The 144,179-nt window shown below is 40.4% G+C and overlaps 7 protein-coding genes across 16 annotated transcripts in view; 5 read left to right on the top strand and 2 right to left on the bottom strand.

Annotated features, from left to right (window-relative positions):
* LOC119120165 (C-myc promoter-binding protein-like) overlaps nt 1-32,818 on the bottom strand; it is a 37,649-nt gene extending 4,831 nt beyond the window's left edge. Inside the window, exons 1-32 of one of the 3 annotated variants that reach the window (XM_037246803.1) lie at nt 32,576-32,818; nt 22,888-23,218; nt 19,073-19,319; nt 17,299-17,368; nt 15,627-15,796; nt 14,118-14,401; nt 13,842-13,908; nt 13,473-13,531; nt 13,191-13,335; nt 12,838-13,013; nt 12,338-12,438; nt 11,919-12,134; nt 11,449-11,594; nt 11,130-11,168; nt 10,316-10,449; nt 10,105-10,237; nt 9,758-9,964; nt 9,506-9,634; nt 9,049-9,190; nt 8,719-8,847; nt 8,371-8,454; nt 7,702-7,818; nt 7,439-7,588; nt 6,019-7,175; nt 5,214-5,433; nt 4,633-4,715; nt 4,170-4,345; nt 3,888-4,055; nt 3,601-3,772; nt 2,806-3,060; nt 2,626-2,743; nt 627-789 (exon numbers count right to left, since the gene is read on the bottom strand). In XM_037246803.1, the coding sequence (XP_037102698.1) occupies nt 627-789; nt 2,626-2,743; nt 2,806-3,060; nt 3,601-3,772; nt 3,888-4,055; nt 4,170-4,345; nt 4,633-4,715; nt 5,214-5,433; nt 6,019-7,175; nt 7,439-7,588; nt 7,702-7,818; nt 8,371-8,454; nt 8,719-8,847; nt 9,049-9,190; nt 9,506-9,634; nt 9,758-9,964; nt 10,105-10,237; nt 10,316-10,449; nt 11,130-11,168; nt 11,449-11,594; nt 11,919-12,134; nt 12,338-12,438; nt 12,838-13,013; nt 13,191-13,335; nt 13,473-13,531; nt 13,842-13,908; nt 14,118-14,401; nt 15,627-15,796; nt 17,299-17,368; nt 19,073-19,319; nt 22,888-23,195 (5,765 nt within the window). In that variant the 5' untranslated portion in view covers nt 23,196-23,218; nt 32,576-32,818. The remainder of the gene's footprint in view (nt 1-626; nt 790-2,625; nt 2,744-2,805; nt 3,061-3,600; nt 3,773-3,887; nt 4,056-4,169; nt 4,346-4,632; nt 4,716-5,213; nt 5,434-6,018; nt 7,176-7,438; nt 7,589-7,701; nt 7,819-8,370; nt 8,455-8,718; nt 8,848-9,048; nt 9,191-9,505; nt 9,635-9,757; nt 9,965-10,104; nt 10,238-10,315; nt 10,450-11,129; nt 11,169-11,448; nt 11,595-11,918; nt 12,135-12,337; nt 12,439-12,837; nt 13,014-13,190; nt 13,336-13,472; nt 13,532-13,841; nt 13,909-14,117; nt 14,402-15,626; nt 15,797-17,298; nt 17,369-19,072; nt 19,320-22,887; nt 23,219-32,575) is intronic. The other 2 variants (XM_037246804.1, XM_037246805.1) reach the window with 2 other exon arrangements.
* Nucleotides 32,819-42,848: 10,030 nt separating this feature from the next.
* socs4 (suppressor of cytokine signaling 4) lies at nt 42,849-44,250 on the top strand. Its single transcript, XM_037247574.1, has one exon. The coding sequence runs from the start codon at nt 42,862-42,864 to the stop codon at nt 44,017-44,019; it is 1,158 nt and encodes a 385-aa protein (XP_037103469.1). The 5' UTR covers nt 42,849-42,861; the 3' UTR covers nt 44,020-44,250.
* A 6,101-nt stretch (nt 44,251-50,351) lies between these two features.
* wdhd1 (WD repeat and HMG-box DNA binding protein 1) lies at nt 50,352-66,015 on the top strand. Of its 3 annotated transcripts, none has more exons than XM_037248115.1 (26): nt 50,352-50,442; nt 50,677-50,762; nt 51,239-51,350; nt 51,455-51,606; nt 53,609-53,720; nt 54,943-54,993; nt 55,079-55,174; nt 55,252-55,344; nt 55,905-56,011; nt 56,177-56,318; nt 56,608-56,827; nt 57,236-57,414; nt 57,523-57,707; nt 57,837-58,078; nt 58,280-58,417; nt 58,624-58,780; nt 59,322-59,436; nt 59,671-59,802; nt 59,876-60,096; nt 60,231-60,361; nt 60,448-60,513; nt 61,293-61,324; nt 61,412-61,576; nt 61,752-61,891; nt 62,105-62,240; nt 65,457-66,015. In XM_037248115.1, the coding sequence occupies exons 2-26, from the start codon at nt 50,686-50,688 to the stop codon at nt 65,643-65,645; spliced, it is 3,390 nt and encodes a 1,129-aa protein (XP_037104010.1). In that variant the 5' UTR covers nt 50,352-50,442; nt 50,677-50,685; the 3' UTR covers nt 65,646-66,015. The 3 variants fall into 3 exon arrangements, with proteins under 3 accessions (XP_037104010.1, XP_037104011.1, XP_037104009.1); XM_037248116.1 differs by having other exon boundaries at nt 60,222-60,361; nt 60,448-60,504; XM_037248114.1 differs by having other exon boundaries at nt 60,222-60,361.
* Nucleotides 66,016-70,491: 4,476 nt separating this feature from the next.
* On the top strand, nt 70,492-76,273 carry LOC119120882 (SMC5-SMC6 complex localization factor protein 2-like). The gene is made up of 20 exons (XM_037248109.1): nt 70,492-70,636; nt 71,181-71,221; nt 71,349-71,728; nt 71,799-71,826; nt 71,909-73,059; nt 73,130-73,200; nt 73,269-73,379; nt 73,513-73,683; nt 73,759-73,864; nt 73,931-74,018; nt 74,107-74,248; nt 74,338-74,425; nt 74,502-74,678; nt 74,829-74,923; nt 74,999-75,086; nt 75,177-75,293; nt 75,408-75,485; nt 75,551-75,637; nt 75,729-75,797; nt 75,918-76,273. The coding sequence occupies exons 1-20, from the start codon at nt 70,569-70,571 to the stop codon at nt 76,182-76,184; spliced, it is 3,423 nt and encodes a 1,140-aa protein (XP_037104004.1). The 5' UTR covers nt 70,492-70,568; the 3' UTR covers nt 76,185-76,273.
* A 2,023-nt stretch (nt 76,274-78,296) lies between these two features.
* gch1 (GTP cyclohydrolase 1) lies at nt 78,297-102,147 on the top strand. Of its 2 annotated transcripts, XR_005097477.1 has the most exons (8): nt 78,297-78,760; nt 83,937-84,046; nt 87,078-87,133; nt 88,332-88,363; nt 88,431-88,515; nt 88,976-89,319; nt 102,003-102,005; nt 102,137-102,147. XR_005097477.1 is itself a non-coding variant. In XM_037246802.1 (6 exons), exons 1-6 carry the CDS (start codon nt 78,400-78,402, stop codon nt 89,100-89,102), a joined length of 771 nt encoding a protein of 256 aa, XP_037102697.1. In that variant the 5' UTR covers nt 78,297-78,399; the 3' UTR covers nt 89,103-90,290. The 2 variants fall into 2 exon arrangements, 1 of the variants encoding a protein (XP_037102697.1); XM_037246802.1 differs by lacking the exons at nt 102,003-102,005; nt 102,137-102,147 and having other exon boundaries at nt 88,976-90,290.
* Nucleotides 91,915-94,285, top strand: LOC119120163 (zinc finger protein OZF-like). Of its 2 annotated transcripts, XM_037246801.1 has the most exons (3): nt 91,915-92,491; nt 92,680-92,854; nt 92,945-94,285. In XM_037246801.1, exons 1-3 carry the CDS (start codon nt 92,389-92,391, stop codon nt 94,119-94,121), a joined length of 1,455 nt encoding a protein of 484 aa, XP_037102696.1. In that variant the 5' UTR covers nt 91,915-92,388; the 3' UTR covers nt 94,122-94,285. The 2 variants fall into 2 exon arrangements, with proteins under 2 accessions (XP_037102696.1, XP_037102695.1); XM_037246800.1 differs by having other exon boundaries at nt 92,680-94,285.
* samd4a (sterile alpha motif domain containing 4A) lies at nt 99,619-138,350 on the bottom strand. Of its 4 annotated transcripts, none has more exons than XM_037246796.1 (13): nt 138,192-138,350; nt 136,551-137,215; nt 119,291-119,869; nt 116,735-117,022; nt 114,647-114,756; nt 114,401-114,487; nt 114,057-114,300; nt 113,883-113,968; nt 113,459-113,577; nt 113,163-113,370; nt 109,464-109,590; nt 105,062-105,145; nt 99,619-102,248 (listed from the first exon to the last, which is right to left on the bottom strand). In XM_037246796.1, the coding sequence occupies exons 2-13, from the start codon at nt 136,744-136,746 to the stop codon at nt 102,220-102,222; spliced, it is 2,157 nt and encodes a 718-aa protein (XP_037102691.1). In that variant the 5' UTR covers nt 136,747-137,215; nt 138,192-138,350; the 3' UTR covers nt 99,619-102,219. The 4 variants fall into 4 exon arrangements, with proteins under 4 accessions (XP_037102691.1, XP_037102692.1, XP_037102693.1 ...); XM_037246797.1 differs by having other exon boundaries at nt 113,163-113,367; XM_037246798.1 differs by lacking the exon at nt 116,735-117,022.
* Between the last annotated feature and the right edge of the window lie 5,829 nt (nt 138,351-144,179).

Genomic DNA, 144,179 nt, shown 5'->3' with positions numbered 1-144,179 from the left:
GGGGCTGACTTCCTCTTTAAGGTCAACAAGCAACAGTCAGCAGTCAACTGGTTGAGCATGTTTTAGAGCGACAGCGTGTGGTATTTAATGACATCTAGTGGTAAACTAGTAGAAAGCAGGGTTACACTTGGCAAGCTTACAACAACGTCTTCAGCAGAGGTGCAAACACAATTTTATCACAAATGACTTCTACTGTTCCCATAAGTGTATTGCATTTGTTTATAGTTATTGATCCAGCAAATATGCAATTCGCTATGTTTGTCCCTTTTAGGAATCCTTAGCAGAATGGCAAGACATGACAGCTTCCTGCACGTTGAGGCGCGACCCATATAATTACAGATGACTAAACCTTCCATTACATTAAAAAAATGTACATTGATGTGATAGAACATTTTTTTGCTGAAATTGATAGTGGGTTTTTAAAATGAGGTTTAATTTGAGGATATTTACACCCAAATCAGGGGAACAGTTTGAGGAAGTACAAGTTTACATATATGCCTCCCGCTTTTCAAGGGACCAAAAGTAAAAGGATAATTGGCTGAACCCCGCAAACTATGCAAGGCTAATGAATTGTATGGCGTTTATTTGCATCGCTGTAGTCCAAATAGAACCATTTCGAGACTAACCTTTGCCTTTTGAGACCGAGAGTGTGGTTCTGTAGCTCAAGTAGATGAGTCATTGGCCGGCTGACATCATTCCTCTGGATGCTCTTTACCACACTGTGCAGCAGCTCCTCTGTGAACACCTTCTCCTCTTTTGGAACGGTTCGGGACACAGCGTAGCCCACATCTACCAAACCACACACAAGCAGGTAAGTACCCCTTTTTTTCTTAATCATAGATTTATGTCGGGATCGTTTGTTTTTGTGACATTTTGTGAAAATGGCCCAATTATCAGAAGTTAACCACAGTATGCTGCTAGCCTACGTCAGTTTAAATAAAGACAATAGTGGCACAACTGATGGTGGTAGTTACAATACGGAATCAGTTTTAGTACACCGGTTTTGTATTTCTTTGATTTTTTTTAATTGAAATTCGAATGACGTTTAAGTAAACATTCACAGAACTAACACCCACAATCAAATCAAGTGCAGGGATGTACTGTCGTTGGTACAGACGCCCACATACACATCGGGTAATTTCAAACACGAAAACAAAACCCATGAAAAGTAAAAAATGACTTTTCACAGACACAGATGTGATCACAGCGAGCACACACAAGAGAGCAAAGACAACCCAAGAAATACATAGGAGTCTACAGCCAGATGACAACACTCACTTTCTAACAACAGAGTACATTTAAGCCCTGAAAAACAGAGAGCAGACAAAGCCTGTTAGCAAAAGAAGACAGCTGGCTTGACCAGCAGCACGTTCTGTATAAAATCTTCAAAACAGAGCCCATGGCGGCGCTCTATTTACGACTGTCAGTCAAATAACAGGAAATGCAGATTAAAAAAACGTTGAAACAGAGTCATCACATATGGACACTTGGATTTTGTGAAAACTTGATTCATGAAATAACTCTATATTTTATGTTTCATTTAGAAAACTGAAAAATATGAATAGCAAGGAAGCAAAAGGTTAAATATATAGTACACCCTAAAACTATTACTTTGCTGAAGTGCCTTTTGCAATAATTACAGAATTCAATCAATTTGGGTGGTAGCTTGTTCAGGTTTTGACTGAATACTTACCAACTCTTCTTTGCAAAAGCAAGCTAAATGTGGTCTTCTGATTTATGAGTGGATGACTGACAGTTTTTATGCCTAAACTGAATCGTATTTTGATAATACAGTAATACCTCGCTACATTGGGGTTAATTTATCGCGGCTTTAGTACATCGCGGATACCCCCCCAAAAAAATAAAAAATTCAAAATAAAAGTTCTAAATTGAGGAATTATGGCACGAAAGTTGCCCGCATGCCAGCAGAAGGCAGGGAGTGCCCACGCAATTGCAGTACGTACACTTGTACCTTGTTATAAAAAAAGAGTTCTAAAAACATATTTACAGTATTGTACCTTGTTATGAATTTTTTTTATAATAATAAGAGTTCTAAAAACATGTTTACAGTATGTACACTTATACCTTGTTATAAAAGTTGTTATAATAAAAGAGTTCTAAAAACATATTTACATTATGTATACTTTAACTTTAATCTACATATGTTACACACACATCATATTTATATTATTTATACATTGTTTTCTGTATGTTATTTATACTATTAATATCGTATTTACATGTTTGAAACTATTATTTACTTGTTCTAATGATAACATATGCATGCACTTATATGGTTTAATATACATTTATTGACACACCAAAAAATGTATGTATGTTAAAAATGAGAGGGTGACACTACTTCGCGGATTTTCACTTTTCGCGGGTGGTCTTGGAACCAATTATCCGCGCTAAACGAGGGATTACTGTACTGCGATTCTCTCCACATTCACATTTTATCGCATCATGGCCTGCTTTCTCATTACACATTATATTGACAAATGTTTTTTCTGACAAAATGGTTTCAGTTGTTTCTTGTTTAAGCTGTTATATGATTTATTTGATTTGGATATAACCTGTCTGCCAAAGTCCAAATGTCCACTCCAGTAAAGAAGTATGACTTACTGTACGTGTTCCAGAGAATGTAAAAAGGCTGTACGGGGTCCTGCTGCAGCTTCAAGTTATCCCACAGTATCTGGATCAACACATGTTTACTGTCCTCTAACATCCACGGACGAGGGACCTGAAGAAAGAAGAGAACTTAACTTCTTGTCTTGGCTTTCCTTGTGAGTATGTGTTTCTTACCTGGGACCCCTTATTGCAGTGTTCAGAGGTGAGAATGAGTCCTGGCAGGTTGCTGGGCAAGTCCAGCCGCCTAAAGTACCACACGAGGTTCCAAAAGATGATAGGATGATGGTCCACCATGTCAGCCTCTGTAATCACTTGGTCACCCTCATTCTCCAGAAGGCTCTCCAACTCCTTCCACAGCACCAGTGGGCTCAAGTAGGGAACCGTCACTGGCTCAGGGTTGTGGAGACGCCAGTCCATATTCAAAGGGTCCTGGACATAAATGATAGAGATAAAATTTTTGGTGGCTTCACTAATATTTCTCACAACTGTGGAGTAAAGGACCAGATTAGCCTTAGAGGTTTGTGGCTGAGCCTTTGAAAAATGTCAGAAGTGATGTGGGAGGGAGCCAGGTCAATAGAGCGAAAATCCATGCAAGTACGAGGAGAACAAGCAAAGAACAGAGGTAGGACCACACCGACACACACCCAAGTAGCACTACAAAGTTAATGAGTATTACTTTATCCGATACCCCGTCTACTTAATTCAGACTCAAATGTTTCAATAATTTGACAAATCTATGCAATTGATAGTGACATATTGTCTGAGGTAAGCACTTTTGTAATAGTTAATGACCGTTATATTTCTTTTTTTCACAATGTGAAAAATGCAGAAACCCTGACAATGACATGGACCAAGTTTATTTGTCTCAAGACTATTTTTCATTATGACCTAAAATCAATAAAATAAGAGTACAAATGGTAGGGGCCAAAATAAATTTGACAATAATGGTATCAGTGGCGTGGGACATACAGTGGTCTCGTTCAGGCGGCTGGGTAAACTGCCAGAGATCGGCAAGAAATGGTTGCATTGGGATGTTTCCTCTCCAGGAGCGAAGGCACTGACGCTACGGGCCATTGCCATTCCAGAACAAAGGCGCCACTCTGAGGGGATGTATAGACCGTGAGATCTGGTGGATAGAGTTCTGTGGAGAAATAACCTCCTTCCAATCAAAACTGCACTATACTGAAGACACACGGTAAAACAATCATACATAAGCAAGTCAAATGTTATGGCGTAATATTGTAACATCTTTGTACCTTGATTTTGCGGAACAGTCATGAATAGATATTACAGGGGAGGGTGGAGAGATAGCAGTGTTGGGACAAGGGGTGGACAATGTGGATGTCCCTGTGTCAAAGCCTGTTGAGGCAGAATATGAAGAGCTCATCGCCTCATCCATTGACGCGCTTTCCTTTAAGAACATCCTAACAAAAGAACACAGTGATCAAATCACATTGACAAATGTAACATGCCTTGTCATACTATTACAAATGAAGTAATGGCATCCAGATTTACAGTGTAGAATTCTGTCGAATTACCTGCCGGGTCCTCTCGTGTCCCTAATCTCCACGTTTAGAAAAGGCAGGAAGGGGTTTCCACAGAAGGGGCAGATGGTATTTAGATTGGAGTCATCAGCTGTCCAACCAGCCATGATTTCCTCGTCGTAGACCAGACAGTCGCAGGTCTTACAGCGTGAACAGCTTGAGATCAACAGCTGGAAAAAGCAAAAATGTAAAAACAATTTGCAAAAAAATATAGATACATTTATATGACTGAAAAACTAGCACCATTCTACTTATTAAACAAGAATGCAAATAAATTACTCCATAGAAAATTAAAGTCTGCAGTTAACACAAAAAACAGTACACAACTCAGCCAAGTTTTTCTATGAAGTGACAAGATTTCACAAAAAGTCAAAATAATAGCTCTGTCATTAAATTTATTTTTAAAACCAACAACAATTTTGTTGAGTATCTAAACAGGTGAGTTATGAGTTTTCACCTCCATTGCGTAGTTATTGAAGATGCTGGTGTTGCTGGTGTAGCGCGAGGAACCCACATCTGACAAAGGAGGTGAGAGGTCACCTGGTAAGATTATGAAAGCTCGTATGAGTATGTGGTGGTGATACATCAACTTCATGTATCGCCGGCATCGGGCAGAATCAGAGTATCTCCAAAATCATCACTTTTCAGGAGACCCTCAAAATAGCAAGTTTGTCCATAATTTGCAAGAGTGACCAAAAGTAAAACATTTTGGAAAAAAATAATTTCACAAAAAAATGACAAACGTTTGGCCTAACTCCAGCGATATATTGCTGTGGAGACAAAGCACACTGATACATCAAATTGGCAAATTTCAAGCAAAACTGAGGGTCTTTTCTGGAAGATAAAGGCTGTTCTCAGCATTTAAGAAATGGAGTGGCAGTGGATAGTCGCCGGGCATCACATACAGATCCCCAGGCAGTATTTTAAATACAATTCCAGGCATCAGGCAAGCAAGCTTTCCCTGTCAGATCTAATTTCACTAATTATCAAGTGCCAGTAAATATGATAAAATGTATCAATTAATACATAAGGATTTACCAGGAAGCAGAGTTGTTGGTCTTTTGAGGCTTGATGATGCAGTGGGACTGTTTAGTCTGCTGTGGAAAGGGCTCCTTCCAGATCCCTTTGGGCCAAGAGGCCCATTCTTTTGTGGGGAAACCATATAGCTCCTTGACTCTCTTTTGCGCTCCTCATCTTGAACAGGGAAGCAATCGGGATCCTCAACATCGAGTGAGCAAACACTGAGACGGTGTGTGTCCTGCGTAAGCACAGATTGGAACATTAATGACCAAACAGCAAACAAGTCACGCTAAGACAGTGGATCAGAGCTCACACAAAGACACTTAACTGAATCACGCAAACATTTAACAAGTTTAGAAGCAGGAACTCCAGCAATTCAGCACACACAATTACCTCTATTAGACATTAAAACACATAATACATGCATGTATCATAGTTAGTTTTAGTCAGGTTATAAGTACCCAGAAGCACTGTCTCTTCAAATAGTAAATACACTTGCCCACTTCACTGGAGTGTTAAACTTGGGCACTGCACTATTATTCCAAAATATTGCAGGTATTCTGGTTCCAGTTAATTTATATAAAAAAACGGCATCCGTATAAATAAGATGCATGCGATTTATTCACATTCACTGCTACTGTAGATGAAGATATTAATTATTAATTAGTCAGTCGACATTATTTTCTTGTATTAGTAACTCCATAAAATAAGAACACAAAGTTGCAATGTTGATTTTTTTTCTTGTCAAAACCTTACATTGCCTTTATTTTGAGTTCATAGTATTGCTCTACATGCCTTCAAAGACCATTTTTATGGGGTGTACCTTGGTTGGTGTGTTGTATGTAGTCAAACGTGAGTACCAACGGCTAGCCTTCTCTGCCACACCTTTCCCAGCAGAGAACACACTGGTTTTGAAAACATCCAGCGTTGGTGTCAGCAGTGTGTCAAGAGCAAAAGAGGAGGAGGATGGTGAGGGAGTGACAACTTGCATCCTATTTGTCTGCTTCCTATAAGTCCTTGGGCTAGGACAAGGGCTAGGGGTGGTGCTAGCGCTGTGACAGGGTGGTGATGACCACACTTGATGTAATATAGGCTGGGGCGGCGAGGGAGGATAGAAGGTGCGAGACCGTGCCACTGCTGTAGTCCTGAAGGGGGAGCTATGGGGTAAGCTAGCTCTCCGGGTAACATGGCGTGAAGTAGGGTGAAAGATGAGGGGGCTGGCCGGGTCCTGCAGGTCCAAGCTTGGTGTGCGACTGCTCAGTGGGCTCCCCATGTGCTTCATATAAAGCTCTATTTCCCTTGCCAAATGTCGGTTGGCAGTGGGTGTGCTGTCGTCATCTGTGCACGGATGCTCCTTTTGCTGCTCTGACTGTGAAGCTGCAGCTAGCAGGGATAAAGGGTCATCGCCAGTCTCAATGTCTGTGCGGTTCACAGTTCCACTTGATGCCATGTTGCTCATGCCACAGCAACCTGGGTTGCATTCAGCATGATTCTTATGAGATCTGCAGGTTTTGTGAGAAGTCGTTCCAGTTCTTGTGGTAGTTTTATCCAAATCCAAATCTTCCAAATCAAAAATAGTCTCTGTGTTATTTGTGTCTTCATCACTGGAGTCAGCTTTACAAGTTCTTGTGACAGCAGTTTCCTCGAAACCACTCAATGTCAATGACGGAGGCCTCTTGCTCTTACCAAGTTTGGTATTAGACAGAATTTTGGCATCAGCGCCAAGATGTCCTAGATGTGCAATTTTAACCGGGTCGAGTTCCCCCTGCCTCATACTCAGACCAAGGACGGTGGTGCTGCGACTATAGCTGTTACCTTTGTCACTACTCATATAAGGCCCGCTTACAACCCGCCAGTCAAAAGCCGAGCCACAGTCGACAACTTCTTCCAGAGTACTTTTGTGTCTCCTGAGCAAGGTATTCGACTGAATCTCACCGATTTCTTCCAAAGAAGAAGTGAAGAGAAGACCTGCAACATGGCCTAAAAAAGGAAGGCAGGAAATAGCTTAAAGTTTGTAGTGGGTTTCATTCTATTCATATATAGACTTTCCAATTATCTGATCAGCTATGTTGTTTCGGCCCACATTTTGTATTTTTTGCACATTTTGTGAACGACTTTAATCTTACTTCTCTTATTGTCTGTAAACCTGCAAATTTGTTTTGCGTAACAGTATTTACTTAACAGCTGACTTTAACTTAATCATGATGCATGAAGTGGACATTTGTGATGATGTGATGATTTACCTGTGCTTGCGGAGGTCTTAGGTCTAGATTTTGAATTGTCATATTGAGAGCTTCTTCTAACAATGCAGTGGGAATGTAAGGATGAATTCATCTCCATGTCCAGCTGAGGAAGACAGTCTTTACTTCCCTTGGCACTCTCTGTTTCCGATACTGCAAATACAGAAATCAATTGAAAATCTTACAACAGAATATGTACATGGACAAGTTATTTTACCCAAATGATACAAAATATCAGCAGACAGGAAATAAATTAGACTACTGACAAGAGCTGCAGTCACTCTCTTTCTTATCATCCTTGTCAGGCACGGAGCCCAACTGTGTGTCTCCTCTGCGAACCTCCTCTTTGGACAGCGAATCATATCCCAAATCTGATTGATCTCCTAGTTGACAGACATAAAAAGCACAATTGAATTGTGAAATGGAAGGAAATAAGAAACAAACAAGCAATTAAATTACCTGATGCTAAACCATACAATCACCGATTCCATAATAGAGTACGAAATGCTTAAGATTAAAATCACACAGTTTGATGGGAGATCCCAATTGCTTATTTCACACTACACTCTTCCAAAAAATTAACTTGTAGTGGTTATGTGATGTTCCTCTTCCTACTACCTTTTGTTAATTCTTTCTAACGCTGCAGTGAGACGTGGCTCCCCTCTCTGCCTTTCGGAGAAAGTCAAAACAACCCAAAAATAACATTCGTCTAGATAACTACTTGCAATAATCAATCATAAGTCAGTTATTGGGTGACCATGCAGGGAATACCAGAGGGACACACACAAGACTAATGTGCCACAAGAAAATGACATGACTTGAAGGTCAGAGATCTGGGGGGATGCCAGACAAATAATATGGAAATGAAAGGGCTGAAAGAAAATAGAGTTCAATTTAAGGAAGGAGAGATTGTCAGAAGGAAAAAATAGTTTTACCTGGATTGGGGGTGGGTTTTCTGTGCTCAGAGCGCCCCCAGCGTGAGCGGGCACTGGCGCCCACGCTGCTGCCCACATGGCCGACTGCATGCAAGAAGCAACACAGGCAGGGCCAAAGTGAGGGGCAGCGTTAGCAACAGAGCATAGCAGAAATCACTGCCACAAAACCATGAAGAGATGCGAAATGATATGAATGAAGAAAAACAGTCATGGTGGAGAGAAATGAAGATGAAGTGGGTGAGTAGGATAGGACAAATGAGGGAGGAGAGTTGTCATAAAAAAAAAAAAGAAATTCTGTCAAATAACGTCTCTGTCAGTAAAAGGTTGAACCATCGATCTGAAGAATACCTGTACTAGATCTATCATCAGTCGGATCGACTTTGATGGCATCAGCGGTGTAAGGGACCTGCTCGTTCAGGGTCGTGTCAGCAGCGCTATCGAGGCTGCCATGACTAACAGCATCAATATCGCTGCCATCTGTTAAAAAACAACACAGAAGAGAAAAACTGTTTTTGTGCATCACTGCATGTTTTATTTTCAGTTAGCATGAGGATAAGCGGTGCAGATAATGCATGAATGGATTTAAACATTAACATAGGCAGAATTTAAAAAACTTTTGATGATTTTCACTAAACCACTAACCAATAACTCTGAAGAATTTCCTCTCAGCAAAATTACCTGACAGCGGGCTCTGAGTAAGAGGGGCATGTTTCCGTAGTGACCGCTTAAACTGAGCCACACCCAGAACAACATTTCGCAACTTCATCCATAAGAAGTAGCCTCCTCTCGTGCTGGTTGGCCATGTGCTCTCCAACACTGCCTGAAAACAGAGGAATAAAGTTATTTTTACTATTAATTGGTGCATGGGACAAAGCAAGTTGATGTCAGATGATTTCCCTAGCCCCAGAGTTGTTGTTGTTTATGCATGTTCTATGTCTACCTTTTCACAATAGGATCAGGGATAATAAGCCAAAAATGAAAATGACAACAGTGCATCTAATAAATCAAGTCTTGCTACACATTCTATTGTTTTAAAGTTTTACTAATACCTACATGACGATTAAGTATGGTACAATTTGAATTAAAACTCCTATAATATTAATAAACTCTAATTCTGAGGGGCATATGTGGCTACCTTGTTGTAGTAGCCGTATGTGATTGCATTGGGGTGGACTCCAGCTTTCTTCATCTCAAAGAGGACCCTGACAGCAAGGACAGGCTGACCATATTGTCCACAAAGCTGCATCAGCACTCTGTAGCACACCTATATAACAATGAATAATGAATACAATTGTTAAGCTAAGATGACGACCTTTTAAAAACGAGAATTGACTGAGGAGCCAACAGTTAAATTACGTTACAGTTTGGCTACCTTGGGAAACATTACCTCATCGGGTGGCTGCAACTTTTTGGACTGCATCTTACGGAGGACATCATAGGCAGTATGAAGTGCTCGCACCTTAGAATGGCAAGCCTTCACATATGCAGGCAGGCAGATGAACCAAAGGCCGTAACAATGGCGGAGGAGGCACATAGACCATAGCTGGGGGATGGATGAGTACTTTTTGGCTATTTTCTGAGCTGATTTAATCTCCTGTGGACAAAACGGGAATCCAGGATGAAGAGATGCTATGTAGTTGAAATTTACTGTTTGAACTGTACGGTTAAATTAAGAACATGGTACACATACAGGAACTGCCAGTAAAACTTTTTAACAGCTACTGTGATATTCACCTGCTTGCTGCGCCTAAACATGGGTGCAGGGCTGGTGGGACAGCTGTGCCTGGCATTGAGGCGGGAAGCTGGGGTCTGGAGCCCCTCGACTGGGTCAAACAGGTCAAGACTTAGCACTGGGAAGCCATCATATCTAATGAACAACATGCATTCAGATGTTATGAGACAAATCATTTTTACAAAGATGGAATTTTTCTCTCTTTTATTCTACCTGTAGCATAGTGGATGCTCTTTGTCTTCAGGCAGAGGAGGCAACTCTGGAGGTGTGATGAAGACCGTGTGCTCACTTCGGTGGGATTCATCCGTCTCTATCAACCTGGTTTCTTCTGGCCTGTCAGCATCTCCCTGCAGAAAAGAGAGCAACATGATGGTACAATGACATTATTTCCCTTGGAGTACATCTTTTAGGTTGAAACCCTAAAGACAGTGATCCGATTAGACAGATGACCTGAACATTCTGACAAATGGTAATACGTACCATGTCACACACACATTTAAAAACTGCTAGTAACTCAATTCCAGGTACTTGATGTAGTTTCCCCAAATTACCCTTTGAAATCTGTTTAGTTCCGGTTCAGCCCCTCAGTATTGTATAATACAATTTTAAAAAATATTTCCGATTCATTTAATAATGTTTAAAAACATTAAGAGATTCCACAGCTATTCTGTTTCAATTCAATCTCGGCTTCTGTGTTTTTGCTCCACCTGCCATCCCAATGTGCTTCTAAAGACAGCCTTTAACGGCAAGCCATAGGAGGAGGATGACTTGAGCCACACCATGTGACTCAAGGCATAGCACAACAATGCACACTTTACAGTGCCTGCTGACAACTTTTGGTAGTTTAAAGTAAGCGAATTGGTACTGCTGCTGAAAATAAAATGGAACACAACCTCAAAATGCCATTTAGGCGAAAGTGGTTTAATTATATCTTTTGTGGGCTTGCTTGAATGGGCAATTAAGTGGAGGACAAGGCCGCAATAGAAAGACAAAATACCCATAACAAACAAGAACAGACAGACTGTACCTTGACCCCCTTTTCGGCACTCCGATCAGAGCTGTACAGCTGCTCACAAAGAGAGGCAAAAAGAATAGACAGAATAGAAAAATCAAATGAAAGTAAACAATATTAAAACAGAAGACAATTTCACGTAACACCAGACACATTACATAGTTAGACTAATTATGTTATGTTGGTAGAACATAAAATAGGTTTTGTACGTGTGTGTTCAACTGTCCCCTTTAAGCGCAATATGTACAAGTCTGTTTTATGACTGTGCGTTTCTGATCTCAAATGTCCCCATTGGGTATCATTAAAGGACCATTTTATTAATGAAGGCACTCACTTTTTCCACACAGTCATCGAAGAAGGCCAGACTGGCATCTTTGTCGCTAACAAAAGAGCATTCCTCAATAAAGCGGATGAACATCTGGGTTCTGGTCATCAGCGAGTAGAATTTCTGGTGGGAGCGGTCACGGCTTTTCAAGAACCCTGAAGGGATAGATGTTAATATTTTGTTATAATTGCCACGTATTACTTACACGCTCAAGCTCAATTCAACTCTGCACAATATGTTTTATGGGTGTGAGTAAGGCTGGATTTCCAACATTTCAAGCAATCAACCTTTAATATCAACAGTTGGAGAATGTTTGGCTGTCAGGTTTGGTCTTTTGGTGCATTATTCTCAACGTATTTGTCTAATACTGACACAGGGCATGTTTTATAGAGAAAAAAGACAAGCCTGTTGATGTAATTCTGATACAATAGGAGTGTGTGTACAAGTAACCTGTGTTCCAACTAAATGATTTCCCATACCGTTCAAGTCAAAGAGTGAGCTGGCATCTGTGGCTTTCTCAGATGGTGCCTGGGTAATAGGTCGCAGGAAGGAACGGTATCCCTTTAAAATTGCTGCCATGAAGCGCAGAAAGGTTTCCTGGATCTCAAGCTCCACAGTTTGGAGACTTTTTCCACAGCTTAATTCTGATAAATCACTGATGCTGAGCTCTAGCAAGCTATCAGACTGATACTGACCTGCAGACAAACATAGCTAATTACACTCCTGATATCGGAATTAAGAACTGAACAAAAAAACACTTAGAACCATAAAATTAGGATATATTAACAGTAACACCATGAGCTTCTTGAGGTTTTCCTTATGCCTGATGGGAAAGCACAGTCGACGGGTAGTGTGGGGGCGGGGGGAGCAATGCATATTAGTCACAATTAGTACTCACCATCAACTAGTTGCTGGTAAAGATTGTTCAGCACATTCATTAAGTTTTTACAGGCTTTCTTGGGCAAGATCTTCCACGTGAGGTTTCGTTTATCTTCATTACTAGAAAAAAAGACACTCTTAGTTCTGGAGGGGCTATGTACACCATGTGCGCTTCATCAGCAACTCAAATATTGCATAAAATAAACAAGAAAGCCAACTGCTATGGGAAGTCAGATAATCAGAACGCCATTGGTCGAGAAATGCTAAATGTTCACACACAAAACTTTTAAATTATTTGTACACAAATATATTTGTTATGAAATTTTAAAATGTTGTTAAAAATCATTTGGCAAATTTCCCAAATGAGTACACAATTCGTCTGGCAAAGCTAAATTAACTAGAGAATTATCCAAACAAATTGAAGAGAATTGCTCTTGTTCACTTTTTAAAGAAGATTTACTTATTCCTCTTGAACTGTATACAAATGGTGGCAAAGTAAAACGTGTAGAGTGCACTTACTGGAATATGGTGTTTGTGTCCAGGTCAACACAGTTCACATCTGGTGGAGGGTCATAAAGTTCAAAATACCGAGAGTCCACTCCTACGATAAACGGACATGGGGCACTTAACACATCAGCCAGTGCCAGGGGGCAAAGAGGAATATATGGGCAAGGCCAATGGAAGGGGAAGATCATCTGAAAGACAATAAATATTTCAATCCAAACTTGTCAAATCACTTCCATTTCTGGTTCATAAATTATTTTTGATAAGTGCATCATTTTTATATAATGGGTTTTTACAAAAAATATACTGAGGGATAAAATTGCAAATCACACAACGATAAGTCAGTACAGCTGAATAGATCAACTTACAGACACCAAAGCTTCGGTTACACTGGTCAGTACTGCGGGTCGTAATGAGTGAACTAAAATCTTTTGTTCAGTGACAGCAAACACCAGCAGGGTGATGGCATTCTCTGGACCAAGGTTCTGGAGCAACGTGGAAAAACGTCCACCACTACAAAAAGACAAATGCGCAAAACAATAATCTAATTCATGTTATATGAATGGCAGGTCTTGGAAAACAGTCGTCGTATTTTTTCACAAACTCAGTAAGACTACAAAACCGACATCACAGAAACTTCAGATACTTACCTGAGTTGTAATGGAGATGATACTGGCTGGCTTAACATCAGACTGTCATGAGGTGAAAGCTGTGAAAATAACCAAACAAATATTTATTACAATGATTGGGGAAAAAAATGCACTTGCCCTCTAGTGGTGAATTAGTAGAATGCAATGACCTATTTTCGAAGCGCGCGCATATAGAAGCAGGTGCACTACGGTTTGTAGGTTGTAGGATTGAAACGTTTTTTTCTTTTGGGCTGCAACAACAAATATATTTGCAGTATCACATATTTAGCAGGTATTAGTTTGGAGAAGTTGGAAGTGATCGGTTATCAGTACTGGTGGAAATTTTCATTTTAAATTTATTGTGTATCCCTACTTGAAATCAATGTTTACCTGCACCAGGATGCGAGGCCTCTGAGAAGAAGGGAAGGGAACTTTGTGCATGAAATGAGAAATGTGCCTGTAGAAAGAAAGAAAGAAAGAAAGAAAGAAAGAAAGAAAGAAAGAAAGAAAGAAAGAAAGACAGAAAGAAATCAAAAACATGAGGCAACGTATTAAAACATCCAACAGACATCTTAAATTTGATCAAAAGTCAAATTAATACAAATAGCAAAAAATAAGATTTATTTAAAAAAAAAAAAAAAAAAAGACAAAACATGGGGAACTCACTTCTCAATTGGCAAGGCATGAGGGCCAGAGATGGAATACCGATACAGGAAGGTAAGGAACTTGCGAAAAGCATCGAAGAAGGGCCAGTGTGAAAGCAAGCAGATACATTTGTTGGTGTAGACGGAGCAGGTGTGGGAAGTGGTATGGTTGGTGACATCAGTTGGGCTGTTGCAGGGGGAGTCTTTGGGTGTATCTGTGTTAAGTAGACCCAGCTGGGAGCTCTGTTGATCAGTCAGACACTCTTGCGGGTAGGGCTCATAGAACTGTATGGCAGCACCGTATACCTGAACACAAGATGTGTGTTAGTTTAATAGCTCGCCATCTATTAGTCACAGAATAATGTCACCCCTCAATCTATATTATCTAGACTAGCATGCTTCAATACATTGCAATCTACATTTTCTCCAACTGCATCTTTATACGTTTGCGTGACACTGCCATGCAACTGGAAACATCTCCACAGGCAACGTGAGAATGTTCTGAGAGATTGTCCTCCAGGTGCCACAGGCTTTTTATACAGGTCATCCGGAGGGGTCACTAATGATGTTTGCTTTTGCAAGCATTCTCAACCTGCACTTGCACTAAGGGATAGATAGTCTGTGCTTGAAGCAATGCCTCTGGAAGTCATCCGGGACTCATAGAACAGTAGTTATATCCGTAACCATTGTTTTATTCGATTGAAAAAGCCGAGTGAGGTCATCCTGATTTAAAACGATTTTGCAAATATTCTAAAATCAACAAAAAGAAAAAAAAACATTGACAAATAGTTACATAAGTCCTAAAGCATTACTCTAAATACTTCTTACATTCCAATGTAAATAAAATAAGCAAAATAAAGTAAGCACACCAATCTTTGACTGAACATCAACAGAAGGGTCAAAAAAACAAATGTACGTAAGTGGTGCTGGTGATTACATTTTCCCCAAAAACGTTTGGACTGATCAAAGAAAAAAAGGCCTAATCAGCACACAAACTTGGTTGTTTGCTGATGACGACAGAGCTAAGGACAACTGAGTGTTTCTATGTCCTGTGTGTTATTATGAGGAGTTTGACAATAAATTACTCAAAATGTGGCAAAAAAAGGCAATTTAAATATTAACGAAATGAAAAGGCGATTTTATTGACATGTGGATGCATGGAATGGTGGGTAACGGTAGTATGCAAGTGGGTGATAGGGGTGGAGTAGGATACACACTTTAACTTGAACAATGTCAATAAACCAGATTAGCAGCTTAAATGGTCAAATGAAAACAGCTCGGATAGGTGTACACATTAACCATGAAAAAATACTGCATGTCCTGTTCAGTCTTTTGATCCTAGAAAGTCAGATCTTCAAGTTATCAGATAAATACACCCATAATGGTCAATGCATTTTTGGTTTTGGCCATACTCGGGTGCATATATGAAAGTTATCATTTCTGTTACTGGGATCTACGTAACAGTTTGTTGCTTCTGATGATGCTGCACAGATGTTTGGATAGTAAGAACCCATCAAGTAATCCAGCCTACCTTCTCTCCAGAGGCTCCAGTCAAGACAAATGTAGAGAAAACAGGGAGTGAGTATTTAGTGTTCATGGGCCAACACTCAATTGTGGCCCCCATGGGAAGGCAGAAGAGAGGAACAGATTCTGGCAGTGGGAATGACTCATAGTCCTCTTCTGGATATCTGCTGAATAGTCCTAAATGAAAAAAATTTTAAACAACCATGTGAGAACAATTTAAGAGCAGGAGAGTAGATCTGTAACTCAACTAAACAGAGTTAATTCAACCAACAACAATAACAAAAGGTTAAACTGCTGTCAATGAGCTGAATCCTTTTCGGTATGATTATATACTTTAGTGAAAGCGGAACTTAAATAAAGATGTTAACATACAGCTGAACTGAAAAATTACAGTTCATGTGTCGCAAATAAACAGCTGAATCATGTCAACTTTGTGCTTAACTTGGATTTCAATCAAATTGGTGGAAATGAATGGTACTCCATTTCCACCAAGAGATATGAATCAATAAACATAGCACATGGGGGTAACAAGTGTGACCAACCAGTTGTAGTTACCCAGGCAGATTAGTTATTTAAGCAATTCAACTACAGTATATAGCCACATTTTACAACATCCAATAAAGCGATGCAACAGTTAAAGTCCGTGGAGATTTTTTTGCTCAGTCTGCAAAATGAAGACAGATGTTGAATAAGCATGTTTGTTTCCAAGCTCAAATATTGCCTGATCTGACCGACAACACTGGAGATAAACATTGGTGAGAAAAATATAATATCAATTTACTGTCTTATTCACTGGCAAGACAGAAAAACATTCCTATCTTTACTTTTAAAATTCAAGACAGCTGTGATATGGCATTTTTTCCAAATGACTTCAATCAATATGAAACCATTTGGAGAGACCGATAACTACCAAGCGTTAAATCTTGGATTGTATTTCAAAGGCACATTTCTTCTGACAACATGATGCAAAAATCAAAGAAGTTTGTTTCATTAAGTATAATGTAATAAATATTTCGTACTATGATGTAAAACTTTGCAAGTGATTCAAATTATCCATGAAAAACAACTTCATACTGCACATACCGTTAAATGTACAGTGTTCAAAACACAAATGTGTACACCACCAGGTGAAAGTTAGCTTATGAATTTCTTAATGAACACAATCACACAATTATGGTGATTAACTGACATAGTTATTCTGTAGTTTTTGTAGATTCTCTGCTAAACTTTCAGCAGTGTTTATTCATTTTTGCAACCGCATTCTAAAAAATTGACTTTACTCACAGGATGAATACTGTATATTTTTTATCCATCCAGTCTAACTAAATGAGCCACCCCAGGAATCAGAAAGATCAGAGAAAAAGTGTTGATTCCACAATACAAATAAGTGCAAGCACACACCAAACACAATTCTTTTTTAACTTTAAGTAACCCCAGTTTACTCACTGAAAAATATTGTTATTCCCTAATAACATTTGATTTTTTTTTAAATGATCTCTTTCTTTTCTTCATTGATTTATTTTAGCATATCGGTCCCGGGAAGCCTGCATTTTTCTACATTCTATATTTTATTCTATTTAATTGCTCAGATTATTTCAGCTATTCAGTTCACAATACAGGACATTTTCATTCAGCATGAGTATTTAAACATACAGTATATGCCCCATGCCAAGTTTTACCTGCTTTGTATGCTATCGAGTTGGTTTTGGTCACAGACTTCTTATAACATAGGTAGACAGAAGATCCCCACTGAAACAAGAACATCAGAGGAAAAAACAACATATTATTTCATGTCAAATACCTGGATGTAATTGGATTCTACTCATGTTTTCTACAAAACACAGACTTTTAAACTTTTTGGTTTGAGAAAAAGATCCAGTTGTCTGAATGGGTGCAAGACAGACATTATGGCTCATGGTTTATGTGACAAATTAGTGCAAAATCATGAATACTTTATAGGGCATTTTATAGATACGCACCAACTTTTTTTCATCAGCATATCGGCCCAACATTTCTTTGCCAGCTTTCAAAGTTTTTTGCCTTGTATTTACCACTTGGAATGAAAATCACGCATAAAGAGCTGTTTCTCTTATACTCAATATATCGAGCAGTTTTATGTTATGAAATGTCTACCAAATAAGACAAACTAATGCGGTACAATGCAATATTTCTTGCACATCCAATTAAAATGTGTGCCACTGACTATCCCACCAGTTTACTGAAAAAGAGTAAATAACAGAATACGATATTTTGAACAAAGTGCAAAACAGCTGCATGGTGACGACCACACCCGGTTCTCAAAATTTTACGTTTTTACTCTGTTGTTCCTGGCCTTGTGAATTTTTCTGTCACTGAGTATTGAATCATTCCCAGGCTGCAATTTAATGGTGACCTGAACCTTACATACTTTAAGCATCCCAGTTGTGTAGTTACCATGTCGTAGGAAGTAATAAGTTTGGGTGGCTCCTATGTTTGCTTTACGCTAAGACTGTGCAACCTCTTTAAACAAAATGGGACCAACTTTACTGATATGCCTCAGAGCATTTGAGATTGCTCATTGCCATGTTTGAAGCAACAGAGTTCGGAAAGTAGTTAAACATGTATGTCATCGCTATCATACCTCCATACATTAGCAAGAAGCGGAAATGTTTTCTGTTAAAAGCTGCAACAGCTGGCTTTCCCATATTGTTAAAGTCTGTAACTGTCATAGAAAGTGGACTCACGTAGCATGTGAACAAAACGCAGGTTCTCAAGTTTCACAACTAATTCATGGAAAGGCTCATGGGGCATAGCAGCAAGGTGGACTAAACAATATACGAGATATTTTTGAGTCATTATTCCTTCAACTATAACAATCAATGGATTAATGGCTCTATTCATTTCATTGTAAAACGTCTGCACCGCTGGGACAGCGCTGGTGAGTTTCCTTAGCAACCAGCAAAGGCAATGATCTTTGAGACAATCTACCAGTCACCGTGGTCTATTAAAAAAATAACATAGTAGGCCTGACATCACAATCAAATTATTGACGAGGCTCGGTTTGAGGAATCGAACCCACAACTTTTGCATTGTGGACCGGGCGAGCTAACCATTGTGCATCGTGCCACCTGCAAATGATGATGATGATGAATTTATTCGTTTCAATGATATAAGTGATATAATTAAACTATTATCGCAGCAGGAAAAACATTAACAGGCCAACTTTTGTTTCAATTTCATGCTGTGTCACTTTTACATTTGCACTTGGCATACATTTCAATTGGGGGGGGGGGGGGGGAAAGGTTGGTCTGAATATTGTGTGCAATAAAAATGTCGTTACAAACCTTAAATCACAAATATATTGTTTGTATTTCCCATATTGTCAAAAATATCATCACTGCAAATGTGATGATATAATTTTAAAGCTATATTGCCCACCCCTATGTCAAACACATCTCTTTAGCCCAGTCTTACCATACTGCTGTTAAGATTCTTCTCCACCTTGCAGAAGGTGTGGGGAGGAGTCTCTCCTTTGCTTGGGATAATGATACAGATGTCGGTAACAGCAAGAGCAGCATGTGAGTGGCTTTCAGGTGCCCTCCGGTAGGTGACATAGATGCGTTGGGAAGAGTTTCCACTGATGTTGGCTGGGCGACCAGAGGGGGTTGTCTGGATGAGGTGGCAGCCTTGCTTTAGTCTCTCTTTCCACTCATAGAGGACGCTGTGGGAGCAAGACCAATGCAGTAATCAGTCACACAAAAGGAATATATGTTAACCTATTAAGAAGAGACTATCATTGTGTGGTACAGGTAGACTTCTAAATTTAGATACAAAACTTGAATCAGTTGAGATAAAAGACAGGAAGAATAGCATCTTTGGTGTACAGCAGTATGAATGTTCAAGCATTATTGAAAAGAACATTAATAACAAAAACCCTTTTGATTTCCCTCTTGTGCACCTATTAATTTCTCTCTTGTGCATTTATCCTTCATTAATTGATCTATTAAAACTATAGAGAATTTGTGGTGCTGATATGCCTAAATCTTAGCTCAGAATTTTAACAACAGAATTTTGTCTGGAGTGGTTTTGGGAGGTCATTGCTGGAAAATGCTACACAGGGTAAGTTGAACACATACAATAGATCGGTAAATCCTCTGCAAGAACTTCACCACATCATTCTTCATTAGTACGGGATGTGTCACTTCCGAACAGTGAAATGTGGACATTTTGCACTGCTTGACAAGATAAACTACACTTCAAATAAACCTAAACACTATGTGTTGTAAATTTCAATACAATTTCTAAATAATACATATAGCGTTTCTAAGCCGCGGATTTTGTTTTTTGCGGGTGGTTCTGCAATGCAGTCTTTGATAATTAATCATTCATTAGTACGAATTTTTATTTTTATTTATTATTTCTTAAATTGTCAAGGTGTGACAAAACTGGCCAATCAGAGACTGTGAACACATAACCGAAGAATGTCAATCAGTTTTCTGTGCACGCCACGTACACACATTCTCAGTCTGTCACTACTGGCCGCAGCACACAGACCTGTCTCACTGTTAGTGTTGACAAGCGGATTATTGAACTTTGGCAAGCAACAAAGAAGGAGGTAAAACAAGTTATCATTTTGTGTCTGTTTACTTTCCAACATGATAACCCATGCTAACAAGGTAGCATGGGTTTTTATGTTGGAAAGTAAAGAGTCACAAAATGATACGTAACTTGGTGTGAAGTATCTCATTTGCATTTAAAGACACCGCACGTTCCGCTTTATATAGACCACAACTTAATGAGTAAAACTTAAAACGGTAGAATTTATAAATGTGATACGTAAGCTTTAAAGCAGGGGTGTCAAACACGTATTTTTCGCGGGCCGCATAGTAGTCATAGCTTCTTTCGGAGGGCCATTATGACTGTCAACCCAAATAAATGTATGAGCACCTCATATTATATACAGTAAAAGGTACAAAACAAACTGACAAATAACTCGTTTTCAAATCAGACGAGTAAAAACTGGTCAAATATTAAAAAAAAAAACATTATTAAAAGTAAAGACAATTTGCAATTCTCGTAATGACACAGGAATTTGATGCACAATTTGTCTTTGCGGGCCACATAAAATGATGTGGCGGGCCGTATCTGGCCCCCGGGCCTTAAGTTTGACACAGGTGCTTTAAAGTATCAGTATTTAACCCAGCACAGTGACTGCAACTAGTATAATTCAAAGTATGTTATTTCACACACACACACACAAACGTACAACAAAAAAAAAGGAATCATGACTTTCGATGCATCTTGGCCATCTGTCGTCAGTTGTTATCATAACTAATCTCTGATGCAATTGTGACAAAAAGTATGCCTGTACGTTTTGAAAATTGCAACTTAGAATTTTCTTAGAAATGTCACAAATCAGAAATAATATATACATTTGCCCACACAAAGGACTGTCCAGTTCTCATTAGTCCTACTCGTGTAAACAAAATTGAAGCCCCTCACAAAGGCTGCTGACAGTCTCAACAGAGCCTCTTTGTCAGTGCCTGATAAGAACAAGTCCTTTGTAGTCTGAGATTCGTCCGCTGTCGGTTGTCACAATTTGCAAGATATGAAAGAGCAGGAGAACTTAGTAAACAAATGAAATGCCCAGTACTCTATTTCAAAACATGTTGCTGAAAACGACACTTGTAGCTGTAGTTCTTCACGCTTTTTTTAGCAACATTCTGACGACAGCTGCAAGGCAGGCAGAAAGGGACTGCCACTGTAGTATTGTTCAACGTGAATACATTAACAGAGCTGTTTTCTCTCTAGGTCATCCTCAGACGAGCCTTCCGAGCCTGCACACCCAAATTTAGACATTTAGTTACCGTTTTTTTCCGTGTATAATGCGCAAAATTTAACTAATTTATTGTCCTAAAATCTGGGGTGCGCATTATACATGGGTACAAATTTTTTTTAAATTTTTTTCAAAATTTTTTTTTTTTTTTTTTTTTTTTTTTTTAAGAAAATCATGGTACAACAAAACTGACCGACAATAGTGTGTTTGTACTGTGCTCTGGTCATTTCGTCAAAGAAGGGATAATAGTCCTCTTCTCTTCTTGACTGACAATGAATGTGATAGTTTAATACAATCAGCAAATAACAAAATGCGTATTACAGGTAATATTTTATTTCACAACACTTTGCCTTGTTCCTTTCGTCTCTGCTGTTCACTTCAAACACGCTCCATACGAACGCAATGCTCTCGTATCAGACGCTTGCTCGATCACCTGCTCGTTTGCTGTCACAATGTACCCTACACAAATCCGAAACATTTGTTGCGGCTCCGAGTCACGAGGGGCAAGTTTTGGTTTCCAAGGGTGTTTTTATTCCTCTTCAACGTCTCTCCCATACAGAGCCGCCTTTTTCACATGTCCGCACGTCACTTTCCTCTCTTTTCATCTGATCGCGGTGGTGCCTTTATGGGCAGTCGGAGAAATCAACGCCAACAAAAAAATATACATCCAGCCTAGTTAAGACCATACCAAAGACTATAAAAATGGGACCCATTGCCTCCCTGCGTGTGTGACGATCATTGGGACTTAAAAAAAAAAAAAAAAAAAAAAAAAAAAAAAAAATTGGGTGCGTATTATACATGGGTACAGGCTTTTTTCCAGCATCAACATGCCATTTTTAGGGTGCGTATTATACATGGGGGCGCATTATACACGGAAAAAAACGGTAAGTAAAATGCTACTGAAATCCGTTGTTACTTTCACTCGGGGTTGCAAATCATATTTGATATTCATCATTTCAACTGTGTTTCTTATTTCATTGTCTTTGAAAGACAGAGAAAATCTAGGCTCTATTGTTTTGGGTAGACCCAACAAAATATTTGTTGGAAGAAAAAAATCAACATGCACCATTTTGTAACATTCATCCAGTTAAGATTTGCTTCAGTGACTGTGTGAATTTGACTATCAGTGGTTGGTTTTCTCTATATTTGCCCCGTGATTGGCTGGATTAATAAATATTCCTAACAAAGTACTTCTCAATTATTTTATGTTATGCACCCCCCTACACCCAGGAAGAAAAAAATGTTCACACCTTCCCAACTCTCCTTGGTGACTATAAACAGTATAATTTGTCAATACAATTGGAATAAGAAACTTCTGCATATCACTGTATCCTACTAATTAACATTTTCGCTGGGGTCACACACGACCCACAGGCATCGACCCCCCCACCCCCCTGAGAAGGACTAAACCTATAAAGATCAGGAATGATCAAAGAAAAATCAAGACTCTTACCCCAGGTCAATGAGTGGTGGCTTGTCACAACCTCGCCTGAAGCATAGGAAAATCTGGGGTGCCATCAGCCCTCCATTATTGAGATCAGCAGAATGTCCACTTGGTGTCGTCTCAATGCATGTAAATCCTGGTGGCACCTCGTCGCCGATTGAGCGAATCACCACAGCCACATCAGTGATGGGCGACTTGGGCTTGGCAGTTTTGTGGCAGGCATCGTCAAAGTGGATTTCCTGGTCCAAAGGCTTGGATGAGTCTGTCAGTCCAGCCACCACAAAATAGTCAGCTACACGAGGGCCTTTATCCTCCATCGTTTCCCATTACCACCAAGTGCCTGTCATAAACAGATTAAATACATAATTAAAGTTAATTGTACTGGAGGAAAAGAAAAAAGTTTTAAGATCCACATAAAACAGACATTTTTTTAAAAACGGTGACTTTTCTGTGTGTGGTGGCTTTTTGTCTCCACACACTTTTTCCATGGCCTAAAAACACCCAGTGCAGTACAAAATTGTTGCAACTATAAACTTGTTTGAAACTATTTCATCTGTTTAAAATGTATCCAAATTGATCCTGCTCATGCTTGGCTGAGTTCGGGTAGGGGTTAATAATGGTGGGCAACTGGTCGCTTTCAAAAGCCGCCGGGTTAGCGCATTTTGTTTTTAACTATGCTATAATTTGATTCTAGAGAGAAGGGCTTGGTGCAAAAAAAACTGTATACTGCACCAAAATCAGTACCATATAAGATTTTTTAAGAGTTGTGTACATTACCGCGCTCGAATAAATAACATCCATAAATTTGAAATTAGTAGATTTGCAACACACACCTTCGGAGCTTCTTGCCTACAGCGGTACTAAGCTAATTTCCATTCTTTCAATCACAGCCCTGAACGGTAGATATAAATGATCATCGATTAAGTCACAGATTAAAAATGAGAATAACAGTACTCATCATATTGAGCAAAATAGTTAAAAATTAGCTAAGTATTAATTATTATTTAATATGGATTTAATACTGTTCAATAAAGTTAAATATTTGATATTCACCCTCTTTACTGAAGAACTTGATTCAGTAAGCAGGGCATATCTCAAAGGTTTTTATACAAAATATAACACACAAATGGTAAAGAAAATCAGACCGATTTCTGTAAAAACATTCCACAACCACCCAAAGCCATTTCATTGAAAACAGATTTGGTCATTCATGTCTGTCTACTCAATTGAAATCGTAATCCAGAGGACATTTATTAAGAGTGTGGGAACTTCATTTTATTAGCAGGGTGTGTTTGTTGACCTGCCTTTCTTGACTCAGGGAAAAGTTGAAAAATGTGAAGCAAAGACACAAACATTTTTATTTTGAAGCCCTGTGGCAATGATGTCCACAAACTGCAATGTTTGAGCATGCAGCTTTGTAAGCTTTATTCTATTGTTTTTTTATTTTTGATTTATTAGTGCACCACATTCCAAATTATTCGGCAAATGATGTATTCCTCTGATTTTTATTAATAGTCTCTGCAAATGACACTCTGATTGATTGAAATGATTTTCAAGTTGCCAAGTGAATCAACAACTACATTTGAAGTGCAACTTTCTAACTTTTGAATTTATTCTTTCTTTTTTGGGAGGTTAATCCCAGGGATCTAAAGCAAGATATTAAACAATAAAAATATGACAAATGCTCAGGTTAGCTTTGCGCAAATAGGGATCTTGGAGATGAAAGTACATTATTTTAATCTTAAACTTGACTTGCAGTATTACCACATTGTTTTTTTTTTTTTAATATGTTTAGAAAACTGACACACAACACGTATAATTTAGGCAGGCGGCCATCGGCATAGATTGTTCTACCTTTCTTTGCCAGAAATCCTTTGTGTTAATAAGCAGCCCGCAAACGTTTTACGTAGCATAGTCTGTACTTAGTAGTGCCTTTCGTGGTGCTTCACTTAGTTTCAGGTCCATCATTATGTTTCGTTGTTCAGGAATCTGCTCTTCTGTTGTACCTCTAAACAGGGAAGCGTAAAAAAAAAAAAATGGTGGCTCTTGACATCCAAACAGAATGATGCTAACTGCTCTGAAATTGTATGCAAGTTCCTGTGGTGGAAAGTTTTTTTTGGGATGTCTGTTTCCCACAGTCAAAGGCCCACTGATGAACGCTATAATTGCCGAAACCTCACATTGTTCTTATGGTCGTTATGTGGTGGGCTGGATTCATACAGAATAACGATGATTCTTGGTCGGACCAAAAAAAAAAAAGTGCATCCACCATTGAGGGGTAAAGACATTACGTCAAAACCTAAATCAAAAAGTCACACTTGAATAAGATACAAATAAACTATATGCTAGTTTGGTTCTTGACTGGTTTTCTATTTAGTTTTTACATTGTTTAATTTTGGTTTAATTCTTGCATAAGTTAATTGAAGATGTGATGGTTGTGCAAATAAATTAATTATGCACATGTTGAAACGTTAATAACGTTGATTTAATTAATTTCCATATCATCTGTCCTCATAGATTAGTTATATGACCTAATGTCATTAAGTTTCAGAATCCTAAAGCCAGCCCTTCTGGTCTAACTAAAAGCAGATGTTGGGTTAGCTTGTGTTTATGTTCTTGAGCACATTCCTTTTTACCTCCTCCATGTGTCTGCCCTGCTGTGGCTGTGCCTCGGCTCAGTGTCTACACAGCTGGAGCCCAGAGCAGTGACTTGGCTGTTAGAACCTCAACAGAGATCCATTTGGTGAGTTTTCACCAGCCCTGCTGCTTTTAAGTCAAGACAGCCACGCTATCATATTGTCTCAGACAAACCTCTTGTGGATGAGTGCTTGGGGTTTGGACATCTCAGTGAGCTCGTTTGAACTCTGCAGTGATCTTAAGTCAGCAAGTTCAGGCCGGTCAGCTTTGCACCCAGGCTCTCACTCAGCTGAGTCTCAGGTTTCTTGACCTATGGTGTTTTCACATTAGAGACTTGAGTTTTCGCTAGTTTCTACACATCTTAAGTATTGTTTGACTTGGCAAAGCTCATAGTGTCATTTAAATACAGAATTAAAGGCAATTTTTTACTTAATACAAAAATAAATTCTAAATACGACAGCAACTCTCATTCATCCTTTCTCTAGCGCTCCAGCACTGGTGTAAATATTTAGCTTATGCACCGGTGTCAGAAATACAGGCCAGAGGTCAGATCCAGCATGCCACTCATTGTGGCATATCACATTTTCTGCTTTGAAATTCATTTTCTTGTGTATTTGGAGTCTCCAGGGGCGTAAAAACGTGTAATCTATCCCTCCAGGTGCTGCAGAGATACTTTAGTGATATATTTGTGGGGCTACTTTTTACTCTGTTCAGTTTTCTCTGTTTTTTATAACGTATTTTTGTCTATTAAATCACATAAGTTGGGGCGGGACAAACCAAACAAGATAATGGGTGTTGCCAAACGTTTGCACAAATCCGCCATCTTTATTACTCGGAAAGACTTTTGTAGTCCAAACAACTCAAGGATGCCGAAATAGAAAGATCGAAATGTTCCGTTGTTGGATGCATCAACGGCAAAAAAGTTTGTCATTGTCCGAACAAAATATTCTGTTTATAACTATGTTGTGTTGTGTACCAAAAGACCAAGCTGAGGCTTTCTTTCAGGTCAATCAGTGTTTCCCCCTGTGCTTTGTAACAATCATTGCCAACCAGTGTGATGTGGCTCTTAAGTGCGCCATGAATGAAAATAATTCAACGTCAATGATTTGGGCAAAAATTTACTTTCTATTTTGATTATAATTGTTGTTAATTGATCTGTGCCAACCACGTATAGTGACAGGTAGAACAATCAATGTTCTTCCACTAGATGACAGAAAGTACATACAGGGTACGGCAAAATGATCTGACACATTTGTAGGTTTAATAAAATGCAAATAAATTAAAGAAACAAAACATTTTTAAAAAATGTTTTCGAAAAGTACATATAATGCCATTTTGTTTTGTTTCGTTTTGTTTCATTTCATTTTCATGTCACTTTTACGTGACATATCACGGAAAAATGGTAAAAAAATATATATATATTATATATCCAACACTTTTTTTCCGAAGTATGAGTAGCACTGGAGAAGACGATGAACCCGTTCGTTCACACTCTGCGGTACTTTGATGAGGCAGAGCCAGTGCGAGTTACCACAGGTCTTAGCACGTCCTCTGAGTAGCCTTCTGTTAGTCGTGACGGTAAACCTGTGCAAGCGTGCGGACTCATAGGGGTGGAATGATTTTTGAAACTCGTTTAAACGGTTCAGTTCGACTGTACACCCATAAAAAATGCTTTTAACCCAATTTGGGTTAAAAATTGGGTCAATTTGACCCAACTTCCTGGGTTGTTTTGCACATAAACCATTTTTTGCAGGTCAAATTGAGTTATTTTTTTTGCAAAACAACCAGAGGTAAATCATGTGATATTATAATGTTATGATGGTATAATGTTGCAGCTTTGGTTTGCATTGTATTTTTAGCTGACTCAGACGCATGGTGAGCATGATCGTCATTCTTCCACCAGTCATGTGGCACTTGCGCAGGGAGGCGTTGCCTTTAATTTGCATTTATGACACGGCAATATTTCAGCAAAGAATTCAGCATGTTCATGCTCTTATGCTTACACTTTCACTCCACAGACATAGTTGTAATTCCGTGATTTTTTTTTTACTAAATACTAACAGAAACAACTGAAAATAACATTCCAACATATTGCATGGGGAGCCTGGTTGGCACAATTCACATCACAGTGAGTCCACCCATTATTGATGACTTAACTTGTGATGGTTGAAGAAGAATAAATTCTGAAAATCATTTTGTCTGTCAATTTATAGAAAAATGAATCCAAACTAACCAGGTGAAGCTTTATCATGCAACAAAACAATCAGGGGGATAAAGTGTCCAGTCTTGGACTAGCCAAGTCAATCACCGGCTCTTAACACAATACAGCCTGCGGTTCACATCCAGAAGAGGAGACTGAAGGGAGAGGCCCCCAGAAACAAACAAGAACCAAAGGAGGCTGCAGTAAAGGCCCAGGCCTTTCAAATGAAGAATGCAACTGGTGGAGTCAATGAGACCTGGGGTTGATGCAGTCATTGCATGTAAGGATTATGCCAAATATTACATGTTATTCAGCCTAAGTTAATTTAATAATATCTGTTACAATAATTTGGCTGACCTGAAAAGTGGGTGGGAGACCACAATCACAATTCATCAAACCATTATTCATTGATTTATTGTCTATTATAAATTGAATTAACTTTACTATTACTACTATACAGCCGCTCGGTGGAGCACTGGGTAGCACGTCCGCCTCACAGTTAGGAGGGTGCGGGATCGATTCCACCTCCGGCCCTCCCTGTGTGGAGTTTGCATGTTCTCCCCGGGCCCGCGTGGGTTTCCTCCGGGCACTCCGGTTTCCTCCCACATCCCAAAAACATGCTTGGTAGGCCGATTGAAGACTCCAAATTGTCCCTAGGTGTGAGTGCGAGTGCAAATGGTTGTTTGTCTCTGTGTGCCCTGCGATTGGCTGGCAACCGGTTCAGGGTGTTCCCCGCCTACTGCCCGATGACGGCTGGGATAGGCTCCAGCACACTTGCGACCCCCGTGGGGACTAAGCGGTTCAGAAAATGGATGGATTACTACTATACAATGTGAAATAGTAAATTCCAGGTGTCTTTAAAAGGAGACCTAAAATATTTTGGAGGTAGGGTTCTGCCTCACAACTGAGATTTACTAACACAACATACAATCAGCCAGGTAGACTGTTTCAGATAACTTGGCTCCATACTTGGTTTGGATGCAGAATGTACAATAGAGATTAGCGCAGATTAGCAATTGCACGACATGCCACCAGTCAGCTAATTGGATTGTGGAACGCAAACGAGATTGGCCTGAAACCAAAGAAAGAACTGGTGAAATCTTTAATGCAGAGTATTATCTTTTTGTATGGTAGGGAAAGCTGGGCTTTGTACCAAAATGAGGAAAAAGAGGCCTTTGAGATGTGGCGTTGCAGCAGAATGCTGCAGGTCAAGGAAGGACAAGATGACAAATGCTTAACAGGCTATTTGGAACAAAAGGAAGACATTTGAGGTGTATTCAGACTTGACTGTTTGGTCCACATTAATCGAACCAGGGTTCGATTGTAACGCTGGTCCGGACCTTTTGTGCATGTGTGAATACACGCAAACAAATCCTGGTGCGGATTAAAGAAACGGACCGAGACCCACTTTTTCAAGTGGTCTCGGTTTGCTTTCAAACAACTCTGGTGCGGTTCGCTTCAGGTGTGAATACAAACAGCGTAGATCTACAGTCTGAATAGGAACCGCACCTAATGAAAAAAATTAAGTCCGGTTTTGGTCCGGACCAAACAAGCGAACTAAAGGACCTTTCTGGTCTGAATACACCCTTAGTATTTTGTAAATTAAGTATTGGAACATCAAATTCATTTACTTTTGTCATATACTGATGGCATTTGGCTTTGAAAACAAAGAAGGAATAAAACCCACAAATTAAATGTTTGCAAAGACGTTTGCAAAATGGTTACAAACTGTTTTTCTTGACACCAAGACATTTTGAACATTAGCCCGAATGAAAAACCAACATTTGAACAGTAAAAAAGGAAAGACTTTCTAGAGGTACTTGTTTAATTTCTACTCCAAAAACTTCTACTCAGCTCTACCACGCTTTGATTGAGAGCACAGCAGCCTAAGTACACCTAATTGAGCTCTGTGGCCGATACTGATCCAGCTGGTCCATCAATAGTCGGTCTCATCTTATCAGTCCATAAAATCTTTGAAAAGTCTGTCTTCTGATATTTTCTGGGCCAGTCTTGGCATTTCAACATGTATGTTTTGTTCAGTAGTGGTCAGCTGTCAGCCTTCCATCCCTTGGCCATGTCTCTGAGCACTAAAAACCTGATACTTTGGTAGATTGTATGCAAGTTCCAGAATATGGTAGCACTGAAGGATAATGGGTTCCTAGTAGCTTCATGTTTGAGTCTTCTCAAATCTTTAGCAGTTAATTTGCGTCTTTTTTTCCTGAGCACGTTTCCTGCAACATTGTTGACAATTTACAACAGGGGTGTCAAACTTATTTTTGGCGCGGGCCGCATCATAGTCATGGTTTCCTTTGAAGGGCCATTGAAATTGCCAACCCAAATAAATGTCTGAATGTCTCAAATTATATATAGTGTAACAAACTCAACAAACTAGTGAATAACTAGATGAATAACTAGTTTTCAAAACAGAGACTAAGAAAAACTGTTAACATATTTTAAAAATATGAATGGTAATAAAAATTGCTAGCAATAGATCAATTTTTTAAAAGTGAAAACAATTAGTAATTTTAATATTGACATGAATTTGATGCACAATTTGTCTTCGCGGGCCACATAAAATGATGTGGCGGGCCGTATCTGGCCCCCGGGCCTTGAGTTTGACACGTGATTTACAATGAAACATTTGATGGTTCTGTGGTCATGCCCCAATTATCTTAGCAAGAGTGCTGCATCCCTCTGAAAGATTTTTTTTCTACAATTTTTGTTTTTTCAGAGTCTTTTTCTGCCCCATTTTGCCTGAGAAAAACAAACTGCCTAATAATTATGTACATTGTGATATAGGGTGTTGATCTGCTAAGGCCCTACCATCCCTCATAACACAAATACACATCACTTGATATGCTTGTATTGAGTAAGCATTCAAGATTATAAAGCATGGAGTTGGAAATTATGCATAAAAATGATCATACAGTCATAATATGCAGTCTTCTAATAATTCTGCAAACTGTGTAAATTGTACATTGATAAAAGAGCTCGAGCATAGCTAGCTCAGTTAGCACCATGTCTGTATTGTAATGTCCAGAAAGTTCATACCTTGGAGCCCAAAAAAGTCTATTAACGACAAAAATAATTATTTCCCACAACACAATGGTTGCTCATCTAAAGCAATGATGTAAGCTAATGTGAAAAAGCACATATCATTGCTACTGAGGACTAAATAGTTAACTCATAATTGCACCTCCTCATATGAGGGGGTTTGTGGTTTTTCATATTGTAACTTTTACAGATGCATGCATAATACATTGTAATAAAGCTGAATGAATGTTAATCTTACAAGTGAACAGAATGAAATATGTGCTGAATATAAAGTATTTTGTAATCTCAACCCCAATGAAAATGATTGCTTTGGCAAAATACAGGTTGCAAAGTGCTGTTTGACATTCGAAGCCCCTTTGCACCTGCCATATTGTTTGCGGCCAAGAAAGCAATGTGAATGTGTTTCACACAATGATGACAGCCCATTGGGAGCAACTTTTGGTTCAATGTCATGCTGAATGATATACTGAATATATACCGTAATTTTTGGACTATAAGATGCACCAGCTAATATTAGGGGGAAATCCTGTTTTGTGCACACGCACACACACATATGTACATACATTCATACATATACACATACATACATTCATACATATACACACACATATATATATATATACATACATATATATATATATATATATATATATATACATACATATATACATATATATATATATATACATATATATATATATATATACGTATATATATACATATATATATACATATATACATATATATATATATATATATATATATATATATACATACATATATATATATATATATATATATATATATATATACATACATATATATATATATATATATATACATACATATATATATATATATATACATACATATATATATATATATATATATATATATATACATACATATATATATATATATATATATATATATATTTATATAGTCCACACAGGACTATAAATCGCAGGTGTTTCAAATGAAATCTCCTAATTTCTATTACCAAACAAATACTTTTACAATATCATAACAATCATGAAAAATCCATAAATGGGCCGTACCAGACTATAAGTCGCAGGGTTCAAAACCTGTGCAAGAAGTCGAACTTATAGTCTGGAAATTACGGTAGTATATGCATTTATATATACAAGACCTAAGGTATGCCTAATATCAAAGCCAAGTTCCAAAACAACTACAGTACTCAACAACGAGGCTCCTTTATTACTGCATTATCAAGGGACGCTGTCTAAGACATAGTTTATGTCTATGAAGAATGAAAGTTATTTCGCCCCACAGGCAGCCTTTTACACTAAATGACTACACAGGACTCAGAAGCTCCTTGCTCACTGATTCTTCTAACAGAACAAGCGATGGATTTCTAACACCGTCACCCCAAAATAACCTGAAGCTAAGGGGGTTTACACAGTGTTTTGATGTATTTATAGCAAAATACCACAACGTACTCGGGGGTTAAATAACACATCGGCGATGGAGCCATATGGGTTGACGGCAATGTTACTTCAATTCACCGCTACCAGCTCAGGTGATCTCAGCAATCGACAACTGGCGTGGGTTGCAACAACCTGTGGCGCACATTGTAGGAAGGTAGCGAGCAAGGAGAGCACGACACGCGTAACATCCTCCGCGAGAATGACAAAATTCAGTCTCGAGCCGTGACAGGCAAATGGGAGAAGGCAAAGATGGTGACAGTGTGAGCGAGAGCTCGGTCCTACGCTTTAGAACAATTCTGTTGAAGAAAACGGGCAGCAGCTGCACTTCGACTAACTACGTTCATCATTCCCTACTTACCCCAGTTGGAAACGTTATTTTTAGTCTTCCGGGCGCAGCTTCGTCGGTTGTCATCTACCGGTGCTAGTGCATTTATGTGGTAGCCATCGTTCCGTGCGTTTATCCAGTCGTCTCACAACGTGACTGTTTTGAGTCTGGTCGAGTGAAACGTATTGCCTCCCCTGTCAGTCACCGCGCCGAGCCGGGTCGGCTGTCCGCTCAGTCGCCATTTTGCTTGTGATGGGGAAAATCCGCTACCCGGCGCGTGCGCGCGCACGTACACAGCCTCGGCACATATGCGCACGCAGACACACCTGCGATGGCCTAATTCCGTCAGCATTGAATTTGGAAATTCATCTCTAATTGCAGCACAAATTGTTTCATTTATATGCAAGTGAAGAACAAACTACAACCCACTGTTGACAACGTATTTCACAGAACAACAACAACAACAAAAAACGCAAATAGAGATGAAGTTTAAAGCTCTTGATTGGTTGAGAGCTTCATCTTGGTGAATTATCAGGTGGGGAAATAAATTGGGACATGAGGTTAGAAATGAGATATTCCCATGGTCAAATTTGACAGAATTGTTTGATGATGTTGGTTGCAAAAATAAGTGTGGTGAATGAGTGTTGCATTTTGTGCCTGTCTAACAACTAGAGCTTCTGGCCTAGCTTATTCCGACAATCTGGCCCTTTTATCGGTCATACTTGCTTTTACTTCATGCAATAAGGTGGACCTGCAATTTGCTGTACTTCCTTAACATGCCAAGCATTCATTATTGAAAATACAAACAGGCATAAAAGGAGAATGAATGATGAAGCATTGTGAATGTAATATGCAGTCTGGTGTAACAGATTGAGTTTTATCTTCATTTCTTTGAATTAGTGATTAACATTTGTAGTTGAAAATACTAAGTGTTTTCAAGTTAAGTTTGTGTACATGAGCAAAATGAAATAAAACTATAAAGTACATGGCTGTTAGGTAGTTTATTTCATCACTAGGGGTGTTGAGTTGACATAGTGTTCCCACACAGTCCACTCCAGAATCCTGTAAATCCATATCACTGTGTGGGAACACTATCCGCTACAATAGTAGTTGTTGTCTTCATTTGACAAAAATCTTTCTGAAACTCATTCAAATGTCTGTTTCAAAGTGTACACAAATTATGCAGTATTGAAGTGTGACAAATAAAACATTTTTGTTTGTTTTTCCGTCAGCTAGTCCCCACGGGGGGCACGGACGTGCTGGAGCCTATCCCAGCAGTCATCGGGCAGTAGGCGGGGGACACCCTGAACCGGTTGCCAGCCAATCGCAGGGCCCACAGAGACAAACAACCATCCGCACTCGCACCTAGGGGCAATTTAGAGTGCTCAGTCAGTATACCATGCTTGTTTTTTAGGATGTGAGAGGAAACCGGAGTGCCCGGAGAAAACCCACGCAGGCACGGGCAGAACATGCAAACTCCGCACAGGAAGGTCCGGAGGTGGAATCGAATCTGCACCCTCCTAACTGTGAGGCAGACGTTCTAACCAGTGTTCCACCATGTTACCTTATATATATGTAGGCATTTTCATAAAATAAATGACTATCTAAGTTACCTTATATATATGTAGGCATTTTCATAAAATAAATGACTATCAAAACATTTGAAGTCAGTAATAATTAGTCTCCTAGATAAAACGGAATATATGATAATGTATGGTTCTTTGGTGCTATCTGCTGGTGGGCAAACGCAAATGCTCTCAAATGGAAGGTAAAATGATTACTGGAAAAGTGTACTGTAGCACATAGCGAAGGATTCAGTTATTGTTAATTATGGCGGCGCCTAGCACCAGCTGATAGAAATTCTCACCAACAGAGTAGAAGATATCGACCAACAATATGAAATTAATTACAACAAAAAAGATATTGCTGGACAAGGCAAATGTGGATTTCTACTGACTCCTGCCCAAAAGGGGCGCAACTGGAGGTAGGGTGAGTGAAAACCGTGTGGTAGGTACTACTGAGATTTATAAGCATTAAGCACAAAGTTGCTCGACTGAAACAGGATCAAATGTTGGCATTAACGAAAATCTCAACAAGCAAATTGCAACCATTGCATGGAGAGCTTGCCAACTGAAAAGGAAGGGAAAATACAAAGCACTTGGACGACAAATTGTAAAATGTTCGGAAAGCCAGAAGGATCTTCCCCAGAAAACACCAAACCAATACTGATCAAAACGATGGATGAACTGGAGAAATACGCAAACTGAGACAAATGTGGGTACTACTTGGAAGATCAATTTAATAACTTCACAATAAGGAAAGAAAACTGTCCATAATCCACTTCAATAGCAGGAATTAAATGCCAACTTTGAAAAATACAGGACTATGTTAACACATTAGACAAACTTCTCAACGTCACTGCAATATCGAAAACGTGGATCAAATGTGGCTTAAAAAGAAACGGAGTCAACAAGTTTCCACCTTGATGAATATAGATACGTTTACAGATGCAGAAGCAATAAAATAGGTGGTGGAGTTGAAATCTATATTGAAAACAATATTGTTTTTGAAACACTACTATGTAAATGATGATTGAGACTATTTGTGAATATGTAACAGTCAAAATCAGTCTTTTTTTTCTATCTGTAACTATGAAAACAAATGGCACACGCACCCACAGAACACAGACGTTCTGTATTGAAGAAGAGAAATGAAAAACCAAAGTGGGGACACACTTGACATGCACCTAACATACAAAACCTATTCGCGGTATACCAGTGGCTGAGGTCAAATACTGGAACAGAAATCTTTTGGACTGTGTCTACAATACAGGCTGGTGCCTGTGATGCTGATATGAGCAAATGTTGTTACAAAAACTCTTCAACACTGTTGTCACACGCTGATACCAAAAATACATAAACAATATTGTGGCTCGAATATACAACAGCGTTTTTCTTGGTGGCCAGGGCAGGCGGCGAGCAGAGCGTGGTCATTGACGGGCGGATGAACCTGTGAATCTAGAAAGTAGTAAACATTGAAAGAGCCACGTGCAATTGAATGTGAAAAGTAGGATGTCGTCGTGATGTTGACAATATCAATGATGACGATTCCTTTTATATGTTGAGTTGGCAGTCATGGAATGTTCTCATAGCACATCAGACCAAACCCACAATCAGAACATAAACACGTCACATACCCTAATCTGATCATAAAAAAGTCATTCCGTATTACCATTGCTCTGTCATCGTCAAACAGGTTTTAGACCAGCGAATCTCTCAATTCTGAGAACAATAAAGGAACTTTAGGTATTTTACTAGGTATTATACTAGGTATACTATTTCAAAATTAGTAGTCAGTCTACAGTTACTTTTAATAGTCAAGTTTACGTATTACAGCATTATATTCATATGAAACTCATGTACTTCAATGATTTTATCTATTGCTAGTCTCCAACATCAGTACACAGTCACCGGAAGTACGATTGGGCTCTCCATATCCGACATCAAAGTGAAAAAAATCCTCAACCGTGCCATCAGTCCAAACGTAGTCATCATCCTGGAAGGCAAAGTGACATTTCAATGAGTTAAACACGACGATAACATCTGCTACAAAACATAGTGAAGTGAGGTGACATAAATCTGCCGCTAAAAGCGATCTGTTGTTTGACATACGGAAGTTGCCTATTGAGTGCACACACTCACGCAGTTACTGGAATTTTCTTCTCTCCAGTCTCCACTATTGATTTTTTTTATTCAGCTTCATGAATGTTCACACAGCTCGTCTGAAGAAATACAAAATCATCACAGACACCCCACCTAGTATTTTTGCATGCATTAGAGGTCAGCAAACACACAGGATGTGATCAGACCAATAAAGTAGTGTAATGGGAGACTGAAAGGCTGCCAAGGATTGTATGTCAGCAAAGAGATGCAAGGCATAACTGAAGTCACGTTAAGATCATGAATATTTAGGTTGCAACCTGTAATACATAGTATAGTACATAGAAACCATGAATCAAGAGTTCATAATTAAAGCTTGAGGCTTGCAGCACTGATGCGTCCAACAACGGAACATTTTGATCTCTCCACTTTGGCATCCTTGAGTTGTTTGAACTACAAAAGTCTCACCGAGTAATATACAAAGCGGATTCGTCTTAAACATGGCGGATTCGCCATGTTTAATACTCGGATTTCCATTTGGCAACACCCATTACCTTGTTTGGTTTGTCCCGCCCCAACGGATGTAATAAATAAAAAACCAGCGCATTTGCAAAAAGTGAAGCGCGAAGTGGCGAGGGATCACTGTATATATGTATATATGTATACATGTATACAATTTGTAATTCTTCACTAATACATACCGTGACTGCACATCAGCTATCTTGAGGGCTAAAAAGGTCCCAGATAGACTGAAATGGAACACTATGCCACACCCTATCAGTCACCGAAGTATTCTCTATATCTAAGGGAGTATAGAGTATAAGGGTTTTCCATTTGAGTGACTGGCCTTGGCTTGGGTTACAGTCTTTAATGTGACGGAAGGGAACGACTGCTCTGGATACTTACGGGCAGCACAAAAGATGGAGACATGAATAATACCACAAAAGTCAATACAGCAGCTCACATGTCCTTGTCGGATGATTACTCCACAGTTTAATTATTTTACACGGATCTTTGAACAGTCTGGTACAATTGAAGACAACTATAAAAATGAGCGTCTCGGTAAATTCATACATATGCCTTTGCCTGCCTGACACACCTTAACGCTAGTTTTTATATACGACACAATATAGAATACAAATTAATAAAATTATAATGGTAAATATTTAAAAGGAAGATTGTTAGGGTTGATAGATTAGTTTGATCCTATGATTATGTTGGAATGTAACCTGTAATAATTAACCAAACTTGTCCTGTCTTAACAAAGTAGTAGAACAAAGTGCTAAGATCCTTTGAACTGATTGACCAGCTGCAGAGGACGCAATCAAAGTTGTACTGTTTACACAACATCGTAAAATACCCCCTGCTATGATTTGATCAGAGGCCAGAGGTTTCATCCTCATCCTGTCCACTCTCACCCCCACCCTGTTTCTCTCAATAAAAATGCTCTTGCAAGAGGCCTGAGTCAGACCTCATTCGATCATCGCTGTATGCACACCGACGAATGACTCTCCACTTGCAAGTGCTTAAAAAGGGCATACTGTCTCCCGTGTGGTTCTTGCAAAAATAAGTTAGAGTGAGCACCACTTTAACAAAGATCCTTTCCCTTATGTAATATGTCTTGACACCGTGGGATAGTAGAAACGCAATTTCGATCTCTTTTGTGTCTTGACATGTGAAGAAATTGACAATAAAGCAGACTTTGATATATACAGTGGAGCCTCGGTTTTCGAACGTCCCGGTTCTCGAACTAATCGGTATTCGAACAAAAAATTCGAGATTTCTTTGCTTCGGATGTCGGACGAAATTCGGTTGTCGAACCTTGCGAGATGAGCCGAGAGGACCCGCATGCCAACTGACTCCGTTCGTTATTACGTTCTCGTTACTCTGAGGATTGCATCAAGTCTAATCATGCCTCCAAAGGAAGCAAGTGGGAGCAGTAAAGCCATCCTAAAACACAAAGACGCTCCTAAAGCAATGCGACACTGAGCGCCCGGCGCGCTGCGGTTGTGCGATCGGACCAAATTAAGCTCCCTGCGCACTGAGGTCCATTTAATTTTTGGAAAGTACATTAGGACTTTAAAAATATTTTCTAAATTTTAGCGACCGCTCTGTCACAATAATGCGACCAGCGCGGTGCAGTTGCGCGGTGGGTGGCGCGCAACGGTTGCGCGTTCGGCGGTGCGCTGCAGTTGCGCGATCGGACAAAATAAAGCTCCCTGCGTACTGAGGTCCACTTAAATTTTGGAAAGTACAGCAGGACACTAAAAATATTTTCTAAATTTCAGCGACGGCTCTGTCACAATTATGCGACCAGCGCGGTGCAGTTGCGCGTTCGGCGGTGCACTGCAGTTGCGCGATTGGACAAAAATGTGCAAATGAAAAAAATGCTTAAAAAAGGCGTTGGGTTTTTTTGGGCTTGGAACGGATTCGTTTTTTTTTTCATTATTTGTAATGGGAAAATATGATGCGGAATTCGAACGATTCACTTCTCGAACAGCCTTCTGGAACGGATTGTGTTCGAAAACCGAGGCTTCACTGTATATATATATATCCTTCACTTTTTTCCTAGATATGGAGTTTGCCAGGCTGAGCAGGGTATCAAGATATTGTAGACAGCTTACTAAATGCAGAGGAAGTTCCACATGATGTTGTCCACTCCCCTTACTGTCATCTCTGCTCATTCCGATCAAGGTCTCTCTCTCTCTCTCTCTCTCTCTCTCTCTCTCTCTCTCTCTCTCTCTCTCTCTCTCTCTCTCTCTCTCTCTCTCTCTCTCTCTCTCTCTCTCTCTCGCTCTTTCTCCATGCCTTCTTGAACCTAACAAGACATATGTTATTCCTTATTTTAAAAAAATAAAAATGTTTTTTTTATTTCCTCAGCAACCATACTCACTCATTTAATTGCATTCCACTGTTGATTTGTTCTTGACTTTAATATGAGTATTTTGTTTACCAGAACGAACGATATCAAGCAGTGATAAAATTGAGATGTGTGATAAATTAACAATGGAACAATCACATTAGGACCACAGTCAGCCTTAAAGTATAATTAAATTGAAAACCAAACAGAACCCACATAGGATGAGCAACTATTATGAAGCTGTAACCAAAAAACAAACCTAACATAATTGACGCCATGATGCTCTACAAAGCAAGACATTTTTATAAAGAGAATACAATGAGTTTACATTATGACACACGTCTCAGGTTTCTACACTGATGAATAAAGGTGGAATACTTGGTGCATGTAATGTGACCCCGTTGCTGTACAGTGAGAGGTGCAGCACTGCCTGTTTTGTCAGTGGAGTCTTCGGATAAAGATCAATGGAAACAAATGAGATCCGTGGAGCCAGACTCTGTACTGATTCAATTTACCATCTATGCAATTCACATTAGAATTCTGCACCTCTCTCTCCCTCTCTCTCTCTCTCTCTCTCTCTCTCTCTCTCTCTCTCTCTCTCTCTCTCTCTCTCTCTCTCTCTCTAGCACACTTTGTAACAGTAACAAATTGAACATAAATTTGAGTATAGTAGTGGCAACAACTACTGTATTAGTGATATAGTACTGTTACAACTGAAATTATAAACCTGATGACCTCAGTTAACAGAAAAGAAACTAAAGGGAGAGTCACTGCTTGACTGGATTTGAAGGGATGAAATCACCAAACATCATTAACTACATCCAGATGTTGTCAAGCGACATGAAGGGATATTAACATAGAGTCTATTATTTTCATTTACGGTTAAAGTATCACCCAGAACCTCCAAATGCATGATCATTTGTTAAAAAATATTTTGAATGACCCTACTGGGAAGTTTGTTTAAAATGGTATATAATACAACATATGCTATTACATAACAAGGATTCTGGCCGACTGGCCAAATCAAACGGGATTCATGTGACCTGCCTTCCAAAAAATGCCTGACAAATGTCCTGTAAATGACAAACCAAATATGAGTTGATATTAGAAAGCATTTGACTTGAGATACAAAATGAAAACTACCTGCCATAATGTATTTTGTAGTTACACCCCCTACAAGCCCATTATCAATGTAATCTGAAATAGAGTGAATGTAAAAAAAAAAAATGAAGCAGAGTAGTCTCCATTCAGTCGGATTTGCATCTATTATTCATGAAAGCTAATATCATCCATGCTGCACATGAGATCGATGCCTCTGTAATGTGGATTAATATGACCCCCCCCCCCCCCCCCCCCCCCCCCCCCCGGTCGAGTCCTGGCTATAGCAGGTTAATGGGCCGAACGATATCACCAACTGGTTCTTCAACTGGACTAAACTTTACGCCATGATCTTTGGACACTTACTGAGATTACATTGTGAGGAGGTGAGTCTATTTCCATTTGTCTGTGGACTGTAGGTTGCAGTTTTGTGCAAGATGGAATTGTATTCTGTGACTGGCAGCACAAAGCGTGCTAGTAATGGGATGATATGTTTAGGGAACAAGTCACACTTGACTTGACCTGTATTGACTGACCGGATGTAATTCTAGTTCCTGAAGGTATCATAGATTCTGTATGGAATTGATTAGGTTGATTGCAAGAACAAATACAGTTGTCATCTATCTGGCCACTGTGATAATGCAAAGCGCATTAAATATTCAGTTAAGAGGAAGTTGAGTGTCACGACATAAGCAGATATATCAGACTTGGTATAGATTTATTGATGGGTTTCTTTTACGCGTGCACATACACCAAGAGCAGTAATATTTTGTCTGACAGATTTGTTTCATGAGTTATATTCACCCGAAAGTCATTCCGTGTTTGTAGATGGTTCACCATGAATGACACGTGTTCTGTCAGTAGCACTTGCTTGGCATTTTAAATGAGAAACCAAATGATAATTCAGTCACTAAGTGAAGCCTGTTAGAAGCTATTTTGTTTCCCCTATCCAACTAAATAATTAATTGAACTTCTAAGCAGGTAATAAGTCCAAACAGGCTGCTGGTAAATCTGATTAATAACCTACAGTTGGGACTCTCCTGCAGATAGACTAGCCCTGTCTGCTCTGGGGCATTTAGTTCAACTACCATCATGACCACAAAAAAAAAAAAAAAATCTATATATATATATATATATATATATATAAATTTTTTATATATATAGTATATATATATATATGTAGATATAGATATAGATATATAGATATATAAAAAAAAATTTTTTTTTATATTTCAATTTTTTATATTTAATTATATATATTATATATATATATATATATAATGTATATCGTATTTGTACACAATGTGCATTATATATATATATATTTATACATGGATAATGTATGGAGATATATATATATATATATATATATATATATATATACAAACACACACATACATATATATATATATATATATATATATATATATATATATATATATATATATATATATATATATATATATACATTTACTTTACAAATCAAATAGATGTATCCCATCAGCATCTGCTCTTTGTGAGTAATTGAAAAAAGAAAGAAAGAGAAATAGAAGACAACTAGTATCAACCTGAGCTCATTATCTCACCTTCTCCTAATACTCCGCCCATCTCTCCTCCAGCTTGACACCGCTCCACCTCTTCACTTCAGACACCACAATGGAGCGGAGGAAACTGCTGCCCCCAGTGGGATTTGACACAGTGATGTTATAGGATGTACAACAATCTGCCATCTGTCAGAAGCGGTGAGGTTGCAAGCTGGTCACACATGTCCGTTAATGTGGAGACAACTAGCATGGGTGAAGAGCTGGATTTGTGACACTGTTTCTAAGGTATGTTGATCTTTTGGAGACTTTAACTGGTGCTTACGGCCTGATCAGAGATATTGCTAACCAAATAAATCACAGTGGTTCTTCTTATGAAGCTTTTAGCAATGAACAAAAAGTATTAGAAGCGAGTGCTATATTACATTGTGTAATAAGAGATGATGTTTTTGTCAGCATTTGTTGATTTGATTTGATCACCAGGGCACCAGATAGGAAGTGAATTTTGACACCCAGAGGAGTGATTTTAAAAAGTTCATTAAAAACCATTTAAAGAGTTTGAATTATTAAGAGAGTGATAGGCTTATGCATTGCTATATTTGTGCTGTACTTTATCAGTTAATGATCTTCCAAGCAAGACTGCCATCCTTTAGACTCTAAAGGAGTCACTAAAGTTTAGAGACTATCCTCTTCCAGATTTAGGGTCACAAGCAGAAGTCACCAACTGTAGTTTTCTAAAATGCTGTAAGTTGTTATATTGTCCATTTAGCAGGCACATTTATTCTTTTATTATTGTGGAAACTCTGTCGTTTTTTAATTAGCCGCCCTGTGATTGACTGGCAACCAAGTCATTAGGCTCCAGCTCGTCCTTGATAAATGAATGGATGTGTTAACTTGTATGAATGCATGTCGATATCATGGCAGTACGATTGCTATTTTTAAGTCAGGGTGAAATAGTAATGAGCTGATAAAGTTTAGGTTTGGACGAATAATGGGATTTCATAACAAAAGTGCAGTTCGGTTGCGTAAGCAATTTAATTGTACAGTACAGAAAAACGAATTGAATAGAAATTGAATTGTTGACACTTAAATGATCATTCATTTTTCCGAAATCTGTTTTCTAATTTCAATTATATGACAGCGAGAGAAGAGGGAGCAGCCATGTCTGAGAAGAAGCCCCGATGCTCGGACACTCGTCCCAAATGTGGCCTTCGCAGTTGGAGTGCCGATAGTTACATTTGGCGAGGAAAGAAGCGCTCGAGGAACTCTCGCAAGGGTTCCAGTCCTGGAGGGTTTGAGGCGGAGGGGTCAGAGGAACTTGGGGTACGGTCCACGTCCTGTCCGAGGAGGCGAAGAGAGAGAAAGTGTAGCTGCAGCAGTCTCGGGGAAGACATCGATGCTGTGTGCCGAAAGGCCATGTCCAGGCGCTCTCTGCGGCAGAAGTTCCAGGATGCTGTGGGACAGTGTTTACCCTTGCGCTCGCATAATCCCCACCATCATCATCACCATCTAGCGGGAGCCTCACGCCCATTCTCTGTGTTATTCTGGTCCAAACGCAAGATTCACGTATCAGAGCTCATGCAAGACAAGTGCCCCTTCTCCCCCAAATCTGAACTGGCTCACAGTTGGGACCTTTTTCAAAACCATGCCACCCAATCAGGTGCCCACATGGACCTGGAGGCTAACCTGAAAGCCAACAACTCCCCACCACATACCCCATCCCCCCCACACATCTCCTGGGAGGAGATCTGCTGCTCCCCTGATCCTAGAAGCCTCACTCAAGAGGACTGGGACACTATTTGTCCACACGAGCAAATAGAGGACAGCAACGGCCACATACTGGTCCCTGATCTCCTGCAGATAAACAACAGCTCCTGCTATTGGGGGGTTCTGAACCGTTTCGAGGCTGAGGAACTCCTGGAAGGCCAGCCGGAAGGAACCTTCCTTCTCAGAGATTCCGCTCAGGATGAATTCCTTTTCTCCGTCAGCTTTCGACGGTACAGCCGATCCCTGCACGCACGCATTGAGGAGAACGGCAAGCGCTTCAGTTTTGATGTGCGCGACCCGTGCATGTACCGGGATAGCAGTGTGACGGGGTTGCTGAGACACTACAGTGACCCGGCCACCTGTCTCTTCTTTGAACCCCTCCTTTCCCAGCCACTACCCAGAACATTTCCCTTCTCCCTGCAGCACTTGTGCAGGGCTGTGATCTGCAGCTGCACCACCTACCAGGGGATAAAGAACCTTCCACTGCCCTCTCAGCTCAGGAACTACCTCGGCCAGTATCACATCAAGTGTCAAGGGGCTTGTGCTGTGTGACTATCCAAAGCAAAAGAGACATTGGTCCTACATGTACTATATGTTTGTTTTTTTTGTTTTTTTTTCCATTGAATTGTTTCATGTAAGTTTCTGGCCTGGACGTATTTTTCAAATATTCAAATTTTCAAATATTCACGGTAATTATAACTTGACAACTGCCTTAGTGTAGTGTTTGACAGAGGAGCAAAGAGGATCGGAGTAAAAATATACATTTTATTTGGAAAATGCAGTTGAGTAATTGTGTGTAAGTTAACAGAAATATTTGAAATACATAATACATATACCGTATTTTCCGCCCTAAAAGGCGCACCGGGTTATAAGGCGCACCTTCAATGAACGGCCCATTTTAAAACTTTGTCCATATATAAGGCGCACCGGCTTATAAGGCGCATAAAATAGAAGCTATACTGCATCAAACTGAGGTTGACTAGGGTTGCGGTATGCATCCACTAGCCAATAACCAACGAGCCCTCTATAAACAATCGCGTTTCTCAAACGATCTCCTATAAAATGATCAGAACTGACTAAAGTTCGATCTAACGCATTGGTACTACTTACCTATGTTTCCCTTCCATATCGATCCGTAGATTTACTCGAAACATTAACAGAGCAGCCTATTTTGACATGAAATAGCCTGGTACGTATAGCAGCTATCGCAATAGCATTAGCCATCCGCAAAGTCTCACGAGCCTCAGCGAAGTGTAAACAATCGCGTTTCTCAAACGATCTCCTATAAAATGATCGGAACTGACTAAAGTTCGATCCAACGCATTGGTACTACTTACCTATGTTTCCCTTCCATATCGATCCGTAGATTTACTCGAAACATTAACAGAGCAGCCTATTTTGACATGAAATAGCCTGGTACGTATAGCAGCTATCGCAATAGCATTAGCCATCCGCAAAGTCTCACGAGCCTCACCTCGCAATCTCCCATGAGCCTCAGCAAAGTGTAAACAATCGCGTTTCTCAAACGATCTCCTATAAAATGATCGGAACTGACTAAAGTTCGATCCAACGCATTGGTACTACTTACCTATGTTTCCCTTCCATATCGATCCGTAGATTTACTCGAAACATTAACAGAGCAGCCTATTTTGACATGAAATAGCCTGGTACGTATAGCAGCTATCGCAATAGCATTAGCCATCCGCAAAGTCTCACGAGCCTCACCTCGCAATCTCCCATGAGCCTCAGCAAAGTGTAAACAATCGCGTTTCTCAAACGATCTCCTATAAAATGATCGGAACTGACTAAAGTTCGATCTAACGCATTGGTACTACTTACCTATGTTTCCCTTCCATATCGATCCGTAGATTTACTCGAAACATTAACAGAGCAGCCTATTTTGACATGAAATAGCCTGGTACGTATAGCAGCTATCGCAATAGCATTAGCCATCCGCAAAGTCTCACGAGCCTCACCTCGCAATCTCCCATGAGCCTCAGCAAAGTGTAAACAATCGCGTTTCTCAAACGATCTCCTATAAAATGCTCGGAACTGACTAAAGTTCGATCCAACGCATTTGTACTACTTACCTATGTTTCCCTTCCATATCGATCCGTAGATTTACTCGAAACATTAACAGAGCAGCCTATTTTGACATGAAATAGCCTGGTACGTATAGCAGCTATCGCAATAGCATTAGCCATCCGCAAAGTCTCACGAGCCTCACCTCGCAATCTCCCATGAGCCTCAGCAAAGTGTAAACAATCGCGTTTCTCAAACGATCTCCTATAAAATGATCGGAACTGACTAAAGTTCGATCCAACGCATTTGTACTACTTACCTATGTTTCCCTTCCATATCGATCCGTAGATTTACTCGAAACATTAACAGAGCAGCCTATTTTGACATGAAATAGCCTGGTACGTATAGCAGCTATCGCAATAGCATTAGCCATCCGCAAAGTCTCACGAGCCTCACCTCGCAATCTCCCATGAGCCTCAGCAAAGTGTAAACAATCGCGTTTCTCAAACGATCTCCTATAAAATGATCGGAACTGACTAAAGTTCGATCTAACGCATTGGTACTACTTACCTATGTTTCCCTTCCATATCGATCCGTAGATTTACTCGAAACATTAACAGAGCAGCCTATTTTGACAGGAAATAGCCTCGCGGGTACAACAGCTATTCGGTGACGCCCCCTGACTACAGTTGCCGTAATGCTGGGAAGCGATGCGACCTTGTAATTTATTAGTCGTACTAAAACGTACTGAAACATTTTGGCAGAGCACTGTGTACAACCAGTATGGATCAACAAATTCATCAGTTGATCCATATATAAGGCGCACTGGCCTATAAGGCGCACTGTCGGCTTTTGAGAAAATTTTAGGTTTTTAGGTGCGCCTTTTAGGGCGGAAAATACGGTACTTAAAAATATACTGCTCAACCCAGTAGGAGCACAACACAAGCCCACTGTAATCAACTGCTGTACATTACGCTTAATTAATAGAAAAACTAATTATGCTGCAAATCCCGACGAGCCAGTGACATCTTGCAAGTTTCAACTGGAAAGATGCAGATTCCCTCTGGCCAACAAATGGTCAGAAGATAAAAGTACTTACAAGATTCAAAACAATATTCTTAATTGCCATTATTTATCAGCTTGAACGTGGTACTCCTCTACACGGTAGTACTCAGCAGAAGTACTTTTGAATCTTAATTATTCTCAAAACCCAAACCAAATCTCTCTCCCGGGGCTTGAGTGGAAACTGTGGTTATAGATCGAGTGTGCCTTGTAGATTTTTCGGCATATTTCATAAGCGAATTGAGGGCAACATTATAACGATCTAAACCTTTATCTGTATCGGACTCTTTTGACTGATTGAAAGATTGATTTTTTTTTTATCATACTTTTTTTTAATCACTCGCAAAGAAAAAAAGGGAATGCATTCTCCTCTACAGCCACTAGATGGCATTACATATCATCCAATTTTTGGCTATCTTGAATGAAGGGCTCTCTTCGATTACGTTTTTTAAATTGGTATTCAAACATGCTGTTGAGTTATAAATTAGTTTAATACATGTACATGGTGGACATATCTACTCTTCAAATACTCTGGAATCAATGTCATGCTCCCTCACATCTTGAACAATATCCACCGTATTAATACGCAAAACAAATAAATGCAATTTATGATGCTTCTGTGGTATTACTGTTTCTGAGCTTTGTGCCGTAAAAGACGTACAATTTTGTTCATGTGACAACTGCTAGGCATTGCCAGAGATCGACAGGCTAATGATTTGGAAAATTCTGCTTTCAAACAATCCAACTTGCTCTCCTGCAAAGGACATTCAGGGCTTCAGTGGAGCAAATACAGAAACAAGGACATGAAAAATACAATTTCCTACCCAAATGGTGGGACTGTAATTCACGAGTCATTCAGCTCATCTCTCATCCAAACAGCTGTTAAAAGGGAAAAATATAAATACAAAAGATTAATAAATTTGCAATAGTGAAATAGAGTGCTTAATTTGGCAATGCACATTTTACAATGTTTATATCATATAGTTTTTAATGCCTTCTCATACTGTGACTAAACTTTCCATTTGTCCCTCTTTTTCCAAATGTGCTTGTTAAAAAAATTGTAACTGGGGATGAATAAGAATGTGTATGGTAGTATCCAGTGCTATTGATTTTCTTAAATGTATGTATTTTACATTTTGTAAGCACCTTGAGGACTGGTTAATCCAATATGTTTTACCTAAAACACTCAGCAGTCAGACATTTATGCACACAGCATAAATGTCCTCTGTTGGTTCCTGTATGCTATTAGATTTCACTGATGTACTTTTTAGACACCCAGCTGTCTGCCAACGGAGGACTTCCTGTTGAACAGATCAAATTCTCCCCTGAGGTGCAGCACAACGTGATGAGTGGGTGGAGAGTCAACACATGGTGTTATCTTTTCCCAGCACAGGAAAGAGTCAATATTGTATCGTACCATATAGTACATACATACTGTACATACAGCACTTTGCAAAACCCGTAGGCACCATTCGATTTAATATTTGCTATGATAAACATATATCTTGACATTTTAACACTAGCATGCCCATTTCAAGTAATTTTGCCTTATTCCCCTGTTGGGAACCCAGAAAAGGTCATTCCAACCGGAACACATTTGGCTTATTATCCTTAAGGGTAACATCCATCCATCCATCCATCCATCCATTAACCATACTGCTTGTCCCCAAGAGTAAGCTGGAGCCTATCCCAGCAGTCATCGGGCACTAGGTGGGGCACACACTGAACTGGTTGCCAGCCAATCGCAGCTTAAGTATAACAGACGCTTTGATTTAAATTGATTCATTGCTGGTGCACTACAGTTGGGCATAATTTGTTCACAATGCTTTTTATTTGCGGTTTAAAACATAATACAGAAAAATAAAAAAAATACAAGTCAGAAAACAGAATTCAAACATATTTACAATTAGCACTTAGAAAGCGAGATGTCCTTGTGTGACCTGCATTTCAGCACTCACTCAGCGTCTGGATGTGCAGAACATAGCCAGTCCAGCTGAATTTTTCCCTTCTACATATCTGTCACAGTCAAAACATCGTAGAGGAGTGCGATTGTCCTTGCACTGATGGTTGATCTGACATCTAATTATTTCAAATGTAAGTTGATTTCATAGCGCATTCACATTCAGAACACATCAGCTTCATCACCACATGGTCAGACAGTCTCCCCACAAATACGCAAATATACGTATTTGGATTTCAAATCACGAGCCACCCAAAACTTAATGTCAAACTTGTCTGGTTTTGTTGTGATGTACTGCAGGAAAGGGCAACGGGACTTTGACCGGGACAGCTGGGCATCAGTAGTGATGTGTCAACTCTGTACACCATGTAGTGCAGGTATTTGGGCAGGGCCAAGGGGGAGCGAGCCTCTATTCTTCCATCTGCCCGCGGTAGGACGAGAACGTTACAGCGACGACGTAAATGACGTAATTCTACAGTTAATCTACTTCATTTTGGCGTATTTTTTATTCCATCTTCTGTTTCCCTAAATGACTACTCAAGTATCTGTGATCACAAAGCAGTATGTAGTAGGTTTGAGTTCATGTGAATCAGGGAGATGATTTGATTGACCCCTTTTGTTGGGCCACAGGTGTGAAACGGTGGTCCACGTTCACCTACGCAAAGAAACAGAAACAGCCCATCTCATGCAGGTTGCTCTCAAATGAGATGCAATCCCTTTTGTGCTGGCAGAATTCCTATTATTGGAACAAACAATTCTTTTGACAGACTGTGAACGAGAGGTCACAACATTTGGGTGAAGAGTAATTTCTCATACCTTGCTACTATTACAGTTACTCCAAACTGCAGGCAAAAACAAGTGAATATGAAGAAAAAAAGGTACACATATGTGAAATTTGCTCATTTCAGCAGCAACCATGCTCACCAGCTTCTACAACCACAAACGTATTTGCAAATGATGAGTGAATATCTCCGAATTCACTCATCATGGACGATGTTGACACAGGTGTGACTTTTTACATATGAAGAAAAAAATCAGTAGTGCCTGCCTCCGACCTTTTCACAGTACATATATCAACAATACACACGTCAATTGTGACTTGAATCATTAATCAACGAAATGAAAAGTTTTGTCTGGCTCTGATATTAAATTAAATCACATAAGAACAGACTGCAAAAATTCCAATTCTCAATGATTTGTGGTGTATTTTGGTTTACTGAAATATATTTGGAACTATCATAAATGTATGATCCACAAATATGTTAAAGATTCACTGGTTTGTTTAGCTGTATTACATTATACGAAGTTATCTTCAGTGACAACTATGACTTTCAAATTGCACATTGTTCCAATTATAAACCATAATGTGGATAAAGTGATTGAATATTTTGAATTATTTCAGTTTAATGGTTTAAAATAAGTGTTTTTGTGCTCATTTGAGAAATATAACTCCCTCTACTTCTTCATTCTGGACGTGAGAGTGAACTGCCCAAGAAGAATCCACTTTTGAGGTAAAACATCCCATCAAAATACATTATTTTCATTCAAGCAGCGGTATAGTGGTTTTACACATAAATACTATGCTTGCAATCTTTTGGTTCCATATTTGTACCTTATATTTAATTGTGTTTATATTTCATATGTGTACTTAGGACCTATACATGATGCTCCTTCTGGCAATACGTAGATTGTCTGACATATGCAAAGAATATTTGTTGTCTAGTTTGGTTTTCTAAACTACAATAAAGTTTCTTTTAAAAAAACAACACTTTTTGGTACTTCCGGCTCTGCGTCGCTTTAACAAAGTGGGCGTGCCTGATAGTACGTCATCATGTAGTTGGCGGGACTTTCGACGCCAGTTTCCTGTGTACAACGAAACGCGGGAGATTCAGGAGACGTAGATCAACATTGAGTAGTCTTCAGGCAGAGTTGTAAGTTTACAGAAAACGTTAATCGGCAAAGTTTGATCATCAAAGGATGATCCTAAATAAGTTTTATTATGTTGATTTTGCTGTATATTCGCTTGATTTTTGTTAGCCCGGGCTTCTTTGTTAGCTTAACTCTGAAGCGGGGAAGCGTAACAAAATGTTATGGACAGTAACGTGCTATCTATTCTAATAAATCAACAAGCTTTTGATTGTTTTCCTCCTTTTCTCATCTATTAGTTTGTCAAAATGCCTTGTGAAAGGAAGCCTATGCGTTACGGGCATTCAGAGGGACACACAGAAGTCTGCTTCGATGACACTGGGACGTAAGTCAGCTTTACGTATTTTAGATCATAAAATTACGGCAAATGCGATGTGACATTACGCTCAGTTGAATTTCTCCACACATTTGTTTGATCTTTCACATTTTTTAGACCTAACTACAGGTCTCAAATTTATGTAGCACTGTTTGCATTTGGTTGTCAATCCCAATTATTCCATTTTAACAACATTTACATGCTGCAAATGATGGTAGCCAAAATATATTTCACGCAAAAAAATATACAAGACATTCAGTCTTCAACTTTAGTTTTTGTCTTCTTACTCAAACATTTGACACAAGAAAATACCATGTTTTTATTTCATTGCCCTGTTTCCTTAAGCAAGGTGAGCGTCAACCTAAACAATAAATGAAAAAAGCTCAGTAGGAACTTTTTTTTAGCATGGTTAAAAAAAAAAAAGTTCCATTTTTGACCAGTTGCAGTCCCCACAGCATAAAAGCTTCACTTCTGATTCTTCTCAGGTTCATTGTGACCTGTGGACACGATGGTGATGTTCGGATATGGGAGAATCTAGATGATGACGATCCAAGGTTCATCACTGTTGGCGAAAAAGCTTATTCATTGGCACTCAAGGTTGCTAATTTTCCTAATGATCATTTTCATTAAGCTGTAAAAAGTCTATTGTGGTTGCTTTCCATCAAACAGTTTTGATCAGATGGCCCATGTTCTGTATTCAGAATGGCAAGCTCGTGACAGCAAGTTCCAATAACACCGTGCAGATTCACACGTTTCCTGATGGTGATCCGGACGGCATCCTTACTCGGTTCACTACCAACGCCACACACGTCACGTTCAACTCCAGTGGATCCAAAGTTGCTGTCGGCTCCAGGTCTGAAAATACACCTTAAATGATATAACCTTCTCTTTTGACACATTTTTCAAGCACTTTGAGCATTTTAATTTACCTGCTTTTACATATTTTAACATCAGTGCACATATATTCTTAGCTTCACACTAGCTCGATAGCGATCTGGCCGATCGATCTATGCACCCCTACTTTCTAGGTTTCTCGACAGGCAATGCACTTTTCTCACAAATGTTTAGCATATATATATATATATTTTTTAAAGTCTTGGGATATGTAGTTATTTTTAATTAATTAAATGGCCAATTAATGTGCGGCCGTTAGTTGCTCTTCCCTGTGTCAAAGTATCCATTCAGTGAAATTATATTTTTGCACAAGCTGTATGTTTTTATTTCAGAACACTTAGACCATTCATTATAACAGAAACATTGATATTTTAGTTGAAGACGCACAAGGTAGAATTTCAAATTATTTTATTGTTTGAGAACATGAACGAAAACCTTGACTTTTAAAAAATAGTCATTCATTTATTTAGGTTAGAGCAAATAAGGAGCAGTAATTGAGAGCATTGTACGACAATACATTTTTGCACCCGCAGAACATGCTGCTTGTCAATAAATCTTGCCTAGCAAGAAATATCGAAACCAGCATCGCTTGAAATGGCATTAAGGTTCCACATTGTTTGTCACCATAGGTTTGCATGTCCGCAGCCTTAACTTGCAGGAAACTGCAATTTCGGCCTGGTCATTAAACATCCCAAATCCATTTTTTATCAGAAGTAGAATTTATCCAGAATTATTTTCTGACGTATGAAGAGCAGAATAATATAAACTACTTATCCGCGCGTCCTCTGCGTCATTCGCACAACCTACGTCATGAAGACAGCAGCTCAGAACAATGCTATTTTTATCAGCCTCCTCCATCACTCCATCTGCCTCATGTGGTGGCTGAATTCAATACCGTAATTTGTACTTACATGGTTTGGAGTTGTCTTCATTTTCCCCATGCTCAAATGATGGTAAAGATAATTATTCACAATCACTTATATATTCAAGTTACACATTTTGCTAACGCCTCATATTTGTCTGTCGTGTGAAAAATGTCCTGCTTAGTGATTGACTTGTGATCAGCTTCTGCTGTGACACTAACCGAGATAAGCAATCCCGAAAATTAATGCAGAGGTCTTATTATTATGGTTGACTTAAGTTAGTTGACTAATTCGCCATGTTAAGCGTCTTCTCCAAGCCTCTCCTCTCTAAAATGAATTGAATTGTTTTCCGTAATTGCGCATCTTACTGCAGCCTTTTTGATGAATAAAAACCAATCACCACAGATTTATTTAGTTTTGCTGTCGCTGAGCAAGCTCAACAGCAACACAAAATATTTTAATCGAGATTGTCACATTATTGATTTGCTTCATGTACAGTATATTGTTGTGCGGTTAATAAAATGTAAGAATGTCCAGTGGCTTGCCCATATCCCCTTCTCTGCTTTTCACCTAGAGATACTCCGAAAGAGCTGAAAGATAAGCAAATGTCACTTTGACTTTGTCAAACCATGCGGATTTGCTATGCTCAGGCCACATGTTTGACAGCTAGGAAAGAATCCTTGCATGCTACATCAGTTGAATTCAGTTTTGAGCGCATTTATGACTGACCGGACAATGATGTTTTTATGTTGACGATTATTATCTCGCACAGATGACCCTCATACATTGACGTGCTTGAATCACATTTCCGGCACACAGACGGAGCAGCATATAGATTGGTTTATGATTAGTGGTGATTGGAGATGTCTGCCTGTTACCGGAATTGATTTGTGAAGAGCGCCGTGCTTTATTGATGGTGGCATTTTCACAATGTTTTGTTTGTTTGTTGTTATATTGATCTGAAGAAATAGTCATCTGTTAGACGTTGATGTAAATCAGAATTGTCTACAGCTGACATGCCTCTTGTTTGTGCTGGCCATTTTGACTGCAAGTACCCAGTGTGCATGTACTGATTTGTCAGTTCTCTATTTGCTTCAGTGACTTTTTGGTTAAAGTGGTGGAAGTATCAGACAGCAGCCAGCAGAAAACCCTCCGGGGCCATGAAGCACCTGTCCTCAGTGTCACCTTTGACCCTAAAGATGAGTTTCTGGTAGGTACATTTACGCCATGTATTTCATTATGAAGAACAATAATGCACATTTTTAAACTTGAGTTATAGTTGAAGTAGACCACCGGACCATCAAAATATCTTTACCATTTGTTCCAAAATACATCTTTATAGATTCTTTTCCACTGTATAGTACCTCACCTTGTCATAGCTGTCCTCACTGTTGACACACTTCTATCAGTAAAATAGGGCTGTCCAAGTAATCGAAATTGTGATTTCGATTTTAGCTTCTCATGATCCTAAGAAATAGTTAAAGAAAAATTTGTAATATGCCAAATAACACAATTTGTTTGCCAGTTTCCCACATTGTGAAAGTACTCTGAATACGGCGTGTTGTTTGTATAATTTAATTTCACAAGGTAATTTTCTACTTTATTTAAAAAGAATAGTGTGTTCAAGAATTCAGTCTTTCTGAGTAGTTTTGGTACTTGATTAAATACCATGTTTTGAAATGAATCCATCATCTTTTTAATTTAATTGGGATTTTAGTCCATCCCTCCATTTTCTATATCGCTTGTCGCCACGGGGGTCGCGGGCGTGCTGGAGCCTATCCCAGCAGCTATCGGGCAGTAGGCGGGGGACAACCTGAACCGGTTGCCAGCCAATTGCAGGGCACACGGAGACGAACAACCATCCGCACTCACACTCACACCTAGGGGCAATTTGAAATGTTCAATCGGCCTACCAAGCATGTTTTTGGGATGTGGGAGGAAACCAGAGTGCCTGGAGAAAACCCACACGAGCACGGGGAGAACACGCAAACTCCACACAGGGAGGGCCGGAGATGGAATCGAATCCGCACCCTCCAAACTGTGAGGCGGATGTGATACCCAGTGCGCCACCGTGCTGCCCTGGGATTTTGATAGCAATCAAAATTAGTGTGGATTGTGATTTTCTTCTTTTTTTTTTTTTTTTTTTTAAACGCTGTAATGCAAAATATGGGATTTTCCTGATTTAAAAATGTTTTTAATTTGTACATAATGCAACAATCTCATATAACAGATTTTTGACCGAATTTGATTTGCAATTTTGTGGCCTTTAATATTATGTGTTAATTTGAAAGAAAACAAAAAAAAGACTCATTCTTTACGTAACTCCGTAGTTAGCCTTGAACCTCAGGCCTTGACAAGACAACCCCGTGCGGGTGTGTATATATAAAAAAAAACCTGGACCATTAATTCCTACCAAATGCTTCTTTTCCCAGGCGTCTGCCAGCTGCGATGGCTCAGTCATTGTGTGGAATATTGAGGAGCAGGTACGTCAAAGCCAAACACTTGTCTGCATAATGTTGTTTCATACTGTGCCTGGTTTGTCTGATTGGATTTTGTTCACAAATTCAGGCACAGGTGATCAGCTGGCCTCTGCTGAAGAAAACTAATGACGTCAGCAATGCAAAATCATTATGTCGCCTGGCCTGGCAACCTCACACAGCAAAGGTTAAGAGACCAAACTGTCCATTTTGTATCGTTTTCCTGGCTTATCTAATTGATGTATGCACATTATCTGCCATCAGTTTTTGGCAGTTCCCGTGGAGACCAAAGTTCACCTGTATGAGAGAGGGTCCTGGAATCATGTGAGCACCCTGTCAGATGATCTGCTGACTCAGGTGAGTTTGACACAGTTGTTTTGGTTTGGTTTTTCTTCTTTTATAGAGTGGTAATGTGCCTCTACACATATTAAAAAAAAAAAAGTCACAAAGTGATTTGGAGAATACTAAACAGCATTTTGTTGGCACTAAAAATACAGTTTAGCATTTTTGTTGTTAAACTATAAATATGCAGGAGGTGGCAAATAGTTTCAACCAATATTTGTAGGCCCTGATCTGGTTATTCCATCTTTTGGACTGTCTAGTGAAGCTTTGACTACATTGATGGAGAGAAATCCATCCTCAAATCCATTCTCGAGTACTGTACATGTAATCATTTTGGTATGACACTGGTTAAACAAGTCATTGAAGTCTTTTTTTTTTTTTTTTTAATGTAAGCCATTATCCGACATCAGTAATTTGTCATTGCAAACCGGAACATTTGCAAACAAAATGATAATAGGTAATTCCATAGTACAGACTTGATGCAGTACTGCGACAATTCCCAAAAATATGGCTTGAATATTTGCCAGGAGGTAAATATGATACATCTTTACAATGTTGACTGTTTTTGCTTTCAGCCCATCAATGTGGCAGCATGGTCTCCATGTGGAAACTTCCTTGCTGCTGCCAGCATTGGGGGTTTCATAACAGTATGGGACATTGAAAGCAAACTGTGTGTTGAGCGGTATGTAATATTTGTGGAATCTTGTCATTTCTGGGAAAAATTGAATACAACATTGTTACTAAATAGATATTCGTTTGAACCCAGTCGTTCTTTCCTATTTGAAGTCATTTCAATATAATAATAAAGGATGACAGTTTTGTTCAAGTTGCCTTGTTTACTCTGCAGGCAGAAGCACGAGAAGGGCTTCACGGTGTGCGATTTAGCCTGGCACCCATCCGGCAAACATATTGCTTACACAGACAATGAGGGCTGTCTGGGCCTGCTGGAGGGTTTCAGTGCATCTGGGTCTAAAACCATCTCTTCTAAGGTAGCACTCTATTGTGTCTAGACATTTATTTCGATTGTCAACTGCTTGTGACAAGTGTTCCTCTGCTATTTGTGGTGGATAAAAACCGAAGAGGACCCAAAAGATTTTGAATTGCTTATTGATGCCACAAGATGGGGCAAAGTCCAACGCAATCTTGATCAACTATTTTGGCGCAGGCGTCAATTACTTGCTTTTTTACCCTACGTCACCCACAAATATACACAGTTTTAAAATGACCTGTTATTAATTGTTATGGTGCTACGCTTAACGTCTTTTGGCTTTTCATCAGGCGACTGGAGAAAAAGGAGAGAAAGGCTACGAAGATCTATTTGATGAAGATGATGACCGGGTCATGGATGAAGGATTGAGTGATGCTAACTCCCCTGCGAAGAAAACATTCAGTGCGGTCAATGAAGATGAGGAGGACGATGATGACGATTTTGTCATACCTGCAACAGGGCGGGTAAAGAACAGAGGAGGAGCCATACTGGATGATGAAAATTCACTTGGTGAGTGTTCGGTGCCTGGTGACAGAATGAATAGAGGTGAATTAAAACGTGTAGTTTAAAGTTATGACTGGCTTGCGGAACAAGAAGTTATGCTCATTTACCATACTTTTTTCCCCCATCTGATTGTTTTATAATCATAGACTAGAAGGTAAAGAAAAAATATAGTGTAATTATGACTTAAGTACTGTATTTGCAAAGGTCAATAACTAAAATTTGTTGCACAAATTTGAGTGACGTCACCGCCCATAGGGCCAGAACTCGATTGTAGCACAGAACACACCTTTCACTCGTCTAAAATATTAGATGAACACCCTGGACTGCTGGTTGTGGGCAATGCTTATACAAACTTTGTCGTGTTAGTATATTATTATTATTGCCATTGTGGTCTCTAATGATGTCACTCCACAGATTCAGGCTCGTTAAGGCCAGCTAAATTTGGAGATGACGATGATGCTGACAGTGCCATGATGACTGCAGCGCCTCTGCCTGCGGCCTTGCGCCCGGTCTATGAAGGGCCGCAACCAACGCCACCCCAAAAAGCTTTTCAACCAGGCTCCACTCCTATCCACCTCACTCACCGCTTTATGGTAGTTTATGATGAGGCATTTTTTAACTATTCATGCCTCACAGTTTTGTGAAATAAGTTTCAGTTGCAGTTTACCAAAAGTACCTTGCTAATGCCAACTTTCCTTCAGATGTGGAACTCTGTAGGGACAGTGCGAGGCTACAATGACGAGCAGGACAATGCCATCGATGTGGAGTTTCACGACACGGCTGTGCACCACACCATGCACTTCACTAACACGCTGGGCCACACAATGGCTGATGTTTCCCAGGAGGCAGTGCTCCTCGCCTGCCCCAGCTCAGATGAGCTAGCAAGGTATGCCCATCGGTGTCCAGTCAAAACGGTGATCAGCAATTAGATGTCAGCCACTTAGCCCCCACAGTCCACGATCAATTTCCACATGGTTTCATAGCAATTGAAACATTGTTCTCTTTGCATTCTTAGTAAAATACACTGTCTTCACTTCTCATCATGGGACACCAACAAGGAGTGGATGCTTGACTTGCCCAAAGGGGAGGACGCAAAGGCATTGTGTCTTGGTCAAGGCTGGGCGGCAGTCGCCACAAACGCACTCATGGTCAGGCTATTCTCCATCGGAGGAGTTCAGAGAGAAATCTTCAGTCTACCGGGAGCTGTCGTTTGCATGGCAGGACATGGAGAGCACTTGCTCATTGTATACCACAGAGGTACACACGCACGCACGCACACACAATGAATACATAATTTAAATTGCCACACTATGTAATCTAAGGTATTGTGACCAAATCTGCTGTATAATATGATGAACAATTTATCCTTCTACCCCTGCTTCAATAAAAATTACTTCATCGGTTGGTGAAGCATTGAAAAGTGCATACTTGATTCTTTGTGTCATTTTAAATCACCAGGGACCGGTTTCGACGGGGAGCAGGCACTAGCCGTGCAGCTCCTGCAGTTTGGTCGGAAACAAAGGCAAATCATCAATGGGGAACCTCTCCCGATCTCTCACAAATCTTATCTATGCTGGCTTGGATTTACCGCTGAGGGTACTAATGACATTTCTTTGATCATTTTAATTTTTTAGAGAACCCTACTAAATATTTCAACCAATTTTAAGAAAAATATTCTCATCCACAGTAAAAAGTGGATAGAACTAAGTAATCAACAAAACTATATGCCGTATATGCCTTGTTTTTTTGTTTTGTTTTCATTTAAGGATTTTAAAGATGTCAGCCTGGTGGTATATTTTCAGGTACCCCATGTTACGTGGATTCTGATGGGGTGGTACGAATGCTGAACCGCTCCCTGGGCTTGACTTGGACACCAGTGTGCAACACGAGAGAGACGTGCAAAAGCAAATCAGACCACTACTGGGTAGTTGGTGTGCATGAGAACCCTCAGCAACTCAGGTGAGTTCATGGATAAAAATTATTACGGGTGTTCATCTCTAAGAAATCGCTGATGGATTAAATATCAGCAATATCGGTTCTTGCAGTAAATGAATGGTAATAAAAGGCTACAAATGTGTAACATACACCAGATGTGCTCAATTTGAGAATAAATTTTATTAGCTTCCAACCTTGCATACAATAGCAACAAACTAACAAATATGTATGTAAGCAGGAAATTGCACACAATCAATCGTACACCAACGAAAACAAGTGGGAACAGGTTGCTTCCAATATCGTCATGTTTTCTAGTCTGAGGTTTCCGAGGTGGCAGTTTTGATCGGAACACTTGTCAGAATAGGCTCCTGGCTACTTCTTTAAATAATTTTCATGATGGTATTTGCATGATAGATTTGACTGCTATGTCTCGTCAGGTGTTTGTCAAGTTACAAATGCATGTTTGCTTTTGTATTCACCACAATGAAGGGGTAGCCGGGGGCTAAAATTAACACACCTAGACAGTACAGTAAATACAATAAATATTCCAAACCTTTTTTTCCAGGTGCATACCTTGTAAAGGCTCGAGATATCCCCCTACCCTGCCCAGACCGGCTGTGGCCATCTTGCCTTTCAGGTTGCCTCTATGTCAAACAACCACTGAGAAAGGACAGATGGAGGTAACATTGTACAGTTATCATTTGCAAGACATAATGTTTCTTTTCATCCAATCCAGCTGTCCTATATCAAATCTTTCATTTTGCTCCCTGTGTGTTTTTTTTTTGTTATTGACGATGCATATTTGAAACAGACAAAGCTCCATTTTCTTCTCTGATTTGCATTTTCTGATTCACTGGAAGTGCGATATAGAATTTTGGATTTGATATACCCATTCTTCTTATCTAATCCTTCAGGAACAGTTCTGGCGTTCCATGCTCTTCCACAACCACTACAGCTTCCTGTCCTCCAGCGGCTATGAAGTCGATGAGGTTGGACAGAGTCAGTCACAGAAAGAGCAGCAGGAGCTGCTGATGAAGATGTTTGCAGTCAGTTTGAGTCTAATTTTGTGCTATGATTGTCTGTCGTCCTGACTGATTCCTTGAACTTTGCTCCTTCTAGTTGTCATGTAAGTTGGAAAGAGAGTTTCGTTGCGTTGAGTTGGCGGAACTCATGACTCAAAACGTGGTGACGCTGGCCATTCGATACGCGTCGAGATCCAGACGCGTGGCACTCGCACAACGGCTCAGTCAGGTTGCTCTGGAAAAAGCCAGCCAAATTCAGGAGGAGCAGGAGGAGCAGGAGGAGACGGAATACTCCGACATCAGGCGGACTCCATCGAGGTAATTCCAACATATGAAGCAATGGGACCTTTCTCGTGAGATATCGCTGCAGAGTGCCGTCGTCACCTAGGTACATTTGATCGATATAGAGATGTAATATACTGACTTAATGTCCAATCATGTAATCATGACAGTTATGACCAGATTGAGGTCAAAGAAAAGCATCACCGCAGAGAAACACTGGAGGATGAGCGGAGCCAAGACCTTGAGGAGCAAGAGGACCCACAGACAATAGAACCTGAAGATGGAGCCAAAGCCCCAAAGTGTCAGTCTACTCCCAGCTTGCTTTACATATGTTCTCTTTATGGCTGCCAGTTATTTCATACTAATGGCACATGTCTGATTCTGCAGGTCTAAACCCATTTGCCAAAGTTCCAGGATCACCTTCAAAGCAAATAGCCCCTCTCGGTGAGCAAGGTTTGTCCTCAATTAATTGTCTGTATATTGACATTTGAAATGATCTCAATGTAAATATGAGTCAACAAATTGTGAAAGGGCAGCATTGATGAATGACTAGTCAACAGAAAATCTGTATGTTTGTATTTGAAATGAACTCAATGTAAATTTTAGCCAAAAAATTGTGAAAGGGCAACACGGATGAATGAAATTTTTATAATAAAAGTTTTATCAATACATTTTTATGGACTCAAGGTTATAGATCTACATAATGAGACCAGTGTTGCTTGTGTACAATTGCTGTGAATGGTTAACATTGACCAAATGGACGACTCTTTATTAAGGCCGATCTTTGCAGGGGCATAATTGTCTGATTTAATCGGCTAGACGATTAATTGTCAGACCCTAGAAACTATCAGAGCTACTTAAAAGTCAAACTGCTCTTTTAAATGTTGTGGTCTCCACCACCTTTACACCTCTTGCCAGCAATCTGTCAGTGATTGAATATGCCATTTGAGCACCCGCTATTTGCGATTTCAATGAATCAAACCCGAAGAGAGGGTATGGATGGAAGAATTATTATGAGGTTGTTTCGCATCCCTAAGATGAGTAGCAAACGTGAGGAGGCTGCACGGTACATAGAGAATGTGATCTCTATAGGTAAATCGCAAGAAATAATCCGAATCCTGGTATAGTTTGATGGAACAGCAGTGTGGTTGTGACCATGTTGATAATGGAATCTAGAAATGGCGGCAATTCCGTGTTGAGTGATTTACTGTAAGTCTTATTTGCTTTTGCAGCTAGCAGCGTTGGGCGCTCAAACCCTTTCAAGGTGAGTTGTGTACATATTTTAAACAAATAAGTGGTTAGGTATGTTAATCAATCTATACCGACGAAGGTTTTTGACGGATTCTTGCAGTTTCTTGGTTCTGGGAAATCCTCTCCTGTGTCTTGTAATTCTCGTATGACAAACATCCTGGACAACATGACGTCCAGCAGGAAGTCGGCTCCGCTAACTGCATCTGCAGGGAAGTCGAACAAAAGCCCGGTCCTCAAACCACTCCCCACTCGAGGAAAGACAAAGGTACTATTAGGTATAATTTCGAGCTTCCTTATCGTAGAAAATGGTAGCGCAGGTTTCTGTAAGAACCACTCACGCAGCACGCATACTGTACATGTGTAAGTTTATGATCGTGCATACAACAATAGAAATAATTGAAGACTTACAATGATATCTTGTGTATGAGTTTTCCACCCAGGCTCAGTCCACTCTCCTGCAGATGAGTGTAAAGACAGTCAATAAGAAGACCGAGGAGAGCATGGAGACCAGAGATAATCAACAGAAGCATGCAGATCTCCCAACTTCTCCCTCACCAGTCCACAATGCTGAAACGAAGAGGTACAAGATGTAAATACATCCAAAGCTAGTTGTTTATTTTGACAGTCACAGTAAATGCCAAAGAGGATTATGCCAGTTGAACATTGTGATCTTTAGAGGTGTTGTCTAATGTGTACATTTACAGTAATTATTCAGTGATTCACATTGCAGCAACAAATTGAGAACAAATGGGAGAAGATTTTGTTCTCATTTGAGGCTTTTGCTGACCGTTAGACCAAAAACAGGCTTCCAGTTGTGGTTGGAAGAGAACAGGAAGAACATCATAGCAGACCACCCTGACCTGGAAGAAATGGACATCATCAAGGAGGCTATGGGAATCTTCAGGAATCTTTCAGCAGAGGAGCGACTGGTATGAAACACCTACTAAATATTGCATTGAGTGGATTACATTTTAAAAACATTTGTTGAGCATAGAATCTTTGGTGAGTGTAGGTGTGATTGTGAGTGAGTTGTTGGAGTTACTTCTTCACTTGAAGTACTCCACAGCTTCACTGGAACTCCTGGGGTTAGGGTTCAATTGGCTTCCAGATTAAAATCGTAAGAAGAAGAGCAGGAGGAAACATTGCATGAATATTTGGGAAGATAAGTGTTGAGTGTTTCACCCTCTCAATTGTCCTGATTTCTTTGGGGACCATGTTGTGGCCAATTAGGGCATTACAAGAGTTTGCTCTTATTTTCTTTTGGAATTGTTCCTCGTGATTGAATATTTTGTGCTTGATGACAGCTGGGATAGGGTCCAACACACCCGCGACCCTCGTGATGATAAGTGGTTAAGAAAATGTTTGGATGATTTAATTGTTGAAAAATCACAATGAACAAGTGGCTAATAATTTTAAAAAAAAATCAACACTGCAATGTTTATTTGGCCCTAACAACAATCTGTGTGAAAAATTGGCTCTTTATCACACAAGGCATTTTTGTATATTACGGCCTAAACCCCCCACTTCATATTTTCTGATGCACATTCATCATGACCAATTATTGATGATTTTTTTTGCCAGTGTTTAGAGGTGACATTGTAGGTGTTGAGAGCAAGTCACCCAGTCGTGACCTTGCATTCATTTAGTTGGCAGCTGGATGATGCTTCATACAGAAGGGGGAGGAAGTGGTGGGGGCGAGTATGCTTGTTGCCTGGGAACCCGATTGAATGTGTGATGGCAGTGAAGGAACAAATCCTTGATCTCATGATTACACTGAGGGATATAGAGGCAGTTGGCTTTTGCTAAATTTCTGTTTTCAGGCACATTTACAGCTCTTATTTGCGTACCAGTAGTCTACTACTTTGTTTCGTGTCGATACAGGATTTTTTAACAAACCTTTGATTAAGAGAGACATTTATAAAACGCAGCAGATGCAGCACAATATGATTCGCAGACCTTCAGAATCTAGTCAAACTCAGATAAAGTTCCAAGATTTGATAGTTTTATTGTGCTTTGCAGAGAGTTCCAGTCAATGTGAGCACAATATTGAAAAGACATCTGTCCTTTCTGTGTCCTGACACATAGGGGCACTTGTGTATACAAATCCTGGGAATGACGAGCATAAAGTCCATCAGACTTATGCGAAAGATACACACTTAAGCATGGTGAGGCATGAGAGAAAGAATATGTAGTGCCTCGATTGGGGCATGCATGTATAAAAGGTCAATGGAAGCAATGTTAAAGTCTCTTTCTTGCATGGAAAGAAAAACTACATTTGTTTCTAACATAAAAACTCAATTTCAGTCGTAACTCATTGACAAGGGCATCAACGTGAGGTTTTATAGACAAAAACTCATCAATTAAGATGCCAAATATTTTAAAGCAGTGAAAACAACTGAGCCGTCAGGAGTAGCGATAGGAGGAATATTCTGTTGCTTAACTTTATTATTAGAAAACATCACTTTCATTTGCTTGTGTTCAGGGACATTTTCACTGTCACAAACTACATTAAATGTATTTTGTGAATAGTTTTTGGTAGTCACAAAAAAATACACTGTCATGTCATCAGCGTAAAAATGACAACTTGCCTTACATTCTGTCCCACATGATTGATTCATACATATTTTGTAAAACAAAGTGGTCCAACAATAGACCCTTGTAGTACACCCTGAGTAACTGTCAAAACATCAGACCATAAGTCATCATGCTTAACACATTGAGTTCTATTAGTAAAATAGTTGGAGAGTGAACTAACTGCGTGCTCTGACAAGACAACGCTGCTCAGTTGATTTTGCAGTATCTTGAAAATTATTATTAAAGATTACAAAAATTGAAGCACATTTCTGTTGTCGATTAAGGGCAGAACCAACATTATTTACAACTTTTACTGCTACTGTCATTTTGTAGTAAGTTTGGCACTTATGTTATACGTATAAGACAAAATAGAAAACAATCACTGATCATATAATAGTATACATCAGTGGTTCTTTACCTTGTTGGAGGTACCGAACCCCACCAGTTTCATATGTGCATTCACCAAAACCCTCTTTAGTGAAAAATTAAATGATTTTTTTTCAAATTCAAGACATCAATGTTTTTTACTGGTGCACAAAATGAGCCGTGCATGAACATCACCTTGTTCGAAGAACAAAGCCAACACAATGCATGAACTCACACAAATTACATCCCTTCAAATCAGTGTGACTTCTGCTGTTGCCTTTGTGAGACCAGTTCAGATTTGCATTAAACGATAAATCAGGTGTTCGGACCTCCGCAGAGGAGGCTCTGCCGAATCCCTGAGACCGACTCACCGAACCCCGAGGGTTCGATCAAACCCAGGTTAAGAACCACTGGTAGACATAATACATAAATTTGACTAATTCAGTTTTTCCTTTGTGACTGTTAAATAGGCTTTTTAATGTGTGTGCGTGTGCGTGTGCGTGCGTGTGCGTGCGTGTGTGTGCGTGTGTGTGTGTGTGTGTGTGTGTGTGTGTATATTGGATCCCAATATACTTTGTGCTACTCTGAGATGACATGTAGTCGCATCGTGTTGAGTCAAAATATAGTATGCTCAGGGGTGAAGGTGCACATCCCTACTAGAGAGATTAAACAAGCAATGCTCAATTTGATAACTGGATTTAAAAAAAAGTAGTTATTTGGTATCGCATGCAAACTCCTGGCCTTCATGCGAAAGCTGTTCACCCACAGATGCAAATATCTTTTTGAATAGCGAATCCCTTTAAAATTCAAACGTGAGGCGTGCCCACTTCAAGTAACGTGTGCTGCTTTGAATATATAAGTCTACATCTGCAAGTGAAGTGTGCGTGGAGCATTGGTCCTGTCATCAAGCCTGATGATTCATCCTGGGCTCAATGGGCTTTTACCTTCAGGAAAGTGCTTTCTTTTTGTCTTTGCTCAAAGAGAAAGGAGGAGCAACGTGAGCAAGAAGCCGACGAGAGCCAGTGGGCATGAAGAGATGCAACTTGTCAATTGTGATTATACATGACAGGATGCAATTTCCAACTGCATGCCTAAGTGTTGCTGCGTGTGTTCACTCATTATCATGGAGCTTGCGTCCAAACAGATGCACACTTCCCCCTTTGGTGTCCCTTATAATTAACATGTGTATGCCCATTTTCATTCAGGCATTGACTGAGCGAGCAAAAGGCCCGGCTGATGACGTGATGGACCTGAAGAAAAGAAAACGAAGTGAACCAGGCGGCAGTGTAGAAAATGAAATTGGTCAGGCAGAAGCAAAGGAAAACAATGCCAAGAAGAAGAAAGCAATGGATCCGTCTTCGAAGCTTTCAGCATTTGCCTTTCACAAGAGCTAAAATTTGACAGATCTGTCTTAATGTGAAACTTTGTATTTAGTGTTCTTGTTCAGTAAGTTGTGTTCATTTCTTAAGGCTCTAGTACACTTGTTGACTCGCACTTGGGATTCCTGTTTTTGTATTTACTCTGCCACAAAGTGCCATCAAAAATGTTTTAATGCTTCCATCGCGTGATCCTGTTTACCAAAAGAAAACATCATAGTCCAATAAATTCTGGTGAAGTGAGCGCAGTAGCGACTGTATTTAGTTCGGTGGATGACATTTGGAATATGGCTGCAAGAGACTGTTTTGTAAGGCTGGTGCTGTTACATATCCTTACAAGTTCTCATAGATCTCGGTGAAATGTACAATTGGCTTTACCTTGAAAAAACCCACAGTAAACACAAAATATTGATTATTTTGCCAGGTCTGATGTGTGTGCAAAATTTCATGCGTTTTGGTAAAGATTTAGACAAACTATCTGTTTGTTTTCTTGGTAAATTGCCACGGCAACGGTATTTAGCACAAACTTGCGAATATTGTGTTTTAACATAACTGGCTAAACTGTCTTCCAAACCTATGATATGTAGAACAGTCTTCCAAACATGACATTTCAAAAAAAATCAAAGCATAATACAGGTTTTTCTTTTAGCCAGTAGGTGACATTGAAAAAAACAACTGTAAATGATAACTAATATTAGTCTCATCAAATGGGTGAAATTTTGAGAAAATAGACTCATCTGGTCAAGTTAGAGCAGCTTAAGGAGTCAGAATTGTGATACCCAAATGGGCACGCACTCTGCCAAAAAGTCAACATTCAACGTAAAGCATGATCGTCTTGAGGCTTTTCTGACAAATTTTCAATTGGATCCGTTCAAGGTGTGCATGGCAGTACCGTAAATTTCGGACTATAAGCCGCGACTTTTTTCTCAAATTTTGAACCCTGTGGTTTATAGTCCGGTGCGGCTTATATAGGATTTTTTCCGGGATTTTTGTGATGACTTGATCACTTTTATACACTCGTAAAAAGGCTGTGGACCGCTGTTGTGCGGCACCGCTTTGCTGGGCGGAGGGATATATGGACACGGTCACTGGGGAGAAAAGTGGTGTGTTGATCGCATGTCCATCCGCCAGGCAAATAGTGCCGTATAATTCACACAAAGAAGAGACCAAACGAGATCAAGACGGACATTACTGAAAGGAAACTTTTATACACAAACCGTCATTATGGGGAACAAAAGAAATGCATATGATGCCGCTTTTAAGCTAAACGCAGTCGATGTTGATGACATTGTGTTGCGTCACCCTTTTCTTTATTTCGTAGTCCCGTCTACTCTGGAGCTATACGTGTCGCTCGCTAGTTTAATGTAATTTAGCGCTTCGTGCATGAATAAAATTAGCATGAACAGACCATCATGGAAAATGCTAGAAGAAATGCATAAAACCGACGACGAAAGAGATACTGAGAAAGTGTGTGGCAAAGGATAACTAACGCTATTCCAATCGGAAGACTTCGATGGTTTCAATGCACAGGAGGAAGATGAAGACGATGAAGCTCTTTTTTTTTACGTTTACTTGTATGCTTTTTTAATCAGCCCTGTTAGTGCTGTGCTACCGTGTTGCTGCTGTGTTACCGCCGCGTCTCAGTGACTTTTACCGGTATGTTTTATTTAATCAAACCCTATTAGTGCTGTGTTACTTCCGTGTTGCTGCGGTATTACTGCCGTGTCACAGGCAGTGTTTGGAAAGAAATGTTAAGGTATGTTATTAAAACTTTAAAAAAGCTTTCTGTGTCCAGTCTTTCTTTGTTAATAACTCGCGTGCACACTTCCGTGTTGCTGCGGTACTACTGCTGCGTCACAGGCAATGTTTAGAAAGACATGTTAAAGTATGTTATTAAAACTTTAAAAAGGCTTTCTGTGTACTGTCTTTCTTTGTAAAAAACTTGTGTGCACGTGCGGCTTATAGTCTGGTGCGGCTTATATAAGAAAAAAACTGAAATATCCCCGGATTTTAGCTGGTGCGGTTTATAGTCCGGTGTGGCTTATAGTCCGTAAATACATTAAAATGGAAAGATGGCATTTCTTGTCACCACTAGAAGGCGCTATATGTCGACCAGAATATCATATAGATAGCTCTTTTTATGCTATGACTATATATTAATGTGAAGTTTTGGCTTGCTAAGGCAGCAATTACAGGGGAGTTTTTGAGCAAGGCTAGAGCTGGAATTGAACCCTGCACCTCAGAACTTTGAGGCGGACATGCTAACCAGTGCTCCACCGTGGCACCCCATCACTTGAATAACTTATACAGATGTGACTTTTTTTTTTTTTTCTACACAAAAATGGAAACTTCAATACTATAAAATACAAAAGTGATCAATAATAATCCCAACACCTGACAGTGTCGTAGAATGGCAGGATATTGACAGGAGCGTCCTTTTTGGTTTGCATGGCAGTTGTCTACATGCGTGCGAAAGAAACATTTTACCGTTTTTTTCCATGTATAATGCGCCCCCATGTATAATACGCACCCTAAAAATGGCATGTTGATGCTGGAAAAAAGCCTGTACCCATGTATAATACGCACCCAAATTTTGACTCCTACTTAAGTCCGTCAACGTAAAATTATTTCAGAAAAAAGATCATCTTTGGGAACAACCGGATGTTATTCTGCCGGTCAGTATCACTGCGCATGCGGTAGCAAACTCAATAGCGAAGAAATGTTTCGGATTTGTGTAGGGTACATTGTGACAGCAAACGAGCAGGTGATCGAGCAAGCGTCTGATACGAGAGCATTGTGTTCGTATGGAGCGTGTTTGAAGTGAACAGCAGAGAAGAAAGCGCATCTGTAATGGCGGCCTCCGTATGATTAAAGATTAAGATTAAAGATTAAAGTCCCAATGATCGTCACACACACACCTGGGTGTGGTGAAATTTGTCCTCTGCATTTAACCCATCCCCGTGTGATTTTAATCCATCCCCTGGGGGAGAGGGGAGCAGTGAGCAGCAGCCATGCCGCGCTCGGGAATCAGTTGGTGATCTAACCCCCCAATTCCAACCCTTAATGCTGAGTGCCAAGCAGGGAGGCAATGGGTCCCATTTTTATAGTCTTTGGTATGACCCGGCCGGGGTTTGAACCCACAACCTTCCAGTCTCAGGGCGGACACTCTACCACTAGGCCACTGATATCCGGATAAAAAAAAGTTCAACAAAAAAGCGCCTGTTTTCAAGCATGCTTTCAATCAGCTCTGTCAGACGGATGTCTCTTGTGGTCTCCAGGATCTTGCTGAGGAGACGTCTGTGGTTGACTGTATCATAGGCAGCTGAGAGGTCGACAAACACCACACCAGTTACCATCCCTTCCTCATAACCATCTTCGATGTAAGCCCATAATACAGGGGTGTCCAAACTACGGCCCGCGGGCCAACTGCAGTTTTTATTGGCCCGCAGCAAAGAAGAAGTACTGGGCAGGCTAACGAGTTAGCGGAAAGATGCTAATTCGCGATCGTGCTAACACGCGCAAACGGACCTCTAAAGGAAATTAAACGAACATTTGGAGCAATACTACATTGTCCTAAAGGTTAGACACATGTGATCATTCATTTCTCTTGTTAGGAGACACACTTACATCGCCAATGACTCCTGTACCACTGTAACCGACATATGTACAAGAACGTAAAAAAGGAAGTGGTATCGCCTGAAAACGGCCTTCAAAATAAATCACCCTACCTCAAATCAAAGCATGGCTGAATAACATAAATAACATGGAGAATTCTTAACACAAACTGTAAATATGTTTTTAGAACAACTTTTATTATTATACATTTTTTTATAACAAGGTAGAAGTGTACATACAGTAAATATGTTCTTAGAACTCTTATTATAACAATTTTCTATAACAAGGTACAACACTGTAAATATGTTTTTAGAACTCTTATAATAACCTTTTTTTTTTTTAAAGGTACAAGTGTACGCACTGCAATTGTGTGGGCACTCCTTGCCTTCTGCTGGCGTGTGGGCAAGTTTTGTGCCATAATTCCTCAATTTAGAAGTTTTATTTTGACTTTTAATTCTTTTTTTCAATTTGGGAAAAAAATCCGCGATGTAGTGAAACCGCGATAAACAAACCGTGATGTAGCGAGGGATTACTGTACATCACTGAAAATCAAGGCAATTGTGTTTGTCTAATTTGTAAAGAGACGGTTGCCTTGTTTAAGGATTTCAACTTAAAGAGACACTCAGACTAAACATGCGAACACAAACGACCAGCTAACAGGGAGTGACCGCGCTGATAAAGTGAAGCAGCTCCAAGCTGAACTGGCATCACAACAGCGATTCTTCACACGGGACTGTGAGTCAAAAATAAATATTACAAAAGCAAGCTACGAAGTGGCCATGTTAAGACTGTTGATGTTATGGACCTCTAGACCTGACACAAACTATTATTTTCTGAAAGATAATGTAAATGACAAGAGCAAAATTCACTAGTTTTAAGTTTTAATAATAACAGACAACTTTGCATTACTTATAACTCCCGTTTAAAATGTTCATGAGGCAAAAGTAATTTTAAACTCGTGTAAATTTAAGGTATTTCATACAGTTTGTTCAATGTTATCTGACTCTTCAGATATGAATGAAAGGCAGAATTTGTGTTTTTAAGAGTTGTTCACATCTGCCTGCGTGACTCATATTTGGTTATTTTGTCATTTGAAAAATAAAGACAATTGTGACAATGAAATTTGTTTTATAACAGTGTGTATTTGCATGACGTTTTTGTAGTTAAAAAATGTCCGAAAAAACGATTGGCCCCCGGGCCCCTTCACTTTATCAAATCTGGCCCTCCTTGCAAAAAGTTTGGACACCCCTGCCATAATGTTCGATGACTTCGGGCGCGTAATGCCCTGAAAACCACTTTTGTCTTTACGTCTGCTGCCATTAATACATGACGATAACGAATGACTATTTTACCTTCAAAATGAAAAATGGACCTGAAAACAAAGGAGATACTTGGTGAGTAAGCGTGCGAAAATCATTAAAAATCGCGTTTTATTATTAGCGTTAGCTCTTTTCATAGAGCATTTCCTCGTATGTCGGTGCATGTGATTTTCAAGTTAATTCCATCTACGAGATGTGAAGCAAAATTGAACTGACAAAAGGGCTTTCTTATCATCACATTGAAGAGTTAATTTGGCGGTTGAAGGTTAGCAGCGAGTGTTAGCTTACGTGCTTGTGCTTCATTTTGGTACGTACTTGATAAACACTTCAAAACATATCCGTCGCACGCTGCAATTGGCTATGAAGACGCAACATGGGAGGTGTGCAGGCTTCTCGTGACGTTCGATTCGTGCGGGATGACTTTTTACTTTTTCTTTTTCCCCCCTGACAAGCGCATCTCATTTGTAATTGCTGCTTACAAGAAGTAAAAATGACAAAGTACAAGAACAAAGACAGTCAAAACGACAAATTAACAACATGCTGAGTCCCACGTTATTTAGCCGAAACAGTCGTTTATTTTCTGACTTTTTTGGTAACGTACTTTTTTTTATGGATACAGGATATGTAAGAATGCAGAATACTGCTCCCCAAGGATTAAAAGTAGGTTAAAGAAATAGTCTTAGTTTCTTTGTCATTGTAATCCTGATTTTTTTCTTTATAATATGCAAATATCACTTAAGGTCAATGAATGCTCTTCATGGAGTTCATGTTTTTTCTTCTGTTTTAGAAACTCCAATGAAACCCTCACAAATCGCTAATCGCCTCGTAGCCCCACGCAGGAGAATGTTGCCGCACGACAGCTCGCCTCTGCAGCCATCAGTTCGTCTGACGCCAATTTGCTTATCTGAGTCGAACCGTCCGGAGCACTGCAAGTCGCTGTCGGGGTTGCAACGAAGCGTCGTGCCCAGGCCCCAACCTCCAGTCGCCGGTGCCAAGAAACATGATGGGGCGCAAGTCCATCGACCGAGTATTTGCCGAGCTGAATCCTCTCATCGCAAGAAGGATTTCAGCCCCCACTCTCTTTCACCTCATAAAGGGAGAGAGCACAAGTCCATGGCAGCGGTGTTCTCGTGTAGTTCCTCTGTACATAAACTACTGTCCATAAAGGTACATCATGAGTAAAAATGTTTTTGGAATTGGCCTAAAAATATATAATTTTATTTATTTACTCTTTTAGGAACTTTCAAGTGAAAAATCCATTCCAGGTAGTATTTCAGACATCAGTAGCTGGTAAAAAGAGATGAGCTACAATCCCAGAAACCATTTTGTGATTTTGTTGGTCTTCAGCTGTGAGCATGGACCACGCCTCTCAAAAGCGCCACAGGGAGAGCGAGGAGAACGACGCCAGCGTCAAGAAGCCCTGCGTCCGAGCAGAGCCTCCAACGCCAACGCACTCGTCGAAGCAGCCCGCAATTGCAAATGAACGGCTTTCATGCTCGGAACCGTCGCCCAATTGCAAAGCCACCGCGCCGACCAAACCTACTGTGACCAAACAGCCTTTTTTAGGGGACAGGCAGCTCCAAATACATTCCAATCACGGCAACATTATCCAGTTGAGGTCATTTTCCAAACAAGACCCTTTCAAGCTAGCGGGACGCGACAAAAGAGACAAAACAAATGCTGACGTCCAACCAAAACACAGCAAGCCAGTTCACCGTCGCCCTCCTCGGCAATCCCAGCACAGTTCCTTCGACTCGTCGCTCAAGACCATGAAACGCAAACATCCCCACAGTCCTCACAAGTCGCCCTCTAAGTTAGACTGTTCTCTGAGTACTCCTCCGGCAAAACGGAAAAAAACACACCACCGCAGTAAGACCGTTCCCAACGACTATGACCAATTGTTCACCCCGAACGTCATCCTCAAACCCGCGCTCAAGACCGCCAAGAACAAAACGGACAAGGAGACCGAGAAAAGACAGCCCCGATGCAAACCTGCCGTCCAGAGTTCTGAGAACTCTTGTAGGAAAGGTGAAGACGCTGGAGGCACTTGTCCTGCCAAAGTTCCCATCTCATCTAATCACGTTCACATTTCCCTGCCATATTGCTATGTGTCGTTAGTAAGGCTCACTAACAAGTCCATAGGTGCTAAGTCCAAAGATTGGGATGTCCCTCGGTCATGCGGGCACTCGACACACGGGAGCCTTAAGCATGACGACAAAAACAAAGCCAAGCGACCTTCCGCATCGCCCCGCTCTCCACCGACTAAGAGGAGCAACAAACGCGAACCACCCGAGAATAAAGAGGATTCGTTGGACCTGAGTCTGAGTATTGCTTTCGATTTGGAATCAAGCCACACGTCCAGAAGCAGCGATGAGGAGGAGCTTCCGTCGTTGCAGGAGATCATGAATCGCGTTCGCAAGGACTCAGCAACACCGGACAAGGGCGACGTCTTCTCGGAGCCGAGCACACCTGCCGTTTCCGACGACACCTCTAAAGCTGTAAGAGACTTTTCTGTACCGCCCTGCTTTAGAGTTCTTTGGATTGCTTACATGTGTGTTTTTGCGTCAGCCAAATGTCAGAAGAAGCTCATACAGGAACAGCCTGGACCAGATTCTGAAAGAGATGGACACCCAAAAGAAGTAAGCGAATCTTGAATGTTTGGCTGCTTGTTTTAAGAAATGGAGCGCTAACACTTTTTCACCAACAGGGCAAAAGAGAACGAGGGGCAGCTCCGCACCTCTTGCGACGAGGAGCTGTTGAGCGTGGCGGAATACCACGAGCAGGAGGAGAATCGCAACGACTGCTCCAGCGAACAACAGTACGACACCCTGGAAGCACGCTAGCCGCTTTAGCGTAGCAATTTTTTTTCTGGGTCATCTGATTCAGTCAGACAGGACGGTCATAATTTGGTTCTGTGATCATGGTCGCAAATTTTTTTTCCCCCACTCCAGGAAATTCCTGCAGCGCTACTCGCTGAACTCCAGCTGTGCTAACCGAGAGACGCCTCCCGGAGAAGTGGCGTTCCACCTTGACAAATTTGGTCAGATCTTCAATCAGGATTCTCTGCAGCTCAGACAATGCACGGCCAAGCCGCAGAACACGGCGGAGAAACCGCTGCTTTGGTGAGCTGACTTTTACCCGCCCTCAAATTCAAAAGATCTTAACGGTAATGTCGTTCCTCTGTCCTCTCTGGTCAGGTCCAGCCCGGCTCAGCTAGAACTGCACGTGAATAACGGCTTGTTCCAGGAAGCTTACTGTTCTCACTCGCCGTGCCCGACTCAAATCACCAATTTTCTATTCAAGGTAGGCCCCACTTGCTCGCTGTCAACGAAGCGCCGAAGCACCGAGTCATAGTTTTCTTCTGGTCAGATGATGTCGGTGCATCCTAAGAGGTTGTTGTCTGAAAAGATGCTGCAGGCTCTCCGTGACATCGCCAAATCGGCTGCCTGTAATATCGGTCAGTACTTTATTCTTTTTATTTAAATTTAGAGAACTTTCTTTTATCGACCATATCACACACTTAACGCCGTCGCCGTCTTTCTCAGTGAAAAACCAAAGCCACGTGTTTACCGTGTGGGTGCCCGCATTGGCTGATGTGACCTTGGCGCTGATGAACATGGGCGTCGCATTCGTGACGCTCTTCCCGTTTGAAAACTTGCAGCCCGCGTTCACCGAGGGCGATTTGCTGTAAATTTTGCTCTCGATCACAAATGCACGACAGCTCTTATATTTTGAAGAACTTTAGTGTGACACTTTGTGTTTTGCTTTTGATACAGGAAGAACGTCAGCATTCAAGGTGAACGTCCCCCTCACAACAAAGAATGGAACACGTTCCCGGAACACAACTGCAACAACATCTTGAAGGTGATTAAAGATGGCCAAAATGTCCTTGAGAAACTACAGCACACACTTCACCCATTGTTGTTTTGTTTTTTTGCAGTACCTTTCATACTGCTTGAGCTTGTGCCCAAAAGCGTACAGCGACTACGAGCTGCTCCTGCTGCTGACGCTGATGGCTCGAGTGGCTCTGGACCCGAACTTCATCCCCATGGCTGGCGAGGAGATTAACAAGCTACTCAATACGATTGTGGACAACATCAGGGACTGGGACACCATGGTCAGTTGAACACTCGCTGCAATAGATGCTTAATTTAAGGTACATTGTTATTTGTACCCTGAGGTACCCGAAGTATAGTTTGTGGGCCAATTGCGGCCTGCCAGCTATTTATGACGTCGTTACATTTCCAATTTTAATCTTTGGGTCTAGATCCCCAGAATGTGCCAGGCCCTCACCGAGCTGACCGACGACCACCACAACATGTGTCTTCTGGTTCGACTGCTGGCTGACAACATTCGCGGAAAGTATGGAAGTTCGTTGGTAGAGCCTTGATTCTGAAATAGTGCAGTCCAATCACTTTTTTTTTTTTTTTGGGGCAGATGCCTGCGACGGCACGTTAGTCTCTCGATGATCTCGAAACTCTTAGACGGCACAAGTAGATACCGACCAACGGGAAGTGAATTCAAGGTGGTTGTTTCTCTTCTGTAATTTCAATAGAATTTTTTTGGGTGTCGCCTTCAATGTCGTCAGTAATCCGTCGTCATGTCCTCCGCTTAGCTCACCGCGCTCAAGCCGTACGTGGCTGCTATGGCACCTTCCTCCCTCCGCCGTTTCTTTCGGAACACCTCCAGCGTGAGTTCCACGGAGGAGGACTTGATGTTTCTGGATCAGCAGGTGAGAGCACAGAATTGTATTGTGATGAAATAAAACCTCGGATACATTTTTAACTGTATTAAACAATTGATAAAAGTTCCAATGTCCTCAATCTGTAAAATGTTTGTGTTGCAGTCCTACTACCTTTGCTACAGCCTCCTAACCTTGACCAACGAAGCTTCCAATTTCCACTCCTTCCCAACACATCAGAAGGTACGAGCGGCTCTACATTTGCATCGCAGTCACGCTAACGTGCCCCCGTTTTGTTTCCCCCTCAGGTGCATCTGCTTGCTCTCTCGTCGGATCTGAGAGCGCACGTCATGTGTCGCATGAGAGAGAGCGAAACGTGTCTGTACAGGAGTAAGGTGGGTGCTCTGATTGTCATGTTAGATGTTGTATCGTTTTTTGTTTTCATGTTGCATGATAACACATCTGGCTTGCACCTCCGTCCTCCAGGTGAAGGATCTGCTAGCCAGGATTGAAACCAAGTGGCAGATGATCCTCCATCGCATGCAGCCTCTCAATGTAAACCTGCCCCGCGCTCTTACATCACTTGTACACTTTCGGAACCTGGCTCTTAATATTTACGCACGTATGTAGTTATTTTTTTGAAATTCTTTAACACACAATCCTCCTCTGATACAGTCGAAGCTCCGCGACTACTGGAAGCCCACGACCGTGAGAACCTCAACGTGCAAAAATAATCGAGATAGTTCCAGTGGGCTCTGTACGGGGAGCGAGAAATTAGTAGAAGAGAAAGCCGAAGAGGAGGCGAGCAACGACTTCACCTCCGCCGAGCAGGACGCGCCTCAGAGCACTGAAACGGCAGCAACCAGTCAAGAGCTTGAAGCAAACCACACACAAGCACAAGCAAACAGTTGCCGTCAGGATAACATACACGAAGAGTTGTGAAAAAAAAAAACTTTTGTGTTCACGTTTGCAACGTTAAGTTATAAGGCCTTAATGTTACAACTCGATTTGCACTATCAAGCCTGAATCCAGACATGAGCAATTCATTCCGGGCCCACATTAGGTACGCCTTAACAGCCTAAAGCAGGGGTCTCCAAACTACGGCCCGCGGGCCAACTGCGGCCCGCGGTCCAGTTTTTATTGGCCCGCAGCAAATTCTGAAAACATAATTGAATATGGCCCGCACAAGAAGCTTGAGCTCAACTCTGTTGCACTTCTCAGTTTCCACACTAGATGGAGCCCGCCACACAAAGCGTTTGACGTCCCATTAGCAACCCCCCCCCGCCCCTCTGTTTCAGATCAACAGTGGTAGGAAGAAGTACAGTCACCTAGCTAGTTCTACCTCATTGTTTTATATGTATTACTGCTATCAATTTGGTTCACTATTATCTTATTTATGAACAAAAATGCTCTTAATCACAAGTATAAGAAGTAGCTTGTTCAGTTCTACTTGCTATCTGCAGGAAAACAAACAAAAGCCTTACACACCTGTGCTTATAATTTACACTTGTATAATAGATTTACCTCAAGTGATTCATCATGCAGACATATATTATTCATATCAATAGCTGATTTATATAGTATTTTGGCGCCACTATAACTTTAAACAACCTTGTGAACACATGGGGTGATTTGCACCTTTTCAAATTTCACAATTATTCCACAAATTAACACCAACGGCAGAGACATAATTGCTTTGTTTTTGTTCTTATGTTTAATTTTGTGAAAATTAGCTAAAAAAATTATATAATTATTACAATGTTATTATTGAGTAATAGTCAAAATTACATTTGGTACTTTGAATTGGAGTTAGAGATCTCTATCGAAAACAAATTTTTGCACATTTTTGCAGAGGACAGACTACAATTTGGTCATTGGTGGGAATTAAATTTCTCATTACCGATATTTAAAATTCACATAATTATCTGTAGACATCTACGTGAATATATGAATGACTTTAATTATGTATAGTCAAAATGACATTGTAGATATCACTCATACAAATACTTATAATACAGTTGTAGGTATCTCTAATTCTGTGACTTAATTCTTGACAGTCATATGACTCCCCACTCCTTTTCCCCGGACATGTCCTACTTTTGAGCCCTAAAAAAACATCCGGGGGGAATTTCAAAAATCGTCCGGGATTTTGTTGGACTGCCTCAAACATTCATGTACAGTACATTCAATAGAATTGCCACTCCGTTCCATTTTACTCAATTCCAAGTTTTTTTGTATCGTTCGCAAATAATTAATTATTAAGTCACTTAAGTCACGCCCTTCTGCTCAAATCTAGTCACTTTGCTACGAAGTAGGGTGGGCTGGCCAGTCTACACCGAATATTTACAAGCAATATCGAAACAAAAATGCAGGTTCACGGAGAAGTTGAATTAAAAAAATTCCCGTGCTTTCGCCAGGGTCGTGATCCTTATGAAGCTGAGTGCTTGACATGCAAGGCAGGCACTTACGTGTCTGTGGCAAATAAAGGTGCCAACGCACCCCGCAAGAGGACTGAAGAGGAGCCCTTTTTTTTTTTTCTTTTTCAAATGCACCGATGGTCGTATTTCTTATGTCTTTTTTTACTTAGTGTACCACTATAAATCTAAAAAATGTCAGTGTACACATAGTATGTTTTTGTTAGTGTAAATATGTTTTTGTTATTGTATATATGCTGTTTTGTGTTATTCGGGCCAATAAATCAATTGCTATACAGACACCTTGTAATTTGTGTCATAACGTGACACCCCAATAAAAGAAATGACCACGCCCCCTTCAAAACGGACCACGCCCCTCAATAAAATGACCACGCCCCCTTCAAAAGTGACCACGCCCCCTCCAAAAAAAGGTGTCCACTTTTTCAGAAACGCAAATCTGGTCACCCTAAATCCTAAAATAAAGTCATATGACAGAACAAATTGCCTCCAGCTTTTCTGGCGCCACTTGTGAAGAAAACGGGCAAGTCCCCGCCCACCGAAAGCCCACTGGCCAATAAGAACTCAGCTGGGGATAATCTGTAGGTATATATGGCGAGGAAGCCTGACTCTTGTTTAAAAAAGAAATACAAACCTGTTGTAGGAGAGCCTTGACTCAACAAGTGCTCAGCAGGCAGCAGAGCGCGCGCGCGCGAGAGAGAGGGTGAGAGAGGGCCACAGAAGTGATGGACCACTCAAAGCAGACTGAGTTCACTTTGACCGACAAAAAAGACACGGGGGACGCCACTTTGGTGATCAACGGACACTTTGACGGAGTGGTCAAAAGACCCCCTGCTGCTCTCCAGGGTCCTGCTGCCGAGTCGGGGTCGCACCGGTCGGCGCCATCGGTGACGGAGAGCTGGAAAGAAGAGCACACCAGGAGCGTGGAGGACAACGAGGTTAGCCTGCCGTCGCTGGCCGAAGCCTACACTACAATTTTACGTGGGCTTGGAGAAGACCCACATCGGCAGGGGCTCGCCAAAACTCCCTGGAGAGCCGCAACCGCCATGCAGTTCTTCACCAAGGGCTACCAGGAGACTATCATCGGTGAGTTTTAAATCCTGCAAAGAGTCTCAGAGGGACATTTGGGATTGTTTTGATGTCCTCCGGTAACTTTTGGGAAGAACCATTCATACTAGTAATTGGTTCTTAAACTTTTTCACATCTATTGCAATCATATCTAAAGTGGAATATCATCTTCTTACATTAGCACAACAAACTACTAAATAATGCAATTATCAGGAACAATTGCTTATGCTCTTAATTTTTAATTAAGATGCTTATTTGTATGCCTTTTCCCTCCTGGTAGTAGCTTTATTTTTTTAGTTAATGTAAATGCATCTTATGACCGTGGTAGACAACCACAGTATCTTCTGCTAAACAAGCGGGTATAATGTATATGACAGATGTCAAATGAATGGTTTGATTTGACCGCTGGAATACGTAATAGACACACACAATGTATAAACTTCAAAAAATGAGAGAACATCAAGTGCTGCACCTGGAAACACCGGTTAGACTTGAATCACTCCAGCATTTTCTGCTTTGTGATTCCTTTCGAAGCCGCACAGTGATGGGATTTGGTGTTCGAGACCTGCCTGATATTTGAGTCCATGCGCTGGGCCTCATGTCCCTGTAACAATTTTAAAGCGGTTTCAGCACCACATGGGCCCACTTTGCCATACTTCAGTACATGACAGTGAAATCAGGGTTTTCCTCGCTTCATCCACCTCTTTAAGAATCCATCTGGAGGTAGTTTAGCTTTACGTGCTAAATTCTAAAGAAAGAATGGAAGAAAAATGTGAGAAACCCAGCTTCACTGACAAGGTGACACACACCAAGTTCTTAATTTATGATTGACAGAGGATGAACACTGAAAAGAATCACGATGGTATGCATGCAGTATGTTATGTCGTCAAACCCGCTTTTTCCTCATTGGTTGGTTCAAAAGCCTCCCCCTTGATTTATTGGAAAGCAGAGAACACACACAAAACCAGTTTGCAACGGAAAGCTGGTTGTTTGTAAAGAGTTTAACCCTTCAGTGAGAGTCACCAGACTGTTTGTTGAGTGTGTTGTTGTGTTTGTGTGCCTGCGTGCGCACGTGTGTGTGTGTGTGTGTGTGTGCAAGAGTGAACAAGTGTATGTGTGGTCATGGGTTCAGCTTTCATCACAGCATGAGGCAGAAATCCGCTTGTTGGCCAGCAAATGACCAAAAGATATAAAGAGATTTATTGGAAATTATGTGATTATTTCTACTGGTTGATCAAAATTGTTACTTTATTTAGTCTAACGTGACAAAACCTGTAGGCCAGGCTGTGCTTAGTTCTCACACACTGACACGTACGATCTGGGTGGAAGACAGACTTCACAAAAACTGTGAATTCACCTTGTAGTGATTTGTTTTCAGTTGATCAAAAATGCACTTTCGAGGACTCATTACTTTGAAGATAATGAGTGTCGAAACAAGTCATCTGTGTTCACACCCACATCTGTACTTAAATCTACCACACTGTTCTGGCTTGCTTGATTGAGGCACAAAATGAACCTTGTGACCCAGTGAGACCGATCCCACAACACTCAGAACAGAAAACAATCCAGAATATGACCGCCAATCGCCATGTCACAGTAATGACAATGTTGCTTAATTAAAGCTTTAACTCTGGCATTCTTTTATACTTAGTGTAACCATGAATGAATGAATGAATCTTCATTTCGAACATGATTTAAAGAATAAAAAACAATATGGCATCATAGGGTGCTAAAATAAATAAATACATAAGACAATATAAATAAATACATAAGACAAGGTTATATAAATACACAATTAAAAAAACGACAACAAAAAACAGTAAAACAATACGATATGACAACAGGCTTAACTAACAGCTACAAGAGTCGGTTAAAACTTGTTGCAATTTTTGTTTGAAAACTGTGAATGATGTGATGACAGTGAATTTAAGGGTATTTTGTACAGTATTCCAATCATAAGCTGCAGAGAAATGGAAGGACTTTTGACCAAAAACTGTACAGGCTTTGGGGATGGTGAATTTGATAAGATTACCTTGGCCCTTAGATTGAGGCCAGAATGAAAAAGGTGCAGGAGGGAGGAGAGATAGGGAGGTGTCTTGCCGAGTATGGATTTGTAAATGAGCTGAAACCAATGTCACCAGTCGTTGTACCTGGAGAAACCCCACGCAGGCACGTGGAGAACATGCAAACTCCACACAGGATGTGCCGAAGGTGGAATCGAACCCGCACCCTCCGAACTGTGAAGCGGACGTGCTAACCTTATGCACTCAAAACGGAATATTTATTCAACTTCTAAATCGAAAGTACCGTATATTCTGGACTATAAGTCGCAGTTTTTTTCATAGTTTGGCCAGGGGTGCGACTTAAGTGTGAAATTATTAACACATTATATCACTTCACATGTTAATTTCACACTAAACCGCAAGAGGGCGCTCTAGGCCTGTGGAATAATTGGAACTGTAACTGACGATGAGTCTGACGTCAGCCACGTAGAAGAGGAAGCGCTGCAGTTTCTACCTCCGGAGTTAGCAGAGTTTTTTAAAAGTGACAGAGGATGAAAATTTCATTGAATTTAGTGATTTGGAGTGACACGGATGGTTTGGGTAAGTTTTTAGCATGTTATTTATGCCGTATAATTATTCAGCCTGTTGCCTCAATTCTATTTTTATCTTAAATTACCTTTCAAGATGACATGTCTGTTCGAGGTGTTGGATTTTATCAAATACATTTCCCCCAAAAATGTGACTTGTACTCCAGTGTGACTTATATATGTCTTTTTCTTCTTTAAAATAATAATAATAATAGTGTTGAGTGTTGTGCCTTACGAGTGCCTTGACTTAGAGTTTTTCGATATACAAGTCATCACTTGACCCCCACCACTAGGTGCTAGCAGCACATCATTAAGCCGCCATCGATTTCCATTGGTTTTCTTGCAATGGAATGACTAAGTTGGTGGAAGACGGTAAAGTGCCATTTGGATGATAAGCCAACTGTCAGTAGACACCACAGAAAAAGATCAAGAAATGATACTACATTAGATACACTTGTGTTCTGTGCTCACATTTTCTGTCTTCAGGATATGTGGAGAGCAAATGTGACAGTTCATCGGTGTCATAGGCCTTTTATGGCTGTGCAAAAACTATTTACTATTTTGTGACTAAAATAGCCTTTAAATTTGTAGCTTACCCCGTGAAGACGTATAATTCAGTTACAGCAGCTGATAGCATGAATTGTGATTGTTTGCTCCACGTTCTGTTCTTTGTCAAGATCAGCTCGCTCTTGCTTTTGTTCTGAATGCAGATGCCATGTAGTATGACAAAAGATCTACAGAAGCGTTTGAACTGTTTGTTCTCGGCGAGATGCTGATAAATATATGAAGTGATGATGAGTCAAACTGTCATTACCTGATGTGCGCCCTCCTCCTCCAAGATGACAGTTTTCACCAGCTGCCAGCCATTTAGTTAAGCTTGACTTAACCATATCCTCCAGGATGTTTGTGTCTGGAAGTGTGCGTGTGCATGTTTGTATACACAGTATATTTGCAAGGTATTTATTATAGCAACAATGGAACTATTGCCAAAGAAGTTCTACAGATGCAAACAATGAAAATTTGCCAGCAGCATTGCCTCCAAAACTTGTCTGTGATCTTTAAAATTCGAGTAAGTTTCTAAGTCTTTTGGTACGCAGCAAACACCTTAAAAATCCAACATTATCCATCACATAGGGTTTTTTATCTGTAATAAACATGGTAGGTGTTATTACCTGCCACATCTTCGGGTACTTGACAAGATAAAGCACTCCAATTACCACGTTATTACAGTTTCAACCCTGTGGCAACGTCATTCTCAGGCTTGGTTTTCCTTCCCAGTGCTCGTCTCTGAATTAACCAACCAAAATACTAGCTGATTAGCAATTGGAGCGTTCATACTAACATGTTAAAATCACAAAAGAGCACATCAGTGTCACGTTTGCTTTATTGTTACATTGGAGAGTGGACGTCGCAGCTGCTGGTTAATGCAGCATTCAGTCTAAAAACTGATTTCAGCATCATAAAAGAATGCACCAATGACATACATTAGCGATATAAAGTTACACGTCAATCAAAACCTTTCATCATATCCCCAAAGACTAGAAGTTTTTCTTTGCATCAGGGGATGCTTTGAGAATAATTGTCAATTTATTTTGTATATGTGAAGCCCTTTGAGACTGCTTGTGATTCAGGGCTATATGAATAAACTTGACTTGACTTGACTTGACACAGGACAGTACAACACCAACATTTTGAGGTTATTTTCACAATGATTCACAAAGGCTCGCCTGGCAACGTTACAGAAATGTAATTAGACAGCTGATTGTGATGAGGTCCAAAAGAACCTCTAAATGTGCTTCCCCGTCATCTTTTTACCTGGCTGCGTGTTTACTTTACAGTCCTGCGATAAGCAACAGCAACAAGTCGGTGACCCTCCCCCCTGTTGTTCCTTCACTGCCTCTAACTGATTGTCAGTCAGGAAATTAAAACCCGACATGGTACGGCTGGGAAGCGTCTGTGTCGTCACAAAACGATAAAAGCGCTTTATTGAACCCTGGTGACCAACAAAAAAAGAAAAAAGTAATAAAGCAACAGGAGTGTATAGAAGCAGCACTTTAATTTGATATGAAAAAAATGATGATAAAGGGATTGCCAAAAGTCGAAGGTGCATCACTTAATTGGATAAAATAAATGACAATAAATTACGTTGCAGGTCAACAGAATGTTTTTAATCAAAGGCAGCTTTATGTGTCCCTAAGAGTGTTTTTGACGCTGAATTAAAAATGAACATCAGGTTTTTGAGACATTCTCATTGAGCATACAGATTTGACCATGCATTGTAATTTTGGGCAAAACTCTGCCTGTTGCTGAGCCTCATAAATATCAATCAATCTATAACCATACTACTTATTTATGCAGTAATAAACTTGATATGGTACAGAAAAAAAATGTGAAAAACATCACCTGTAACTTAAAAAATGGAGTAACAATTTACTGAACGGTGTTACGTTCAAATCTTAAGACACAAGAGATGGATGTAAAGTTTTAATTTTGACACTTACAACAAATAAAAATTTTAATTGTAGTCAAAGTAAACTAGTAATTTATTTAAAGTGTCAACTTGGAAAGAAAGTAATCTAATGTCTATTGTGTTTTTGTGTGCAGACGTGCTGAACGACGCTATCTTTGATGAAGATCACGACGAGATGGTGATCGTCAAAGACATTGATGTGTTCTCCATGTGCGAACATCACCTGGTGCCCATCATCGGCAGGGTGAGTGATGTAGCACGCACATGTACAAACACGCACATACTGTCAAAAGTCGGTGATGTATATTGGGACCGGTCAAGATCTGTTCATCTATCCGTTGCTGGTATATAAATAGTCTGACTGATGATTGACTGGAAAATAACCAGGAATATGTATGTCACAATTGATATTTTGGTAGTCACTCCTATATAGTTTAAAACAAACAAAATGAGAAACAATCGGATTAGCCAAAATCTACTTACTTTCAACTTTAGCTTCCGCTGCTGGCCAACTGCTTTGACATCATTACTCTGCATCTGAGAGCAGATAGGTTATTCTTCCCTTTTTATGTGTATTCATGCATAAACTGTTTCATCCCTCCATCTTGCCTGCAGGTGCATGTCAATTTAGACAAAGGCGGGTGCCATCTGATTTTTTTTTTCCCCCAACACGGTGTAAATAGCCTCTGGTGACATCAGTGAATCACACATTAAGACAAAGTGTTTTCTGGTCATGTGCGTGCGTGTGTGTGTGCGTGTGATCAGGTGGTTGTGTCTCGAAAGCGCATCATTGTTGTTGCTAACCATCCCCTCTCAACTGTGTGCACTCAGTGACTCATGACAGGAAGTGACACGCCTCCTCTTGCTTCTTTTTTTATTTGCATATCAGTGGCTGTGAGAGCATCATGAGCGGAAACATTACATTCATCATTTGGTCACATATTTGACCCCTAGTTATTGCTTTATATCCCTTTGAATGAGAGTTCCTGTACCCTGGGCTGATCACTATAGGGAAATGTAGGGGCTGACACAAAGGGACAAAGTGCTATCACAACTCACAAAAATGGCACAAACTGAGATTTAACACATTAGGCCTCTTTGTGTGAGGCAGCTTTGCTAAGATTTAACAGTGCTGCGTGAGATTAATTCAAGTTACATGGAAGCTCTGAAGTAAAATGGAACGGAGACAGGGCGACCAGGTTCAGCTTGGACCAATGTTTAGTGAAGGGAAAGGGGTAGTGGAGAACATGAAGACAGACAGGACCGTGGTTTACGGACAGCAGGATGATTGGCAGGGGCAGAAACGGGTATAATCAGTATGGGTTACATAAACAGATGGTTGAACAGGGAGTGCGGTAATTTACAGGGAGGCATGAAAGTAAAGACAATATATATATATACACATATGGGACAAGCAGGTGAGAGTGCGGGAGAAACACCCATCTGCAATCGGCGCGCCCGGAGACGTGACAAAATTCAAGAGAAAAACATTATGCACAAAAACTTTGTGGTTGAACAGGGAGTTAAAAAAAAAAAAAAAAAAGAATTGTATAAAAAATAGTGCTGTAAAGCATTCATTCATTCATGTTCCGAACAGCTTATCTAATTAGCATTTTTTCCACATATTTCCCCTCTCCTACTTCTACTATTTAACAAAAAATGTAATGGATATTTTTTTGAATAAAATTCATGTAAAATGATCAATTACAAATTATATTTCCCTTCAAAGACTGTTCAAATAGCTTTCTTTGATCCGTGAATACAAGTCGTCTACTGTAAAATTAGTTGAACTATATATTTACATAGATTGGATTTGAATTTAGTTTTGCAACATGCACAAATGATGGAACTTGAGATTTCTCCAACAAGATTTCAGCAAGTATAACTGAAAATAGAACCACCTGAAGTTTGAGTTTGGCAATCTTTGCAACAGTGACTCCTCTAAGTTTGGCTGTACACGCGAGCAGGACCTAGAAGCCACCACATTTTATTTTTCAATTTACCCAAGTGGCAGTGTATCTAAAGCTCTAACTTCCTATCTAAAGACTCAGTCACGATGCTGTCCACTTTAGTCAACAAGGAAGAATAAAGTCCCTGAAGTAAATTCCATGCAAGACTGATGTAATATTTGGCTTTTTTCTTTAAACTCTTGATTTGTAAAGTGATGTTTTTGTCAATGATGGTTTGCCTCTAATAAATATAATTTTGTTCTTAGCGTTTGTTTGATTTTGTGCATTTTTATGTCCGTGACGCTCTCTCTTGGTCTCGAACACATGCATGAAAACACCCGCACCCAGGTGATACAGATAATACAAAGTGTAGCCTTCCCACATGTTTGATGTCTGCTATCAGACTTCTGCAGCAGGAAGGAGACAGAAGGCGAGGAAAAAGGAGGAAAGACGAGCAAAAGAGATCTTTGCACGCTTGTGCTGCTGCCCTTTCTCTCATCTGGTCTACAAATTGCGTTTGACATTTGGGTGGAGCATTTGAGTGTGTACGTGGGTGTGTGTTGCAGAATTAGAGCCTGCAGCACTCTAAGGCAGTGATTGTCCAGCTGATGACGCCAAGACTCATCCTTCCTTGCGTATCCAGCTACTCTGCTCTCGTCACTCTTTTAGCCTATGCGTGGAGATTTTTCTGTATATTAACTGCCATTGTCGCCTGTAGAAGTCAAATATCTATTTTATCTGGGCTGGCAGTGAATGAGTTAAGAAACCATCATCGTTGAACTATACAAGCTAACCACCGAATTACATCAGAAACAATCAAGGATAGTCACTTGTTGACACAGAGAATAAACCCAGCGAGCAAAGATCACATCAGTCATTGGTTGGCCACCAAGTTGTAAGTCATAAAATCCTACATAGTGCATAACGGACGATGCTCCGGAGGGACGTGCTACATGTGAGCTTGTCAATCTAGATCGGAATCAAATTGAGTGGAGAGTTAAAAACAAACAAACAACGGTTTCTACCGGTGAGCACAGAATCTGTGGACATGTGTGTCCTAACAGGATGTCTCCCATATTGGGATTTTTTTTATGTTCACCTCAATGTTAATCCCACAAAAGAAGACATTCCTTACATCACTGTGGCTTTTATTGTGTTTAGTACTTGTATCATTTACCACACCTACTAACTCCACATCAAAACTTGTTTAGTGTACATAAACTCACTAACAAACCTGCTATGATTTTTTTTGTTAGTGTGACAAGTTTGCCTCATTATCTTTTTAGTAATTGACTCATTTGAATTGGCTTTGTTGACTTTGTGCAGGTTCACATTGGTTACCTCCCCAACAAGCGAGTTTTGGGTCTCAGCAAACTAGCCAGGTGAGAACATTTTGTTACTATCAATGTGTGTGTGCGTTTGTGCGTTTGTGTGAGTGTGTGTAGTCGCAAGTGGTTTTAGTACGCTAAGCCTAAAGGTATTGGGGTCAATGGGATCAGGTCTGCACTTGCACACATTCAATAAGCAGTCTAATAATCCTCTTAAAATGCACACCATCGAACATGATCAATTAAACACTGCCCAGGAAACAAACACGCACAAATAAGCATGCCTTCTAACAATAAAATATGATTTTACTGCTAATTACTGATTCTGGTAGACCAGCCAATAAAGACGACTTAAAATATGACTTAACAGCTAATTACTGATTCGGTAGACCAGCCAATAAAGATGTAACCACTAAATCACAATGAAATTGTCCCAACTATGTGTCATCAAAACTTAGATGTAAAACCCCTTGTTATTGCCGCAGCTGTTGTAAAATGCACCATATAAATAAAGTACCTTTACCTAAATAAAATACATATATACTATATAGTTTCTTTTTCGCTCATTGCAGCCTGTTTATTCTTGTGACATTTTTCTGAATACAGTATACCAAGCTTTGAAAAGGTCTGAAGCGGTTTGCTTACTGAGAAAGTCAGCAGGTCAAAGGGCACCAGCAGAATGCTCTTAAGGATCTGTTGTTCATTTGAACCCTTTCAACTAAGAACTGTATTATATGGGGTTACCTTCAGAATAACCACAGGAACTGCTTCAATTTGAACCTTGTGAGATTATATACTTTGCAGCCTGACACTTTCTGAGATTGCGTGCAATAGTGATGTAATCAAATAAATTAAATAAATAAACAAATAAAATAAATAAACAAACAACAGATCAATCAATCTGTGGTCGACATCCATCAAAGCTGGAAAACCTTATGAAACAGTGTTTACACAAGCTATAACTGGGATGATTTATTTGTTAAAATGTTGCCATCTGCTGGCTTTGAAAGAAATCGCAGGTATGGCATCTTCACGTGATGGCATCCTAACCCTAAGCGTCATACACGCGCACGGCTGCTATTATTGACTTAATAAATGTCACATTAGCGGATAATAAAGCGTTTCATAAAATGCACGAAAGGATGGATTGTTGTTACACTGTTAGTTTGTTTGACATTGTTTAAGAACATTACTGGGATAAGATATTGAACTTATTTGTTTTTTGGACTTCACAAACTTGCTCTTTCCTCAGGATCGTGGAGATCTACAGCCGCAGACTACAAGGTACATCCAAAACTTTGCTTAGCAGCCATCATGTTCAGAGTTTACCAATGTTTTTTATTATTCACAGTTCAGGAGAGGTTGACTAAGCAAATTGCTGTGGCCATCACTGAAGCTCTGCACCCCACCGGGGTTGGCGTTATCATCGAAGCTACGTACGTACACAGAAAATAGATAACCTGTTTGTGCAGTCCAACATTTATTAACTGTTCTGGCAATGACAGGCAAAGTCACATTTCAACATTCTTAATCATCCATCCATTTTTGCCTTTTTGGCGCATACGTCGTTAACAGTCCATCAAAAATAAAAACAAAATCGCTTTTTTAAAACAAACATATAGTCCTCTAGCTTAATGCTAACACATAATGGACACAAATGGTGCAGCAACACATTTAAACATTCAATATAACAGTAGCTACTCATATTAACATTATTTAGTATCCTCTGCAAGGAGTTGAGACGAGCTGATATGTGCTCTATTTTCTTGTTTCATAACCTTATGTATGCTAAACAGTAAATGAGTTTATCATAACTGCTTACTTACTATTTATGATGCAACCGTCACCATCATTTCTTGTGGCAGTGTGTTAAACATCATCCGTTTGTTTTCACAGTCACATGTGCATGGTGATGCGAGGCGTCCAAAAGATGAACAGCAAGACCATCACCAGCACCATGTTGGGAGTCTTCCGGGAAGACCCCAAAACTCGTGACGAGTTTCTGACGCTGGTCAGGAGCTAAATTTCCTCCTCCGCGTGTTGCTGGGGCTTACACGGACCAGCTTGTGTGCACTTGTGTGTGTGTGTGTGTGTGTGTGTGTGTTTCATGTTAACAGAGAAAGTAAAACATTCCACTCTTCAGACATATTCCACGTCAGAGGCTTTAGTCTGAGTAATCCACAAGAAAATATTTTAATGTTTTTAAGTGTTAATAGAAAAACGAAGTATGTATACGCAAGGTGAAAATACAATATGACTATGAATACCTCACAGTATAATTTGTATGATCACAGTCCATCCATTTTCTATAGCGCTTGTCCCTCAGAGCTGGAGCAGAGAGGCGGGGTGCACCCTGGACTGGTTGCCAGCCATGTGCACCTTCTCCGGTTAGTCCAGCCCGCATGGTGAAAACAAATGTTGTTTGTCTCTTTGTGCACTGCAATTCGACGGTGACCATTCCTGGTGCACCTCACTTTAAAGTCTGCTTCGACACAGTGTGAATCCTAACCATCACAAGGTCAGTATAGAAAACGGATGGACAGATGATCCTCCTGGGACAGTGCGTCTGTTCACATTTCAAAAAACATGAATGTTCAATGAATTGAAGACGCTTAAGTGCCCACAAGTGTGAATGGTCAGTCAGCTGGGACAGACTCAAGCTCCACTGAAAATAGATTGGTGATAATCAGAGACATTACTCTGAAATGTTTTAAAATATTGAAAGGTACTATATGTATTCTGATGATTATTTTTATTCTCTTATGGAAGGATCTGTCTTTATGTGCCAACTCGGCTCAATCGCTGATTGTGACATTAGATCACAATCCAGTCAACGTGTGTGTCTGTGTTCCTGTGACAGCACGTGTCTATGTTGTCCTGTGCGTTGGTAAAAGTTGAATTGTCTGTTCGTGAACGTGGCTTGTGGCTGTTGGGTGTCTGCAGTTGTCTCATTTTTGTGTGGCCTTGCTAAGAGGGAAGGAAGGCCAGTTCTATGGCTCCTTCTCTATTATTGTCATTTCATGTTTATTTCGATTTCTTAATCAAAAATAATACAGTCCTGTAACAACAGGAAGAAGTTCTTGTTTTTCCCCTTAGGCTCATGTGATGTTGTGAGATTGTCTTTGAAGCCAATGAGGTCACTACAAATGCACAGCAGTAAACAAACATTTGTTTATTCGGTGTAATAAAACAAATCGTATCTGTCTTGAAATATACGTTTGATCATTCTGGTATGAAGTTTGCCCAAGCTTTCAACACACCTTTTGCATAATTGTATAAATCTCAGTGCTAAACCAAAACATTCCAAGATAGTTTACCACCAATATGATAATCATGTCTCTCTTTATTCACCTAGCTATCCTGCCAGCCAGCGATGTATAATGACTGGCAGAACAAAGTCTTCCAATCGATGGCAGAAGGTACATCAATAATTACCATGTGTAACAGAATGCATCACAATCCATACCATAACACATCAAACATGGAGGAGGCAGTTGTACGGCTTGGGCATTTGCACCCGCGACTGGGATCAATGCACTGGTTTGGACTGATATCTTGTAACCTTTGAACACAGTTCGAGACCTGCTCCTTGTGTCAAGTGACTTGAGATCCATTCTCTTCAACTGGTACCATAGAAGGATTCAATGAACTTGATCATGAAAAGAAATCAAGACTTTTCGAAGGAAAATAAATTGAATATTATTTTTATTATGGCCATGTTAGCCGACCTTCACCTAAAACTTAAATCCTAGTATGGGCAATAGCTATTCCTGAAGAATCCGAGCTCCTAAGGTGACGTCTGTTGAAAGTAGGGAAGAGTACAAAATGGCGGACAGAAGAGCCAGGAGAGGTATTCACCCAAAAAGGGATAACAGCGCATTAATGAACCGAGACAATTTACAAAAATTTAGTTGGACAAATGACTAGCATGGCAATTAATATCTGCAAAGTTACAATACTATCATGATATGAATACTAAGCACGTTTCCTATGTTTGTAGTATAATAAAGAATGATAAAGTATAGTTTAACAGATATTTTCTTTTACGTAAAATATCATTTACAATTACAATGTCTCAATAAGAATACATTTTATGGCTGAGTTCGATTTGGGTTTCCACCCTTTTCCCACTATCACCAAATGTAAGATGCTTTGCATTATTACAGGTAAATTGATATACTTACTAGGATAAAGGCTATTTAATTATTCATTCATTCATTCATTCATTCATTTTTCTCTTTATTGTTCCTTTTAGACTGCGTGAAATCAGGATCCACACATCACACCAGCTGATGTCGGTAATGCGCCATTAGGTTGTTTGCCAGCTGCCAAGTTAAAAATCAATAGAAGAAGAAAGAGAAGCAGCAGAAGAAGACCCAATGACAGCTTTTAAAATGATGACCACACACCTCATTGCAGGAGTTTGTGTCCATTACTTGCTCAGAGTTGTCTGACAATGTTCTTAAAACACTCCTAGCTAGGAATCTTTAGGTTAAGACGATTCTCAGAAGGAATAAAAGCCCAGATATTATTTTCCTAATTGACTATGCATTTTCACTGCCACTTTATTGCTGTAGTTGAAGTTAAATGGGGCATGGATTGTTAAGTGTTGTAATGTATGTGAAGGCTTATGGAAGTCATAATAAAATCAGAATCAGCTTTATTGACCAAGTTTGCGCATGCCAAACAGCGAATTTGACTCTGGTTGATCACATTCGGGTAACTAACAACAGTCTGTGTGGCATCATTACATTTGCATTTGAAACGAGGTAGGCAGTTGGTCTAAAGTCACAGAGCGGCTCTCTGTACCGTGATCCCACCGACAAAACGTATTGTTTGATGTACTATATGGGTTGTTTCCACGGGATGTTGTAATATAGAGAAAAATGTGTGCGTTGCCGTTGTCGACATTACCATGTGTTTACTTGATTGTTTTTTGTCTGTAGTTGTGTGTGTGTTATTGAAGTAAAAAAAGAAAGAAAGAAGGAGCAGTGTGTATGTGGGGGCGGGGGCGATTCGTTGAACGATTCGTTTGAACGAATCTTTTGATTGAACTGATTCTAAAGATGCAGTTCACTTAAAGAACTGGAGTGCACATCACTAATGTAACCTACGTGGCCAGTGACGTCACCTACCCGATGATGACCGACCTTTGAAGTTCACGTGTCCAGATGAGCTCGTCTCTCCATGCGCTGAAGATTTTCGCCATCGTTCTCTTAGCTTAGTTAAAATAGCTCGCGCGCCGCTGTCCAAAAGCCGCCTTTGTTAGCCAAACATCGTTGAACAAGTGTTGTGATTGCAGTGTAAAAATGTTTGGAAGCACCGCAGCAAAGCACGTGGAGGAAAAGGACCGTAGTCGTCAACGACTGGAAGCTCTTTGGCTGCAGCCTGATGTTGTGTTACGCAAAGCTGGTTAGTACTTGCTTAGGAAATAACTATTTTCTATTATGAATCCTCTTCCAGTGTGTATTTTTCGTGGAATTCTATCAAAATTATTTAAGGCAGATGGAAGAAGTCCTTGCATAGGTTTTGCCAGTTTCTCTTTAATGTAAATTTCATTAATATACATTGAAATGATGCGCGTTTGTCTTGTTTTGCAGACATCAGTGAAGCTATTTGTCCTAAGCAGGAGGAGCCAGAGCGTACTTGCATTAAAGAGGAAGATGTGGGCAAAGAGGTCCACCACTTGAATGAACAAATGGTGCCGACGTTTCTTTGCACCATAAAAAAGGAGGAAGAGCCGGAGCGGCCTTGTATTAAAGAGGAGGGAGAAGACTCCTGTGATTTTAAAAAGGAGGAGGGAGAGGACACATGCAAGATAACATTGACTGGTGTTCCTGTGAAGCGTTTCGATAAGGGTCAACGTGAGGTGAGCAAAGGGGCGGAGACTCCAAGCTGCAGCTCAAGCCAACAAATGACCAGAGAAGGTGATGGAGACCACTGTGGAGGATCACAAGCAGCTCCGCCATCAGATAGTGATGACGTGTCATCACATGTTCCTGCTGCTGCTGATGATGATGATGAGTCTCAAAACAAACACAGGCAATGTTCTCAGTGTGGGAAATGTTGTGCTAATAACAGTGTTTTGAAACAACACATGAAGATCCACACAAGAAAGAAAAACCTTCTCTGCTCAGTTTGTGGCCAAAACTTCTCTCAGAGGAACCATTTAAAAAGGCACACAAGAATCCACACTGGCGAGAAACCTTTTTCATGCTCAGTTTGTGGCCAAAGATTTTCACTGAAGGAAAGTCTAACAATTCATACAAGGATCCACACTGATGAGAAACCTTTTTCATGCTCAGTTTGTGGCCAAAAATTCTCTCAGAGGAACCATTTAAAAAGGCACACAAGAATCCACACTGGCGAGAAACCTTTTTCATGCTCAGTTTGTGGCCAAAGATTTTCACTGAAGGAAAGTCTAACAATTCATACAAGGATCCACACTGATGAGAAACCTTTTTCATGCTCAGTTTGTGGCCAAAAATTCTCTCAGAGGAACCATTTAAAAAGGCACACAAGAATCCACACTGGCGAGAAACCTTTTTCATGCTCAGTTTGTGGCCAAAGATTTTCACTGAAGGAAAGTCTAACAATTCATACAAGGATCCACACTGGTGAGAAACCTTTTTCATGCTCAGTTTGTGGCCATAAATTCTCTCAGAGGAACCATTTAAAAAGGCACACAAGAATCCACACTGGCGAGAAACCTTTTTCATGCTCAGTTTGTGGCCAAAGATTTTCACTGAAGGAAAGTCTAAAAATTCATACAAGGATCCACACTGGTGAGAAACCTTTTTCATGCTCAATTTGTGGCCAAAAATTCTCTCACAAGGAAACCTTAAAAAGTCACACAAGAATCCACACTGGCGAGAAACCTTATTCATGCTCAGTTTGTGGCCAGAAATTCTCTCAGAGGAACCATTTAAAAAGGCACACAAGAATCCACACTGGCGAGAAACCTTTTTCATGCTCAGTTTGTGGCCAAAGATTCTCCATTGGGCATTGTGAGTGTGTTGGGGAGATAAGTAATGATTCGTGAAGTTTTCACTTTCGATTTGAGCAAACCATGAATTTTTGCATCGATGATAATATAGTGAACTGGTCTCGGGATGATAATAGTTTTGTAGTTTTCATTATACTTGGTGTTCATTTTGTTTCTAGTTGTGGTTTTTAACAGTAGTATATTTAATATTCAGGGCAAATTGCGTAGGGTTTATTAGTGTTTAGGTTTTAGTTTTGTTCAGCTTTTCATGTTTATCTTAAGGTTTTTGCCCCCATTTTTGTCAAGACGTTTTGAACAATGTGGAATGATGTGGAGAAGTATTGAATCATATGGAATTATGTAGAATGATATTAAACGATGATGAATGATGACACGCGTCATGTGATACACTTTAAGAAATGGAGATCCATGAGATCACTCTTATTTATTCATTGTTTGTGCCTTCTTGTTTTTATTTTTTTGTGTTGTTTACTTGTATGTATATTGTGTACTATGTCTTGTCACCGTGGGAGAGTGGGAACGTAATTTCGATTTCTTTGTGTGTCTTGGCATCTAAAGAAATTGACATTAAAGCAGACTTTGACTTTGATGTAATTCCCAACATTTATGACACAAGTAAGTTAAGTATCACAAACAGCATATCAAAGTCAAAGTTTGCTTTATTGTCAATTTCTTCACATGTCAAGACATACAAATAGATCGAAATTATCATTAGTTCATTTGATACCACACCATTAACCTCAAATTAATCAAACAGATCACATACACTAATACCAGACCTAATTTTGACATTGAAGGCTTTGGCCACCAGTGTGCGTATGAAGTGGCGGGCTGTGCATTTCACACCGAGGCCTTCAGTAGTGCTCCGTCTGAATCAATCCAAACCTAAATAACTTACCCTATTGGCCCGAATATAAGACGGTGGTTTTTGCATTGAAATAAGACTAAAAAAGTGGGGGTCATCTTACATTCGGGGTCTAGACATTATACCTATTTACAACGCTAGATTGCGCCAGACATTTTTAAAGCGAAGGGCATATACTCTTATTGTGCCCTGCGATCGGCAGGTACGCCCATATGTATGTATGAATGAATGATCCGTTGCCAGCCGATCGCAGGGCACACCGAGACGAACAACCATCCGGACTCACACCTCGGGGCAATTTGAAGTGCTCAATTGGCCTACCAAGCATGTTTTTGGGATGTGGGAGGAAACCCACGCGGGCACGGGGAGAACATGCAAACTCCATACAGGAGTGGGAGAAACAGCAACGTGTACACATTCTGTTAATCAAATTCATATACTTTTTCATGGTCATATATGTGTAAATACTCTTATTGTTTGATATAAACATGACTGCTCATTCAAGGGCACAGATACAGGGGTGTCGAACTCTAGTCCTCGGGGGCCGCGTTCCAATATGTTTTCCGAGTTACCCTCGTTAAACACACCTGAGTGAAAAGATCAGTTCATTTTCACGTTCTGCAGGAGCCTAACTTTTGACACAGGTGCACTTAACGAGGGAATCTTGGAAAACATGTTGGAATGCAGCCCCCGAGGGCTGGAGTGTGACACCCCTGCAGTACACAGAACTGAGCAACCTTCCAATACACATGGGCACAAATGAGACACACACACACACACACACACATTGGAGTGCAAGTGTTTCCATTTGTAGAGGCTGATGATGAAAGTAAACACAATTTATAAGAAAAAAATAAAGGGGTTGGGGGGGTTCTGCATACTACTCAGAAAGCAGGTGCCTCTGGTTCAGATACTTTACTGCTTTCAGATACTTTATATTATTATACTTCATTTATATAGTATTTTTCACCTACACACAATTGTCTGTCTTTTGTCAACCAAAGCCAAACAGCAAGTGAAGATGGCTGTGGTGGGAAAATCTCTTCCAGTGATGATTACAATATTATATGCGTTGCAATACCAATTGTACTTAATATAATTGGCAAGTGTATTTTAACGTCATGGGTTTCCACACTTGAAAAGGAAGGACTTGTCCAGAGTGGGATTTCACTCTTTGTTCGGGTTTTTATTGAGCTAAACAATCAAGCTGAAAAACCTGCAGTGACCCCTTGTGGGCACATGCACCCACAGACAGGTGCGCACCTCCCAGGTCGCCGCAACAATCATGAAACATCTTTGAAAAGCTGATTTGGGGGAAAACGTTCTTAAGATATACCTTAAAGTCTCCACTTTAATCATGTATTATTCCTCAGACCCCCTCATTAGTGACATGTTTATGGTCAGTTATTTCCAACAACCCTTAATAGTGGTAGTCGGTATGCCACTGCAAATATACAGTATGAAATCTCGTGTATGACATTTTCTGAACAAAATAGATTTTTGACAATGGCGTCTTTTTAAACGCCATGGCTGGTTTGAGAACAACAGAACCACACAGACAAACTTGAAGTCTTTTAACTTTTTTTTTTATGGATAACAGGGCATGCCAAATCACAGCATTCTGGTATGTCTCAACAAATTACAGCAAGACAATAAAAGCACTTGAATGCATCCACACACAGACATACAAATTCTCTCTCACGCACACATATATACGCACGCGTAAACACACACAAGTACATATATTGTACAGACCAGAATAATTCTGAACTTCAAGGAAGTACCTACAGAAAACAGGAAGTGGACAGGCGGTCATAACCATTGACATAAATGAATGGACTAACAATTGGCCCCTTGAGGCTTAAGCCAGAAGGCAGCTATCTTACATTGCCACTGGTACTGACATGTTACTTTTTCCATTGAAAAGACTGGTATAGGTGCGTTTTGCCTTAGGATCCCTGAATGAAGTAATGCAAGCCTCTCGTTTGCATCGACCATCAATAGTATATGATCTGAGTATCATGAATCGTGATTTACAGGGATTGGGATTATATTTCTCATTGATTTTTTTCCGATGGGTTTTGACTTCGTTTTATTGTTGATGATTCTTACAGCACGATGCAGACTAATCTTCAAGTAGCACTCAGAGCTACACCTTCTCAGAGAAAATTAATACTAATTGCATTTTTAACAGCGAAATCAGCATGTCGCGCTCTTTCAAAACATATTGGTGCAATCGTACATCACACACTGCGTTAAGACAGAAAATAACGGGACCGTAAAATCAACGTGTACAAGGTGCGCTCAGCGGGTGGCAACGCAAGATGGCCGCCGGTGGCTTCACTTCTCGCTACTGCTAGTAAGCGGCATTTTTAGTCCATTCATATATAAATCAGTGGTTTTAACACGGCGACTCCAAGTGAAGGTGAGTGACTGGTTGAGTTCACACAGCGAAGTTTCAATTAGTATTCATCTCGTGGATTTACTCCTAGAATTGGGCCAATCAAAAGTCAAAGAAGTGTTCCTTGTCATGCCTTGATAGAATGTTGATTAAAAACGTTACAAATATATTTAAAAAAATAAAACATAGCTCTAAGACAGTAGAGCCACGTGTATCCCGCCTTATCAATTAAAAACATGCCTGCACAAGTAAAGTCTACATGGCAGCATAAAGCATGACACATACAAAGACTTTGAGAGATAAATGGATCTGCAGTGTGAACACGGCCCAGCACAGCATCCACTGATTTCCTCCTAAAAGAAATCACTTTTTTTAAAGTTGATAAAAAAACAAAAAACAAAACCAAGATTATTACATTAGGGACATCGGGGGTAAATGTCTCAGAGTACAAAAAAAAAGGCACTGCCATTTGTTATTCTAAATATGACTCTCAGCCTTCCGCATGCAGGTTTTAAATGATAAATTACTCATTTGTCTTTTTCTGCACATCCCACAAATGTTGTCCTTTTGTTTAAGTTTTTTCTTTTTTACAATATACAACAAAACTCTTTAAGTCAAATATATACGCAAGCCTGCAGTCAATACAGGACATCGGCTCTTTGATGAAAATGAAATTATAAATGTAATAAAGGAGCACAGTCAAGCGATAGAAATTTGTTACACATTAGACGCTGTTCAATTTACAAAGAAAAAAGACACCACAAAAATAAAATGGAGTATTTCATCTAAAATGCAGAAACTAAAACAATCCCACAATACAAAACAGCATATTATATATATATGACTTTGAAAGTACACCAATACTTTTGGAATAACACTAACTGCAACGATTGCAGCCCACACACAACGAGAAAGGGGGAATTTGGTATAAAGATCCATCGCCCAATCTCAGCCATGTTCAAATTGCAAACCTTCACACAAAGCGAGCTTCTTTATGTTTGTGCTGCCTTGAACAAATGTAAAAAGAAAAGATAAGGGGGGAAGCCTACACTAGTGACAAGTCCCTTTATCTACAGCGTACTTAGATGGACTTCTTTTTCCCCTAGTGTGTGGGACACTGAAACAACCTTACGGTTGGAATTGGAGAATTTAACAAAGTAGGATTAAAAATATTTTCTATATTCCGAATCTGAACCTATCATGATATTTTCTAAGATGTGCTACACTTCAAGGGACTTTCAGTGACAAATTCACATTTTACATACAACCATTTGGTGATAGTCCAAATGAAGATCATTGGACAATGGAAAACGTGTACTCCCAACAAATCCATTGTGTATCAACTGTATTTTTTTCTTCTTTTTTTAAAGGCAGGCCAAATAAGAGATCTGGTTGCCTCCAAGAGGAAACCACAAATATCGCTGGAGATCTAACCTAAACAAATGTGAACAAATACTGTACATACATATTTGCAGTTCTTCCGGAAAATATTCACAGCACTTCAATTTTTACACATATTGTTAGGATTCAGCCTCTGCAATTGATTTGATCAATTTATTTCCTGAAAACTCCACACACAACACCCCAGAATGGAAATACTAAGAAATCATCAATTGATTGTTTGGAAATTCTGCAGTTGACGGTGCATATCGGAGCACAAAGATGTTGTCAAAGAACTGTCAGTAGATCTCTGAGACATGTACAGAGCTGGGTAGTGGAACAGAATGAGCAACGTGGCCTGCATTATCAATGAATGGAAGTAGTTCAGGTCAGAGATGAGTGATTGTCCTCAAATGACCCAGCCAGCCTTATGTGATAACAATGCCTTATGATTTTTTGTTGTTGTTGTCATTATGGGGTGCTGGGCGTAGCATTTTGAGGATTAAGACTGGAATCCATCCATTTTCTATACCGCTTGTCCCCACGGGGGAACCGGGCGTGCTGGAGCCTATCCCAGCAGTCATCGGGAAGTAGGCGGGGGACACCCTGAACTGGTTGCCAGGGCACACAGAGACAAAAAGCTATCTGCACCCACACCTGTGGGAAATTTGGAGTGCTCAATCAGCCTACTATGCATGTTTTTGGGATGCGGGAGGAAACCGGAGTGCCCGGAGAAAACCCAAGCGGGCACGGTGAGAACATGCAAACTCCACACAGGGAGGGCCGGAGGTGGAATCGAACCCGCACCTTCCTAACTGTGAGGCGGACGTGCTAACCAGTGCACCACCGTAAGACTGTAATATAAAAAAATCTATCAAAAGTGAAGCCGTGTGAATACTTTCCGGATGAGCTCCTTCCTTGTCCTCTCCTCTGGCTCGTGTGTGACTGAACGGTGATGTTTGGACACTGAAGCTTCACATGAAAAAAAAATCTTGGTATTTGACTGAAGGATGCAAACATGAATACAAAGCTACATAAAAACATCAATTAAAAAAAACTGTTAATATCTGAGATGTCTGTATGGTTACCAGCCATAACGTGTTAATACATTTGGTACTTTAAATAATAATATACCTAACTGAGTAAAAGTATGACCTCTGCAACAATAATGAAGAGAAAAAGAACAGAATAAATACGAGTATCTTCCCCAAGTACTGATTCATAAGGCAAAGGACACTGGGATCAAGCTGCACATAAACAATGTCACATTGGTGCCTTGATGGAAGCTTCTAGTTGAAGAAACAAAGGGCTCGTAATGCAGAAGAGCCCCAAACACTGAAACAAGTGCAACATCATGGCACACGTTGACTATAGTGCACGTATGCCCACGGCAACAGACTTGTTATACATGTGGCCTCACAGCAGGCACAATAAGGCACCACATCCGAGTGTTTAGTCTCTTGAAGGAAAGCAATGCGCCCCCGATGACAAATATGCTGCACTTTAAATGTGTTCATGCTCATCGTGAAGATGCAGCCACTCCACTTTTTCACAGCATAGTATTTGAGGCTATGATGCGCATTATGAAGGAACGCCAGCAAAAAACCCCACAAAGGTTTGAAGCGCTGTTGTCCAATGGCATGACATCAAGTTGAAGTAAATAAACAGAACAAAATATGAAGTGACCCATGCATGCAAAAAGTTGGCTTGGTCCTCGAACTGCGTGTTCAAATTTGGCACACAGTTGACGGACATGACCCGACGCCTAAACGGATGCGACAGGCTATCGAAAGACAACACTGACGACTGAGGAGTAAGATCGCTTTGTTCAGACTCGAAATGAGCGCAGTGGTGCTTGAGTCGTGTCGATTTTGATGTTAGTGTAACATGTTATCAGATCAAGTGCAGGGAACAAAGGCAGTACTGTGCTATTATATAACTAACAAAATAAAAGGTGTGCCATTAGATCACCTTGTTAGTGTTTCCTAACCACATTTCAATATAAAACTGAACAGAATATAGTCTGAATCCCAGACACAATAACTTGGTTTTCAAAAGTAAATAAGAAAATAAAATCCTTGTCAGCCTATATTCAAAGGACGCTATAGTTAAAGATAGAATTCCCCGCTAATAGTTGTCCCATCAACGAACGATCTTTGGCCTCTTGGGAGCCTCAACACGTGTGCCGTCTCTTCTGGCCCGTAGGTGGCACTATCTCCAGTCAGACAGTCTCTGGGCAGCAACCCTTCATGGACTGATTAGTGTGAAGCCTGCCCATTTCCTTACTCTCCTCACTTTCCTCCAAGGAAGACATATACGTTGTTGCAATATGCAGCTCAAATCACCCCTGTTTAACAAAGGTCTTAAAAGGAAAAAAAATATATCTATATATAAATGCATAAAAATTCCACTGGTAATACAGCTTGTATTGAGCTCCCACTTATACGATGAAAGCCCGCATCTTTTAAGGCCTCCCCGTCACAAACACTCTGAATTCAGAGTTAATACAGTACAAGCTACAGATATACAATAGTGCTCACTCCCTCTTCCGCTTGCAGGACAAACTGATGACGTGATTGGACATGACATCCATCTCCCTCTGTCATTTTAAGGACACCAAAGGTCCCGCCTCTGATGTCTTGCTCCTTCAAACATCCGCATCTCTTTCAGGATCCCACCTCACTTTCCCAGCTCCGTTCCTTCAACCTTCGGCACCTTTCCCCGACGTCCCAGTTTCATATTTTTACTTTTCCTCTCCCTCTCTCTCTCTCAATTGGCACATTTTTATAAACAATGAGCATGTTGCTTGTAAACTAGCGTGACGGCTACTTGTGGGGGATGTAAAGCTGGCAGACAGCCAAGGCTTTTTACAGGATAGTCCAACATCCATACCCGATTCCTTTTTTGTTTGCGTACCCTTTGAAAGTAGCATCGATATGTAAACAATAGAGACATGTGATAGACAATCTGTTTTTTTTGCTGCTCAAAATTGAGCAACAGGCCTTTCCCAAATGCTTGCCATCCATCTGCTTGTCTCGTTTTTGGGGGTCCGAGGTACTGACACAGATGTGGAAAATGCCACTAGCACTCTTGGTTGACACATGGGGATTGTAAAAGAGGGTGTGGGGGGGCTTCATTGGACCCCGATCCCCCAGCCCAGTATCTCCAGCTCTGCTGATGGCGCACTGCTCCTGACATGATCTCCTGAAGGGGCTCTGGTCACACACTGTTCAGCCCATGTTTGATATTTTCCTCTCCCCACATGACTGAGATGGTCATGGCAGGAAGTGTGTCCCTCCCCCCACCCCATCGACGCAGCCAATGTGTTGGCTTGTGTTTCTCGGATGCCTCCCAGTCCCTTGGTTGAGCTCTACTTTGGCTACGGGAGAGGGCACTGGAGGGCAGATGACCTCAGGGTGACTTGTTGTGAGAGGGCCTTCTGAAGCTACCCAGCGCACGGTTCCGCTGCTCTTATCCAGGTTCTCATTTCATATTGTCGATGTGCGATCAGCACCATCTGAAGATGAAAAGGAGAGAAAAATAGCATTTGAGAATATTTGCACCAAAACAAAAAGCTAAAATGTTGAAGTAAAATGTTAAAATGTTTCAGTTTGAATATTCCATAGCTTTTATTTGTAGTGTATTTGATTGACAGGTTGAACAAGATTGTCAAATAATTGTATTCTGCTTTTAATTTATGCTTTAAACGTCTCAATTTCATCGCAATTGGGGTTTGTGATTAAAAGACACTCAGAAGTGTTAGGCCCTTTCGCTCCAATTCCAACCAATTGTTAATTAAGCCAGTCACTGCAGTGTTGATAATACGTACAACATAGATATGAATATCGAAGATCCCAAGAAAATAGCCATTAAATACCGACTGGAGAAACTTGGAGATTGGAAAGTGACACTATAATGTACCATTAGTATGCACTGCAATTTATGTACTGTATCTCATTCCTCAAAATATTCACCCATAGATGACAATTGCTCATGACTGTAGAAGGGGAGAAATATCGTATAGTTAGTAGATGCACCTTGAAAGGCACTGACAAGTTACAACAGGCATTCAAGCCACGGAACATCTGACATAGTGCCTGTTTGAATCTTTTCTATTAACTGTTGTAATCATGGCATGAATCACATGATTGGTTGTGTCGTGTTGAAACTGTGCCGGAGCTTTGTCTGCAAGCAGATAACGTGAATTTGATTTGATTGGACAGTCGTCAACTGCGTTTGAAAGGACATTTATGCAGGCTTTATTTCTATGGAACTGCGTAGCTTGGTAACATTTTCCTAAGCAGCCCGAGAGGCAACAGCTGTCAAACTGTTGTTTTTCTCTGAAAGCCTCTATCAGTATTTTGACAGATGTGTTATTCCCCAACCATAACAGTGAGGGCCCGAGCCCCCTCGCTGTCTGCCAAGTTTGGATGAGAAAGCAGCAAAATGACTAATAGACAACAGTCAAGTATGGCAAAGGCAATTTCTGAAAATAAGTAGAATCACTTGAAATTAGAAATAATGCTTACTCAAAGTTTATTAACCAAATGCTTGCACCTACGCTTGAGAAACTCCATCAGAATGAGGAAATGTTAGTGTTATGCGCGGGAGACCGGGGGTCGAGCTGCAGCGCAACATTTTTTGCGTCTGGCACTCCAGCAGCACCTCGTCCCGATGTCCAGTCACTGATATCATGTTGAACTATGAGAACATTTCGTAAGAACTGCCTATGGTAAAGAAAAATGGCTAAAATCCCACGGCGTGCTACGTTTCTGTCAAACTGGGGTCCTGCGGTCGACACGAACATATGGTATGTAGTATAAAATGCAGCATCAGCATCTTTCAGGTAACTTCTGTGGCTGCAATACATTTATTTCTTGTTTTCAACACAAACACACATGCAATACAGCTTTTGGAATTTTGTGTTTCACTGACGAACCAAAGTCTTTTGGAATTCAGAAAATATAGACAATATGTAAAGTAAATACTTTTGGCCATGACTGTCGAAGATAGTTAAAGAGTCTCCTTTTTAAGCAAGGTCTTACGCTCTATTGCTCGATGCTATTCTGTGCCTTCCCGACTGCTGACACATACACGCATACACAAAGCAGCACTTGTCCAAAGTTCAGTGTGGAGCACTGAGGCCCTACTGTCTTCACCTCAGTTAAGTTAAGTGGGGGTGGCAATGACTGTAACCCTGGCCAAAATTTGTTGTACATTATGCACAACCATGCAAACACACGCGCACGCACACAATCGTTTCAATCTTTACTACATAACCAAACAGTTTAGGACTATACGGCAAGAGGATTATCAGGAAACTGAGTGAACATCAACCTGCAGGGGCAGCGGCTTTTTAACAAATTATTAACAAATACGATTCATTTTACAGTTTGACATTGACATGCAACTGAGTTCTCATGAGAATATATTGCATTTCAGTGTCAGAATCTCGGTGTGTCATCAAGGCAGCGGTTTTCGAACACGCCCATGGTATTAAAATAAAACTAAAAAAAGATCTGTGGCACAAATGGAGATCTAGCACATGGGACCCAGTCAGATGCACAGTCACTGTAATGGAAAGTCTCCCGAGTGAGCAGTGTCACACCCTGTGCCTTTCTGCTAGTAAAAAGCAGATGAGTTGAAGTGGGTTAAAACCGCCTCCTAAACCCGTATCTCTGAGTGTTTACAGAAACAAAAACTGTTGATGACTATTAAAACTATTGGCTTGGTGACTATTTGCCACCTTGAACCAACTCTGACAAAAGTCAACATTACGGCCATGTGCAAACTCTTGCTGCTCAGTGAGATACGGGCTAAGATGTCAAGGCTAATTGACAGGATACAGCGCCTCCGAATCTAGAGATTACCGGTACTAATGACCCCAAAGATAACAATGACTGTTACTGTAATGGTCCATGGCAAATTGACTTTGAAAAAACATTAAGTACCGTAATTTTCGGACTATAAGTCGCGGTTTTTTTTCATAGTTTGGGTGGGGGGGCGACTTATACTCAGGAGCGATTTATATACATATATATGGTTTTTTTTCACTTTTTTGGGCATTTTATGGCTGGTGCGACTTATACTCCGGTGCGACTTATAGTCCGAAAATTACGGTACACTTGTTATAGAATAAATTAACATATTTCAAAGGAGTTAAAGGGACATTTGATTCTGTGAGTACCAAACACAGTTGAGAGGAAAAGGTCAAAGACATGGGTGCTCAAAACATATGACTACAAGAGTTTTAAAATAAAGTGTGTGTTTGTATGCATTTGCAAACACAAATTCCATTAACAAATGGCATAACAGTTAAATATGTATTACCTCCCAATGCATGCTCTGTCATACTGAGACATAAAGATTCAAGGCGATTGTTGATGTCCGGCTCCGTAACTGGCAACTGAAGATCTGTACACATGGAAAAAAAAAAGAAAAAAAAAAAGACACACACAATGATTAAATAATAAACAAGATGAATACGGTAGTTTCCAACTACAGATAAAACAATGAGTGTGATACAAGTTAAGTCACGTCATATTTGAATGCCGCATGGTACAGATGTCAAATAATGGTGTAGTTCCTGTTTTAGTCTAAAGTAAATAATTCATATGGATAGTACTAATTCAAGGTAAAAACAAAGACTAAATTGTCTTTATATCATATGGTACAAGAATGGATATTTGATACGAGTGTGTGCACGGGGTGGGTGACCTCTACCACGAACCACCATGTCAATAAACTGTGATTTAAAAAAGGAAAACATGAATTACGGCAAGCTTGTGTTAACATAAATGGAGGAATATCTCATATTGTTTCCAGCAGGCACATGGCAATTACGTTGCAGGCCACTGTGGGAAAAAACACAGGATGGACATGACCAGGCGGGGGATTGACAAACACTATCAGACCATGATTGCTTTTGATGCCTGGCCAGGTTTTTAAACTGTCAAAAAAGTAAATAAAAAATGACACAGAAGACCTTGCAGAAGACAAATGCAATAGGCTGTAATAAAAAGTGGCAGTAGAGGGCGTAACAAAAAGTTGTCCATAGTAGAACGGAAGGCATGTAGTCACTGTCAGGTGGAAACCTCCTATGTCCAAAAGTCAGTCTAATTACTATTTTTTTAAACTACACTATTTAATAAATAAACAAATAAATTGAATGAATGACAGTACATATAACCCAGGTAAGAGTTTCTGTTGACTGCCTCAGGTCTTGAACTGGGTGGAGAATATTTGAGAGAAAGGGTTTGGTTGGGGGTGAAGATTTTCCAGGAGTGTTGGGCCTATATTTGGGCTATGCAACCAAGCAACCCCTTCTAGCTATTCAGTCTTTAGCTGAGTCTTCAATAGAGACAGGGCAGTGAAAATCCCTTGCGGTCTGAGATAAAAGCTGAGTTAGGCAGTCATCCACAGTAGACTATTTATAGGCTTCAATGACCAGCCACGCTCCAAAACAACTCGAGTCTCACTTCCCTAACCCTGTGAACAAAACGGGACATACACATTCCACCCTTTTTCAATATCACACCTCAATTGATGTGGGTCTTTCCAACCACTTGGGACTACAATACAATTCGTACATACAACAAGAGAGGAGGAGGTGGACTTTTAAACTGGCCTAGTCTGCCCGAGAGTGCATGACTTTGCAGACTTGGGAACGAGGGATAGACGAGACAGTCAAGAAAGAGAGTGGGTCAGGTGGGAGAGAGAGAGAAGGCAGGAAAGTGGGCCAGAGAGTTGTCCTCACTGCACAAAGAGCCCCATTGTGGGACTCTCACGCTTTCCCTTCCCTGCCTCGTTTTCTTCCTCTCCCACATACGTTCTCCACTCACACCCTCTGACATGCTGGCAGTTGAGAAACTGTGGAAGAAGTCCCAACTTTCCGTCGAGTGCTGCTGTGGTACATGTTGTAACAATATGATCTATTGTTAGTCAACTGGTTGAGGGAACGGGGAACGTTTTAAGAGCGGACACTTCCGGTTACAGGGTTGGGCTAAGTGTACCAGGACACGGAAATAAAAGTTACAACCACGTTGGGTTGAATTGAGACCAGAGTGTGTGCCTTGTTTCTGAAAACACCATACATTAAACATGTTGGCAGCGGAGGAGTCTGAGCTTGCAAGTGATTTTTCCGGGCGAGGACCTTTACTGGATGCTAACTTAGCCGCTAGTATACGGCTACCGAGTGACGACATGGAGGGACTGAGGACGCCGCAAACGTCCCTGTTGCACTGATGAAACCGTTGAAGGAGGAGCTCAAAGACCAATAAGGAATAATCACCCCTGTTGACTGCAGCACGGACTGGATCAGTGCTATGGTGGTGGTACAGAAACAGAATGGCAAGCCAAGAGTCTGTATTGATCCTAAACTATTAAACAGAGCATTGAAGCGCAGCCACTTCCCACTTCCAACCACTGAGGACATTTTACCTGACTTGTCGAGAGCCAAAGTGTTCACAGTGTGTGACGTCAAGAGTGGATTTTGGCATGTACAGCTGGAGGAGGAGTCCAGCTATTTAACATTTGCCACTCCCTTTGGACGTTACAGATGGCTGAGGATGCCGATGGGCATAAGTCCAGCCCCGGAAATATTTCAGCGAAAGCTCACACAGGCCTTGGACAATGTGCCCGGTCTGTACATTGTTGCAGATGACATCCTGATCACAGGACAAGGGGAGACACAGGAGGAAGCAGAACGGGACCATGATGACAAACTGAAGCAGTTTCTTGACAGATGCAGGGAAAAGAACATAAAACTAAACGCGGAAAAATTCAGATTGGGACAGAAGGAGACCACATACATTGGACACCGCTTGTCGGCAGAGGGACTCAAAGCGGATCCGGAAAAAGTGCGTGCAGTGGAGCAGATGCCAGCGCCGACAGATGTGAAAGGAGTGCAGAGGCTTCTCGGTATGATCAATTACCTCACAAAGTTTTGCCCTCATCTCTCAGACCAATGCAAAGTACTGAGGGACCTGACGCACAAAGACGAGGATTGGAAATGGACAACAGAGCACGCTGAGGCATTCCTCAAACTTAAAGAGACAATAATGAATGCTCTAGTGCTGAAATATTACAATCCGGATGAGGAGCTGTCAGAGTGCGACGCCTCAGACACTAGGTTGGGCGCAGCGCTCATGCAGAAGGCACACTGGGCAATTGCACTCATCTCATCTGGGCATTGAAGGATGCCTACAGAGAGCTAGAGAATGAGTCTTCTGGCAGGTCAAGCAATATGTTGCCAAATGTGAAATCTGTAGGTCAATGGACAATAAACAGCAGAAAGAAACATTGATGTCACATGATGTTCCGCACAGGCCCTGAGCTAAGGTGGGCACGGATCTTTTTGTTCTGGATGGCAGAGACTATCTCATCACTGTGGATTATTTCTCAAACTTTTGGGAACTTGACTACTTGCCGGATACAAAGTCGACCACGGTGCTAAAGAAACTTAAAGGTCACTTTGCACGCCAAGGCATTCCGGATACGGTGGTCTCAGACAATGGGCCACAATATGCATCCCAGGACTTTAAAAAATTCAGTGAACGGTGGGGTTTCCGGCATATGACCTCATCACCAGGCTATCCACAGAGCAACGGCAAGGCTGAATCAGCTGTTAAGACAGCCAAACAACTTCTTATCAAAGCCAAAGCAGCCGATAGGGATCCTTATCTGGCTCTTCTAGACCACCGCAACACACCGTCACAGGGCCTGGAAAGCAGCCCAGCACAGAGCCTACTCATTCGCAGAACCCAGACACTGCTACCAACAAAAGAAAGCCTGCTGAAACCACAACGGGTGCAGATAAGTCGGAATCTAAAGAACAAAGAGCAGTGTCAGAGTGCATACTACAACAGAGCAGCTAAGGACTTGGACATACTTAAAACAGGTGACTGTGTGAGGATACAGCCACTCCCACCTCACACTGTCTAGAGATTGGGCCGGGTGCTGAAACCGGTGGATGGGAGGTCCTACGAGGTGCAGTTGCTCTCGGGAGGAGTCATAAGAAGAAATCGCAGGCACCTCAGGCGGGCACAGGGAGTGACCCTCAATGACCCGATGGAGGTCAACATCCCCAATCAGCTACAGGCCAAGGAAAATGCAGAGGCAGTTCCTGTTCCTCATATGATCGCAGAAGGACATACCCCCAAAGAAACTGGGAACGGGAATACCCCTGCCACAACCAGAGCCGGTCGCGTAGTGATACAACCCCAGCGATATAAGGACTATGTGTTGTCACATTGATTGAATACAGTGTTTTGTTGTTTTATGTTGGCACATTCTACTCTAAATATGCAAGCAACAACAAAAGTTATATGTTTTCAGTGTTTGCAATGGTTCTGTGTTTTCAGTGTGTTTGCAGTGTTTTCAGTGCAGCAATCCAGTGTTGATTATTTTCATCAGCTACTTAGATGATATTCAAAGTGAGCAGTTTTGCACAAATGTTTAGGATTCATGTCAGCATGGTATTTGGTCTTTGGTTAAAGAAAACATTTTGGGGAGGTAAGAACTTATTAAGACTGTTGCTGTTCCTGACGTGACTTGAAATTTTAGACTTATGCAAATAAATCAGTGTTAGTAGGCAGTGTCCAATTATGAAATAATACATTAGTTATATGTTTCTAATGACAAGCTGCAAGTTGCCCTAATTGCAAAGACAAAATTTGAGTCCTACACAAAGAACATATGAGTATGTGTGAGATTTTTTTTCAAAGGTTCCTACCAGCTTGTTGGAACATGACCATAGTTTGCGGAGTTGTATGAACAGGCAGGGAGCGGGTCCGTTGCACGGAGCTGTGAGTTCGACTCGGCATACTGTTGCTGCCTCCAGGATTGGCAAACCACAGACCCTGAAGGGAAAAAAAATACAGAAGCAAGACCAATCAACTTGATGAAGTGGGGGGGGGAAAAAAACAGTCAACATTTTTAGATATCAGCCGGATATGTATATGCCATACACATACTCACTTGCTATCAAAGATAACTTTGCAATAGTTAACCTCTGACAAATACAAATAGTTGGGTCTCTGGGGACTGATAAAACTAGACAATGGATTATTCACCCAAGCATAGTTTGGACACAAAAGGTTGAACATCTACTGCCTTGGATGAGGGACTCCCGGAGTCTCCAAAGGTCTCCATGTCATCACCAAAGGTTGCTAGATTGGTTACTAGTTGCTCTTTTGCACAAATATTCAAACAGAAGTTTTGGGAACTCTGCTGACTATTGTGATAGTTACTATGCAGTCGACACAAATGCAATAGCAGACTATTTATTATGACGTCTTAAAAATGCAATATAGTTTTTTACATGTGAAAATTGATATATTCTATGGGTACTTCTTCTCAGATTCCAGAAATTATGCTGCTTAGGTTCATTAATTGAAAGACTGTGACGACCACTGATTGGTTAGCTGAGTCGGAGACGTGGGCCACCAATCAGGTAGGAGCAGGACCCCATCAACACACAAAACTATTAAACGGCCACAAAAACATCGTGGACTGTAACACGCACACACAAAAAAGTGAACGTCTACCGCCGCCATATGGTAAAGATATATCCACTCCACCATTTTAATGAAATTGGGTTTCTCATCTGTTGGACTGTTTTTTTCCAGACTGATGATAGAGGGACCGGGTTCGGAAGCCCTTTTCAAGGACGAGGACAGACGGGGATGATTATTCTATGAATAAGGACGTAAGGGTGCCTAGGTTGGTGACGAAGAACAGAGGACGGATGGCAAAATTTGGTAAAGTGACTATTTATGCTAAATTGTAAATTTAACATACAGTTTGTGTCCTGTGATTGGAGGGTGTACCTTGCCGCTTGCCCGAAGTCAGCTGAAATAGCCACCTTGCGACCTTTGCTCGGATAAGCAGTAGAGAAATTGAATGGCATAAATACTGCACGTGGTATTCTCACATTTCCCCATGAATATTGGTTGAGATGATTTTGAGATTGGTCTGCACTGTGTTTGATGTGAGAGGTTCCACTTGCTTTATATTGTTTAATCACTTGCCTTGCAAAACTATTAAAATGTTAAGAGTCTCAACTGTGGGATTGTATGTTCGTAAACGTTTGTGTGCTAATAACGATAGGCATAAAAATTTTTGTTTTTATGTTTTGTATAAAATACAACAAAATGTTTGTTTTTAAGTTTTGTATGAAATACAACATAAAATTGTTTTTTTTAGTCGACTTTTAATGTCTCTACTTCCCATAGTGAGCCACAAAAATATAGACTGTGTGCAGAATTATTAGGCAAATTGTATTTTTGAGGATTCATTTTGTTTTTGAACAACTTTAGTGTTCGCGGTCAACCATAATGTTAATGAACCCTAAACTTGAATACTTAAGAGAGTAAAAGTGAGATTCTGGCTTTCTTGGAAAAATTTCTGTGTAGACAATTATTAGGTATATAGTGTGCAGAATTATTATGCGACTAAAGTAAAAATAGAAATTTCCCCATCTCACTTGTTTGTTTTCATTCGTTAAAGTGAGATTATAAACTCAAAATTAAAAAAAAAAAACAGACCAATACAGCCACCCTTTTTTTTAATAACAGTTGCACGACTTCCATCCATGGATTCTGTCAACTTCTTGATCTGATGACGATTAACATTTTGTGCAGGAACAACCACAGCCTCCCAGTCATTGTTCACAGAGGTGTACCGTTTTCCTCCAGCATAAATCTCCCATTTAGAAAGGGGCTACAAATTCTCAATAGAGTTTAGGTCAGGTGAAGAAGGGGGCCACGTCTTCATTCTATCATCTTAAAGGACTTTACCGGCGAGCTACCAAGTGGAGTACTTTGATCAGGGGATGGAATGGCAGTTAGTTCATTTTAATTAAGTTTTAATTTTAGAGTTAATTTGAAGTCCACCTTTGACTCGAAAAGGTCCAACCAGCTCATTTTACGTAACGACACCTTGCTGGTGTCTGATTTGAAGTGGAGCTCTGTGGCTGTTAGTGATCCAGCCACGGGTCCGGCTGGTCCGTCAAGAGTCACTCTCATCTTATCAGTTATTGAAGTTCTGCAAAATGGTAGCACTGATGGATAATGGGTTCCTGGTAGCTTCATGTTTGTGTCTTCTCAAATCTTTCTCAGTTAATTTGCGTCTTTTTTTCCTGAGCACGTTTCTTGCAACATTGTTGACTATTTACAATGAAACGTTTGATGGTTCTGTGATCACAGAAATCTCTCACTGTAACCTGCCTATTATAACCTCCAACACTACAACCCCCCCACACACTTGCTCTCTCTACAACCCCACTCATGGACCTCCAGTGCCGCGGGCCAAGGAAAAACAGGAAATGCCTATGCTCTGTTCTCACTGCTTCTCGCGCTCTTTATTTCTCTCATATTCAAACGTAAATTCTCTCGCTCTCTCCCTCTGTTGTGTCTTTGCCCCTCCCTCACAAACACCTCTGCCAAAGTAGTACGCCTCACATATCTCTCCCTAGTTTCCTCTGCACACATCTACAATACAGACACACAAGGAGGTATGGGGAAAAGGAACTGAGGTATTTCCTCCCATTGTTGGGGATGAGTATGTGTGAGAGAGAGAGAGACCGCGGTTTCCACTGAAATGGGTCAGCCCTGACCAAAGAGTGCCAGGACGAGCCTGAAGCAGCTTTATAGCTCCTCCTGTTTCAGCACTGACGCAAGGTTTATGGTATGCGGGGTGACTTCCCTAAAGTTCCATCCACCTCATTTCATTTGTCTGACGCCAACACTACACCCCATTCCTTTGTCTTATTTTTGCACTATGGAATGTGTGTGTGTATGTGTGTCTGTATGTATACTATATACACACACGCACACACACACACACGCACACACATACACACGCACACACAACTAAAAATAAGATAAAAAAATCACAGTTTTGAACATATATGGCAGGAGCAACACATCACACACAATTTTCTTCACGTCAGACGTCACGTCAAATCTTGCAAAACCTCCCAAGATAAATTGTGACTTCAGAGTGAACAAATGGCGGACAGTTTTTGTTTCGATTTTTTTAATAGAAAAAAAGGGTCATAAAAAATAAAAACTTTCTATGGCCCCATAACTATTTTGATTTTGGATTCCCCACTGCGCTTCCATGCCACCTCGTCACCTCATTTACTGATTGTCTGCATGTCGCTGTCAACCGGCTACATGATTGTTTGTGCTCGGGGGACACCATACATGGTGTGAAGTCGGCCCCCCAAAAAATCCAACATGTTGAATATCCCTAATTTGAGGTCGCATGTTCTTCCAAGCAGTGGGGAGCAGCCTGAAAACACCACACGCAGCATGATTATCTGGTAAGATTATCTTTGGAGGCATTACTGGAATCGGGGCCGACCTACGACTGTCGGGAGGGGAGTCTAAATTTGGGCCGAAAAATAGAATCCTGCCGTGTGACTCACCTGTCTCCCCTGCTTGGGGCCCGTGGGTGTGCTGCTGCTACTGCGAGGCGTGGGTCCCAGCAGGCCACTACTGCTTAGCAGGCCTAGCCTTGCACCTGGTAAACTCCTCGAGGGCATCTGGAACTGCCGAAGGCTTCTCCGTGCCATAACACTGCCCCCAACACAGCTTGTGGTAGGGAGGGAATTGGACTGACCGAATCCACGACTGCTACAGGACAAAACATGCCAACTCGTTTAGTTCCTTGACTCATGTACGGGGTGCAATGCAGAACGCAAGCAACATAGTGTATATATACCTCCTCTGCGTTCGGTAACCTGCAATGTCAAGGAGCGTTTTTCTCGGAATGGATCTGAACAGCCTCTGGACCTGCTGTTTCCATGACAACAGCCTCTTCTTTTGAGTTTCACCAAAGGACTGATGGTCAAGGGAAGAGAACAGAGTTCAGTAGAGTGCATGACTAGGGTGTTGAAACAGAAAATGCATCATTCAAAACAACTGACAGATCACTTGAATGCTGTCATTGACCAAAAGCACTTCTGCTGAACTTTACCACGACGTGGCATTTCAGTTTCTCCTCCAATTCTACTGGAGGATTATTGTAATTTTGAGAATTGCTCGTACTTCAAGAAAGCTTTGCGAGTTAGATTAGGGAACTTAGCTATGGTCGACCTAATTTACTAAAACGATGGACGAATAGAACTAGCAGTGGTAATGCGTACCTCATGGATAAGACACTTGTCAATGAGTTGTAGGTAGGAGCTGATGTTGTCCTCATCTGACCTTGACACCAGAAGCTGAGTGCAAACTGAGACCAAGATAGGAAATTATTAATTTTTTTCTTGATGATAATTTCTCAATATTAATTCAACTGACCAGCTGTGTCCTCGGCTCACCTTTGCCCATGACACGAGTGAACTGGCTTGGTAGATCCCCCTCTGCAATGACACTTGAGCTTGCCTCAGCCTCTCCACCTCCTCCAGCGAGATGTGATCCAGGTGCAGAGCTTTTGGATTCCGGATTCAGGAGAGGGCGCTGCAAGGACGTCTCCTCGCCACTACTGAAAGCCTTGATAGGCGTCATGATCATCTGATGAAGTTCTTGCAGCGGTACACGCAGATTACTGCCCTCTAATACATCCTGGCGGTGGGAAGGGACACAAAGGAAAGAGACGCATGGAAATAGGTACAACTCACAAGATATCACGCACATACACACGCACACAAAATAGGTAACTGACTTTTTCAAGGCTGCGCAGCAGGTTTTGTCTCTCTTTTAGCTTTTGAATACTAATAACAATCTTGTGTCTTGCTCCTTTGGTGACTTTCTGCAGAAACAACAGTAACGAGAACAACAAAGCATCAAAACATATGCACCTTCCGAACAGGCGTCAAGGTTAAACAAAAAAAACTAAAATGAAGTACATAAGTTAAAGGTAGAGTTTGACTCAAAGACCTATAGTCCATAACCAAAAGTCAGTGTGTACCTGTGCCTCCAGTTGTTCTTCAGTCAGTGACATCATTTCATCATAGGTCATGGTAGAAAACAGCGCTGCATACTTATGAAGACGGAGACTCTTCAGCCATGCAGGAACATCTGTAGTACACAAACACACATGCCAGCATTTTAGGGTAAATGGTAAAGTAATACAAGACTAAAGCAAGCCTTAAAAAAAATCTGATTAAAACTTTATATTTGTATGAAAATCTTGGCATCTAAGGATTTACCATTTACGTTGTTTTTTTTGTTTTTTTTACATATACAAAGTTATAGTGCTGATTTTTAATTCAGACTGGAACAATCCTTACTGAGCTAAGGCACCATTGGAAAAATCTCACGGCAGATTGCCAAACAATGGTAACGATAATAATAATAATAATAATAAAAACAAAGAAACTAAATTCAGAAAAAATGATATTGTCATAATGTAGTCACAAATCTACCATAACAGACTCAGTTTTATGAATGTTGGATAAACAGGTTTAGTGTACCATCTACTTCTACTGGTCGCCAGCATAGATAGGAGATCAAAGATGTATTTGTAACTAATTAATCAAATTTTGGGACAAACAGTGAAATTGGATAATTTGCCACTGGTTGGTAATGTCTGAATGTGTTACAATATTTCTGAAATTCCCCATCATTCCATCCATCCTATTCGGCTTCTTTGAAGTTAGGCTGTGGGTGGGAGTTGGAGAGGAAGGGAAGCACAGGATTCCCTCTCCCAGCCATTTTGTCATTCTCAGTATTTCCTGATCAGCCGAGACACATTGCAATCTCAGCATGTCCCAATCTTCCCCAGGGCCTCCTCCTGGTTGGACGTGCCCAGACTTCCTCAACAAGGAAGCATCGTTCACCCATTTGCTCAAGTTGAAAAATTTGAACTTTTATCTCAAATCTCCTTGCGGCAATCCAATCAGATTCGGCAATTCATCACAAACACAGCGTCCTGTATATGTGTTTTTATGGTTAAGATTTGACAACAATAGAAGAAAAAAATCATTGCAATTCTGTAATCATCTGGAACTCCACAACACAACCAGCTATCAACACTTTATTACTATGTCACACACATTAGCAACACAAGCACAAACAGACACACACTGTGGTAAAATAAACACAATGTAGGAAAATAAGCCAGCTTCCAATACCTGCTGAGACCGAACCAAAATGGAGCAGCCGTCGAGAATGCGGAGCGAGGAAGTTGACATACTCCATCAATGGACAGACTTATTTCTTTTACAGCTAATAAATTGTCAAACCAAAATACACAGCCCAACTAACAGAACCACCAGCCACCAGATTCACTAACCAATTTTTTTTTTTTTTATATCAGAGAAGGAGGGGCCCCTCCTCTCCTCTGCTTGACGGAACCCTTGTGTAGTTTCCAAGCGAACAAATGCGAGTCAACAAAAAAATGATATATAATAGTGTAGAATTCCCAATTTGCTGCATTTTAAACCCATGTGGAAGACGGACAATCGACTTACCTGTAGTCAAGTCATAAAGGCCAACATTTCCAATAACTAATTATAGTAGTTAACATGGATTTCACCCCATTAATTCAATGTGAATAACTTCTATATTAATTCAGTGTGGGCAATAATTTTGCTTACCTATAGATGTAACATATTTAGACCATCTTTCAGTGTTATTATTTGGCTGACAGTAGACATCCCCAATTGGTATATTTTAATGACATCAAGTTTGCACGAATGTTCTACATGATAGCCAAGTTGTGTGTTTACGCTGCACTTATTTTGGCAGACACATTACATTTTGACCCACATTTAGAAGAGACCTGATTTCCATCTGATGATGTCTAATTGCGTGTGTTTTTTTCTATTTATGATACCATGATGTATACTGAACAGCAATTTGTGGACGGAAGAAATTGCATCACAATGAAGCGTAAATCTGTCCTAACTTTCCTAGGAGACTCGTGCACCTGTCGATAGGTACATGGCCTGAGTTTTAAGGGCGCCTTCTTCATAATGTACATTTCAGCGCCTTCCACAATACAATTCAAAATGTTTACTTTTGCTTGACAGAAAATAAAACCCTTCCGACTCACCCCTCATGCCACTGCCCTCCTCATGGAAGCAACTGCGATGTAGACTTAAACCTCCTCCCAAACTGGCCTCTTCCAGATGTTCACTTCCTCCGCTGCCTGAGGAAGCAATGCTGCTTTGAGGGGAGAGGGGCGCGTGATCGGGGGCTGGGCCTCTACTACTACGCAGATCTTCCTGGGACAGCCAGACAGGACCCATAGGATGGTTGTTTGGGCCACTCATTGGTGGAGTTAGAGACACTGAGCGCTTCAGAGGACTGTGTGGCTGGTTGCCACTTCCACTCGTTAGGACTGTGAGACATAAGACAGGTAAGGTTTATTCCTGTGTTCAAGGAAATGGTCGCCACAACAACACTATGTAGTACTTCTATTGTTTGTGCAGTTCACTCATAGTGCTTCTACACAAACGCCCGATTGCCTGACACAAGCCCCACCCATTTAATGAATGTCCCACAAAGCTAATGAAGATCAACATTTGCTGAGTCAATTCAAATACTACACAGCTATTCAATTTCTATACCACTTGTCCTCATTACGCTTGAAAGTGAGCTTGAGGCAGCCCCTGCTGAATTTGAGCTGGAGGCAAGGTACACACAAGACTGGTCGCCAACCACTTGCAAAAATGAAATACTAGTCAAGACATTATACGTGAGGTAAGCTTGTTGTAAACTTTTGTTCAATGATACATGTGTATGGTTTTGTGGGACTTTTTCGACAGCTGTCCTGGCTTTCTAAGTTTGCGCGTGGAGTGTCAGTTCAACACACACTGATCAAGGCCTTTATGTCACAATGCCAATTTCAACAGCAGCATTGATTAAACAGCCCAAAACGAAACATTTGTTGTAGACTCACTTCATATCGTATGTTCAGCACTCAGCTGGGCTCACAAATGTCTTAAACTACTACACTACTGGACAATTACATGTTTTTCTATGTATTTACTTAGAAATATTGTGAATATAATGTTGAGAGAAAACAGAGATTTTATGCCCTACTTGAAGTTTTAATAAAGGCTTCGCTTCATTTTTTTATTTTCAAAAAAATATACATTCCAATAATTATATTATCCATTTGATCAAGTATCACAAGAGGAGCACTCAAGAATGTTTTCCCCAGGCTGTGATGGCATATAACCTGGATGAATTGGTGGAACGTCAAAGCATTGATATCTGTCACCATTCTGACGGGGTAAGCTGCTTCCAACACTCCTGCCTCTTCGCCCATCTTATATGTGGTCTTCTGACTGTCGGCGCTATGTATAGTACTTCATGGGCCCTGTTTAAAATAGGTGCCCAGCTAACATTACATGTTCCAGTCCCTAAATATTAGCCATTTACCCTAAATACAGTCTCCCACAAAGGATGCCTTACAAGGGAAGGGATGTATGGCATGCTCTGCTGTGGCTTGGGCTGGAGCTCAAACTATGAGCCGGGGTCAAATGGATGGTCCCATCAATAGCACACATGACGATGTGACAGCAAAATAACATTCTAGAAAGAATGATCATAACCGCCGGAGTTTACGACTTGCTTACTGTTACTCATTTAGTACTAGAGAATAAAAACTCCTAAGAATGTTTATGCAAACAGATGGCTCACACATTGATCATTGTCGATGTGGCATATAATAGAAATTGCACACAATTCCTCTACGTCGGCAAGAATATTTCTCAAATGTTTTTATTCAATCCGGTGCGGTTCATCAGCGTGAAAACCCTGAGATTGTATGTGTAAGTCTAAGGCTACAGGCAGTCAAAAATATAAGATGATATTTCTTGGTGCTGCCAGCAGAGTTTTAAATATGTCTTTATTTATAAACCCTCAGCTGTTTCTTTCATGTCCCAGCAAGAAAAAAACAGAGCCCTTGCATTCTTGTCTGAAAATATCCTGCTCAGACCATAGTTATGCTTAGTTTCAAAAGGCCAGCCTTCTCACTGTGTTCTTTGATATCACACACCCACTCTAGTTATCTTCCACCCTGGTTTGACTTAAATCACAAATGGTAATGTGGTCACTATCCAGCAAGTAAAAACCAAACAAAACTAAACTCGTGACACAATTACACGCCACCGCATAGAAAACCCAACGCAATTAGTACAGCACAAAAAGGTGTATCATTATTTACCACTGGAATATTAAGTCGATATATACTATATTGGATGGATGGATGGATGGATGGCTTTCAAAGGGTGATTTTGTTTGTGGGGGGGGGGGGGGGTGAATCTAAAAATGAGGGTGTTCATTTTGAAAAGCCGCTAAGAAAGATAATAGCATCTAGCAAAAACTTGAACGAGTGTGGGTTCAGGAGATTTTATACAATGATAGGATTGAAATTCAATTGAAAATATTTGCCCTATACTGGTTGTTGCTGTTCACATTTTTGCGTATTCAAAAAAAGGGAAGACACTAATCAGTCACAGTGACAACTTCATTGTGAAAGAATGGGGAGCTAAATAGAGTTCTTGTACTCAATGCAAGCTCCACAACAACAGACCAGAAAGGATGAGCAGAACCTTGACAGAAAGTGAAAGTGTCAAATAATAAATGATAGTACACTTACTGGCATTACCACTGCCACCAGTTCCGATTGTGTTGATGGTTGCTGGTACAGAGGATGACGGGTAGAGAGGCAGGTGTCCGTTCTCACAGCCCTGCTGCTGCCAGCCTCTTCCGAGCCCTGAATCCCTGTTGCTTTGCCATCCATTGAGGCGATCGTCCGAGCCGTATCGCTGGTGGTGATGCAAAGCATATAGGTTACCTGAAGAGGAACTGTTGGTGGAGGATCCCGATGATGTAAGGGTAGACGGTGGAGTGGACTGATGGTGGTGCGGGCCGGCAGGCGATGGCCTTTCGAGTGAGTCTCCCGTGGCAGCGGCCCTTTCTTCAAGATGGTTGAGCCAGAGGGCCAATGCAGCACGGTCCTCCAGGGAGGTGGCAGGGTGGATGAGGGCATAGGATAAGAGTTGGCGAGACTCTTCCAGGTGGCGGCCATGTTCGATAGTGTGCGCAAGGATGCGTGGTAGTAGGCGCATGTACTCGCCCTTGGCTTCTATATTGCCCGGTTTGAGCAATGGCAAATGGGTGAGGACAAGAGAGATGACACGTTCTTTTGGCTCGCTTTGCCACTGGCTGATAACCTCTGTAGGAAGACAGAAAAGAAGAAACAAAAGATTGGAGCACACACATTTCAAATTGTAAACAAACAAAACATATAAACAATATTGGCTATCCTGTAGAATCTAATGTTTCAGTTTATCAGGTGATGTTTGGGCAAGTCTCGAACACAGCTAAAAATAAATGAAAGTGAAACTGAAAAGATGACAGACTACTTTGTTGTCATGCACTGTCATCCTTTTATTTTTGCTCTCAAAACTTTTCTGGCAAGTATTCTACAAAAGAACTATACATAATTTCTGAGGTAATGGCGCTATTGTTGGCTATCAAAAGGCCGCGGCGTGATCCTCGATCTTAGATAAGAGTTATAGATACCAAAAGGAGAAGCCCTAAAAAAGATAAAAAGATGAGAGAACAAGACTACAGCCATAATTCCTTCCAGCTTGGGATAAAAGTGACTGCATGAGTAAGAGCACTACTTTCATTCTCCACCCAATGGTCTTGTCTCTATGCTATGAAACTAGAAAATGCATCTGCCGCTATGTCCAAAGATATCCTCAAGTCATGCTCTACTTTGTGGTAACATAGCTCACTCTCTCCTACTGAAAGGACAGCTGCAGCACCGATGAGGCACATGGAAACCTTCGGACAGTGAAGCCTTCCAAACAAGGTTCACATTCATTTTGTCCTTTGAGAGATAGGCTGGGTTTAGGGACTAAATCATTTCGGAATAAGCCTTTAAAGGAATGACAAAAAAAAATCTATGCTTCGAAAACTCAATTACTAGTCTTGTTCTACTACTCTGATCATGCAGATCTTAAGAACGCAGGCAGCTCGTCTAGATTTCCAGAGGTTTGATGTGAAAATAATGTGAACAGAGGCATACGTTTCCAAATATAATCCTATTCAGTCCAAAAATGTCTGTAGAAATTGAGGCTATTGAAGCTTTTTAAATTGCATTGGCTTTTCCTCCTTGACATTGAAAATGTCCCTGTAAAAAACACAGAAACTATTACTCATCTATTTTCCAAGGACGAGAAATCAATGGTTAAGTCATGCATATATTACATATAGTTGAACTTTTAACTCTGGAAAATAATTCTACTTGTCTAGACCGGATATGCATTTAACGTTAGTTGTCAACTAGTCACTCTTCAAAAAGTGGAATTTTAGCCTGTTGTGAGTGGGATGGGAAAAGGGAGGGGCGACACTCACTCCAGTGATGATTCAGTTCTTCATTCCTTTCAATGAAGCAAGTTGCAAACACAATTGGCTTTTTTTTTGTCGAATGTCTGGAAATCATTAGCAGTATACATAGCATACCATAAACCTCTACCATATTGAGATTTTGAGAAGAAGTAAACTTTTAGTTGGCATATGGATGTTTTAGGGCACAGGTATCAAACTCAAGGCCCGGGGGCAGATACGGCCCGCCAAATCATTTTGTTGCCCGCAAAAGCAATTTATGCGTGTTTCTTGCTAAAATACCAAAATTGTAAATTGTCTTCCTTTGAATAACAGCGATACTGTAATGAATGTTTGTTACAATCGCACTTGCAATATGAATTAGAAAATTGTTGACTTATTAATTGACTTGGATTCTGTTGTGTGTAAGTGATAATACGAGTGCCCATCCATTTCTATTTAAGTCATTAATGGCCCCACAAGGGAAACCATAACTACGCCCCGCAACAACAATGAGTTTGCCACCTCTGTTTAGAGGGAAGTGACAAAGAAAAATGGCAAAAATATAGTCAGGACATCAGCATTTAGTATTAAACATTTGCTTCATTATTTACTTTTTGACATAAAAATATAAAAATGCAACAAGAGATCAATATTTCCAAGTATATTTCAAGGTATTTCCAACCGACTATGATAGACAACTTAATTTCAACACACCCCTTTTCATATGCACAAAATTATTGAAACTTGACTTGCATGTGTGTTATGTTGACCAGTTGTGTCCCGTTACATTATTTATTAAACTAGAAATAGCTGTGAATGTCGATGCTCAGTTTTAGATTTAGGTTTTGAAAATCAATCAGAGCTATTGCACAAAAATTGACCACAGCCAAGAGGAAAAAAAACATTAGTGCACTCACTACACTATGTAACAAGAGTCGAGTACGTAATCAAGGAAAACATCAGCGGAACGGATGAAAACATTGGGAGATCTGTAAAGACGGCAACAACTTCCAAGCAGCAGGAATGAATGGATCACAATTTACTTTGCAGAGGAATTCTTGATCAAAACTACAGAATAGAGGCTACGCTAGGTGAATACCAAGAAGACGATAGGAAGACCAGGTGGGGTATTCCAGAAAGCAGGTTCAACATACTCTGAGTCGATCCCTGAACTCTGAGTTGACTTACTCTGAGATGGGAGAGACTGAGTATTCGGTTCCTGTAAAGCTGATCTGAGTTAGTTCAATCAACTCTTGAGTATGTTCACACTATAAAAAGCCATCATCAATCAAGCCCCGATACCACTAGTCAGCATGACAACTTAGAAAAAACAGATCACCTTATTTTACCACAATGGAGTTTGAGGTCCTTATGCAAGCCTATGGCGAATACGAACGTATTTTTTGCCGCAAATTTAATACGGCTGCAAATGCATGATATAAAAAGGCAAAACATTTCTGTTATCTACACAACAGTAAACACCAGAGGTGGGAATCAGCCACATATGTGCACGTCAAAAGTAAGTCGTTAGTCATAAATCTTAAGTCTAGCTTCAGAGTTTACAAAGCTAGCCTACCTGACATCATTGCCTATTGCCGACATCAGACGTCATCTACGTGTTGTATTTTTTGAGCTTCTAATCTTGCATGTTGCTTTTGTCTGTCCTAGTTTCTTAAAAAAAATTATAACACTTGAATCCAAAGGTTTGTCTGAAGCCGGGGCATACAGGTGGCAGATTGGCGGCATGCATGACACAAAAATATACTTTTTTTTTCAAAAACAAAAGGTACACTAGGTATTGAGAAAGGTGATTTCCAAATGTAAACAGAATGACGTTCAAGTCAGCGAAGTCGAGTGTCGTAAAATAGCCAAGTCAAAGTTGAGTCTTTCATATGTTTTTTCCTAACAAGACAAGACCCACGTCAGAAAAAAAAAAACTTAGGTCACTCAAGTCGTGACTCGAGACACATCATTTTTAAAACAATAATGGCAAAACATAGCACTGTCACAGGGTACACAAGATAAGCTTGACAATGCTTCTCCATCAAACTGTACACTCATTGTGACAAGCAAAATCTCCATCAGACTATAAGCAGAGTCAATATTCAAAATTTCCGATGAGACCAGGAAGATGAAGAGTAGGTGGTATTGCCACAGGCATTCATATGTCAATGTCAAATGATTTTTTAGCTCCATGTGAACGGTAATGGTTTTGACAAAATTGAGATTTATAATTAAAATTTTTAAAGATGCAACCCCTCCCAAAACGTTTTACACAAACTGACCCAATTATATTTAGCAGTGGCATACGCTAGAAATAAAAATGACCAAGTGAGCAAGCTCTAGAAATCATCTTAAAGTACAAGTCAAGACCGATTCGTCAACAAATCAACACAATGGCGACTGGAAGTAGTAAGCGTTCCTATTCAGTTGCAACAGGCGTAATGAACTTTCGAAGTCACCAGCATGAAGCACTTTTTTTGTGTGCGGCAAATAGTTGAAGAATGTATTTTGCTCACACCCCGAACCCGAAGGGATAAGTGTTAACAGGAGATGGAAGGAAGAGAAATGAGGCGTGGCTACGTAATGAAAATATAAGAAACATAACTCAGCGCTCATCTCTGTGAACTCACCCACCTCAAGATGCCAATATTGGATAATTAATCGAGTCAAGTTTTTTGCCACTAGATCAAATGTATGCCAGGTACAAGAACAACAATCAGTAAAACAACACAACTGAAATAGGGAAGACTTATATTGAGGCAATTCAGCAAGACAAATTATGTGGTTTGCTCTGTGTAAGACAGAAACCGGAGCCTGCTCGGAACTGATGAGTCACAGGAGCATGACCGAGAAGAAAACACTGAAACAGAAAGTTAGATCCACAGAAATCACCAATAGGTCAGACAAAGTTATTTGTTCACAGGTGAAAACAGCATATCAAAATGGACAATGCAAAATGTATGTGTATGTGCCATTCTGACCTGGCACATTACACCGACCCCCCTCTTAGGCACATAACATATAACAAAGCCAAGAGTTGCGGGCAAAATCCTGCCTGCTTTGCAGTTATTTTATGTAACCCGCAAAGTCTTGAAACCAATATGATTCTTTTAAATATGTTTGAGGCCATTTTTCCAGTTGGGTGACGGTGTTGGAAAAACAGGAATAATTCCCAAAATATCTATGAGAGAACGATGAAAGCATTTTTACAACTGACGGGAAGGCTTTTGATCATTACACATGGAAAGAGAGACAGACAGTATAGTTTGTCTTTGCTATGCCAAGTGTCAGAGAATTCAATCCACATTGGTGCTTTTTTGAACTTTTAGACAAATTAGATGGTAACAAAAGTAACATATGGTCCAAGATCTATGGCACATTCATATTTCATAATAGAAAAAGCTGTGACCTCAGCAGACCCCATTCACAAATAGTTTGCCTCAGCCTGTTAATTCGGTGCTTTGTTGTACTTTATTTTTACCTAAACTTAATTAAAAAGGTATTCAATCAATCACAGTCGTTCGCATGCAAAGTCGAATCATTTCATCATTTCTGTTTGAACTTGTTACACTAAGCTGTGTGCAATGTGTGTGTGTGTGTGTGCGCGTGTGTGTGTCGTCTAAACTCTGTCCTGTGATTCTCCTGTTAGCAAAACAAACATGCAAGTGGCTCACTTCATCCCACTGCTGGCTACTCTTTCGAGCTATTGTTGATTCAACACCACATCCGACACAGCCAGTTCCATTTTCCAACCAACAATAAGAGACCGCAGGTTTAATTTAGGAAAGAGTAACTTAAACGAATAATACGCGATTTCTTAAAGTCCTGAAATACAGTTTTTTATGAAAACACATTATAAGGCCAGTCAAAGCCAAAGAAGTCCAAAAATACAAATTAGGGGATGTTGGGTAAGCAGAAAAAGTGAAAGGTTAGTGGTGAGGGTGATTTAAGGAGAACGAAGTTGAAGAGCGTTTTAGAAGAGTGGGAGGAGATAGAAAGGAAAAGTTCCCGTCGCTGCTTTCCGAGTGGATTCTCCAGCTCAGCAGTGGGGAATGTGCTGGCATACCACAGAGCCTGTTGCTGAAGAATGCAGTGATTCCTAACGGACCCACAGCTGAACTTACTAACACACACTCATACACAATGACTTCAGCACAAGTAATTAAACAACAGCACAAGGTGCTAAGGTACTAAAAGAGCCACAAAATTAGCCTTGAACACTACAACAATGATGACAAAATCCCGTCAGGCGTATTTGCTTTGGAAAGTCTGATTTGCTAAGATCTCAAATAGCAGACGTGTTTAGTAAATTGCGTGTTCACTTACATGACACAGATTGCAAGCCGTGTTGGCATGATTGGTGACTGCCATTACGTTTTATCGAAAAATTGCAACCAAACTAAATTATAGTTCCACAAATCAAACAGAATTTAATTGAATCCCTCGCCAAACAAAATTTTAGAAAAACAATTTTTAACTTTAATCATATGGACAATATGTAATGTTGGGAAAGGGGAGAAGATTAAATAATGTAAAAAAGACAAAAGTAAATTTATCCGACCTTCTGGTGAATGTACTTTAGGAACCCTACCATCATCTTTGTTTACTACGATCAAGATGCATAAAGCAAGGAAATTACAAGACACAAGCAAATAAGTAAACATCAACTTTGCTTATTTGCGAACTGACATGACCCCTCTCTCTATGACAGATTCTATTTTCCATTAAGCATTGAGTTATGACTGACAATTACTAAATTATTTCCTGAAGAAGGCACATAACTATTTCTTACATCAGTCATGTATAATGCTTATCCTGTGCAACACAACAGGAAATAGAAAACTGAGCGGACTAAAGGTCTCGCCATGCTAATTGTAAGGTGGTCCGACAATTAAAAGAAATAAACAACAAAACAAAGTACCGTATATAAGACGGTGTTTTTTGCATTGAAATAAGACTGAAAAAGTGGGGGTCGTCTTCCATTCGAGGTCTAGACATTATACCCATTCACAACGCCAGACGGCGCCAGATATCTTTAAAGCGAATGCTGAACTTAACTCCCCAGGCCAAAGCGAACCCTTGTCACTAAAAAAAAAAAAAAAAATAGCGGTAGCACGAAGAAGAAAAATAAAAAAATAGTGGTAAGCAAGAAAAGAGAAGAAAATAAGAGAAGAGATAACAGAAAATCGAGAAACGTAGCGACAATCTGGAGAAAAGTGGGTCGAAGATCGGTCAGGTTAACCGGCACCTGAGGAGATTGTCATGATGCAAACTTCAAGATGATGGTGATAAATGAGGCAGAGTCTTCAAACAATTGCAAAGCGGCTGTGAAATATGGTGTCACAGAGTGTAATGTACGGAGATGGAGAGCTCAAAAAGATCGCCTAAATATGCTCACAATCAGAGAAAAGCTTTCCGTGGTCCTCAGAGCGGCCGCTTTCAAGAGCTGGACAGGAGTGTGTGCGCGTACGAGGACAGTGACACTGAGCACAGCGAGGCAGAGGATGTTTGTGGAGTAATGTTCTGACATGACAGATCTCAGCTACTCTCAAGTTTAAAACAGTTTGCATTATTTTATTGCAATGTTTTTCCTTATTCAGATTTGTTTCAAGACTACCATCACAGTTAGACTTCACTTTGATGGTTAATGCAATTTTGTGGTTTTATCACAGTAGATTGGTTTATTTACATTTCAAAAACCAGAAGCCATTCATTTACAAATGTGTAAATGTTCAGATATTAAGATGTGATAGACAGTTTTTGCATGATTTGAATGAGGCAAAATAACATGCTTTTTTTCTCGAATATATTGTTATAATCATTTGTTTCAGATGTACTGTAATTTTTTTCTGTATAAAAATTAAAATTGGTGTTCAAAAAATCTTTTTTCAAACTCGAGTCTTGAAAAAGTGGGGATCATCTTAAAATCAGGGTCGTCTTATACTCGGGCCAATACGGTAATGACAATAATTCAATTAGAAATTAAAAGCAATGTAGTGTTTAGTTTATTATGAAACAAATAGATAAGGGAGGGGTATCTTAAGGCTATCTAGTATGTATTGCAAGACCATGTGAACATGATTCTGTTGACAGGGTTATGGTTAGTACGCAATCTGCGTAATCAGCAAAGGAAAGTTCAAGAAAAAAAGCAAAAGATAACAAAACCGCATAGAAGGTGTGAAAGAGTGAGTGAGAGAATCTGTCAAAGTCAAAGTCAGCTTTATTGTCAATCCCTTCATATGTCAAGACACACAACTGTCCTCGACCTTAGCGTGACCTAACGACAAACTGGGTTGCAGAAGCAATGACATCTCCTGAACTTTTTCACACACGCAAAGAATTTGTTTTTTTTAACAGATTCACAATGAATCGGGCAAAAATGCAAGACAACAAAGTTTTTGATTAAAACAAAGGAGGTGACAATTTTACTCGACACAATTTCAGTAATTCATTCAAAATATTTGGTATTCATGATCTTCCACATAACAAAAATCGTGAGGCGTTAGAACCAGATCGACGGTAATTATACAAAATTAAATCTAAATGAAAGATGCAGGGAGAATCTTTTGTCCAAATTGTTGAATTTGTATTAATGAAAAAAATATGTATCGCGGTGGACTGGAATAGTGATATTGAGGGGGAAGAAATCAATGAAAGATCATCTGTAAATATCCATCTAATTGAGCAGCATGTCACTCATGACAGATAGGTGATGTTGAGTAAGGCAAAAAAAAAAAAAAAAAAAAGTATGAAACTGCCAGGTAGTTTGTCAGCAGGCGATTTTGTGACTCTTGCTCAACAAGTCCTACTTGAACAGGAGACTGATTTTAATTAAATTATTTGATCTCGATTTCATGTTTTCTTTTGTTTTGTTTTTTTAAAAACTTGACATCTGAACAGGGATGTGTAGACTTGTTATAGTCTCAAGAGTCAGTATTTTGGAATATATGGGACCAAATGTGCATACATATGTGCCTCAAGGGAGAAATACAAGGTTGTCCTTTTTCTTAAACCACAGCGGGATGCACCTGGCGGTGACAAAATATTTGTGTTTCGCTTCTAGCGGAAAAGGAAAGGCATCATCACAGCTACTGTTCACAGCAACTTCCTGTTAAAATGTCTTCACCAGAGAAGTGTGCTATCATCAAGTGGTCCCCAACTAGCGGGCTGCACCACCTTGGACTTGCCAACGGCGGCTTGCACAAATGAAAGAACGAATCCTTACAACATTTGTTGTGACTGGATTCACTGAGTTACTTCGTCTGGAACTGACTTTTGACACATGTCAAATTGACTCAGTAAATTCACAGGCTACCAAAATGAGTAAAATAAACAGACGTATGTATTTGTAAAGTTTCTTTGCAATGAAGAAAAGGCCCAGTGAGGATTCAATGCAAGAGCAAGAAGAAGAAGAAAGGTGCATTTCTTAGTTAGACAATACCAGACGGCCCACTTGAAATATGGATTTACGGCAACTGGTAATCATTTGATATTTTTCAAATACTGTACTGATGAATTTCTAACCTCATTTGTGCATTTTGGCGACGATAAAATAATATTATATTGGTTTGTTTCTGATTTTTCTTGTCGCAGCCGGGGAGGTTTTCTTGTAGGACGCGGCTGCTGAATGGGGAACAATTCTTTTCTATGCCTCTCTCCTCCCCTCACTTCCCATTTCCTCTTAAATGTATCGTCAACATCCCCTGTGCTCTCCTGCTGCCGGATTAACTAGTCCTGGAAGACTTGATCGAACACAGCGGGGGATGAAGGAAGAACAGTTGATTTGCGGTCGACCTGTGGGGGCTCTGAAAATAGCAGTCACAGATATGCTGAGAATGTGAATGAACCTCAATTCTGCCAGGGCTGGGGCGAGAGTAACCTCAACTCAACAAGAAATCGCAGTCAGGGAACCATTGACATCTCTCTTCTTCAATAATTTGAAATCTACACCATTCGAAATTTATTTCTGTAACTGCTAAGAGTGAAAATGATAGTTTTACCTGATCTGTATAGAGGTTAGCTTTTATTTTCAAACGCTGGCTTTTTTGAGAATAGCCCCCAGTCATAATGTTCACAAACCCTATACTTGGAATTATATAAGTGGGTGAAGTAAGCAGTGGCTCATTTGCATGAGACATGACTTCAACCAGATTGTTCTAAAAGGAAGTTCAGAGCTGGAAGTGTCAACCTTTTTTTTTGCGCTCTTTGACCAAATGTTGTACATACCTTTTATCGGTAGATGTCAAAAACCACACAAGATCCTTTAAAAATTTTAAATTCAAATAATCATTCACGCCTTAACCTGCCTCTTGCCCAATCTCAGCTGAGACAGGATGTCACGATTACATAATCACATTGCAAATTCCTGCCATCAAAAAAGAAGGGTGATTACCTTTCTCTCACTCCGCCTCATTCACTCTTTCCGTAAATGTGCATCGCTGCTGCATCGTTATTTCCACCAGTGCAGAGTATTAACAGTAGCCAAGCTTATTTTCTCTCAATACATACACAACTGACAAAAGGGGCCTTTAGTATAGAAACAGCAAGAGACAGGCCTTATTTCATTTTCCCCTCTGGTCGTTTTGGCAGGCTGTCTGTCCCCATTCCTGAGGTTCAGTATGAGTTCACAGAACTAGCTGTCAATTTCCAGAAATAAACTGTTTGCTAATGCGTGGGTGCTATGAAATACTTTGGTGTCCAAAAGAGAGAAGCGTTTTCTCTCAAATGCTACTGAAGGAAGTCGAGCTTACAGCACAAAAAATCTGGGGACCAATCAATAGACTATGTGTATAGAACCAGCGTCAACAAGTGTACCATTACACTCGGCACTTCAATGCAGAAGTACTGAAAGTAAAGAGGTTTAGGTCAGATACGTGAGAAGTCAGGACGCTTCATAATAGTAAGTTGGTAAAACACAAAATACTCTACAAACTCAAAAACAGGCCAATATTATACCACCACTGCTTTTGTTGTACATGAGTTTGAAAAACCTGAGATTTCGAAAAAGAATCATTCTAGCTTTGAAATTAAACAGCCCTATTTGACTGAATGACCCGTGAAAATTCAAGCTGAAATAGACATCAGTACTCACCACAGGCGTAGTTAGGATATTTTTTTCCTTGGAGGGGGGGCATGGATATATCAGGGGGTGCGCAAAACAAACAATCATTTACAAATCCCAAAAATTCTTCTGAATTTGAAGAAAGATTGTTGCTCTTCGGCAGAAACACGTTTTGTCCAAACACCATAAATTTCATTTTTTGTCACAAATCGATACTAATGCTCCGTCTCTACCTTGTCTGTAGTTTTTACGCAATGGTAGCCAATTTAAAGCGGTGAAAATAGCTTGAAAATTTATTGCATCACTCATGGCTTTAGACCCTAAAGAAGGCATGTAATGTTGAAAATAAGTTCCTGAAAAATCAGTAAATACCCAAAGGTCCCAAAAATATTTTGTGGGGGGGGGCTAGTGCCCCTGCAGCCCCTCTCGAACTACACCAGTGGTACACACATCATCTTTTCCCTTCTTTGCCCCACTTACTTTGCCTTTCACTCTCCCGCCTTTGAGACACTCACTCAACTGAGGGTGGAATCAGCTTTTCTTTTCCACTATGTATTTTCCCACCTAAATTCTGGAAAGCTCCTGTCACCCTCTTCTTGAGCACAGTGCTCAGACCTGCCCACATTCTTAGGCACTATTCCCAACATTGTACAGTAACCATTTCATGAATCTCTCAGACAATTACACACTCAAAATTAGCACCACTACTTAATGAACAAGGTTATTTGGTTAAAGAGGAAGTCAAGTCTGTTTTTAAAATATGTTCTATGCGCCTCGCCTAGTCTAAACACGGTATTCTGATCAATATCACATTGTGGAATATTAAAAATCCACCGGTTTTTATCCATCTCAGGGGCTGCTATTTTGCATTTTGCCTTGTATTGCCACTTGCTGTCAACTGAAAATGACATGACATTGCCTATTGTATGTATGTATGTATGTATGTATGTATGTATGTATGTATGCATGTATGCATGTATGCATGTAAGTGTGTGAAGGGTGTTATTATGAATGTACTGATATAAATAAGTGCGTCATATTTTCTCATATCAAAGTCAAAGTCAAAGTCAGTCAGCTTTATTGTCAATCCCTTCATATGTCAAGACACACAAAGAAACCGAAATTCCGTTTCCTCCATCCCACGGTGACGAGACATACAAGTAGGCGACACAAAACAAAAACAAGAAGGCACAAACCATAAATAATAAATAATAAATAAAATAAAATGAGCGATGAATAAAAACAGACCAATAACCCATTGAATATGAGGGGCAAAACCGAGCCAGTGAGCATACAGCAAGAACAGGACGCTACGCTGAAAGGGGGAGCGAGTTCAGGATCCTAACAGCCTGGAGTACGAAGTAAACAATATTTACTGTTGCTGGCAATTGCTGGAATAGTGTCACTTAATCAAGTTTCTCTTAACATTTCATACTAAAATTATTGTGTCCTTCTTGTTGGTATCATATCTGATTGATTTCAGTATCAGATATAGGCTGCAATATCAGTATCGATATGAAGTGAAAACTTTGCATCAGAACAACCTTACTTAAAATTTGAATGATTTTTCATTTCCCATCAAATCTTGGGTGTTTTTTATCCACGTTAGGTAATTTTCCTGTTTGGAAAGCCCATGACCTGCGGCTAAGACCAAGCATTCTGACACAAGGCAGCACATTTCACTCCAGAAGGCTTGATAGTCTCATTGTTAAGTGCAGAGATTCAGGGCGCTACTGAATGTTGCAAAGCAGCTGCAAAACATGAATGAGCTTCTTCCGTTCTTTTCCTTGTATGCTCCAATTTTGCGCCTGCAAACATAGAGCCAATGTGATTATGCCAGAACACTCAAGTTATTCTTCATCTGTCTAGAGGACATTTTCCCAGAAGCTTTGAGGTTTGCCAATGTGTATTTTGCCAAAATGTGTTGTCAGTTTTAAGATATTGCTGTAACCGTCGAAATGCAGATGGCTTTGTCCTTGAGTGTAAACCTTTTATCTTAAGGCCTGAACTGCAATATTACCGTAAAAACAATTTTATTTGTATTAAGAAATTAAACAAAGCTGATGTATAAAAATGTACTCATTAGATTGTGTACGTGATGAATAAACTAAAAATGAAGAAAAATGTATAATATATCCACCAGTTGTGACAATCTTTGGGTCACCAAACAAGGAAGCTTCTCAGTTGCTCAAAAGTAGGCCACGGAGGATTCCATTCATTTGTACAGGGCTTTCCAAATAGTTACGCTCTTCTACACAGACTGCCAGCTGCAGTTTAACCCTTACCCAGTCAAGCAAGAATTTTGATACCAGGATTGTGCACTTTGCCATGATAATTCCAAAATGCAAATTTCTACAGGACCAAGCTTCAGTGTGGCTTGGTCTTGTAAGAAATATTTTAAATGATGTGTTGGTATTGCGCCCGCGACCCCCGTGGGGACAAGCAGTATAGAAAATGAATGGATGGATGTTGGTATTGCACAAATGGGACAGTGGCTCTCCAGCAATTGGTGGTTTGCTGATTTGACTCACCGTTTCCCCTCAGTCCTGACGAGGCATTCTTGCGAAAGATACGAAACTACCAATTAATCCTGATGCTATGTCATCCATCCCTAGCATCCATTCTTGAGGAAGCATTCTTGATCAATGATCATGATACTAAACCGCCAATTACTCCTTGTGAGTCATGTGTGAATCAGACACTGACTTTTCTCCCGTTAAGGGCTCATGGAGAAATGCACTTTTTAATTAAAGCGCATTTACTAAAATTCACACGCAAAAAGATACAGACCAATCTCTCAGCCAGTCCAGGGTGTACACTGCTGGGATTTGGCCCCAGGCCCCCTACGCAATGGATATCAGAAGAGAATAGATGAAACAATTTTCCAGCAATTGTGATAAAATGTTGTGCTGAATAGTGAATAATAATAGACCTTCTATCATGCATGTCACTTGGAACTATTTAACCTTTTTTCCTCATTATACCAACTGAGATAACAAGTAACTCCGTTGCCCACAGACATCAATCAGACTGATGTGAACGGTCAGTCTCCAACTACCACGGCTGGCGTAAAAACACGACTTTGCAAGCTTTTTCATAGGGTCATTTCCAATAAAGCAGTGATGTCAATCTTTGTAATGCTATTCCAAAACACCAAACAAGCCTCTTTCTACAGCAAAAAGTAAAGCTGTACAAGAAGGGGCATTCAGATCCATGTAAAGTTAAGAGTGGCTCTTGTTCATGTTTCCCTCCATGTAGGTCAGTGTTTCCCAACCTTTTTTCATCCACAGCACACCTTTTCATTAGAAGATATCTTGCGGCACACCACTACCAAAATTTGTTACGCATTACACCAGGTTCTATATAAAATGTAGTTATGTTACGACAAGACGTTGTGAACGTGCTATATAAATAAAGTCCGTATATTGAGATATAGTTGAATAATTTAATAATAAATGAAAAAATAAATAAATACATCTTGATTTAAAAAAAAAAAGGTTTTTAATTTAGGGCGGCTCGGTGGGGCACTGGGTAGCACGACCGCCTCACAGTTAGGAGGGTGCGGGTTCGATTCCACCTCCGGCCCTCCCTGTGTGGAGTTTGCATGTTCTCCCCGGGCCCACGTGGGTTTTCTCCGGGCACTCCGGTTTCCTCCCACATCCCAAAAAACGCGCCTGGTAGACCGATTGAAGACTCCAAATTGTCCCTAGGTGTGAGTGCGAGTGCAAATGGTTGTTTGTCTCTGTGTGCCCTGCGATCGGCTGGCAACCGGTTCAGGGTGTCCCCCGCCTACTGCCCGATGACGGCTGGGATAGGCTCCAGCACTCCCGCGACCCCCGTGGGGACTAAGCGGTTCAGAAAATGGATGGATGGATGTTTTTAATTTAAAATCAAGAATTTTGTTAAATTAAATTTTTAAGAAATTTTTCTAAAAAAAAGAGACAGTTTTAGACAGTGTAAGGAATAAACAATTGAAAGTGATTGTGATTAAAATCCAAAAGAATCAACTTGACTGTTTTTAACTGTTTTAGACTAGCTCTATAAATATTGCGCCAATAAGAACAAAGTCACGTTTAAAGACGCCCCTGCTGTACTGGCAGAAGCTGAGTGGTTATTACAGTGAAGATGTCACGACTTGACTACTTTATGTTGGTGAAAAATGCACAATCCAGGTTCTCCGGTCAAACTACATGCTGGGATTTTCTTCAGTCCGCAAACACACCTCAGCCATCAGAGCGTCACTCTTATCAAAAGCACACAGCAGCACACACATTAACTGAATATGTGCCGATGCAGCACAATCAGACCGACACAACATGAAGTCTCAAGATTTTCCGATTAGCCACGCACGCGTGATTAGCAAGTGGCTGACCAGGCCTTGCGCTAACTAACCAGTGGTTTGGCGAACCTTTTTACAATGCGCTCCGTAATTAATGTTGGACAATTTCCCATGGCACAGCTGAACATTTCTCCCACCACACCAGTGTGACGCAACACAGTGGTTGGAAAACACTGATGTAGATTACCACATACATTTGCTTCACTCCATGTTGCACACAATTGTGTGTGAATCACAGCCCAGAGGCGTTATCATGTTATGCCACCCAAGTAATGCCCACTTTCTCTAAAAACAACGCGTGAGCCAGCATATGTGTGTCGCGCAGATGTTGCCATAGGTACGACACCAGCCCTACATTGCAGCAGCAGTAGCGCTTCCTTCAATTTTTCATGAGTCACCTAAGTTGCCAGGGTTGGTTTCCATGGCCACACACAGTCTGGTGCAACAAAACTTAGCCAGATCTTCCCATGAGGGCCTTTGGGGCAATTACTTTACAGATACGGATACTGTGAGGAGCACAACAGTAAATTAGTACACTTCCAGAAATACGTGGAATATGTTTTTTTTTAAGGTAACCCAATAACAGGCTACTGCTGCCAATGTTGAACCGATTTTTATGGTGCATGTAAACATTCTGTATCATAACCAAAAACTTGTGGGATACGTAGTGGTCAGCTACAACTGTACCGTATTTTCTGGACTATAAGTCGCAGTTTTTTTTCATAGTTTGACTTGGGGTGCAACTTATACTCAGGAGCAACCTATGTGTGAAATTATTAACATTATTATATCATTTCACATGTTATTTTCACTCTAAACCGCAAGAGGGTGCTCTAGGCCTGTGGAATAATTGGAACTGCATCTGACGATGAGTCTGACATAAGCGACGTAGAAGAGGAATCTTCTCCCTCTGGAGTTAGCGGAGTTGTTCAAAAGCGACACAGGATGAAAATTTCATTGGACTTAGTGATTTGCAGTGACAGGGATGGTTTGGTAAAACTGTTAGCATGTTATTTATGCTATAGCTATATGAATAACTTTTAACATGTTATGTTAACATACCAGGCACATTCTCAGCTTGTTGTTTATGTGTCATGTAACGTTAGCATACTGTACAGTTATTCAACCTGTTGTTGCCTCTATTCTATTTTTATTTTAAATTGCCTTTCAAGATGACATGTCTGTTTTTGGTGTTGGATTTTATCAAATAAATTTCCCCCCAAAATGCAACTTATACATGTCTTTTTCTTCTTTATCGTGCATTTTATGGCTGGTGCGACTTGTACTCCGGAGCGACTTATAGTCTGAAAAATATGGTACATTTCTTGTTGAAAAAAATCAGTCCCTCAATGCTTTTTTGGCATGTTTGATCGATAAATATATTAAAGGGGCAGGATTAATCAGTTAATCGACAACAAAACTATTACCTAATTATTTTGATCATCCTTGAACTTTAACAGCACTGTTTTCTGATATTTACAGTCCTCCGTGACTTACTGACAGACTGATTTTCTTTGTGTTGACTCAAAATAAAACATGGAAACATTCTGCTTTTACTCTGCCCAATTTCTGACACATTATGGACCAAATCAGTGAATAAATCAAAATTAATTTATGTTTGTGCATTTTATCATGCACTATCAATTTGGAATAATGTTCTGTTTATGAGTAAAGTTATGGAATTATAATTTTTTTAACGCAATTTATCAATTGACAAAATAATCGACTGATTAATCCAATTTATTAATTAATTGACAAAATAATCAGATTAAACAATTATTGAAATAATAGTCAGTCGCAGCTCTTGTCGCCAGGCTGAGTTCATAAGAACCCAATTGTAATTACCTCATAAGCCAACTGAACATTGTGATTAACACATACTAGTAATTGAATGAATGCCGCAACTAGAAGTTGAAAAACCGTCCACAGTAAGAGTGTGAAAACATTTGAACAGAACTGTACTATGCTGCTGTCAAAGCACCTACAGATTTATTATTTTTACCTAACAAAAAGCGCAACAGTACTGTTGTCATTGACATTTACACTGTTACAAAGCATATCTTGGAGACTGGAGCTAGTTGCGGTCTTTTTTTTCAGAGAGGCTGGCTGACCTACCTGAATTGTTGGCATCTGCCTCCAGAACCTGGAGCTCCGTGCAGTCTGCGAGGGAGTGCTCCAGACAGAGCTGCAGGAAACGAGCCTGGGTCCGGCTCACCCTCTTCAGCAAAGACAGCAGAGCCACTGTCTGCTCACACTCATTCCACCCTTTGAACCAGCTGGCTAGTATGCCCACCTGATCGCGAAACATCATGGTCTGGGAGAGGGGCGGCAGTAGGGGTGAGGTAACAGCGGTGCTGCCGGGGTTCCCAAAGCAGCTTTTTTTTGGTTTGGGAGGGGCTGCAGGGGGAGAAGGGACTCCCAGATATATCTTCCCTAAACTTTCCACTGACGTTCTGGATAAAACCGAGTAAGTTTCTTGAGATCTATAATGGAGTTAGGTGAAGCTGTGCAAGGCCATTCTTAGCTCTGGCAGCAGCAAGACGGTGGTCTTGTCAGTGCCAACACGTGTTGATCCACAAAGTATTCCTTCTGGAGGAGATCTGTCTTCCAGTGAGAGGATGCAAGTGCTTCTATCGCTGCTGGCTGGGTGATATAATTTGCCCTCAGATAATTACTCACCGACAGAGGAATTGATATTTGATGAGTTAACTTTCCACTTCGCAATATGTCACATTAGATCCTGCACCACAGGCACCATCTTCAATGAACCCCTTGAGGGCCTGTAAAAAAGTATTAAAGGAGGTGAATATTTAAGTGGGAGTCATATAACCCCCAACCCTCTCGATGAAAACACGACAGTGTCCCTGTTCTTTCAGCCATGCACACTTTGGAAGCGAGCTGCTGTAAATGGGCATTTATAGGTCGTCTCCTCGCCGTCGCCCGTACGTTTAAGCTCGTGGTATTCATTGCCAGAATAAAAATAAATTATTTTTGCTTCTGGTATCCACCCATTCCTAAAAATACAGCGGTCTGTCGGCTACTCCTGGCGCTGCATCCCGGAATGACCCACAGGAAGGACGCCGGTCGGTTTAGCGACAAACGCAGGCAGGAGTGTGTGTGTGTGTGTGTGTGTGTGTGTGTGTGTGTGTGTGTGTGTGTGTGTGTGTGTATGTATGTGTGCGCCTGGTAGGGGCTGGAGTAACTTCCGCTGCCTTATTTTAAATGACGGGGTTGTTTTATAAACATGTACTTTGGCTTGCGTGGAGGCTGAAAAGTGGCCGCGTGTTAAGAAGCTCGAGTCAGGCGCTGACGCTGCCCACAGGCTAGTGTTAGCTTTCTAAACCTGTCACTTTGCTTCATCAGCACACAAGGAGTGACCACTGAGGCAGTGTGTGTGTGCGTGTGTGTGTGTGTGTGGGGGGGGGGGGGGGGGGCTGTATCTGTGCCTGTATCTGTGCCCGATGAATAAATACAAGTTATCCCTTAACAAGGTCCACATGGAGTCACCGCGTTACATCAATGACTTTGTGTTAAAAGTATTTTAGGTTATCATACGCAACTGTATCTTGACGGCACAGTCGCGAATACAGTGATTCCTAAATGCCTGCTGCGTCAACAGGTAGCAAACGTGTTATTCGCGAAAGAGTTAAATAAAAGAAAATATAAAAACGAGAACAGACAACAAATTGGCAATCCACTCGGAAAATATGAGACGACTGTGATCCGTAAGGACGGGATAAACTTGAATATATTTACCTTATTGCGCAGTTTGCACCGTTGGCTTTGTCTGAAGAGGGGCGACAGGCGCAATCTTTTGGGGGGAGCGGTGCCCCTTTACTCTGGGTCTGAGGGTTTTGCCATCTTGACTAACTTTTCCTCCGTCTCTCCCTCCAGGTCGGCCTGCGCCTGCTCTAAAGTGCCGCAGTCGTTTGAATGCAACACGCCGTGAACATCTGTTTCCAGACTTCAAAATAAGACGAGCAGTTTTTCATACTACTTAACCATTTTGAAACAGGCCACATTAGTCTTTTTAAAAGATGGTGGGAGTCATGTGAATTATTTCGTAATCCAATGTGTCATAAATACTCTGGCGCATAAATATTGCAATACTTGAAATGAGAGTCAAGATCAACACCATAAAGTGAGTTTGAGAACACGCAATGTCACGCCACAAAATCTGACACTTTGCATTGGACTTCATATTTATTGTAAAAAGCAGATGTTAAGCTATTAGAAATGTCAAATTAGTCATTAGTCAAGTGCCCACACGTTTTGTTAATTTACGGCATGGGTGTCAAACTCAAGGCCCGGGGGCCAGATACGGCCCGCCACATCATTTTATGTGGCCCGCGAAGACAAATTGTGCATCAAATTCGTGTCATTACTAGAATTGCAAATTGTCTTCACTTTTAATCATCTTTTTTTTTAAATATTTGAGCAGTTTTTACTCGTCTGATTTGAAAACGAGTTATTTGTCAGTTTGATTTGTAGCTTTTACTGTATATAATATGAGGTGCTCATAAATTTATTTGGGTTGACAGTCATAATGGCCCTCCGAAAGAAGCTATGACTACAATGCGGCCCGCGAAAAAAATGAGTTTGACACCCCTGATTTACGGCAAGCAGAAAATGTAAATGAAAACAGCAAAATATGTGAGCTTGACCACAGTGGTGAACCATCGCTTAACATGATTCAGTTAGCTGGCTGACTGTGCACTGTTTAAAAATATATCTTGATTTTTTATATCAATTGATAGTTGTTAGAGTGGGCATGTTAAGCTTGACAATGTGCAACTGCACACATAATATGAGTGACATTATAAAACACAAGCGTTAATATTGACAGCCACTGTTTCAGGCTGCCTTCATTGAAAAAAGACAAAATGTCATTGGAAGAAAATCTTTGTTTTGTATGAGATCATGACAAAGTGAGTAGTAATTTCAAGGAAACATGCAGAATGTTCCATATGATCTGGAAAATATCAAAATGTCTTTTCTACAAAAACATGTAACCAATTGGGTACCATTGAAATACTTATTTTACACTGTAGTTAACAGGATAGTACGTGGCACATGCCAAAATCATCCAATGGGGAAAAGATACCAAAATGAATGCATGAGATACATTTTCATGCAAGCACCATATAATCAAAACCATGTAGGATACGTGTTTTTTTTGCAGACTTTTTGGATACGTGTACAGTACACTAATGTTCTAATTGTTTCGCCTTTTTCATTTATTTTTAGCTCGTTTGAGTTCATTTTGACTTGCTGCTTAAATTTAGTCAGTTTTGATAAGTTTGAGAGCGGGTATGTTTATTCCAACAATGCTTCGTTTTAGTTGATTTAATTCATATACTATACTGTATACCTTTTCATGATATTCTAATATTTTGAGATAGGATATTTGAGTTTTCTTAAGCTGTATGCCATAGTCAGCAATATTAAAATAATAAAAGGCTTGCAATATTTCAGTTGATTTGTAATGAATCCAGAAAGTATGACATTTTTGTTTATTTAATTGCATTACAGAAAATAAAGAACTTTATCACAATATTCTAATTTTCTGAGACAGTCCTGTACAGGTATATAAAGAAAACATCCCTATCGGTAAGAACAGAACTGGATTTTTTACTTGATAATTTGCAGCTTCGACTTTTTCGAGAGGGAGCTTTAATTTTGAAGGCCTGGACAGTCTTGTCCCGTCTATATTTAGGTGCCTTGACGCTGACAAGCTAGCGCAGCCAGTTTCCACATGCTAATCATTAACAGTGGAGCATGACGTCAGGGGCTTGGCAGCGCGAGGCAGCACCAAAATAGAGAGTGAGTGAGAAACAGAGACCCTGCGACAGAGAGGCGGCCAACCACCACACGACAGCACAAGAAAATGCAAGAAAGACTTTGGTTTCCAGAGAAAACGAGGGGCGGGTTGTACCAGCAGAGATTATTATGCAGGTGTATGTTCCATGCGGTGAAACACCGTTTGTGGTGAAGCTCTGACGTGACATTGGTGATATACTGTGGTGAGCGGTCAAGGACAGCTAGGGCTTCTTTACGAAACATCAGAAGCAGTGACTTTCACTTAAAACCGATCACTTCTTGCATTAACTTGTATTAGTTTTTTCCAACTCGAATGGCTTCATTTCGTTGCATTTCTCTCAGTTGTATTGCTTTCACGGAGTTAGTTAGTTAGTTAGTTAGTTAGTTCAATCAGATTTTATGGAGGTAGATTGGGGTCAAATGTTTTGTACTTAAAAAAAACAACTCGTACTTGACAAAATAGTTAGTTAGTTAGTTCAATCAGATTTTATGGAGGTAGATTGGGGTCAAACGTTTTGTACTTAAAAAAACAAAACTCGTACTTGACAAAATAAAATTTGAAACTGAAAATAAACGTGTTGAGCTTGAAACTTGAAAAAAAAAAAATTAAAATAAGAATACTTGTATGACAAGTTTTTTCGAGTTGAAAATAGTCTGCTTCGCTTTGGTAAAAAAAGATATTTTCAGGTTTTACCATTTATTTTTTAAGTTTAGAGGTCTTTTTTTCAGTTGCATGTTCAACTCTTGTTTTTTCAGATTAGGATCTTTTTTTCAGGTTTAAATATTTTTTTCAAAATTCACACTTTGACCCGAATCTGGTGGTGGGGGGTGGAATCACGAGTGACAGCTGAACAAGAATGCTTGGAACCATTCCCAGAGACAGCACTTTCAGGGAGCGCAGGAACGAAAGCAAATGAAACTCAACACTTACATGCACCATATTCATGACATTGACAGCTTTAGAATTGATGCCTGTTCAAATGTGCTACACTTGGTGAAAACACCCTCAGGACAACACAGAAAAAGTAAATTGAATCTCCCATGAATGGCGCTACGAGGCCCTACCGGGAGAAACATAAACTTCAGTGTGTTGCTCGAGAACCCTTTGACGTGATCACCAGGCTTGAGGATTGAACCCACCACCTACAAGTTTGGAATCTATCGCTCTACGACCAAGTCACGCTGGGAAAGAATTCGAGATGGCCAGGAATCACCATTGATTAGAAACGGTTGATGGCTGTGAGAATACCCCCCTCCCATCTTAAAAGGGGGAACCCAAGACAACTGACTTTTTCTGTCTTCCTGGGGGTGTTTTCACCAAATGTAGCAAATCTGGACAGATTCCCCCCTCCCCAAGCAAAGTTACAGGGGGGTACAAATTCCAACAGAAGGCCTATTGCATGGGTGTCAAAGTCATTTTTTTCGTGGGCTGCATTATAGTCATAGCTTCTTTCGGAGGGCCGTTATGACTGTCAACCCAAATAAATGTATGAGCACCTCATATTATATACAGTAAAAGCTACAAAACAAACTGACAAATAACTAGTTTTCAAATCAGACGAGTAATAACTGGTAAAATATTTAAAAAAAAAAAAAGTTGTGATTAAAAGTGAAGACAATTTGCAATTCTAGTAATGACACACGAATTTGATGCACAATTTGTCTTCGCGGGCCACATAAAATGATGTGGCGGGCCGTATCTGGCCCCCGGGCCTTGAGTTTGACACCTGTAGCCTATTGGAATAAGTCAACCTGTGAAAATAAGTACCCCTCCTCCTGTTTTAAAATGGTGCACCCAAGACATCAACAGACTCTTTCTTTGTCTTCTTGGGGGTGTTTTCACCAAGTGTAGCAAATTTGAATAGGCTCCCTCAACTCTCCAAGCAGTTACAGGGGATACTAATTCTAACAGCAGCCCCAATACACGTAGTCACATAACATGATTTTGTCATGTGGCTCAGTTGTAGCGTGTTAGTCCCCAAACTTGTAGGTGCTTCGCTCAATCCTCAACCCTGGTAATCATGTCGAAGTGTCCTTGATTGAAGCAATTTATATTTGTATTTAGCTCCCACTAGGGCCTGGCAGCACCATTCATGGCAGGATCAATTTAGTAGTATTTTTATTTTGAATAGATTTTTTTCAAGTTTCAAGCTTTACACGTTTATTTTCAAGTTTTATTTTTTCAAGTACCGTAATTTTCAGACTATAAGTCGCGGTTTTTTTCATAGTTTGGGTGGGGGGGCGACTTATACTCAGGAGCGACTTATATATGTTTTTTTTCACAAATTTTTACTTGATCATTAACACATCACTTACTTACAAGTATAGTTGACCACTTCACATGTTATTTTTAGTATAGTTGATCACTTCACATGCTTTGATATCTTTATCTTGAACATATTCAAAACATGAAAAATAGAGAGAAAAAATCAAATAAAGTAATTAACACTTTAAAGCGCCATATCCTCTGGACATGTCCTCTGTCACCAGGATGACATAAAGGACGAGAAATTTGATCGATGGATTTAATGATTTGGAGTGACACAAATGGTTTGATAATATTGTTGTTTATGTGATAGTTATTTAAAATATAGTTTATATATCGTTGTATGGGCCTGTGGAATAATTTGAACTGCGGCGCGGCACACGGCATTGTTGACAAAGGACGATCGATGGATTTAATGAATTGGAGTGACACAGATGGTTTTATAAACGTGTTATTTATGTAATAGTTTTTTTTTAAAAACTGAATGTTACGTCAGGCCCGTTCTCAGCTCCTCGTTTGTGTTTGTCACGTTAGCATACCGTATCGTTTAGCCTGTTGTTGCTCGTTCATGTCTGTTCTTGGTGTTGGATTTCGTCGAATAAATTGCCCCCCAAAATGCGACTTATACTCCGGAGCGACTTATATATGTTTTTTTTCACATTTTTGGGCATTTTATGGCTGGTGCGACTTATACTCCGGTGCGACTTATAGTCCGAAAATTACGGTACAAAACTTTTGACCCCAATCTACCACCATAGATTTCAGCTTGCATGTGTTGCAGTGTCAATCCAGTCTGCTCGGGGGTCTTCAAAATCAGCGGTCCTGAGCGATGTTAACTACCGTACATTTGAACAATGAGACTGACTATTTCTTTAACCAATCAGATTGCAAATTCTCCTCCCAGGGCCATTTAGCTGGCCCATAGTTAACATTTTCTGTCTTCTGATTTGTTGGTCCGAATAAGCCAAGTATGACCAGCAAAACACTTGGCTAGTTTATCTCCAAACATTAATACATGTAATAATGAGTTTCTCTCTTGAGTATGTTATACAGTACGTACAGATGATGTACGTATGTGACGCAGATGTAGTGCTGTTGTGTTGTGAGTTTCATATCATATTAATGGCATCTATAATTGCACCTTGATAGTAGAAGGCATTAAAGAGATGGGTTTGGTAGGGTAAGTTGGGATCACCGGTTCATTAGGATCTTGGCCTGGTTGGTCTCAGCTACCTTGATTTATTCTGGAACCTCTAGTTCATATTTGGTAGAGATTTTATACCTGGGTATGCCTCTCCATTTATGGCCTGCCTGCACCATGCATGTATTAGCAATGCAAATTAAATTGGTTAGCACGGTGGAATGTATTTGTCTCTTAATTGAGAGGTCCTTGGTTTTTAGATTAGGCATTCCTGTGTGAAATTTGGATTTCCTCCATATGCTAGAGTGGGTTTTGTCCAGGTCGTACACTTTCCTCCAACAATGAAAAAAAAATTGCACTTTAGATTAATTGAAGACTAAATTGTCCAAATGTGTGAACGTGTAATTAAACGGCTGCTTGTTTATTCTGTATGTACTCTTCAAAAGGGGTGGCGAACTGTCCAAGATATTAGGCTCCAGCTCACCTATGAACTTGAGGACATGCATGTTGACAAATG

This window comes from Syngnathus acus, chromosome 3 (genome assembly GCF_901709675.1).
Source record: "Syngnathus acus chromosome 3, fSynAcu1.2, whole genome shotgun sequence".
NCBI classification, from domain to species: Eukaryota; Metazoa; Chordata; class Actinopteri; order Syngnathiformes; family Syngnathidae; genus Syngnathus; species Syngnathus acus.
This window is presented reverse-complemented; position numbering and strand designations above follow the sequence as displayed.

What these genes read in the sequence shown, in the direction of transcription:
- socs4 (XM_037247574.1), top strand. Translation starts at nt 42,862, where the DNA reads ATGTCTGAGAAGAAGCCCCGATGCTCGGACACTCGTCCCAAATGTGGC.
- LOC119120163 (XM_037246800.1), top strand. Translation starts at nt 92,389, where the DNA reads ATGTTTGGAAGCACCGCAGCAAAGCACGTGGAGGAAAAGGACCGTAGT. An exon ending in TGTTGTGTTACGCAAAGCTG is followed by an intron (nt 92,492 to 92,679) that starts GTTAGTACTTGC and finishes CTTGTTTTGCAG; the next exon opens with ACATCAGTGAAGCTATTTGT.
- samd4a (XM_037246796.1), bottom strand. Translation starts at nt 136,746, where the DNA reads ATGATGTTTCGCGATCAGGTGGGCATACTAGCCAGCTGGTTCAAAGGG. An exon ending in GGCAGATGCCAACAATTCAG is followed by an intron (nt 119,870 to 136,550) that starts GTAGGTCAGCCA and finishes GTCTTCCTACAG; the next exon opens with AGGTTATCAGCCAGTGGCAA. An exon ending in GGTTACCGAACGCAGAGGAG is followed by an intron (nt 113,371 to 113,458) that starts GTATATATACAC and finishes TTTGTCCTGTAG; the next exon opens with CAGTCGTGGATTCGGTCAGT.
- LOC119120882 (XM_037248109.1), top strand. Translation starts at nt 70,569, where the DNA reads ATGACGATAACGAATGACTATTTTACCTTCAAAATGAAAAATGGACCT. An exon ending in GCGGAGAAACCGCTGCTTTG is followed by an intron (nt 73,684 to 73,758) that starts GTGAGCTGACTT and finishes CTCTCTGGTCAG; the next exon opens with GTCCAGCCCGGCTCAGCTAG. An exon ending in TGATGTTTCTGGATCAGCAG is followed by an intron (nt 75,294 to 75,407) that starts GTGAGAGCACAG and finishes TTTGTGTTGCAG; the next exon opens with TCCTACTACCTTTGCTACAG.
- wdhd1 (XM_037248114.1), top strand. Translation starts at nt 50,686, where the DNA reads ATGCCTTGTGAAAGGAAGCCTATGCGTTACGGGCATTCAGAGGGACAC. An exon ending in TGCTTCGATGACACTGGGAC is followed by an intron (nt 50,763 to 51,238) that starts GTAAGTCAGCTT and finishes GATTCTTCTCAG; the next exon opens with GTTCATTGTGACCTGTGGAC. An exon ending in CACAATGCTGAAACGAAGAG is followed by an intron (nt 61,892 to 62,104) that starts GTACAAGATGTA and finishes GCTGACCGTTAG; the next exon opens with ACCAAAAACAGGCTTCCAGT.
- gch1 (XM_037246802.1), top strand. Translation starts at nt 78,400, where the DNA reads ATGGACCACTCAAAGCAGACTGAGTTCACTTTGACCGACAAAAAAGAC. An exon ending in CTACAGCCGCAGACTACAAG is followed by an intron (nt 88,364 to 88,430) that starts GTACATCCAAAA and finishes TATTATTCACAG; the next exon opens with TTCAGGAGAGGTTGACTAAG. An exon ending in GGCGTTATCATCGAAGCTAC is followed by an intron (nt 88,516 to 88,975) that starts GTACGTACACAG and finishes TTGTTTTCACAG; the next exon opens with TCACATGTGCATGGTGATGC.